Raw genomic sequence first — 121,896 nt, forward strand, 5'->3', positions numbered from 1 at the left:
GTCTGTACCTTTTTGGACTAGTGCCAGGAGATTCCACACTGTAAACTTTTGATAGATAGGCATTATATGTCTTAAGTTGACTGAGAAATGGAACATTTCCTCCCTGTGTTTACTGGTTTCTTAGAAATCTAGAATATGCCTCAACAGGTTTAAGGTTAATGGTAAAAATTTGCAGTGATTATAGTCCAGGTAGTCATTAAAAGAGTAATCCTGTGAGACAGCCAAAAATTGATTCCAATACTCTAAAGGAATAGAAATTCCAGTAACGTGGATACTATATACATAACCTGGAAACCTCGAGACATTTAACCACTCATTGGTTTATACAGTGCATTAGTTGTGGGTTTTTTTGTCTTGTTTAAGAAAATCTTTGCCCAATCTACACTTGGACACAGATTTCTTGTGTTTTCCTGAATCCTAATTAAGGTTCAGCAGCATCTTCTACGAGCATGCTGTTTATTTACACTGTGAGCCGAGCCCATTTCAAGTTCCAAGGCCACACAGTCTGTCTTAATTCTGTCTTGTGCTCCATAATTATAACATTTTTATGAATGAATTAACATATTAAAAATCACAAGATTAGAATCAAAAGATAAGAAAATCGTGAATAAGAGTTTTTCTGTAGTAACAGATGAGAAAAGCATGGTAGGTGGCTCTTTTCTTAGACGGGATCTTAAACCAGCTCTTGATGGGTGAGTCGTACTTATATTAACACTTAATACAACATGCTAAAAAAATAGTTTTGATTTAAATGTAGTTTATCAGTTTCTACCAAAAAGTCAAGCTAAAGGTTTACTGTGGTTTTTCCAAGTAAACAAGACAGCAAAAATAAAGATAGCCTTTGGATAGTCGTGTTGTATGATATGTAGCTCTACATTTAGAGCTATATACATTTTATATGTGCTTCTACATATGAAATACCTTATAAAACATATCACAACAGCATGAACAAATAAGGATATGTACTTAAGTGGCTCTTGTGCACTGTGTGTGCACCATTACTTTACAATATGTTATTTACCCCTTGATGAATGATGACGCCTTTTCCCCAGGTAGTCTCATCCTGTGTTTAAGCAAAGAGACGTTTTTCATGTGTCTTCATCTGCCTGAAATAAACAGTGGGTTGGCAATTGAATTATTATGAACTGAAAATTTAATTAGTAGATATCAATCCAACAAATATCGTTGGATCATGATCTCTACCGGGCCCCAAAATCATATAATTTCAACCAGCTGACCGATGGATTCACACACAGGACCTTCTCTCTGTGACGCAACATTGCTGAACATTGAACCACCAAGTTTAAGTCTCTTTAAAATAACCATGTTTGTCTGCTCTTCTTAAACCTTTAGTCAGTTTACAATATAAACCAGAGGAGCCTGCATTGAGTGTTACCAGTTATTTTAACGCATGTGTAATTTTCTTTGTCTTTGCTCATGAACTGACCATATTGACATGCTGTGTCTATTGCACTGGTGGTCATTTAGTTCTGTTTGACATTAAATAAAACAAATGATCTATGATATTAGCATATTCCTGCTCGATGAAACTCCAGAAAATCAAAGTTCATGTATATAGTAAAAAACAGCCTTTGGTCGTACAGGGATAGGCATAGTGTGACTGATGAGCCAGACAACATAATCAACCTGGCAGGCGGCAATTTCTCTTTTATGTCAGATTCATTAGGCTTGTCAGACAGGGACACTGTGGCCAGTGAGCCAAGACACTAAATCAGCCACACTGACACCAAGATCAGCCATGCAGAGGAAAACCTTCAGTTACTGCTGATATTTATTGATCTGCTGACTGGGTCATTGTGCTTTTAGCACAATAGTTTTTCTCCCAGGTACTGGGGTGGGGGAAAAAATCGATACTGTGTAGTATCCTGATATTTTGTTTGCTAATAATGTATCGATACAGGGACAGCAAAAATCGATATTTTGTTACAAAAAAAGTTTTTGTGGACTTTTTCTGAGCAAGAATCCTGACATTCCTTCACTGTCCAAATGTGTTCAACTTTTTTTTGGCAGCAATAAACATGACAGTTTACTTATTTTAATTTAAGACATGTTTTATTTTAATTAAGTTTAAAACTTTTTTATTTAATGTAAAATTATATTTTGTTTTAATTTACTTTCAAATTCTTCAGTTGCTGAAGGGGCTGCATAGTTTTCATAAACTGCATAGTTCAGAATAGCTATAATTGTACCAGATGGTTGCGTTCAGTTAAGTTGGACTAGACTGTAATACAAACCGTTCAGTTTATCAACAATAAAACTGAAATGAGAGAAAGACTGAGTGTGAGACTTTGATATTAGATAAAATGAATATTGATAAAGTTTACCTTTATGTACAGAATCTGCATATCGCAAAATATTTTTAAAAATTGCAATAATATCGTATCGTGCGTTAAGTATTGTGATAATATCGTAACGTGGGATGTATGGTGATTCCCACCTCTACCAGGTACATGACCTATAGGAACTCATGAAAAATATATTTAATAATAATGTATGCCTAAATGGAATTAGCTGTGATTAAATAAGAGGGTATTTGCTATTAGTCATAGTGATTGATAGTAATACATTATTGTGTTCAAGACTCGATGGGGCTCTAAGCACTGATGTGTAACACTCTACAGAGGCTAGCCTCATAACTCTTAATACTGAGAGGCACTAATATGGAGATACGCACATACACACGTGAATTATGCATAATAATATTTTCTCTTTTACATAAGTTGTCTGTGTGTCTGTTTGTGAAGCTAAAATGAAATATAATTTAGCATTTTTATATACTGCTATTTGCTAATTGTGCTAAAACAAAAGCAATTGCAAAGTGACAGACTTGCTCACTTGTATTTTACATTAATTTCTCTTTCAAAAAAACATCCAAATCATCAGTGACACTGACATCGAGTGTGTGATAAAACGGAAAACAAACTCACGCAAAAATTTTAATTTCCCTGACTCAGGTGCTCTACCAAGAATTCCTTCCTGCTCTGTCTGCAGGATGTGAGAATGGGGCCAGGGCAGCATGCCAGGTCTAATTTTTGTGGAGGCCAGGGCCATGCATTGCAGACTGGTTTCCACGTCAGTGTTGAGTGAATTAGAAGTGCTCTCAACTTTATTACACCACAGCAGCTCTTACTGTAAAGGCAATGAGAGCTCAATCAGGTTCTTCATCCAGTTAATTCAGACACAGGCAGGGGCGGAAACAGAAACATGGCTGATTAGACACAAGTATAGATGTTCTGACAGCTCTCTTATCTGGAGAGGAAACACGCTAATGTTAAGATGCTAGAGGTGGCTGTGGTGATTATGATGACAGGGATTTAACTATTGATCTTTATACATCTGCGCAAATGGGTGTTTGTTTAAGCATGTAAAAATATGGAAGAAGAACAAAGAAGTGTCTAGTTCAAAAATCCCTTAGAGTGTGAAACAGTTCCTCCCATGCTGGGAGACGAAATCGATGCTTTTAGCTCTTTGTGTTGTGCACATTACACATTTGTTGATACATACGTGTTAATTTCCAAGATTTCTTCCCCTGCAGTTCAGTGACAGGAATAATTAGATCAACTCATGGAAGGATATTTAAATAATAGGCAGAAATATAAAATGTATTGCCTGTAACCACACTCTATTAAATAATTTAGTAGCCAGTGTCACCACTGGCATTTTAGCTTCTGCACTGTACTCCGAAGAACAGCAGTGTCTGTCTCTGTTAGAGGTGCTCGGTGCCTGTGTTGCAGATGTGTACCACCTTCTACATACACTGAGTAGGATTATTACTGGTGAGATTAGTGCTTACCTCTAACAAACATGTAGTTCAGATTTTCTTTTGGATGCTGTGATGATGCACTCATTACTAATGAGGGAGGTTTTGGTTTTCATGATATAGGGTGATCCAGAAATCAGTTATTTGCCTCCTGGTTACAGACTCTCATTGATCCATTCATCATGCCACCTGCTAGAAAGCAAAGTGTATTTCTTTACCATAAAAAGGTCACACAGAGAACATCAACAGGACACTTTATCACATAAACCTTTAACCCAGGAACAACTATCAGCAAGATGAAGTCATTTTTCCAGAGCAGATGGAGCACCTGCTGCCACGGGGCTTTGTGCGGCTCTGTTTTGTTGATCTAGAGTACGACTGTTCAAATAGCTCGCACTCAATGCAGGACAGGTGGTGGTCATCATCAATGAAAACTGGCCTAGAATATTTAAGTGAGCAGATGTTCTGAAAAGCAGAGCACTTGTATGATCTGATTAAAGATATGGACTGATGAAAGGTTGTATGTTTATGTGTGGCACTTACTCTAGCACACATGAAATGGAGCTTATTTCTTCCTAATCTGCCACTTGTATGACATTTTTGAAACTGGCTGAATGTGATTGAATTCATGTATAGGTATCATTGTTTCAAATTTAAGGTATTAAGGTCTGGCTGGCTTGTCTGGACACTCATGTTCTATACACGCACGCACACACACACTCATGAACCCGCACTTTGATTGACAAAGCAGAGCCAGGTGATCAAAGTTAGTGCACTAATGAAACCAGATTTGCTGTTTTTCAGTCTGCTCATCCTCCTCATTCTTTTCTCCTAATGTGTTCATCTTCTTCTGTCTTCTGTACACACACACACACACACACACACACACACACACACACACACACACACACACACACACTCTTTATAACAGCCATCTTCAAGATAAAAAAAATCAAGTTCCAATAACTGGTGAAAAATGTAAAAACTCTCCAAGACATCTGGATTAATATTAAATTACATTACATTACTTCCCTGTGTATATAGACCCTGTGTTTTCCTGTGCTCTCTGTCGCGTCATACCCTCAACTTGCTGTGTTTGTTATGTCCGGTCCTCAGCGGCTTGTTTTTGCATTGCTTTTTGTGAGTTTTATTTTATGAGGAGTTTGTACAGCAATAAAGCTGCGTTTTCAGTTTAAATCCCGTCTCCAACAGTCCTGCATTTTGGATCCACCACTTCTGCCTGCCTGCACACAGCACAACATGACAGCTTTAGAGCAATTTATCAATTTAGGGAGAATTTGTCTAACAAAAATGGAAAGTTTACCAAGATGTATCAATCCAACGCACACTAATGTCATTCCAGATAAATGAAAAAAATCTATTAATCAAATAAACTTTAATTTTATCTGGAGAAATAAACCTCACTACAAGTACAATTATTGGGTTACGGCATTTACCTGAAAATATCTCGATTGTTTAATACTTAATGTGTTCATCAAAGCTGGATGGGAGGAACTGTTATGTATTTAGTAAAATCAGTTTATATTTTGTGGTAAAGTAGAGAACACCAAGTGTGGTGTATGTGCGCATTGATATGCCTGTGCCTTTCCACAACATGGTTAATAAAATAAGTTACTAACAACCAAACAGGTGTTGTTACTTTACCAGTTAAGTTATAAGAGAGAACATAACAAACTGGTTGAAATCCTGGATTAAAGAGGGAATGGGAAGGGAAGAGGAATACAGAGGAGTGATTGGTCGGTTCGTGAGGTGGTGTGAGGAGAATCACCTGAAACTGAATGTGGCCAAAACAAAGGTGCTGGTGGTGGACTTTGGCAGAAACAGATCCCTCCTCTGTCTGCACTGGTGGGAATGATGTTGAAATAGTCACATCCTTCAAGTATCTGGGAGTTCATCTGGATCACAAGTTGGAGTGGTCTGCCAACATGGACACTGCCTACAAAAAGGGTCTGAGCCAGCTTTACTTTCTACAAAGGCTCAGATGGTAAATGGACCACCTGGAGGAGGTGATCTGTGACACACTGCTGTCAATCATGGACAATGACTCTCACCCCTCCATGATACACTGGACAATCTGCACAGCAGTTTCAGCAACAGGTTCCTTCAACCCCGCTGTCTGAGGGAACGTTACAGGAGATCGTTCCTTCTGCTGCCTTCAGACTCTTCAATTCATCCACTTGGGTCAGATCCACACATGTGGAACAGAAATAATCACACCTCAATGCAGCCTGTCACTTTGTACACCACAATATATTTGCACACATACTTATCCTTTATACTGGTATGTATATTTATACCTATATTTCTCTATTTCTCTATTTATCTGAATATTTATCCATCATAACTCTGTTTCTACACTCACTTTATACGAGTGCTTGTTGTTTCTTGTATATTTGCTGCTATGACAACTCGGTTTCCCTCCTGGATTAATAAAGTGTCTCTGATTCTGAAATACAGTGAGCCATTATATTTGTAGTTTCTAACTAACAATATAAAGGCTCAGCAACCGATAGAGCCACAGCACCTCCCACTGGCAGCTGAAGGAACTTTTAAACAAAGGACTTTGTAATTGAAGCTTTATTTATACAGGTCGGCTCATTGAGACTCAATGTCTCATTTACAAGAGAGACCTGTTCCAGACAAACATATTAAAATTACAACAATAAAAGAAAAGTTTGTGTAATGTACTCAGTCATATTAAAAACGAGAACAAGTTCCCAGAGATGGTTTCACAAAAACATGTGTACGTCTTTTGAAGTCTGCAAGTGAAATCAACTGAGAGCCTTAAATCCTTCGGTTATGTTTTCCATGAAGACGGAGCAGAAAAGGAGAACGCCTTCTTCCCAAGCTCTGCATGAACTGATGGAACAGTGAATGCAATGATGTCCTGAGACTGCAGGCTATGACTAAACTGTTTGCCTAACATGTACTCTGATAAATAGGAGGCAGTAAACCAGAAACAGATTTATAGATAAAATGATACTAATGGACCATCCTGTGTAAGACCAATGAGGACCAGTTAACCAGAGAACACAGAGTACAGTGGTGTGTTAAAGGTTTACAGACAGTTATAAATCTTAATGCCCCATGATGGACAAAATCCAACAGATGAAGAGAGCGAGCAGAGTCATTCATATAAATCATGTCACTGTAATCCAGGGCAGGTAAAAAAAAAGGTGGCAGCAACAAGCTTTTTCCTGTGAAACATGATCTGTTCCTGGAAGAGAAGCCCAACTTCAGCCTCAGTGTCTTTATTAGATGTTCAATGTGTGGCTTATAGGAACGACTGTCATCAATCACAATACCGAGGTATGTGTACGAGGCCACAGTTTCAATAGAAATACTTTGAGCAGATACAGGAGAAGGAAATAAAGCCGGACCCTCTTTCTGTTTGTGAACAACATGACTTTGTTTTTTTCTACATTTAAAGCCAGTCTGAGCCAGCTGAGACTGGATACTATCAACAGCTGCTGTAATGGTTTGAAAACTATGTTGATGGTATAAAATGATCAGATGCATCTAGATTTTGTGCCACACCGTTGACATAAGTAGCCGAGGACAGAACCCTGTGCACTCGTTTAGTGACATTTAAAAAGCTGGAAGAGAGACCATTGAGCTGAACGCACTGCTGATGTCCAAAAGAACATTAGAGAAGCAGCCAGCTGCTCGGTCTGAAAGGCCTATTTCCAGTAATCTATGACATAAAATGCTGTGGTCAGCAGCTCAGCTCATAAACCAAGGGACTGGGAGCAGCTGCTACTGAGTGTTGCTGGAGTTCCTGTGCTGTTAGATCCTCATCCTCTCCACACAACTTGGAAGTAGGTGAAGTTGTGCCAGAAGATTTTTTGTTGTGGTCAACCGTGTCAAAGGCTTTTGATAGATCAATAAAAAGAGCTGCACAGTAGTTCTTTGCATCCAGTGCTTCATAGATGTCTTTGAGAACTTTTATCGAAGCAGTTCCAGTACTGTGCAGTTTCCTAAAACCAGACTGGAAGGGAGATAAAATCATATTTTCATCCAGATAACTTTGAAGTTGATTATTTACCATCCTGTGAAGATCCTTAGATAAGACACAGATTTGGAAATTGGCCTGTAATTATTAACTGTTGAAGAATCACCAGCTTTCAGTGGGGGAGTACAGAGGCACACTTCCACATCTGTGGTAAAGCCTTCTGTTGTAGAGAGAGATTAAAAATATAAGACACTGGCTCAGCTATGATATTTGCAGCCAAGTGCAAGAAGGAAGGAGAACGATTGTGAGGACGAGTTTCTGGTGTTGGGGCTATTCAAAGCCTTACAAACCTCTTCTACTGTGACAGGTGTGAAGGAAAAGGTATCAGTAACCAGGAACTACGAGCAGAGTTGTCTGCAAGAGGTTTACCATCAGATACTGTGCTGAACAAACCACAAGAAGCAACAAAGTGTTTGTTAAAGCAACATTTCAGTTTTGTCTGACACAGGAGTGGAGTCGATATTTAAGTGAGGAGGTAGCTCTGAGGAGTCACAGCTGGCAGAGACACTTTATACACAGCAAATTCAAAAGTGTTAAATGTTTTGGTGTTAGTAGTCTTAGAGTTAATTTTACTCTAAGTAGAGTCACATTCTTTTAATGTAACTCTGAGGTGTAAAATGATAGTAGTTAAAATCGAGTGTTAAAAATGAGTGTTTCTATTTCAAATCTGGAGGTGTTACAATGGAAACATTAACTCTTGACCTCTTAACTCTGAACTCCTACAGGGGCTATGACACTAATAGAGTAAATTCACAGACTCCGCCCCCAGCACGGCTCCAATCGAAGCTGAAGTGAAGCCGTTTCAGAACATTTTGCTCTACATATTTGAGTTGTTTGCCATGCTTGGTAAGTCATGTTTTCAAAGATTGTTTCAATTATTGTTATTAGCTTTTACTTCTGTGGCTCTTTGGAGTTGAGACAAAGCTGTATGAAAGGCATTAGCCATGTTGCTCGGTGATAGCATAATATTCTGTTTTAGCTAGCTGAAAGGTATTGTTTGTGGGCAAATACCACAGCCTTGAAAAAAGCTAGCAGGTGAATTTTCAGTCAAACCTTTGGTCAAATACACTTAAAACAATGTCTAGAATGTGAAATGTTGATATAATGGTGCTACTTGAAGCCTGAAAACGATCTCCCATAAAAAAACGAGCAAACAGCAGTAGCAGACGTCCCGAGTCCCGACCGAGTTCTACGTTGGCACTTAGATTCCTCCAGAGTTTTGTGCACACGGTTTAGGTAAAAATGAAAAAGGTTGAGGTTTTACATTTAGTTCAGTATTACCTGTTGTCTGTGTCCTTGTCTTTTGGGAAAATACTAGTAGTAGTAAAAAAATAGTAATGGCTCAAAAAGGATTCCTTTTTTTTACTGTGCTGCAATTGATTTGTGCCATTAATTAGTGTCAACTAATTTTTATTCACTCTCCACATAGGATATGCTTGTGAAGATGGAATATGGGGGAGAGCAGAAGTGCGTTGAAGTTCCACAAAGTGATGAAATAAGGACATGTATATTGTATTTTGTATTTATTGAAATAAGTGATGAGAATGCTGTTATTTGCATTTATCAGCTCACCTATGTCAGACCTTTTGATAAACGAAATTCTAATGAAAGTGAGAACATGTACACTGTTACATCTTTCAGAAAATGTTTTGAAATTGTGGTGCACAGTTCAGAATAAATGTTTTTCAAAAACCATTGCGTCTTTTTAGTAAATGTTTATTTCCAAAAGAAATTTCTAGAAGTTCAGAACAGTAAAATTCCCGCTTTTTAGAATTAATTAGAAGATAACTCTTACGTAGTTAAACTAAAATACTCTTTGAGAGTTAATATATAAACTCTTAACACCAAGTGTTAAATTATCAACTCCAGAGAGATTTGGTGTTTAACACTAAATCAGAGTTAACATACCAACTCTCCAAAAAGAGTTAAATTAACACTCTCTGGTGTGGACCCATATAGACACTTTAATAGTGTTGAAATCAAATCTGACAGTGTTAATTGCTGGACATGCTGGATTTGCTGTGTAGTTTGCCAAAACCTCCTACGGTCGTTTGGACTGTCAGTCGTTAAAGTAAAAAATAGATACATTGGATCTTGATGATGGAGGCAGTAATCCGATTACACAGCTAATGAAAACGTAGCCAATCAGCATCAGAGCCAGACTTCCTGCCCAGGCCTGGTTTCTCTCATGTAGGAGATCGGCCGGTACTGAACCAAACCAGGCCTGTCCCGACCTTTCACCCTGACCTGGCAAAAAGGGGCGAGTCTGTCCACAAAGTAGACACAACTCTCCTGTAAATATTCCCAAACTGACATCGTCAGCCTGTTTAATACGACCCCAGTTCAAACTGATGCGGGGCTCGGAGCGTGAGATTTTAGTGTTTCTCACAGCACCAACTATGCAGTGATCACTCAGGTCGTTGGCAAAAACTGCAGATGTGGAAAACTTACGCAGCATATTAGTTAAAAAAGGTCAATAAGAGCAGATTTATCTGGGTGTTTAGGATCAAGGCGTGTGAGGCTTTAAATAATTTGAGTTAATTTTAAAAACAAGCAGCGTGCCTTAAAATCCTCAGACACAGAAGAAAGCCAGTCCCAATGAAAATCATCCATCTGAAAGACGTCATTAAAATGCAGTTCAGATAAAAGTTGATCCAGAGACGGTGATGTGCTGGGGGAAGCAGATGGAGGCTGATAGCAGCCAACAACAGTCTGATTTCCAAACAGATCCATAGTTAAGGCCAAGATTTCAAATCGCTGAGGTGCAGATCGAGAGAACAAGACTTGAGCAGCAAGACAGACCTTCACATAAACTTCCAGACCTCCGCCTTTCCTGGGACAGTCTGAGTGCTAAATGTTAAATCCATCAGTTGCTACGTTTTTATCCAGTAAAGATTTGGAAAGTCTCAGAAACAACAATGATACCAGCACCGGTTGAACAGGCCCAGATTCCAATCATATCCATGTTAGGAAGCACACGACGTGATGCACGTGTAACCCAGACAGTTTTTAACATCTGCTGGTGTTTCACATTCAGCCAGAGGCCCAGGGTTAGGTTGGATACCAGACAATAATAAAAGCATCGTTATTAGACTCTAGAGCTCGTATTATAGCTGACACCACATGTAGAGTTTAAGTTCACACAGAGACGATGACATTTTTCTAAAACCAGCAAACAATAAACAAGAAATGTAACAAGAGTTTCAGAAGAAGCTGTTTTACAGAGAAATGATTCCCTGAAGACAAAATTATTATTATCATCCTTTATTTCTCCAGGTGAAAATTTAATTGAGATTAAAAATATTGTTTTCAAGAGAGACCTGGCATCATGGCAGAAAGAGTCAAAAATACATAATAATTCAAACAAATACAAAATAGGAAAAACATCCTACATAAACTTCATAAAGTTTCATTAACAGACTTTGAACAATGGACTTCAAACTTCCCCCCAAAACAACAGAAACACATTTGAAGATAATGAATGACATTTATCCCTCTAAAGAATGACTTAGACTACGATTTAATATGAATGAGAACATGTTCATAAATGGATGCAACCAAAGATTTCATCAATCCCTGATTTAGAAACAACAGAACATTTGGTTTGATTTCACAAGATAAGAATGACGACTGAGTTGGAAGATTGTTTTATGTTTAGTCAAATCTTTCATACATAAAGTCGGATTACAAAATCATCCCCTAAGTTTGTTGTTTTATTCAAGGAATTGAAATTATAGAGAAAATCTGTGAAATGACTTAAAGAAAACAAACCACAAAAACTCTATGATACTCTAAACCCCCTGGTTTTGGTCGGCAACCTTTCTGATGATGAGTGCATCTAAAATTTCCTCAGAAGTCAATGTGCCATATGATTGCATTAGCAATAAATTACACACTATATAGAACCACTTTATAGGATTATATTTGTGCGCAGATGTTGGCAGCTATCAGCAAATAGTTATCAGCTACTTTGAAACAAAAAAAGACGTTTTATCCATAACAGCAAATGAACTGTACAACAGAAAATACAAATGCTATTTATGGTCTCCTCACAACAATGATAAGAAAAATAAACTGGGCCAATATGGCATGTTTGTTAATACAGGGACACACATGTTAATGTGATCTCTGGTCTCCCACTCAGAGACACAGGTCTCCGAGTGTCCAGCATTCAGACCTGAGGACTCTCTTCATGTGAGAGAAAATCTGCTCACACAGATATGTAGAGCCAAATACTGTCAATAAGGCCTCTGCAATGTTCTGAAGTCAGTTAAACCTGTCAGGTAGTGATGTCCAGCAGGTGGAAATGCAGCTCCATGAACACGCACAGCTGTGGATTCCAGCTGTGTTCATAGTTCTGCAAACTTTGACCCCACAGAGTCGAGCTTTTCAGTTCAATCAGCTGCATTTCGATGTCCTCTGTGTCCAGCCAGTTAATGCGACACAAATCCAGCTGCTCATTAAAGCTTTCTGGTTTGATCAGAAAAGAAAACATTGGTCCAAACACCTGAAAGTCCCAAAAACACATTGTGAATTCTGTCTCGAGTATCCGGATGTATCCGAGTATTTACGTGGTGCTGATGCTCCTGAAGCTTTTGAAGTGTCTGAATGTGGAACTTTCAACATTGCTTGAAAAAACTGACAGCTAGCAACGTCCCTCTCACCGGTAGGCTAAGTTATTTTTAGCCAATTACAAGTTGAATCTGGTAGTTGGGGTTGTTAGCTAAGATACCGTCATTAAGAAGAGGCACAACTAATGTGTGTATGCGAGCTAATTTGCGATGTGCACTGCTGGCCCGGCCTTTTATTTTTTAATGCACCTTCCCAGATTACTTCAGTGCGTGTCGTGCCCAGGGCTGGACTGGGACAAAAAATTGGCCCGGGCATTTTGACTAGAGACCGGCCCCCCAGGTATTAAAGCCATAAAGCCTTTGAATGAAAACAAACACTGTTGTGACAGTGATGTACAGTCTTGTTGGTATATGTATGATTTCTATACATTTTACATCAGATGAAAACTTTGGTTGTAAGATTCAGATAATTATTTGTTAAAAGCGAGACATTATAAATGAGAATAAGAAAGAAAAGTATTTCTTTGTGCACCCCTTTCCCCGTTAATGCCCCACCTGCCCCCCTGGCAAAACTTTGCTAGACCCGCCCCTGCACAGTTGCCAGCTGTCAGCTACTTAGAAAAGGATCCTGGTGTTATTTGTCTCTCAGAAACAGTTCATAACATCCCTTCAACTCCTTCATGTCACCTAAAAGGTAAACCTGTTTCTCCATCACCTGTTCAGCTCTGATGATTCAGTAAGGACATCTCCTGGTTTCATCTTCATGTTTCCCTCTCACCACATATCCAAACCGACATCATGACCAGCAGCTTTTACAGCTGTGGCTCCAGCAAACATCAGCTGATACTAGAAAATAATATTAAATAAATTCTAACAACAGCTGATCAAGCTTAAAAGTGCTGCTGTTGTTTAACGCGACATCCGCTGGTTTTCTCTTTCTGGCGCAAATTCAGTGATAAAAAAACAAGAGAGAAAAGCCGATCAGCTGATCATTGATCAGTTTCATGATTGAAATAGCAACAGGAGAGGGAGGGGAGAGAATGACAGTGTAAAGACACAGAATAAATCCAGCTTTGTGTCTTTTCTATTCTAGCTGAAGTCCGGGAAAAACTGGGTTCCTTCTCAGCTCAACACAAAACGTGTAATATTTTCTCTGAATATGAGACGATTCTGTTTTTTACAGGACGGTTGGAAACTCTACTAAAATAAAGTTCACTATCAGTAACATCATAGCACCCACCCAGCTGTATAGAAACTCTGTCATGCTAGCTAGTACACAGTACGAGTTATTGTAACTGACTGTAAAAAGTCAGCACAAGGAAAATAAACTCCACCTAAACTTGGTTTATATCTGACCCAGATAGACTGCAGGTCATAACTTCTTACCTGAAGTTCAGTTCACCTGACACTCGGACCGGCGGCCGCCTCGGGTCTCTCCTCCTCCTGCCTCCCCTTTCCCTCAACCACGTGCTGCCTCAGTGGAAGCTCCGCCATAGCCACCACCGAACAACTGACTTATTTTTACACATAGATCAGCATCCGGCCAATCCACCACCTTTCATCGTTTATACCGTTACAAAAAATTAAAAAAACATCATCGGCCCATTAAAAACAGAAAATCTCCATCGGTATGCCCGATGGCCAGTCCAGCTATGGTCGTGCCATCAGTTAACCCTTCACGTGCCAGCTGTGACACGCGTGCCCAGGCTTGCCGACCCCTGCTCTAAAGCATCTGATTTGGATTCCTGAGATCAAATATATTTTCCTTTGGGTTTGTTTTCTTCCCATTTGTGGCTTTAATGTAGTGTTACATCCTGTTTGTTTGCTTCCATCTGTATACATGTCCAGATTCACTGTTATGTTTCTATTCTTACATTGCTGTGTGATCACTGTTCCCTCTGCTAACTGATGTGACCTTTTGTATCTTACACTGATACTTGTCATATTTGTATCTGCGCCTAAAAGATAAAAATAAAAAAGTTTTCTATGCTAAAACACAGCTCCACCTCCTGCAGTTCTCCCTCTGAACCACTAGTTGTCTCTGTTATCTAAATGAAGACGTGCAGCACAGCAACCACAGCAGCGCTCAGATCACACGTGTCCTGTTATTATGTATAAAAGCATGAAACAGGTGAGACAGGTGGGATCAATATTAATGTTGTGGAAATATATGAAAAAGCAACAGAAGAGTGAAAACATTTCGTGTTTCTAGAAAGATCGTTCAGCTCATAGCTGCTCACAGACTGTATTTACAAGTGACAAACTGCAACTCTACAGTACATCTACAGTATATATCAAATATATTCTGTATTCAAATCTATTGAGTGATGTTTGAAAGTCTTTCCAGGTGAGTTTGATCCAGGACGGTCTGAAGCCAGAGTCAGACAGAGACTGCAGAGACTGTAGAAGGACAGAGCAGCAGCAGAGCAGTCCAGATACACTGATGATCCTCTGTCAGATCCAGAGGGACACACAGGGATGATGCTGGACTCTACATTGTGTCTGACAGTGGAGCTGTTCTCAGAGCAGTTCACTCTGCAGCACTGACAGTCATTTGCACTTCTTCTCATTCCTCTGTCAGTCACTGCTGGATGAAGCTCTCCTCTCCACCTCCCAGTAACATGGCCCAGTCAGAGCGTCTCTACACACAAGCTGCTGCTGCTTCAACCTCTCTGGATCATCAGGACACAGCTCCTCCTCTCTCAGCACACACACCATCCTGTTTACCATCAGTCCCTCCACCTGCAGAGAGAAGAAGGAAGAGCAGAGGAGATAAACGAGTGTTTCCAGAGACTCTTCATCAGCTGTCAGTCAGTGATGCAGCACATCCAGTATAAAGAGCAGCAGGGACTTCAGTGCTGGGACTGTACTAGGACTCATTGTTGCTTCACTTTTTCTAATCTTTGGATTTTTATTGAAGTTGATGAAAATGTTTTTGACTCCTAGTTTGAGTTTGGACTTTCATTCATTAGAAGAACCTTGGTGTGTCCACTCTGAGCTCTGTAGGAACCCCAACAACAAGCCCAACAATCCAGATGGATGGTTCCAGCTGTTAACTGGAGGAATTCCATCCAAACATCTGCTCTCACTAAATTCTTCCTCACCTACAGACTGTGTTCTTCACTGCTTTAAACTTGGAAATGAATGCAGTCATTGGTCTGTGTGCTGCTTTGTTCAGAGAGCTGATTGGCTGTTGACAGCGTTTGATCACAGCGTGTCAGCTGTTACTATGGTGACCATAAAGGTGACAAAAAGGCAGAAACAGGAAGTGTTTGTGTCCAATCCTGAAGCCTGTCACCATTCTCCTCTCACAGCTTCACTGAGAAGCTGCAGCTTTACAGGAAACACTGGATCTTTGTTTCATACTGACTGTGTTTAGTACAATACTGCTGACAGCACCACCCACTCACTCCATCACTCTACTGACCTCAGAGTCTCCAGTCTGTAGTCTGGATTCTGCTGAAGATCAGACAGCTGCTTCACTCCTGAATCCTGCAGGTTGTTGTTTTGGTTAGTTGAAGACCAGGAGTACTCATTACTCAGCTCCAGCTCTCTCAGATGGGAGGGGTTGGACTTCAGTGCTGCTGCCAGATAATCACAGCTGATCTTTGACAAACCACTGCCCTCCAATCTGTATAAAGAATGAAAGATGTAAATTTATTAGACAAAGTGTGAGCTTGAAATCATTCAGTGTTTCATCATCTGTTCAGAGCTGAAGAAGGTTCAGAATGTAGAAGTTTAGAAAATGGAAACTCCAAACAGCTGAAGCCAACAGGAAGCAGCTTCAAACAGGAAACTGTGCAGAGTTTCCGACTATATGTCCTGATGCAGCCAGTTGGATGTTGGAGATTTGAATCTCTGTTTTGTGACTAAGTCCTTGAATCATTTCTTCCAGCTGGTCCAACAAGACAGACTAAGTGTTGGACATGTGTTGTGGCTCCATTAGGGGAGCTTCTAAATGTGATGTGATGGCCCCTCTGGGTCTGTCAGGTCACAGGACTGAAGAGAGCTCAAACTGGGCACACAGTTGTTCCAGTCTGGACCAAAGACTCTATACTGGGACTGAGGGACTGCTTTGACTGCACCCACTGGGACTTTTTAAAGGCTCATGTTCTCACTTAGATCATCGATTTCTACTGACATTTCTTTCTGGTATAAATGGGGATTACTTTGAAAACAGGAAGTATTTTCCCCAATAAGCAGCCCTGGATTAGTAAATCACTCCAACATGTTCTCAGGCAGAAGAAGCTGTCTTGCTATGAGGGAGAGAAGAAAAAGATTGAGGCACAGAAACTTGTTGAAAGAGAGATAAAGCAGCTAAAATCAGGTGTAAAAGTAAAGCAGAGGATGAGCTGAATAAAAGACACTCAAGGCTGGCTTGGAAAGGAATGAAGTCCATGGTGGGGATGCAGAACAAGGAGCAAAGATGAATGTGATGCTGAATCAGCAGAAGACTTGGACTCATTTGATTCCAGCTTTAATATCATTGATTTCAATGAAGAGCTTTGTGATTGTAGCAAAGGGCTGGTAGCTCTGAGAGTCCCACTGATGAGGTGTTTGTGTGGAAATCTCTTAGTGGGACCAAAGAGAGAAAAAGCCCTGGTCCTGATGCTGTGGGAGGGAAATGATTGAAGTGTGCTGTGAGGAACTGACTGGGAGATTTTCACACATTTTCCAGTCCTCCTTGGAACAACAGGAAGTTCCCAGCATATGGAAACAAAGGTTAAGTGTTCTATGGCACTCAGTGATGATGGTGCTGTGGCCCCACCACCTCCACCTCTTTGTAAAGGAACTAACTGCAATCTGAAGCTTCAAATGGAACTAAGACTTCCTCCACTAGGTGGCAGTGTCTGATGAGAAAGTGTTAGTGGAGCTGGCCTGGAGTCAGAAACAGGAAGATGCAGGATTTGGGCTGAAATGGGGAAAAGTGGTTAGCACTAGTGCCTTAAAGCAAGAAGGTTGTAGGTTGAAGCTTGTTGGCCTTTCTGTGGAGGTTGGATGTTCTCCCACAGTCCAATGAAATGCTGCTTAGGTTCGTTGGTGCTTCTAAATTGGCTGTAGGTGTGGATGTGAGAGAGTGCTTCTCTGACTCTCTCTGTTGGCCCTGTGATGGACTGCTCACCTGTGCAGGTGGACCACGCCTCTTGCCCTATGACAGCTAGGGCACAGGCTGCAGCCCTGTGAGCCTAAGCTGAATAAACAGTTAGCAAAAATGATCCATAGATGGCCTGAAATCCCACAGTTAGCAGTTTGGTAGATAGCTATGACATGCTAATCCCATCCAGCAGCTGTATTCTACCTGTAAGCTGATCCCTGCTGAGCCAAAGCACTTTTTCATATACAAATTACAACCTTTAATAGAAATCTATTGGTCAGCATCTTATTAGCCTGCTGTTAGCTTCATTCCACAGAAAACTGAGAGAAACTAACAGAGTTGATAAAGAATAAAGAGAAATGTGCTGATTTAAAGCCTTTGAAGTGCTTCAGATGATCTCTGTCCACTTCTGTCCACTCATTCATTCATGTAAGCTTTCTAATGCAGCTTTGATCTTCACAGTCTGCTTTATGAAACTCATTCTAACCCTGAATGTCAGATTGTTCCTCCTTCTCTTTCCCATCATTCATGCTGGCAGTGGAGGAGATTTGGATTTTGGACTGTGTTTTGGATGATGTGTGTATGTTTGTGTTGGACTGCTGTCTGTAAAGCAAACACACATTTGCTTTGGATTTCAGTGTCAGAAAGACTTTAAGGTGGAATGAAGAGTTGGAGAGTTTCACAGTGAATTATCTAGTGGAGGATTTTTCTTCTTCTTTGAAGGTTTGAAATGTGAACATTGTTCTGCTGCAGTCAATGGACTAAACCAGAGAAGAAGAAAACAGACTTTACCATGAAGATCCTCAGTGTGGATCAGTAAAATATCAGCCTGATGTCTGCAGTTTAGTGTTAGCACAACTTTCACATCATATTTATCTCAGCACAACTAAAACATGCTGACTGACCTCAGAGTTTCAAGTCCACATCCTGGACTCTCCAGGAAACCACACAGATGCTTCACTCCTGAATCCTGCAGCTTGTTGTTGGAGCTCAGCTCCAGCTCTCTCAGATGGGAGGGGTTGGACTTCAGCGCTGCTGCCAAATAATCACAGCTGATCTTTGACAAATCACAGCTCCTCAATCTGTATAAAGAATGAAAGATGTAGGTTTATTAGATGAAGTGTGAGCTTGAAATCATTCAGTGTTTCATCATCTGTTCAGAGCTGAAGAAGGTTCAGAATGTAGAAGTTTAGAAAATGGAAACTCCAAACAGCTGAAGCCAACAGGAAGCAGCTTCAAACAAACACAACAAGAGAAAAAAGACTTGAAAAGGTCATGTTTTTCCTTCCAGGAACCACAAGGCTTCACTTTTAAAGGTGAAGTGTGAAAGAAATGGACATATTTGAAGTCCAACACCTTTTTCCAGTCACATTATTAAATCAGACAAACTACAAGCTCATTTTCATTTCAACAAGTCATCTTCTGACCTGGACTAACAATACTGGTCTCTATGTGCAGCTGGCTGTGAGACCAGTGCTCAGGGAGCGTCTACAAAGTGCAACACTGAAAGAACATCACACACTAATTTGCTTCCAGCACTTTCACACAAACATCTACTGTCATTATTGTCACCAAACTCTGTGGATCCTTTATTGCAAATTAAAATGGGATCAAATGGTCAGACAAAAGAGGGTTATGAGGAAATATGATGAAATGTTGTGTATTAGCAGCAAGTTATTGAATCATTTTCCTCAGAAACCAAACAAAATGATTGACAAACCTGTTTTTACAAACTCAGTGTTGGACTTGGATCAGCAGGATAAGCTGATGTTTAAAGGCATTTGAGTCTCGCTGTATGAGAGTCCAGTTATCACTCAATATTTATGGATGATGTTCTTTCAGTGTTGCACTTTGTAGACGCTCCCTGAGCCTCAGAGCCAGCCACACATGGACCAGCTGACATTACCCAGCATTAGAGGCGGCTGTAAAAAAATGGATTTTCCTATTTAAATGGTTTTAATTTGAATAAAGCGATGTTGATTCATTCAATCCTGAATCGATTTTTAATATAAATGTATTTTGCCAGAATCTCAGGTTAAAGCTCCCAAAAGTATTTCAACAACAACCAAACAGAAAAAACAGTAAATGAGAGCAGCTAAACACACAAAGATGGAAACACAGAGCGTGGATCGTTCACTCGACGGCACGTACACGGACACGCCGTCGGGGCTGAAAGTGGACAGCTCACAGATCCTGAAGCTGCAGGTTTCATCTGTCTCCAACCAAAACTGACTGAACCAGCAGCAAAAGAAGATCCAAACTACGCTTTACGTTTGATGAACATCGTCATGAATTCTCTTTGACTTTGACGTTTACTTCCAGCACAGCTCTCTCTCTCTCAGTGGCAGCACGGTGGCACGGTGGTTAGCACTGTTGGTGTACAGCAAGAAGGTCCTGAGTTCAATTCCACCATCAGGCTGGGGTCTTTCTGTGTGGAGTTTGCATGTTCTCCCCGTGTTTGCGTGGGTTCCCTCCGGGTACTCCGGCTTCCTCCCACCGTCCAAAGACATGCAGCTTGCAGGTTAATTGGATAATCGAAATTGCCACTAGGTGTGAATGTGTGAGTGAATGTGAGTGCGAATGGTTGTCTGTCCCTGTGTGTTAGCCCTGCGACAGACTGGCGACCTGTCCAGGGTGTACCCCGCCTCTCGCCCTATGACAGCTGGGATAGGCTCCAGCGCCCCCTGCGACCCTGAAAAGGATAAGCGGAAGCGAATGGATGGATATTACGCACCAGTCTGCTGTTGTGTTCACTGCTGTCAGCCTCCGAAAACAAAGCCTCATTTCTGCTGTTCAATACTGAAGAAAATTAAAACTTTTAAAATGATGACAGATTACAAACTCTCAGCTGTGTCTGTAATCAAACCTCTGTAACTTTGCTTCACTTCAGCAGCATCAGGTCATGTTCACATGTTGATTCGTGGTTTGCTTCAGTTTTTGATCGACTGCAGAATATTTTGAAGGTTATCTGCTATAAAAACCCAGAACAGGAAAATCTGCTTCATGTGTTTCTGTTTGATCCTCAGTGACTTTGACACAAAGGCCTCTGCTGTGATGATCACACCTCTGATCAAGCCTCACAGTGTCAGCTTTGTTTTTATACATATGGATATGTGCTGATAAATGATCAGAATTAGAATATTTCCCACTGTCTGCTGTGTGCCGTGACCTTTGACCTGCTAAAGACAGTCAGCTGTGGATTATTCATTGTTGTGTCTGATACTTAGAACTGTGAGGAAGAACACTACACAGTTAATCAGGATCCCCTCTCTCTGAATCAGGAAAGGTGGGCAGGCCACATGTGGGCCGCGGGCCATACGTTGAGTATCACTGTTTGAAATGTGAACATTGTTCTGCTGCAGTCAATGGACTAAACCAGAGAAGAAGAAAACAGACTTTACCATGAAGATCCTCAGTGTGGATCAGTATAATATCAGCCTGATGTCTGAAATTTAGTGTCAGCACAACTTTCACATCATATTCATCTCAGCACAACTAAAACATGCTGACTGACCTCAGAGTTTGAAGTCCACATCCTGGACTCTCCAGGAAACCACACAGATGCTTCACTCCTGAATCCTTCAGGTTGTCGTTCTCACTCAGCTCCAGCTCTCTCAGATGGGAGGGGTTGGACTTCAGCGCTGCTGCCAGATAATCACAGCTGATCTCTGATAAACCACACAACCTCAATCTGTATAAAGAATGAAAGATGTAAGGTTATTAGACAAAGTGTGAGCTTGAAATCATTCAGTGTTTCATCATCTGTTCAGAGCTGAACAAGGTTCAGAATGTAGAAGTTTAGAAAATGGAAACTCCAAACAGCTGAAGCCAACAGGAAGCAGCTTCAAACAAACACAACAAGAGAAAAAACTCTTAATGTTTCACATTAAAGTCGTACATTTATCATAAAAACAGGACAAAGACTTGAAAAAGTCGTGTTTTTCCTTGCAGGAACCACAAGGCTTCACTTTTAAAGGTGAAGTGTCAAAGAAATGGACATATTTGAAGTCCCACACCTTTTTCCAGTCACATTATTAAATCAGACAAACTACAAGCTCATTTTCATTCCAACAAGTCATTTTCTGACCTGGACTAACAACACTGGTCTCTATGTGCAGCTGGCTGTGAGACCAGTGCTCAGGGAGCGTCTACAAAGTGCAACACTGAAAGAACATCACACACTAAGAGTCCAGTTATTAGTCAATATTTATGGATGATGTTCTTTCAGTGTTGCACTTTGTAGACACTCCCTGAGCCTCACAGCCAGCTGACATTACCCAGCATTAGAGGCGGGTGTAAAAAAATGGATTTTCCTATTTAAATGGTTTTAATTTGAATAAAGCGATGTTGATTCATTCAATCCTGAATCGATTTTTAATATAAATGTATTTTGCCAGAATCTCAGGTTAAAGCTTCCAAAAGTATTTCAACAACAACCAAACAGATAAAACAGTAAATGAGAGACGCTATACACACAACGATGGAAACACAGAGCGTGGATCGTTCACTCGACGGCACATACACGGACACGCCGTCGGGGCTGAAAGTGGACAGCTCACAGATCCTGAAGCTGCAGGTTTCATCTGTCTCCAACCAAAACTGACTGAACCAGCAGCAAAAGAAGATCCAAACTACGCTTTACGTTTGATGAACATCGTCATGAATTCTCTTTGACTTTGACGTTTACTTACTGCACAGCTCTCTCTCTCTCAGTGTACTTCAAGAGCAGTTTACCTTCAAAAATCTGTTTTCTGCATTATTCACTGCTTATTACGCACCAGTCTGCTGTTGTGTTCACTGCTGTCGGCCTCCGAAAACAAAGCCTCATTTTTGTTGTTCAATACTGAATAAATTTAAACTTTTTAAAATGATGACAGATTACAAACTCTCAGCTGTGTCTGTAATCAAACCTCTGTAACTTTGCTTCACTTCAGCAGCATCAGGTCATGTTCACATGTTGATTTATGGTTTGCTTCAGTTTTTGATCGACTGCAGAATATTTTGAAGGCTATCTGCTATAAAAACCCAGAACAGGAAAATCTGCTTCATGTGTTTCTGTTTGATCCTCAGTGACTTTGACACAAAGTCCTCTGCTGTGATGATCACACCTCTGATCAAGTCTCACAGTGTCAGCTTTGTTTTTATACATATGGATATGTGCTGATAAATGATCAGAATTAGAATATTTCCCACTGTCTGCTGTGTGCCATGACCTTTGACCTGCTAAAGACAGTCAGCTGTGGATTATTCATTGTTGTGTCTGATACTTAGAACTGTGAGGAAGAACACTACACAGTTAATCAGGGTCCCCTCTCTCTTAATCAGGAAAGGTGGGCAGGCCGCGTGTGGGCCGCGGGCCATACGTTGAGTATCACTGTTTGAAATGTGAACATTGTTCTGCTGCAGTCAATGAACTAAACCAGAGAAGAAGACAACAGACTTTACCATGAAGATCCTCAGTGTGGATCAGTATAATATCAGCCTGATGTCTGCAGTTTAGTGTCAGCACAACTTTCACATCATATTCATCTCAGCACAACTAAAACATGCTGACTGACCTCAGAGTTTGAAGTCCACATCCTGGACTTTCCAGGAAACCACACAGATGCTTCACTCCTGAATGCTGCAGGTTTTTGTTGCAGCTCAGGTCCAGCTGTCTCAGATGGGAGGGGTTGGACTTCAGTGCTGCTGCCAGATAATCACAGCTGATCTCTGACAAATCACAGTTCTCCAATCTGTATAAAGAATGAAAAATGTAAGTTTATTAGACAAAGTGTGAGCTTGAAATCATTCAGTGTTTCATCATCTGTTCAGAGCTGAAGAAGGTTCAGAATGTAGAAGTTTAGAAAATGGAAACTCCAAGCAGCTGAAGCCAACAGGAAGCAGCTTCAAACAAACACAACAAGAGAAAAAACTCTGAATGTTTCACATTAAAGTCGTACATTTATCATAAAAACAGGACAAAGACTTGAAAAAGTCATGTTTTTCCTTCCAGGAACCACAAGGCTTCACTTTTAAAGGTGAAGTGTGAAAGAAATGGACATATTTGAAGTCCAACACCTTTTTCCAGTCACATTATTAAAGCAGACAAACTACAAGCTCATTTTCATTCCAACAAGTCATCTTCTGACCTGGACTAACAACACTGGTCTCTATGTGCAGCTGGCTGTGAGACCAGTGCTCAGGGAGCGTCTACAAAGTGCAACACTGAAAGAACATCACACACTAATTTGCTTCCAGCACTTTCACACAAACATCTACTGTCATTATTGTCACCAAACTCTGTGGATCCTTTATTGCAAATTCAAATGGGATCAAATGGTCAGACAAAAGAGGGTTATGAGGAAATATAATGAAATGTTGTGTATTAGCAGCAAGTTATTGAATCATTTTCCTCAGAAACCAAACAAAATGATTGACAAACATGTTTTTACAAACTCAGTGTTGGACTTCGATCAGCAGGATAAGTTTAAAGGCATTTTTTTTAATTTCTTTTTTGTCCCACAAGGGGAAATTAGTTTAGCAGCAGGATAAAAATAAACAGAACAATACTATAAAATAACAATAACAATAATAATGATAGAAAGTTCAAGGAAAATTATTTGCCATTAAGGAGACAAGACGCAGTAGGGATAAAAGAGACCTGGAGTCTTTTAGTCCTCCTCACAGGTATTCTAAAACGGCGGCTGAAAGGCAACAACTCAAACTCACTGTGAAGTGGATGGTTCACACAATTAATAATAGAATGAGCCTTTCTATTTGGGGTGGCTGTAGCTCAGGTGGTAGAGCAGGTCATCTACTGATCGGAAGGTTGGTGGTTCGATTCCTGGCTTCCCCTAGTCTGCATGCCAAATATCCTTGGGCAAGATACTAACCCCAAATTGCTCTCCGATGCATCCATCGGAGTATGAATGTGTGTGAATGTTATCTAGAAAGCACCTAGAGAAATGTGCTTGTGCGAATGGGTGTGAATGGGTGAATGCACAAGTTGTGTAAAGCGCTTTGAGTGCTCAGAAGAGTAGAAAAGCGCTATATAAGAACCAGTCCATTTACCATTTACCATCTAAGCACATTTCTATTGTAAATGGCCAAAAGTCCATCTTGCCAGCGCCCTGAAATTTTGCTAGCAGTTTTTACCAGAAGTCCCAACCGATTCTTATTCTTCACCATCAGGTTACCAAACCAGGCAGCGATACAAAAAGACATGACAGATTCGATAAAACTTCTATAAAACAAAGACAACATCTCAGATGAGACATTAAAAGATCTCATTTTCCTTAAAAAGAACAGTCTTTGTTGAACTTTTTTAGTAGTGGCATCAGCATGAGATTCAAAACACAGTTTATGGTCAAGCACAACACCTAGATATTTATAACTCTCAACTATCCCAATATCAGCAGTTTTAATGATAGTGGGTAAGGAGCTATAAGAGGACTTCCTAAAATCAATAATCATGTCTTTAGTTTTTAACACATTAAGTGAAAGGAAGGATTCATCACACCAATTCACAAAATCATCTACAACGTGTCCATGGCCTGACTCATCCCCCACTAGAAGACTGACGATCACTGTGTCGTCAGCAAACTTCAGGATGTGTCTGTTTGTGAAATTGCTGCGACACTCATTTGTGTACAGAATGAACATAAGGGGAGAGAGGCAACAACCCTGGGGTGATCCATTAGAGGAGGAGAGCACATCAGAAAATCCATGATTCACCCTCACACATTGTGACCTATTGATCAGAAAGTCTGTCACCCAGCCGACCAGACTAGTGTCAAGCTTGAAATGATTGTAAAGCCTGTCAGCAAGTAAGAAGGGTTGAATTGTATTGAATGCAGATGAAAAGTCAGCAAATAATAATCTTGCATGGGTGTGGGGGGCCTCAAGATGCTTATACAAGAGATGCAGGAGTGTGACAACAGCGTCCTCCACACCTCTCCCTGCTCTATAGGCAAACTGGAAAGGGTCAAGATGGTGTTCAACCTGCATTAAAATCTCCTTCTTAATGATCTTCTCAAATGTCTTCATCACTAAAGAAGTCAGAGCCACAGGCCTAAAACCATTCAGTGCCTTAGGAGAACTGCCCTTAGCAACAGGAACAATAATAGCATGTTTCCAAATCTTAGGTACTGTCTGTAGCTCTAAAGAAAGTGAGAAGATATAGTGAGAAATCCCACTCAGCTGATCAGCACAAGTTCTCAGTACCTGTACACAGATCTTGTCAGGTCCAGGACTCTTGCTTTTGGTGTGTCTAAAAAGATTAGCTACCCCCCTCTCCTCAATACAAATTGATGGGGGAGTGATAGTCTTTTCCCTCAGTGTGCTGGTCTGCCTAGAACAGTCATAGTTCTCAAAACGAAGGTAAAAACTGTTAAGACTATCTGCCAGATGTTTGTCAGAGGTAAACCCCTCTAAGGTAATGCTACTTTTACCTTTCGTCTGTAGCCCTGCCATTGTTTTCATACCAATCCAAGCTCTTTTGAGGTTGTTACTGCTGAGTTCTGCCTCAATCTTATTTCTGTACCTCATCTTGGCGATCTTTATTGCAGCCCTCACCTCCTTTCTCAATATTCTCATAGTGGGAACGTCTCCCTCGTTAAAAGCAATTTTCCTTTTAAGAATCAGATCCTTAATATCTTTAGAGAGCCACGGTTTGTTATTAGGGAAAGTCTTAAATTCTCTGACTGGAACCACAGAGTGTTTGCAAAAAGAGATGTAGCTACACACCACATCAGAAGTGCTCTCTTGAAACAAGGACCAGTCAGTGCAATCAAAACACCCCTGAAGGGCAACACAACTGTCTTTTGTCCAGACATTAGTCTGCTTCACACAGGCCTTCTCCCTCCTAATCACAGATCTGTAAGCAGGGAGGAGGTGAATAACATTGTAATCCGAAGAACCTAGCGCAGGTCCAGCGACAGACTTATATGCCCCCTTTATTAGTCCATAACACAAATCCAGCGTTTTGTTATTCCTTGTAGGACAAGTGACATATTGAAAGAAATTGTTCAGTGATTTCTTAAGATTACAATTGTTAAAATCACCAAGAATAAAATTAGGAGCATCCGGTGAGAGAGTCTGCAGATTGTGTACCACTTTAAAAAAGGCGTCAGCAGCAACTTTAACGTCAGCCTTAGGATGAATGTAAACAACAGTGACAAAAATTTGAGGGAACTCCCTCGGTAAGTAAAAAGGCCTGACAGATACTGAAAGGAGCTCGATGTCAGGAAGACACAACCGCTCCCGCACAGTAAAGTTATTACACCAGCCCTGGTTGAAATACAAACAAACCCCTCCTCCGTGAGATTTGCGTGTTACTCCACAGTTCCGATCTGACAGGGGTCCCAAAGCCGCTGATTCGCAGTGAAGTGTCACTGTCCACATCGGTCAGCCATGTCTCGTAAGTGCCATCAGGCAAGCCTCCCTGTATTCCCGTAGATGAAGCACATTTCCTTGTAATCCATCCGTTTTGTTCCTAAGAGATTGGACATTGGCCAGAATCATAGAAGGCAGAGGAACACGATTCTTCCTCCGAAGTTTTCTTACACGCTGATGCACGCCGCCTTTCTTTCCGCATTTTCTCAAGCGGCGGGGCTTTCCAAAATTAGTCTTTGACTGGGCAAATAAATCCTCACCAAGAATGACATCTGTCCGAGCATTAGAAGAGTCGTACATAGACAAACAGGACCACCGTAATCCAAGTAGTTCCTCGCGTGTATAAGTGATTGTCAGTGAGAGTGAATGACTCCAGGTGAATATCGCCAACAACAATAAAACTAAGGTGTAGAAGATCTCCATCTCGGCAAAAATTTAAAACCACGGTTAAGAACAGAGTTAAAACAAAGTTAAAAACAAAAAGAAAAAAAGAGAAAGAAAACGCCAATAAACACCTGCTGCAGGTCGCCACAAGAGCAGCGCCCTCTGAGCCTCCTATTTTCTCTCTCTTCTGTTTAACACAGAGACAGTTTTATTAGCCTAAACAGATCAGCCGAGACATCTCAGTCTGAAGCCGCTCGAAACCAACAACCACCACAGAGGACAGACGACCAGAGCAGACGTTAGTGCCAACAGACAAAATGTAACACACCAAGTTACCATTTCTCTCATATATTTTAATATATATACTCTGCATGTATACACACTCAGGGTGGTGTAGTGACGTTCCCAGGGAGGTTAAAGTGACGCAGCAAAACATTTACACAAACGAGCCACTACGGAAGTTTACAGTGAAGCAGACGTTGCTGTTTGAACCCAGATTCAGTCAGTGCAGAGGCCGTTTGTGTTTCAGCAGAAAGGAAACGACTTCCACCTTGATGAGGTTGATCTTTTTTGTCCTAACCGTTAAGGTTAGGACAAAAAAGAAGTAAGGCAGGGCGCTCTACTCATTAATGACAGCAGGTGTGAGGTGACGTTTTCCTCCTCCGAGTCACAACTTCAAAAACAAAGACTGAACATGAAACGGCTGCAGGGTAAAGATGGGATTTGTCTTATTTCACTTCTGGGGATGTTCTGGGAGTAAACAGGAGTCTGGCTGCGTAGCTAACCACCTCTCGTACACACACTTGCTCTCCAGTTGATGAAGGTTTAAGCGTTACTCAGGGCGTCCACACCTTGCAGGACTTTACCCTCCAGCAGCTCTAGGCTGGCTCCACCTCCCGTGCTGACACAGCTGACTTTGTCTTCTGTGTTCCACTTGGCGCAGCAAGTAGCGGTGATGCCCCCACCGATGATTGTGATGAAGCCAGATTTGGTCACCTCGACCACTTTGTTCATCATGTTCTTCGTCCCTTTGGCGAAGTTGTCCCACTCGAACACACCGACTGGACCGTTCCATATGATCTGCTTGGCCCTGCCGACCGCCTCTGCGTAGGCCTTAGAGCTCTCGGGTCCACAGTCCAGACCCATCCAGCCGGTGGGGATGCCAGCAGCAACTGTTGCAGTACCAGTGGCGGCATGTTCGTCAAACTTGTCAGCAGTGACGAAGTCGACGGGCAGCGTGATCTTGACTTTGTTCTTCTCAGCTTTGGCCATCAGATCTTTGACGATGCCGGCGCCCTCCTCATCATACAGGGAGGTACCGATCTCCATGTTGTTGAGGACTTTGAGGAAGGTGAGTCATTAGAGTCTCGCTGTATGAGAGTCCAGTTATTACTCAATATTTATGGATGATGTTCTTTCAGTGTTGCACTTTGTAGACGCTCCCTGAGCCTCACAGCCAGCTGCACATGGACCAGCTGACATTACCCAGCATTAGAGGCGGCTGTAAAAAAATGGATTTTCCTATTTAAATGGTTTTAATTTGAATAAAACGATGTTGATTCATTCAATCCTGAATCGATTTTTAATATAACTGTATTTTGCCAGAATCTCAGGTTAAAGCTCCTAAATGTATTTCAACAACAACCAAACAGATAAAACAGTAAATGAGAGACGCTATACACACAAAGATGGAAACACAGAGCGTGGATCGTTCACTCGACGGCACGTACACGGACACGCCGTCGGGGCTGAAAGTGGACAGCTCACAGATCCTGAAGCTGCAGGTTTCATCTGTCTCCAACCAAAACTGACTGAACCAGCAGCAAAAGAAGATCCAAACTACGCTTTACGTTTGATGAACATCGTCATGAATTCTCTCTGACTTTGACGTTTACTTCTTGCACAGCTCTCTCTCTCTCTCAGTGTACTTCAAGAACAGTTTACCTTCAAAAACCTGTTTTCTGCATTATTCACTGCTTATTACGCACCAGTCTGCTGTTGTGTTCACAGCTGTCGGGCTCTGAAAACAAAGCCTCATTTCTGCTGTTCAATACTGAAGAAATTTAAACCTTTTAAAATGATGACAGATTACAAACTCTCAGCTGTGTCTGTAATCAAACCTCTGTAACTTTGCTTCACTTCAGCAGCATCAGGTCATGTTCACATGTTGATTCATGGTTTGCTTCAGTTTTTGATCGACTGCAGAATATTTTGAAGGTTATCTGCTATAAAAAGCCAGAACAGGAAAATCTGCTTCATGTGTTTCTGTTTGATCCTCAGTGACTTTGACACAAAGTCCTCTGCTGTGATGATCACACCTCTGATCAAGTCTCACAGTGTCAGCTTTGTTTTTATACATATGGATATGTGCTGATAAATGATCAGAATTATAATATTTCCCACTGTCTGCTGTGTGCCGTGACCTTTGACCTGCTAAAGACAGTCAGCTGTGGATTATTCATTGTTGTGTCTGATACTTAGAACTGTGAGGAAGAACACTACACAGTTAATCAGGGTCCCCTCTCTCTGAATCAGGAAAGATGGGCAGGCCGCGTGTGGGCCGCGGGCCATACGTTGAGTATCACTGTTTGAAATGTGAACATTGTTCTGCTGCAGTCAATGGACTAAACCAGAGAAGAAGAAAACAGACTTTACCATGAAGATCCTCAGTGTGGAGCAGTATAATATCAGCCTGATGTCTGCAGTTTAGTGTCAGCACAACTTTCACATCATATTCATCTCAGCACAACATGCTGACTGACCTCAGAGTTTGAAGTCCACATCCTGGACTCTCCAGGAAACCACACAGATGCTTCACTCCTGGATCCTGCAGGTTGTTCCAGCTCAGCTCCAGCTCTCTCAGATGGGAGGGGTTGGACTTCAGTGCTGCTGCCAGATAATCACAGCTGATCTCTGACAAACCACAGTTCTCCAATCTGTATAAAGAATGAAAGATGTAAGTTTATTAGACAAAGTGCTTGAAATCATTCAGTGTTTCATCATGTGTTCAGAGCGGAAGAAGGTTCAGAATGCAGAAGTTTAGAAAATGGAAACTCCAAACAGCTGAAGCCAACAGGAAGCAGCTTCAAACAAACACAACAAGAGAAAAAACTCTGAATGTTTCACATTAAAGTCGTACATTTATCATAAAAACAGGACAAAGACTTGAAAAAGTTGTGTTTTTCCTTCCAGGAACCACAAGGCTTCACTTTTAAAGGTGAAGTGTGAAAGAAATGAACATATTTGAAGTCCAGCACCTTTTTCCAGTCACATTATTAAATCAGACAAACTACAAGCTCATTTTCATTCCAACAAGTCATCTTCTGACCTGGACTAACAACACTGGTCTCTATGTGCAGCTGGCTGTGAGACCAGTGCTCAGGGAGCGTGTACAAACTGCAACACTGAAATACCATCACACACTAATTTGCTTCCATCATCCAACCTGAAGAGGAAACAGAGACGCCTCCCCTTCAAAGTAAAAGCTGCTCCTTTTGGACACAGTATCAAAGAAAGTCTACAGTATAACATAGAAAAGACTGAACAAAGTTTTGGTTGTTTTTAAATTGTGCAGAAATGAAACTACACTAAGCTCAATTATGTGACAGACATTTCATCCCATGTCAGTTTGGCCTCATCCTGGGCCGGATTATCCAGCACACACTCTGACCACAGGCCCAGGGGCCACGCACAGCTGGGCTCCATCCAAGAGACAGGAAACAAACTAACACAATAATAAAAATAACCATGTGATCTTCTCACATCTTCAAGACAAACATAGTAAAAACATGAGCATATTTGTTTCCTGATAAAATGATGTAACAGGTAGAACAGAGTAAAGTGGTGGTGTTACAGCCTTTCTCCCCTCTGCTGCCGAGGCTGTTAGTCTCTCCCAAACTCAGCTACAGGACTTCCAAATGAATGAAAGCAGCAGAAGTGGCTTTACAAATGAAAGAGGAAGAGGAGAAGAAGAGGGGAGGGAGGCCACCCTGACCGTCACTCCAGCTGAAAACATCACACTTCCATTAAAGTTGGTGAGAAAATGTTGAGCAGGATGAGCTGCTGGCTAATCTGGAGGCTGTAGCAGCAGCTCACAGTCACAGTGGATTTCCACTCATGAAAAAGCTCTGGCTGCTTCATTTCTCATCTCATGTCAGAGACTTTAATGCTTCACTGAAGCTGTACTGTGATGCTTCCATATTCCAGTGAGGACATAATGATTTCAGCTGTTCTGTACACACACTGTGTGCCCTGTATGGCTCAAAGTCTCTGCAGCCTGTTTTTATCTGCTATCATCAGATTTTCATCATCCTCATTCACATCCCTCACACACTCTACAGCCTCATCAGCACTGACTTCATCTTCACTGACTGATGGAGCACAACATGAACCTGCGGAGGCTGAAACACTGTCCTGTCAAACATCTCCCCGTCACCACTCCACTTCTGTCAGCCTTTAAATGAACCCTGCTCAAGTCTGTCACTTCTGTTTGGAGCCAAAAGGAAAAACTGTTGTTCAGTCGTTTGGAAAGACAACATTTCTGAAAGCACTCAAACTTCTTCACATTTGTCTTCAGAAACATCCTGAATATTTAGGAACTAAAGAAAGTTTCAAACATCAATCAAAGACCTGAAATAAAGAAAAACTACAACAGCCGCAGTCAGTGAACTCACCTCAGAGTCTCCAGTCGACAGTTTGGACTCTCCAGTCCAGCACACAGAAGCTTCACACCTGAATCCTGCAGCTTGAGGTTTCCACTCATGTCCAGCTCTGTCAGATGGGAGGGGTTGGACTTCAGAGCTGAGGCCACAACTTCACAGTGAGACTCTGAGAGTCCACACAGAGTCAGTCTGTGATGATAGAAAATATAAAATGTGTTATTATAAAAGCAGAAAATCTGCATTATAAACACAGACTGAATGTATATGAAGACAAAACAGAGTGAGGTCATAATCTGATGAATCTGCTCTTCACATCTGTGCTTCAGCTCCTCTTACTGTGTTTGACATGACACAACGATTGAGTCTCTCTCAGACCTGCAGACTTTTAATGAGAATCTTTGTTTGGCTTTAATCTGCAGATGAAGGAGGAAGATGGTGTCACATTTAGGCTTCCATAATGTCCACAGTCTGTCACTGAGATCTGATCCAGAGTCAGAGTGAAGACACACATTTGGACTGTTTCCTGTTTTGACTCCAGAACATTTTGAATGAGTTCAGCTCAGTGAAGAGTTCCAGCTGGAAAGATGATCTCTGTTTGCTACCTGCTGTCAGGTACGACTGTTCACGTCCACACGCAGGAAAAACCTGCTGACTGTTACCAAACGGAGCAGAAATCTCATCACTGGACAATAATGATGAATGAACTCAGAGCTGCTGATATCACATCTGATTTCAGGGGAACAAAACACAGAAATGATTGGCTCATTTTAGCTTTCTGAGCCATTATCTGCTGGTGTGTCGCTAGTTGGCAGAAAATGATTTGTATTCCTGTTCAGGGCTTCAGTGTTTATGAGTCCAGATCCAGGTGACAGCAAGTCAAAATGATGTTACCTGTCTGTGTCCAGCAGCAGCCTGTATTCACTTTGAATATTGTTATAACCTGACATGGATCAGTTTGTCTTTGATTGGTTTGTAAATGTCACTGTTTCCATTGGACCTGAGTGATGGTACAAAGACAGAGAGGGAGAGAAAGGAGAGAGAGGATGGAGACAGCAAAGAGAGAGCAAACACAAACAGGTGAGAGTGGACAGGTGACCAAGGTCAGCAACCAATCAGAGAGCTTCTGTTTGACCCACAGTCACTGATGATGACTGCACATAACCAAGCAGTGTGTTACTCTGATATCAAATATGGATCCTGCTCTTATAATAATGATCATCAGATGATATTGATGTGTTATTTTGTAGCTGAATACGATGTTTGTGTGATCATCAGTGAAAGAAGCAGTGAGGAGGATGGAGAGAGAGAGGACAGAGGGGGAAGTTAGAAACACTAAAAAGATTTTTCATGGATTTCATGGATGATTTGAGTGATTTCCAGCAGGACACTTAAACATGTCAGTGGACGTCCTAAAGAACATATTATCTGATATGAAACGTGTCACTGAACAGGATTAATATCAGTGGAAACATGGTGGAAACAGCTGTGACTGCATGGATGTGACACACTTCAAATCTGTTCTCCACTCTTGGATTTGGGATCCATGGAGCTGCTGCAGAGTCTGTACAATAAAGGAATGGTGTGGAAGGTTGCAGCGTACGGTGGTTAGCGTTGTGGTTACAATCTGATTTTATTTTCAAAATTAAACTGCTAACCTACACTGATCAATGATGTTAATGATCACATCTGGACTCACCGAGCCTTTCTGCAGTTCCTCACAGCTGGAATCAGTCTCTGTCGTCCCCGCTCTGATGTGTTGTACTTCTCCAGGTCAAACTCATCCAGAACCTCCTCTGACATCTGCAGCATGAAGGCCAGAGCTGAGCACTGGATCTCAGAGAGTTTCTTCTCTGATCTGTTCTCTGACTTCAGGAACTCTTGGATCTCCTGAAATAATGAGAGGTGGTTCATCTCCATCAGACAGTGGAAGATGTTGATGCTTCTGTCAGGAGAGATTTCATCACTGTTCATCTCCTTCAGCTTGTTGATGACTCTCTGGATGGTTCCTGGACTGATCTCTTTCTGACCCAGCAGACCTACTAAGAGTCTCTGGTTGGATTCCAGACAGAGGCCATGAAGGAAGCGAACAAACAGGTCCAGGTGGCCATTTTTACTCTGGAGGGATTTCTCCATGGCTCTCCTCAGAAATACATCAAGTGATTGGAGATCTGTGTTATCAAAAACACTGAAAATCCTCTTGATTAAAGATTCTGATTTTAGAAACATCTTCAGCACCTTTGTCTTCCTGTTGGTGAAACAGTGGAACATGTAGACAGCAGCCAGATACTCCTGAATGCTCAGATGAACAAAGTAGACTGGTTTCTGGAAGATCACACACTCTCTTTTGAAGATCTCTGTACAAACTCCTGAGTACACCGAGGCCTCTGTCACATCCAGACCACACTGCTCCAGGTCTTCTTGGTAGAACATGATGTTTCCTTTCTCCAGATGTACAAACGCCAGCCTCCCCAGCTTCAGAAGAACTTCCCTGTCAGCCTCCGTCAGGTCCTGTGGACTCGTCTCATGTCCCTCATGGAACTTGTTCTTCTTCCTCTTTGTCTGAACCAGCAGGAAGTGTGAGTACATGTCAGTCAGGGTCTTGGGCAGCTCTCCTCTCTGCTCTGTAGTCAACATGTGCTCCAGAACTGTAGCAGTGATCCAGCAGAAGACTGGGATACTACACATGATGTGGAGGCTCCTGGATGTCTTCATGTGGGAGATGATTCTGCTGGACATCTCTTCATCACTGAATCTCCTCCTGAAGTACTCCTCCTTCTGGGCGTCAGTGAAGCCTCGTACTTCTGTTAGCCTGTCAACACATGTAGGAGAGATCTGATTGGCTGCTGCGGGTCGGGAAGTTATCCAGACGAGAGCCGAGGGAAGCAGATTCCCCTGGATGAGGTTTGTCAGCAGCTGGCTGACTGATGACTTCTGTGTGACATCAGACAGCAGCTTCCTGTTGGTGAAATCCAATGAAAGTCTGCTTTCATCCAAGCCATCAAAGATGAACAAAAGCTGAGAGACAGCCAGCTTCTCTGCTGTGACCTTCTGTAATGTTGGATGGAAAACATGGAGCAGCTCCAGAAGACTGTACTGCTCATCTCTGATCAGGTTCAGCTCCCTGAATGAAAGCAGAACCACCACACTGACATGTTGGTTCTCCAAGCCCTCTGCCCAGTCCAGAGTGAACTTCTGCACTGAGAAGGTTTTTCCAACACCAGCCACGCCGTTGGTCAGAACCACTCTGATGGGTCTCTGTTGGTCAGGTAAGGCTTTAAAGATGTCCTGGCACCTGATTGGAGCGTCATGGAAGGCGTCCATCTTGGAAGCTGTCTCCAGCTGCCTCACCTCATGTTGGGTATGAACCTCTTCACTCTGTCCCTCTGTGATGTAGAGCTCAGTGTAGATCCTGTTGAGGAGGGTTCTACTTCCTGTTTCATCACTTCCTTCAGTCACATGTTCACATCTCCTCCTCAGACTGATCTTATGTTCATCTAAAGCCTCCTGCAGACCAACATCTGCTGAAAGAAAGAAAAACAATGAGACTAAAGAGAAAGAAAAATCTTCAATGTCTGAACAACACAAGAAGTTTTCAGAAATGAGTCCATCAGCAGACAGATGTTCAGTCTTACTTTGTACACAGCTGCTCTGACTCGCTGTCTGCAGTCCAGCTCTTGTTCTGGATCTTTCTCCACACTGGGGACAGGAGGAGTGTCCTGATGAAGCAGACTGGTCCCAGTATGAGGAGATGCACTGTCTGCAGAACCAGTGTCCACAGCTGGTAGAGACTGGATCCTTCAGGACGCCCTGACACAAAGCACAGCAGGACAGCTGCTCCTCCTCACAAACAGCACTCCTCTTCCTCTTCCTCCCTCTGTGAACACAATTCTTTATCACTAAAAACATTTACTGTCAGTGAAAACCATCCAGATTTGACCAAACTGCAGTTCCTCACAGTTCCTTTGATTTCATCAACACTAATGAACTGCTCTTCCTTTCTGCCTGTCTCATTAAACACTGAGTGATGAATACAAACTCAACACTTCCTGCAGACTTCCTGACTTCACAATAAAAGATTTCCATCAGAGAGAGACAGTTAGGATTTTCACTGTTTTACAGCCGCTGTGTGCAGATTATCTGGGTCAGTTCACTCTGAAGCAGCTTAGAAGTGTCCGTGTAGAGCCGTGGTCTGACACACAGAGACTTCTGATTTTCTCTATTTAAACAAACATGATGAAGATGAGCAGGTTTCTCTTCTAGTATAAAACTCTGTGTCTCTCTGGCTGGCTCATGATGGCTTTTCAGGTTTCATTTTTTGCTCTCTCCTGCTAGCGTTTTGCCAGCCTGGGTGGAGCTTGTAATGGCCTCTCGCTCTTGGTCCACACAGTTATGATGATTACACCACCTGTTGCTGATTCACCTGGGCTTACCGGTAACCATTTAACGCTGCGGCATGGAGCAGTTTGTCGCTGGGACATTGACCCTCCTGTGTTCATGATCTCAGCTCCTTGCTGAGAAATCTCTCTAAATTCACCAGTTGGGTTAACTTTGTGTATACTTTGAGTATATATTTCCCCGTACCTGGTTACAGACGCTTACCTGTGACTCCCGTGTGTGGCTGTGTGAGTGGAGAGCAGGACAAGAGTGACTGAAGAGGAGCGAGTGTGGACTCCCTTCCCTCTTTTCCCTGGAGCCCTGGACCCCCTCCCCAACTCACTGTACAGATATAGAGCACTGTGGTTCACCCCTTTGGTAAATAAACTGTCACCTTTTTGTTTGTCAGAACTCAGTCTGTGCTTGAGTTCCTCTGTTAGCCATGACATTTTGTTGGTTCTCTCTCTTCAGGTCCCTGTAAGTGTTTGATCGGCCTTTCTAAAACATTATATTTATTCTGCTTTGATTGTTTTGTGTGCTGAGGGACATTGTTGCATGACCCACTTTTTCTTATCACTCAAATATCCTGATACTTTCAGAAAGTTGGAGAGCTCTCCTGGCTTGCTTAGTCTTTGCTCTGTACTGCAGTACTTTCATTGGTTTCACTGGACAAGTCTGCATGTGAATCTACAACTGATCTGACATTGTGGCACAAACACAGTAAACAAACACTACGAGCACCTTGTTTCATGTGCAGTGGCTTTCTTCTCATTCTGTTACTGAACACTGTATGAAAAGCCTCTCACTGCCAGCATCCTTCCAGCCCCACGACAACAAGACCAACTCACATCTTCACAACACCAAGAATTTTTCCCCTTTTCTTTGGAGAAACTGAGAAGCCAATAGGATTGTAGCTCAAACTTGCCCACAGTCCTGCTTCATCACTGCTCACTCCTACCTGTGTTGGTGCTCATTGGACAGTCATAGCCTGCTGTTAGCATGAATGCTAAATGTACTGCTGTGGATGATCAGCAGAAAAAGATGTTGTCAGTTTGACTGTTTGCTGTATTTAAAGTGTTTTTCTCAGTTAATCTGTATTCAAAGTGCATTCGGGGCTTTAGCTGACAGCTCTTTGTGCTAACAAACTAAACTCTCTTAGTTTAAGCCAACAGACTTTACCAAACACAAATCCTGCTGCTACCTCCATGGGTTAGCTTGTGTGACTGGTGTTTACACCAATGAAATCTAAATCACACTAATGTGTCCTCCAAGGTGTTTGGTGGGAGCACTGAGTGAAACATAAGAGCTCTGGTAAAATAACAAACAGGACTGTGAGAGCAACTGAAGTGATAAAAATACTGTTTAAAGATAAAAAACACTTTGATGTTCTCTCGTCATCTAACAAAGTCCAAACCCTGTGAACTATTTTAGCTTTAATAATTGTGGATTCAGGTATCCTGAACCCATCTTTGGACATTTGTAATTAAATATTTTAAAACTCCATCAAAGACTCCTGATGTGGCTGTTTGGAGAAGGAAAAGAGGGACAAAGTGGAGCGTCGAGCTGAGGCTTCATTCACTGCAAACCTACAGTTATGTTTTCTTATTTCTGCTGTTTGCATGTTCACAGCTGAAATAAAGCTGCCTCTTTGACTTCATCCTGTTGTGTTTGGGTCCAATCCTGCCTGCCACACAGCGCTACAGGACAAAGTCTAATATTTTTATCTTTTTAATGAATCTTTGGTCATATTTATCCAGGAAAACACAAACATGTAAAGGAGTCATCAGAGTTCTCTGACCTCGTTGGTCCAGGTTCACCACTGAACTCTGGTGGTTGTTGTATGGACCCATCACTCCTCACAGACGGACAGCTGGATCCTGCAGACTGTGACCTCTGACCTCTGCAGACACAAACATGTTTTATTCAATGATCATTCTCTGATAAAGTGATTGAAGCAGCTGTGATCACACAGACTGCAGATAATGCAGCTGTTTCCTGTCAGTAACAGTCCTCTTAGATTAGAGTTCAGTGTTTTACAGGAAAACAAATGTCCCTGAATGCAACAGTGAGACACAGTCTGCCTGTGTGGCTGTGATAGCTGCCGTTAGGAGCGCTCATGTGTTTGCAGTTAGACGAGGAGATGTTACCATCATGGACATGTTAACAAATCCTGCAGCATCACGTGGCACAAACACTTTGTGTTCCTGTCATCTGCAAGCAACAGGAAGTTCATTAATAAAGGTGGGATGCAGACGTGACTGTGATGGTTCTCCTTCATCCAGCTGTTACACACATCTGGGCTCACACGACGAGCCTTTGTCTAATACAGCAGCTGCTCTCTGAACACTTTTCTGAAGAGGAGCTGCACAAACCTTTGTTTGCTTTCTAGAGCAGCGTATCAAAGTCAAACTACCCACTGCTAGCAGCTGTTTCTATCATAGTTTAGGATCCAGATGTGTGAGGTCTAAATTTACACCTCTGATTAAAATACATAGTTAAAAACAGCCAATTGAGTCCAAATGTGTCTTAAAACCAGATAAACTGACAGTTACAGCTGAGCCTGTGTGTCCTTGGAGACACTGCTCTGCTACAGAGATGCATTTTAGAAACCAGGAAACATCAAAATCATTTAAATCAGAGAGTTCATGTTACTAACAGCTCACCTCTCTGCAGCATAGAAATCAATGGGGGAAGTTCTAGACCGGCAACTCTTGAAGGACACAGAGCTGGAATCTGAATCAGAGTCTGTATCAGGTTCAGGTCCATGCTGGTTCCTGTGAATAATGATGGAGCAGTGATGTGAGTGCTGAGCTGTGACATGGAGAAGAGTCATGGACAGTTAGAGATGGTCATCTCACCTCTGAGCTTTGGTCTGGCTCTCATGTTCCCCACACAGAGTGGTTTTAGAGGGAGGGACTCCCTCCTCTCTGTCCTCACACTGATCCATGCTGCTGAAAACATCCAGATGAACAGAATCAACTTTTTGGGGATTTACTGGATGATTGAGCATCAAGACACTTTTTAATATTTTACTAATTTCTGAATGTTTTTACCAACTTTGTTCAAATTGGTCTGCTGTCATTTTATTGTTGACAAAAAGAGATTTTGAGTTTGACTGTTGTCATTTTCATGTGGGACTGTTGCTGCAACACCAGGATGTTACTACAGAATACACTTTATATTGTGCGCACTAGGGCTGGGCTATATCATACCGTTCACGATAATACCGGTGTAATGTTGGGCAATGATAGGAAAATGAAATATCACGAAAGAATATGGGTAAAACGCGCATGGGCGTCAGATACACAACAAAGCACTATTTTTGGTAGAGCATGCTAGCGGGCCGTCGTTATTACCGTGTTTTTGGAAAATACGACACACTTAAAATCAATCCTCTGATTTTTCTGAAAATCGACAGAGCCCCTTATAATCCCGTGTGCCTTATGTATGAATTCTGGTTGTGTTTACTGACCTCGAAACGATTTTATGTACACGGCGCTCGGAAATCTGTCAAATGTTTCAGTACGACTTTGCTAAGCTACGAAGCCGCACCGCTTGATGGATTGTCGGCGCATTACGGCTATCGTAGGCAGGAGCCTCGCGGAGTGATACGTACTGTGCTTCAACATAATATTACCGTATTGTGTGTGTTTAACCTCTTTTTAAGTTTTGTGGATATTACACATGGTTATGCTGAGGATATGTCGGCCAGTTTCCACTGGAAATGCCTTTTGGTTAAACTGTCAGCAAGGAATTTACATTTGCACTGTAAATTGTTTATATAACTTTAATGCACTTAAAAAAGCTGTTTGTTTAAGTGAAAATACATTGATGGTTTTTTTTGCACTAATAAAGTTGAGGAGTTGTAAAGTATTTTGTCTAGTGTCAATTATATTGTCAGTTATATTGTTATCGCAAATTTTCAAATGTATATCGTGATAAATATTTTTGGTCATATTCCCCTGCTCTAGTGTGCACCTGATTGTTAGTCCAGTGGTCCTAAACTGACACACCTGCAACTGGATTCATTCTGACCAGATTTGATCCCAACAGTGTTTCATACTTAATACATCAGACACAAAATCTGCAGCTGTCATTGTGTGCAGTGTGTGTGCAGTGTGTGTGCAGTGTGTGTGCAGCGGGACACCGTGTCCTATGAGTGTTATACTACAATAAACAGAGCCTGACCGCGGCCATAAAGAGGGCAAAAACCCACTTATGCTCTAAAGATGAAGTTCTGTTTCTCTTCAAATGACCCTCAGAACATGTGGAGGGTCATTAAACACATTACAGATTACCTCAAGAACAACAGGCTGAAGAACATAAAAACAAACGCAGAGTTTCTGTCTGATGGTTTGAACATGAAACAGGAATCATTGAGCAAAAACGGCCAGTTTACTAACTCTGCAGAATTTATGAACTAACATCAGCGCATTCACCTACAATACACGAATGAATATCACCAGTTAAACTGAAAAAGGAAAATAACCTGCATACAAATACAACAGCAGACTATAGCGAACGAGCACAGAAATGCATTTTATAGATGAAATGTTGGCAGCGACTTCCGAAAAGCAACTCTTAGGACACCCCTGTCTCACTGTCAGCAGTTAATGAACATCCACAGACTGGTGGAGGCAGGAGAAGCTGCCTACAGTCATCAGTCAGTGGATCCACAGTAACATCGACTCTGAGTTCAGCTGCTGATCATCAACTAACTGTTTCTGTCTCATTCCCAGACTCTGATCTCACATAAAACGAAGCAGATTTATGCTGAAACTAAGCTGCACACAGCTGATGTTAGCCAGGAAAACAGTACAGACTGCTAACGTTACCTTAACATGGAGACGATCAACTGCGCCACAACATTCACGAAAGCGAAAGTAAAAGCGACGGAAGGAAACGATCAGAGAGGCGTTTGAGGGACGTTCAGAGTCAGGAACCTCAGAAACGGATCAGGCTGGAGTTTAATTCTGTTTTCATCTTTAGAAACATCTGGAAATAGTTATAAAAATGCTGCGTAATAAAGAAAAATAGTGTAGATTAGTTTGAGTTGTGTTTAGCTGAGCTGTGTCTTTAATCAAATCTAAACTGAAGAGTTCATTTTGTGGAGGAGCAGCAAGACTTTCAGTGTTACTCTCAGGAGAAAGCCTCCTAAATGTCTGTTGTCTTAATAGTGGAATTATCTGGAAAATGAAGCAGTTCTTATAAGCTGCTTTTCTATATGAGCAGTCAAAGCATTTTATACAGCGTGCTTCATTCACACAAGCACTTCTTTTTCTAACAATGACACTATGATGGATGCATCGGAGAGGAAGTCGGGGTTCCATATCTTGCCCAAGGATACCGTGGCGTGCAGACTGGAGCAGCCAGGGATCAAACCTCCAACCTTCCAGTTAGTAATTCTACCTGCTGAGCTACAGTCTGTACTTCCTGAACAACACACCCTCCTTTTGTTTCTTTATTTCCAGTAGCAACCAGGACCATAATGAACCCTGACTCAACAGACACTCAGGATCCAACTGCCCAGTAAGTCACCCGCTAACTGTAACTATCAGAGCCCTGACCTTCTGCAGAGACGAGTCACACTGAACACAGCAAGTGTCCCTGCTCTCAGATACAAAATCTGCCTTTAAAAGTTCAGAGTAATGAAATCAGCAGTTCTGATTCTAGAATTTGTAGTCTCACACACTTGTGCACTTTTGTTGTTTTGGTTCACATCAGTTGATATTCTGCTGTAAACAACTAATGAACATTTTATAAAAGCTTTGAGTGTCCATCAGGATTCTGTAGAAACAGCTTCCATCTCAAATACTAAACATCATTATTTACATTCTGTTTATTTATTTTTTTTAAAGTCACTCTAGCACAGATTTCTTTAGCCAAATGTCTTTCTGTGTCTTCCATGCAAACTTTAAACATGAAAACAATCAACACAGCAACACTGAAAGCATTTGAGTATTTGAAAGACACTTTTATTTGTGACATACGTATCTATTGACATATAAAAGACAATTTAACAAAGGCTAACTAACATCTGGGCAATAAAACAGAATGGAATAGAGAATATTAGTATTTATACATCTATAAAACTCTCTGTGACGACCTTTACAATGTTTTTGCAGGTGGAATGAGAGACATGAATAAAGTGCAATATGCAGTAAATGGAACAATGTGCATTGATGTTACAGATCGTGAAAAGCAGTGAAGTGAATTTGTTCATAACAAGCAAAAATCAAATACGTTTGAAACTGACCACTAAATGCTAACCAGAGGTGTCAAAAGTGCACATTCTTACTAAAGTTTAGATACCTCGGGGGCCTGACCGTTGTTGTAGCGCTAACAAAGTGCCAACGTAATCAGTGTAAGCAAACTAGATGATTCCTACAATTATAGAATTATTAACGGCAAATTTAGACATGAAAGACTCTGTAACAACCTTTACAATCCACTTGCAAGGTTTCCACAGTCGAGGGCTGTGTCCCAATTCAGGGTCTGCAACCTTAAAGTTCGCAGCCTCAACGGTTTATGAACTCTGAACATCTGAACTCTGAAGCATGAACTCTGTGTCAAAGATTCAAGTTGCAGTTATTTATATTTCCTATCATCTAAAATCTTCACTCAAAGACAAGCATATTTGACAGTGTGTATATAGATGTATCATATATAAGAGACAAATATTGTTCTTTTAATATGTTGGCATTACTAAATTTGGCTCAATGCTTACATATATGTGTAAAAACAAAATGTACGAGCTGTGAAAACTGTGTCTGATAGAATGAAGAGTAGACTGATATATGAAATATTCCTTTATTGGGTGAGAAAATCAGACCATGTCATAACTGCTTTAAGTCACACAGAATAGATATCAGAGCCTTAAACAGGCTGACTTCTGCTAAATGGGTCAAACTGGGCAGAAAATATACAAACACATAACATCCTTATAGAATATGATGTAACACTATAGATCAACTTACCTCAGAATATATAAAGCATATAAACAATTACAGCAATATGATGCAACATACACAGCAGTACTACTAATCCAAAATACTCAAAGCTTCATAGAACTGAAACAAACATTTATTTTAAGCTCCATTCTGATAACTTGAAGGCCCTGAGTACTTTCTCCCACACTGAAAACACTGGGATGATAACATTATTTGAACATTACCTAATAAGACTGATTCAGGACAGACAGACAGGTGACAGTCTCAGGTGTACACACTGCTACAAACAGGAGGATTTAGTGTTTGTGTTATTACGAGTACTAAACAAGAAGAGTTCCCAGATGGTACAGTGGACACATGTGTGACTCCTGTGATTAAAGCATCTTTCTTTCAGCTTAACGAGTGAACCGTCAGCTCTTCAAACACGCGTTAAAGTCTGTTTGGCTCAACACCACCAAACAGAGGCAGCAATATAACTTAGCTAACATTAACAGTGCAGTGAATCCTGCTTGTGCCGTGATATTCAGGACTGCAAACCGAGCAGCATCACTGACTTTCAGCTTGTTGTGTTTGTGGATATATGACTGACTTTAATTATCCATAAAATCATCACATTCTCTGTAAGATTAAGGTCGACTATTGAACAGCGTATATTTTAAAGTAAAGGCTTTAAAACCAAGTAAACGCTGAAAGTACAAACATCACTAATGTCACATAACTTTTCCGACATGTGGCCAACAGTAATGTTTTAATGTTCTTCATTATTAAACATTTGCACATAAATAAGTGACATAATATTCAGTGCTTACTTTAAAAGTTTACTCTTCGGCTGCCCCTCTTCCACCGTTTTTTTCGTCAAAATTATCCACACCTACCGCCGTGCTATGGAGTCTGGGATATGTTGGGTCATGAAGTTTACACCGCCACATCCTTAAAATTCAGGGAAATGAAGGATGCATTTGAAGGCCGCATTTTGAGCAGCCTTTGAATTGGGACAGCCTTCGTCGCGTCGCTGTGATGTAATCGGCCTTAAAAAGCGGCCTTTGAGGCTGCAGACCCTGAATTGGGAAACAGCCCTTAGCTGATTGTGACCTACACCCGTTTTCACACCTTGGCTCATGTGATTAGGCAGAGGATCAATAGGGAGTCCATGACCCTCTTAGGGGGACACTCACACGGGACCTAAACCTGGGATTCTCCACCAGTCGCTCTCAGAACTGAAGAAACTTCTTGGATAAAATGTCTTCAAGAAATTTAAAGCAGTTCAGACGCTTTTCTTTCCCAGCTCCTCAGACTGTCCACCCTGTTAGCTTGGTTAAGCAGCCATGAAGACTAGAAGGCCAAGTATGAGTTTCAAACAGTAAACACATTTATTTTTAAACCCTGCAAATAAACAATTTTAACATCAAAAGTTTTACATTTCCTAAATTTATCCCACAATCTGAATATAACACCCACTTCCCTACATTTGATCCAATGTGTTAAATATGATTAAGAACACAATGCAATAATTTGCAAATCCTATAAACCAGTATTTTAAACAAAGTGAGAAAATGAAGGATTTAAAGAAAAATATTAGCCCATTTTGAATTTGATGGCAGCATCCTCTCTCCAAAAACTAAAGGCTTTACGATGTTTAGTGCTGGACCATGTTGGTTAATGTGTAAACTTCTGAAACGTTCAACAGTTTCCATTTTGATTAACCTGACCAACATAGAACATAGAACACCTTTGAAGTGGACCTTGCACCACTAGTTTGGCACAACACCGGCGGCCGCCTCGGGTCTCTCCTCCTCCTGCCTCACCTTCTCTCATCCACCTGCTGCCTCTGTGGAAGCTCCGCCATAGCCACCACCAAAGAACTGACTTATTTTTACACATCGACCAGCATCCGGCCAATCCACCACCTTTCATTGTTTATACCGTTACAAAAAAAATAAATTACAAAACATCATCGGCTCATAAAAACAAAAAATCACCATCGGTATGCCCGATGGCCAGTCCAGCTATGGTCGTGCCATCAGTTAACCCTTCACGTGCCAGCTGTGACACGCGTGCCCAGGGTTGCCGACCCCTGCTCTAAAGAATCTGATTTGGATTCCTGAGATCAAATATATTTTCCTTTGGCTTTGTTTTCTTCCAGTTTGTGGCTTTAATGTAGTGTTACATCCTGTTTGTTTGCTTCCATCTGTATACATGTCCAGATTCACTGTTATGTTTCTATTCTTACATTGCTGTGTGATCACTGTTCCCTCTGCTAACTGATTTGACCTTTTGTATCTTACACTGATACTTGTCATATTTGTATCTGTGCCTAAAAAATAAAAGAATTTCCATGCTAAAACACAGCTCCACCTCCTGCAGTTCTCCCTCTGAACCACTAGGTGTCTCTGTTATCTAAATGAAGACGTGCAGCACAGCAACCACAGCAGTGCTCAGATCACACGTGTCCTGTTATTGTCCTGTTATGTTAATGTTGTGGAAATATATGAAAAAGCAACAGAAGAGTGAAAACATTTTGTGTTTCTAGAAAGATCGTTCAGCTCATAGCTGCTCACAGACTGTATTTACAAGTGACAAACTGCAACTCTACAGTACATCTACAGTATATATCAAATATATTCTGTATTCACATCTATTGAGTGATGTTTGAAAGTCTTTGCAGGTGAGTTTGATCCAGGAGGGTCTGAAGCCAGAGTCAGACAGAGACTGTGCAGAGACTGTAGAAGGACAGAGCAGCAGCAGAGCAGTCCAGATACACTGATGATCCTCTGTCAGATCCAGAGGGACACACAGGGATGATGCTGGACTCTACATTGTGTCTGACAGTGGAGCTGTTCTCAGAGCAGTTCACTCTGCAGCACTGACAGTCATCTGCACTTCTTCTCATTCCTCTGTCAGTCACTGCTGGATGAAGCTCTCCTCTCCACCTCCCAGTAACATGGCCCAGTCAGAGCGTCTCTACACACAAGCTGCTGCTGCTTCAACCTCTCTGGATCATCAGGACACAGCTCCTCCTCTCTCAGCACACACACCGCCCTGTTTACCATCACCAGTCCTTCCACCTGCAGAGAGAAGAAGGAAGAGCAGAGGAGATAAACGAGTGTTTCCAGAGACTCTTCATCAGCTGTCAGTCAGTGATGCAGCACATCCAGTATAAAGAGCAGCAGGGACTTCAGTGCTGGGACTGTACTAGGACTCATTGTTGCTTCACTTTTTCTAATCTTTGGATTTTTATTGAAGTTGATGAAAATGTTTTTCACTCGTAGTTTGAGTTTGGACTTTCATTCATTAGAAGAACCTTGGTGTGTCCACTCTGAGCTCTGTAGGAACCCCAACAACAAGCCCAACAATCCAGATGGACGGTTCCAGCTGTTAACTGGAGGAATTCCATCCAAACATCTGCTCTCACTAAATTCTTCCTCACCTACAGACTGTGTTCTTCACTGCTTTAAACTTGGAAATGAATGCAGTCATTGGTCTGCGTGCTGCTTTGTTCAGAGAGCTGATTGGATGTTGACAGCGTTTGATATGAGCGTTTCAGTCGTTACTATGGTGACCATAAAGGTCAGAAACAGAAAGTGTTTGTGTCCAATCCTGAAGCCTGTCACCATTCTCCTCTCACAGCTTCACTGAGAAGCTGCAGCTTTACAGGAAACACTGGATCTTTGTTTCATACTGACTGTGTTTAGTACAATACTGCTGACAGCACCACCCACTCACTCCATCACTCTACTTACACCAGAGTCTCCAGTCTGTAGTCTGGACTCTGCTGAAGATCAGACAGCTGCTTCACATCTGGATACTTCAGGTTGTTTCTGTACAGGACAAGCTCTCTCAGATGAGAGGGGTTGGACTTCAGCGCTGCTGCCAGATAATCACAGCTGATCGCTGACAAACCACAGCTCCTCAGTCTGTATAAAGAATGAAAGAAGTAAGTTTATTAGACAAAGTGTGAGCTTGAAATCATTCAGTGTTTCAACATCTGTTCAGAGCTGAAGAAGGTTCAGAATGTAGAAGTTTAGAAAATGGAAACTCCAAGCAGCTGAAGCCAACAGGAAGCAGCTTCAAACAAACACAACAAGAGAAAAAACTCTGAATGTTTCACATTAAAGTCGTACATTTACCATAAAAACAGGAAAAAGACTTGAAAAAGTCATGTTTTTCCTTCCAGGAACAACAAGGCTTCACTTTTAAAGGTGAAGTGTGAAAGAATTCAATTCAATTCAATTTTATTTATATAGCGCTAAATCACAACAAAAGTCGCCTCAAGGTGCTTCATAGATACAGAGAAAATCCAACAATTATATGACCCCCTATCAGAAGCACTTTGGCGACAGTGGGAAGGAAAAACTCCCTTTTAACAGGAAGAAACCTCTGGCAGAACAAGGCTCAGGGAGGGGCGGGGCCATCTGCTGTGATTGGTTGGGGTAAGAGAAGGAAGACAGGATAAAGACATGCTGTGGAAGAGAGACAGAGGTTAATAACAGATATGATTCAATGCAGAGAGGTCTATTAACACATACTGAGTGAGAAAGGTGACTGGAAAGGAAAGACTCAATGCATCATGGGAATTCCCCGGCAGCCTACGTCTATTGCAGCATAACTAAGGGAGGATCCAGGGTCACCTGGTCCAGCCCTAACTATTTGCTTTAGCAAAAAGGAAAATTTTAAGCCTAATCTTAAAATTAGAGATAGTGTCTGTCTCCTGAATCCAAACTGGAAGCTGGTTCCACAGAATAGGGGCCTGAAAACTGAAGGCTCTGCCTCCCATTCTACTTTTAAATACTCTAGGAACAACTAGTAGGCCTGCAGTGTGAGAGCGAAGTGCTCTAATAGGGTGATATGGTACTACAAGGTCATTAAGATAAGATGGGGCCTGATTATTTAAGACCTTGTACATGAGGAGCAGGATTTTGAATTCTGGATTTAACAGGAAGCCAATGAAGGGAAGCCAAAACAGGAGAAATCTGCTCTCTCTTTCTAGTCCCTGTCAGGACTCTTGCTGCAGCATTTTGGATCAGCTGAAGGCTTTTCAGGGAGTTTTTTGGACTTCCTGATAATAATGAATTACAGTCGTCCAGCCTGGAAGTAATAAATGCATGAACTAGTTCTTCAGCGTCACTCTGAGACAGGATATTTCTAATTTTAGAGATGTTGCACTAATGGAAGAAAGCAGTCTTACATATTTGTTTAATATGTGCGTTGAAGGACATATCCTGGTCAAAAATGACTCCAAGGTTCCTCACAGTGTTACTGGAGGCCAAGGTAATGCCATCCAGAGTAAGAATCTGCTTAGATACCATATTTCTAAGATTTTCAGGGCTGAGTACAATAACCTCAGTTTTATCTGAATTAAGAAGCAGAAAGTTAGCGGCCATCCAGGTCTTTATGTCTTTAAGACATTCCTGCAGTTTAACTAATTGGTGTGTGTTATCTGGCTTCATGGACAGATAGAGCTGGGTGTCATCTGCATAGCAGTGAAAATGTATGCTATGTCTTCTAATGATGCTGCCTAGGGGAAGCATGTATAATGTAAACAGAATTGGTCCTAGCACTGAACCCTGTGGAACTCCATAATTAACCTCAGTGTGTGAAGAGGACTCTCCATTTACATGCACAAACTGGAGTCTATTAGACAGATATGATACAAACCACTGCAGTGCAGTACCTGTAATACCTACAGCATGTTCTAATCGCTGCAATAGGATATTATGGTCAACAGTATCGAATGCTGCACTGAGGTCTAGCAGGACAAGCACAGAGATGAGTCCACTGTCAGCGGCCATAAGAAGATCATTTGTAACGTTCACTAAAGCTTTTTCTTTTTCTGTGATGAGCTCTGAAACCTGACTGAAACTCTTCAAATAAGCCATTCCTCTGCAGATGATCTGTTAGCTGTTTGACAACTACTCTTTCAAGGATGTTTGATATGAAAGGAAGGTTGGAGATTGGCCTATAATTAGCTAAGACTGCTGGGTCTAGAGATGCTTTTTGAGTAAAGGCTTGTCACTGCTGTTGAGCTTCCCGTGGAGCATTAGGTTCACACAGATTGCTCAAAAGACATTTTTGAACCATATTTTCGTAGGCAGATTTTTAACATTTGAATACATTTGGAGATGCTTTACTGTTGACCAACAACAGTTTGCCAACAAGTCATCTTCTGACCTGGACTAACAACACTGGTCTCTATGTGCAGCTGGCTGTGAGACCAGTGCTCAGGGAGCGTCTACAAAGTGCAACACTGATAGAACATCACGCACTAATTTGCTTCCAGCACTTTCACACAAACATCTACTGTCATTATTGTCACCAAACTCTGTGGATCCTTTATTGCAAATTAAAATGGGATCAAATGGTCAGACAAAAGAGGGTTATGAGGAAATATGATGAAATGTTGTGTATTAGCAGCAAGTTATTGAATCATTTTCCTCAGAAACCAAACAAAATGATTGACAAACATGTTTTTACAAACTCAGTGTTGGACTTGGATCAGCAGGATAAGCTGATGTTTAAAGGCATTTGATTGTCACTGTATGAGAGTCCAGTTATTACTCAATATTTATGGATGATGTTCTTTCAGTGTTGCACTTTGTAGACGCTCCCTGAGCCTCACAGCCAGCTGCACATGGACCAGCTGACATTACCCAGCATTAGAGGCGGCTGTAAAAAAATGGATTTTCTTATTTAAATGGTTTTAATTTGAATAAAGCGATGTTGATTCCTTCAATCCTGAATCGATTTTTAATATAAATGTATTTTGCCAGAATCTCAGGTTAAAGCTCTCAAAAGTATTTCAACAACAACCAAACAGATAAAACAGTACATGAGAGCAGCTAAACACACAAAGATGGAAACACAGAGCGTGGATCGTTCACTCGACGGCACGTACACGGACACGCCGTCGGGGCTGAAAGTGGACAGCTCACAGATCCTGAAGCTGCAGGTTTCATCTGTCTCCAACCAAAACTGACTGAACCAGCAGCAAAAGAAGATCCAAACTACGCTTTACGTTTGATGAACATCGTCATGAATTCTCTTTGACTTTGACGTTTACTTCCTGCACAGCTCTCTCTCTCTCAGTGTACTTCAAGAACAGTTTACCTTCAAAAATCTGTTTTCTGCATTATTCACTGCTTATTACGCACCAGTCTGCTGTTGTGTTCACTGCTGTCGGCCTCCGAAAACAAAGCCTCATTTCTGCTGTTCAATACTGAAGAAATTTAAACCTTTTAAATAGTGCTGTCAGCGTTAGTCTCGTTAAAATGACGTTAACGCCATAACCGCATTAACACGGCAAATCTCTGTTAGTGAGTTAGCGCAGATCGTCCCGTGCATGGGGCTGGACGGCGCTAATGCGTTAGCGTGGTTAGCTCAGTTTAGCTCATTAACGGATTAGCGCCGTCCAGCCTCGCACACGGGACGATCTGCGCTAACTCACTAACGGAGATTTGCCGTGTTAATGCGGTTATGGCGTTAACGTCATTTTAACGAGACTAACGCTGACAGCACTACTTTTAAAATGATGACAGATTACAAACTCTCTGCTGTGTCTGTAATCAAACCTCTGTAACTTTGTTTCACTTCAGCAGCATCAGGTCATGTTCACACGTTGATTCATGGTTTGCTTCAGTTTTTAATCGACTGCAGAATATTTTGAAGGTTATCTGCTATAAAAAGCCAGAACAGGGGGGCGCGCTGTTAGACACTATGGTGTGAAGACGTGTTTCCCGTGGCTCCGCAAAGCAGTGACAAAAATATTGTTTTAAGAGGCATCCGCACTTTCTATATCAGCCCTGTGGGATCTAAATAACCCTTTTTGCCGCTGGGCGCCCACTTTTTTATTTATTTTCACTTTTTCACTCTCTGAGGTCGGGAAACCTATTTTTGACAACTTCTGGGAAAGGCCGCAGGAGTTTCCTTCCTGGTTGGCTGTGGTGACCGTAGCATCCGGACAATCAAGTTCTCTCACTAAAAGTCCCACAATTTGCCCTTTATTCTTTTTTTGCATAATGACAGACCCCGTTTTCGACGTTTTCGAGCAACGTCGAAAACGGGGTCAGGCCGGCTCGGGTGGTTCACAGAGCCCGGAGCTGGGTCGTGAATCTCCACGTGACGCGGCTATCACGGAGAGCAGCTACGAGCAGGGTGCGGGCGCACCGTTCGGCGAAGTCACATTTACCAGAGCATTGGAGGTTCTGAAACGGGACATCTGCGACAAGCTTGAATGCAAGATTGATACAGTTACCCATACACTGCGGTCAGAAATATCATCTGTGAAGGCTGAGTTTAAAGCTGCTATAACCACCCTACAGGCCACCGTTAATGCTCAAGGGACCACCATTAAAGATTTGGAGCTTTCAGCTACAACCTGCAGTGACGACCTGACCTCTCTTCAATCTGCTGTAAGTGTCCTAACGGAGGAGGTCAGACAACTGCAAGCTAAATGTGAGGATCTAGGAGGAAGATCAAGGCGCAATAATATTCGCCTTATTGGCATCCCCGAGGTTTTGGAGACTTCTAACCCAGGGAGTTTATTTCCGATCTCCTGCAAGATCTTCTGAAACTGAATGAAGCACCTCTGTTGGATCGGGTTCACAGATCCCTTGGACCAAAGCCCAGAGAGGGAGCGCCTCCTCGCCCACTCCTCATTAGAGTCCACTACTTCTATGTCAAGGAACAGCTGCTACATCTTGCAGGGGCAAACTCTCCTCTACTTTACCAGGGCAGAAGGATCTCCATCTTTCCAAACTTCACACCTGCAGTGTTCGGCCTGTTCTATCCTGCAGAACTGAGGGTGACACTTCCAGATGGAGTTGTACGTAAGTTTATTGATCCTGCGTCTGCCACGGACTTTGCCAATAAGATCCTGGGGGGCCCTGCCTCTCAGGGCACATAAGTGTCTTAGCCCATTGGGCTGATATGTCCATCTTGGTTAATTTTTGTGAAATATTTTATTCTATTTTGTTTTCTCTTTCTTCACTGTTTTTTTATTTTTTATTGTATCTTATTGTATTTTTTTTTAAGTAACATACTTTTGTTTATTTGAGGTGAGCTTGATTTATAGGATGTGTCTTGTCCTAATATATTTTCATACAATCCTTGATTTGTCTCTGCCTTGTATTGCAAGGAGCTTGAACTCAACTGGGACTTCGAATGGTTGGGAGGAAGTGCTCAAGGGTGTGTTTGGTGGGGGGTGCGCGCATCTTGTTAGGGAAGATGCTTCAGCATTTAGGGGGAAGTTTGGGTGTTCTCTGTTTTTTATGTTGTACTGTTCTGTACACTGACTTTGTTTTTTCTGTGTTTTTCATCGGTCAGCTTTTGTTTTTTTTAATCTATGTTCTAACATGGTATCGCAATTAAATATTAATAATCAACAAGCAGGTCACTCGTTTAAGTTCTGTAGCTGGAATTGTAAAGGTCTGAACCAACCTATTAAAAGGAGCAAGGTCCTCCATCATTTGCAAGTTTTGGGCACCCAGGTTGTGTTTTTACAAGAAACACACCTAAAAATTTCAGATCCTTTTAGACTTCGTAAGGGGTGGGTGGGCCAACTCTATTACTCTGCATTTAAATCCAGAGTTTGTGGTGCTGCTATTTTAATACACAAATCAGTGCCATTTGTTTTTTCTAATATTATAGCGGACCAGAATGGTAGATTCATTATTGTAAGTGGTAGTATTTTGAACACTAAATTCATTTTTGCCAATGTCTATGCTCCTAATTGGGACGATCCAAATTTTTTTAGCACTTTTTTCACTAAAATTCCTGACTTGTCTTCCCACTATTTGGTTCTTGGTGGCGATTTTAATTTTTGGCTCGGGCCGCTGGATCGATCCTCAAATAAGCCTGGTACGCAATCCAACTCTTCCAAAATTATTAATATGTTCCTTGAAGAATTTTCTGTTATTGATGCCTGGCGTTTTCTCAACCCCACACGTAGAGAGTACACCTTTTTCTCCCCTGTTCATCATACATACACTCGTATTGATTACTTTCTACTGGACAGTCGACTTACTTCACAGATTCGCTCTTGCTCTCATAGTGCTATTGTCATTTCAGATCATGCTCCGTTGACTCTAGATTTGGCAGTGGAACAAAGTTCTCCACCAGTTCCATGGCGTTTGAACACACGCTTGCTGTCAGACAATAAGTTCATCACGTTTGTGACTTCCAAGATAGACTTATTTATAGAGACAAACATTACACCAGGAATATCACCCTCCATTTTGTCGGAAATGTTTAAGGCTTTTATCAGGGGACATATTATATCTTATGCTGGTTTTGAGGCAAATCAAAGGAAAGCAAAGTTATCCAAGCTCATAATACGCATATCGTAATTAGATGAGTTGTATGCTGTCTGCCCGGCACCAGAGGTCTATAATGACAGGCTGTCTTTGCAAACTGAGTTTGATCACCTGTCCTATGCTCGGGCTGAAGAGATGTTGTTGAACTGTCAGTACTCCCAGTATGAGTATGGGGAAAAGGCCAGTAAACTGCTCTCCCATCAGCTTCGTAGTGCAGCAGCTGCACATTCCATTCCTCGGATTCAGGCATCAAGCGGTGTTTCTACGGATCCTAAAATAATTAATGACCAATTTCGAGACTTTTATTCATCTCTTTATGCGTCTGAGTGTGCATTTAGCACTGAGGCTCCTTTTTCAATCATCTTAAGCTCCCATCAATTGATCAGACACACAGTCTTCGGCTGGAGGGACCAGTAACTGTAGAAGAGATCCTGCAAGCTATCAGCAAATTGCAGTGTTCTAAGCGTCCCGGACAGGACGGGTTTCCTGTTGAGTTCTATCGTAAATTTATGCCTAAACTGGCCCTGCTCATGATAAATATGTATAAGCATTCACTGGAAGTTGGATCCCTCCCACCCTCTCTACTGCAGGCATCTATATCCTTGATCTTAAAAAAGGATAAGGATCCATTACAATGTGGCTCATACCGTCCCATTTCTTTGTTAAATGTGGACTATAAACTCCTTGCTAAACTTTTAGCGATGCGTGTGGAAGCAGTCTTGCCATCTGTAATTAACCCGGATCAAACAGGCTTTATTAAAGGGAGATATGCCTTCTCTAACCTTAGACGTTTGTTTAATGTTCTTTACAATCCCTCAAACTCCAACAGCCCTGAGTTTGGGATCAGTTTAGATGCTGAGAAGGCTTTTGACAGGGTCGAGTGGGGATACCTTTTTTATGTTTTGGATAAATTCGGCTTTGGTAAAATAATCATCTCCTGGTTGAAACTTCTTTATACTTCCCCGCTTGCCACTGTCAAAACAAATGGCACACGTTCTGACTTTTTTCCTCTGTTTAGGGGGACTAGGCAGGGCTGTCCCATGTCGCCGTTGCTCTTTGCAATTGCAATTGAGCCCCTGGCCATATCGCTGAGATCAAACCCAGGTATCACCGGGGTTACTAGAAATGGTATAGAACAAAGGGTCTCCTTATACGCAGATGATTTGCTTCATTATATCTCTTTGGTGCTCTCAATACTTGAACAGTTTAGCCTTATTTCTGGCTATAAGCTGAATCTCGCCAAGAGTGAACTGTTCCCTCTGAATGCTGCTGCACAGAAATATCAGTGTACAGCACTGCCTTTTCGAGTTGTATCGGACAACTTTACATATTTAGGGGTTAAAATTACAAGTCAATTTCATGCTCTTTTCAAGCTTAATTTCGACCCACTTGTGGAGAAAGTTAGGCAGGATTTGGACAGATGGTCTCTACTCCATCTGTCTGTAGCAGGGCGCATAAATACAATTAAAATGAATATCCTCCCAAGATTTTCTTTTCTTTTTCAGTGTGTCCCTGTATTTATTCCAATTTCCTTTTTTGTTAAATTAGACAAGATTCTCTCTGGGTTCATTTGGAACAAAAAAAACCCCTAGAATACGCAAGACATATCTTCAAAGACTGAAAAAGATGGGGGGGATGGCTTTACCAAACCTTATGTTCTATTATTGGGCATGTAATATTCGTATTCTCAAGTACTGGCTACAGGGGGAAGGCATGAATAATGCCCCGGCATGGCTGAGCTTGGAGATTTCTTCTTGTGCCCTATCCTCTTTACCAGCCCTGATTTATGCCCAAAAGCAGCTTCTGAGTGCAGGTTTTTATAATAACTCTATTGTCAAAGTCACCTTGAAAATATCGTTATCGTCGTTATTTTAAGTTGACCTTTTTTTCCCTTCCGTCACCCATTTTGAAAAATCCCTCTTTTCAGCCTTCGTTAGTTGATGGTGCTTTTTATTTGTGGGCCTCCTTGGGTATCAGGTCTTTTTCTGATCTGTATATTCAGAATACATTTGCCTCCTTTGAACAGCTCTCATTGAAATTTGGCCTTCCAAAAAGTCACTTTTTTCGCTACTTACAAATCCGGAGTTTTGTTAAGGAGAAATCCTCCCAGTTCCCATCTAGACCTCCTTGTCATGACTCCCCCTTGATAACAGGGCCTGATCTCTTGTCTGTATGGGAGAATATGTTCCTTTGGCAACTCCTCAACCTTGGCTATTAAAATGGCATGGGAGCAGGATTTGGGGTGTGTGATTCAGGATGACTCTTGGGATAAAATTCTTTACTGGGTCCATGGCTCCTCATTATGTGCCAAACACGGGTTAATTCAATGTAAGGTTTTACACCGTGTACACTGGACTAAAGCCAGACAAGCTCAAATATACCCCAACCTTAGCCCTGATTGCGACCGCTGTCATCAAACACCTGCCTCTCTAATACATATGTTTTGGTCATGTCCATCCCTCAAACAATACTGGATTAATATTTTTCTGACTTTATCAAAGATCATCCAGCTAACCCTCCAACCTGTGCCCTTAACTGCTTTGTTTGGGGTTCTTCCTGATACAGTTGTCTTGCCGACGCCCCAAGCGGATCTGGTAGCATTTCTCACCTCATGGGCAAGACGCAGAATATTGTTATGTTGGAAGTCCCCTTCTCCCCCATCCTTTGAAATCTGGATCAGAGATGCTTTGCATTTTAGCAAACTCGAAAAGATTAAATTCACCCTGCGTGGGTCTATGGCCAAATTTTTTAAGATCTGGCAACCCTTTTTTGACCTTGTTCAGACTTTGCGGTCCCGCAACGCTCCCAATTAGCCAGCTCAGACTTTATTCTATTTTATTTTCTCTTATGTTTAAGTATATTGACTCTATTGTGCCTGCGCTTTATGATGGCATTTACTTACCTACTTTATACATGTTTCTTTTCTCTTACAGATTTGACTAATCTCTACAACTAAGCTGACCACTCATTATGTTTGTGTTTGTGTTTTGTTTTGTTTTTCTTGGTTTGTTTGTTTTGTTTTTTCTGTGCCTGTGTGGGGGTGTGGGTTCTGAAACTCCCCACATCTCTCTTGTACACTCAGGAACTGTTATCTTGTACTCCAGGGTTTACTATTCGTATTATTAGATTGGATCCTTTCTTTTTTCTTTTTGTACCCACTGGTACTCCTATAGTTATGAGGTGGGAGTGTATGTTTCATATTGTTTTATGTTCTTCAAAAAGAAAACGGCATATTGTTCAATTTGTCTTTTGTAAAAATGGATGCAGAAAATAAAAAAAATTTTAAAAAGCCAGAACAGGAAAATCTGCTTCATGTGTTTCTGTTTGATCCTCAGTGACTTTGACACAAAGGCCTCTGCTGTGATGATCACACCTCTGATCAAGTCTCACAGTGTCAGCTTTGTTTTTATACATATGGATATGTGCTGATAAATGATCAGAATTATAATATTTCCCACTGTCTGCTGTGTGCCGTGACCTTTGACCTGCTAAAGACAGTCAGCTGTGGATTATTCATTGTTGTGTCTGATACTTAGAACTGTGAGGAAGAACACTACACAGTTAATCAGGGTCCCAACTCTCTGAATCAGGGAAGGTGGGCAGGCCGCGTGTGGGCCGCGGGCCATACGTTGAGTATCTCTGTTTGAAATGTGAACATTGTTCTGCTGCAGTCAATGGACTAAACCAGAGAAGAAGAAAACAGACTTTACCCTGAAGATCCTCAGTGTGGATCAGTATAATATCAGCCTGATGTCTGCAGTTTAATGTCAGCACAACTTTCACATCATATTCATCTCAGCACAACTAAAACATGCTGACTGACCTCAGAGTTTCAAGTCCACATCCTGGACTCTCCAGGAAACCACACAGATGCTTCACTCCTGAATCCTGAAGGTTGTTCTTGTTATACGACAACTAGGAGTCATTACTTAGGTCCAGCTCTTTCAGATGGGAGGGGTTGGACTTCAGTGCTGCTGCCAGATAATCACAGCTGATCTCTGACAAACCACAGTCCATCAATCTGTATAAAGAATGAAAGATGTAAGTTTATTAGACAAAGTGTGAGCTTGAAATCATTCAGTGTTTCATCATCTGTTCAGAGCTGAAGAAGGTTCAGAATGTAGAAGTTTAGAAAATGGAAACTCCAAACAGCTGAAGCCAACAGGGAGCAGCTTCAAACAGGAAACTGTGCAGAGTTTCAGACTATATGTCCTGATGCAGCCAGTTGGATTTTGAAGATTTGAATCTCTGTACTGTGACTAAGTCCTTGAATCATTTCTTCCAGTTGGTCCAACAAGACAGACTAAGTATTGGACATGTGTTTTGGCTCCATTAGGGGAGCTTCTAAATGTGATGTGATGGCCCCTCTGGGTCTGTCAGGTCACAGGACTGAAGAGAGCTCAAACTGGGCACACAGTTGTTCCAGTCTGGACCAAAGACTCTATACTGGGACTGAGGGACTGCTTTGACTGCACCCACTGGGACTTTTTAAAGGCTCATGTTCTCACTTAGATCATCGATTTCTACTTACATTTCTTTCTGGGAAAAATGGGGATTACTTTGAAAACAGGAAGTATTTTCCCCAATAAGCAGCCCTGGATTAGTAAATCACTCCAACATGTTCTCAGGCAGAAGAAGCTGTCTTGTTATGAGGGAGAGAAGAAAAACACTGAGGCACAGAAACTTGTTGAAAGAGAGATAAAGCAGCTAAAATCAGGTGTAAAAGTAAAGCAGAGGATGAGCTGAATAAAGGACACTCAAGGCTGGCTTGGAAAGGAATGAAGTCCATGGTGGGGATGCAGAACAAGGAGCAAAGATGAATGTGATGCTGAATCAGCAGAAGACTTGGACTCATTTGATTCCAGCTTTGATATCATTGATTTCAATGAAGAGCTTTGTGATTGTAGCAAAGGGCTGGTAGCTCTGAGAGTCCCACTGATGAGGTGTTTGTGTGGAAATCTCTTAGTGGGATCAAAGAGAGAAAAAGCCCTGGTCCTGATGCTGTGGGAGGGAAATGATTGAAGTGTGCTGTGAGGAACTGACTGGGAGATTTTCACACATTTTCCAGTCCTCCTTGGAACAACAGGAAGTTCCCAGCATATGGAAACAAAGGTTAAGTGTCATATGGCACTCAGTGATGATGGTGCTGTGGCCCCACCACCTCCACCTCTTTGTAAAGGAACTAACTGCAATCTGAAGCTTCAAATGGAACTAAGACTTCCTCCACTAGGTGGCAGTGTCTGATGAGAAAGTGTTAGTGGAGCTGGCCTGGAGTCAGAAACAGGAAGATGCAGGATTTGGGCTGAAATGGGGAGAGGTTTTTAGCACTAGTGCCTTAAAGCAAGAAGGTTGTAGGTTGAAGCTTGTTGGCCTTTCTGTGGAGGTTGGATGTTCTCCCACAGTCCAATGAAATGCTGCTTAGGTTCATTGGTGCTTCTAAATTGGCTGTAGGTGTGGATGTGAGAGACTGCTTCTCTGTCTCTCTCTGTTGGCCCTGTGATGGACTGCTCACCTGTGCAGGTGGACCACGCCTCTTGCCCTATGACAGCTAGGGCACAGGCTCCAGCCCTGTGAGCCTAAGCTGAATAAACAGTTGGCAAAAATGATCCATAGATGGCCTGAAATCCCCCAGTTGGCAGTTTGGTAGATAGCTATGACATGTTAATCCCATCCAGCAGCTGTATTCTACCTGTAAGCTGATCCCTGCTGAGCTAAAGCACTTTTTCATATACAAATTACAACCTTTAATAGAAACCTATTGGTCAGCATCTTATTAGCCTGCTGTTAGCTTCATTCCACAGAAAACTGAGAGAAACTAACAGAGTTGATAAAGAATAAAGAGAAATGTGCTGATTTAAAGCCTTTGAAGTGCTTCAGATGATCTCTGTCCACTTCTGACCACTCATTCATTCATGTAAGCTTTCTAATGCAGCTTTGATCTTCACAGTCTGCTTTATGAAACTCATTCTAACCCTGAATGTCAGAGTGTTCCTCCTTCTCTTTCCCATCATTCATGCTGGCAGTGGAGGAGATTTGGATGTTGGACTGTGTCTTGGATGATGTGTGTATGTTTGTGTTGGACTGCTGTCTGTAAAGCAAACAGACATTTTGCTTTGGATTTCAGTGTCAGACAGACTTTAAGGTGGAATGAAGACTTGGAGAGTTTCACAGTGAATTATCCAGTGGAGGATTTTTCTTCTTCTTTGAAGGTTTGAAATGTGAACATTGTTCTGCTGCAGTCAATGGACTAAACCAGAGAAGAAGAAAACAGACTTTACCATGAAGATCCTCAGTGTGGATCAGTATAATATCAGCCTGATGTCTGCATTTTAGTGTCAGCACAACTTTCACATTATGTTCATCTCAGCAAAACTAAAACATGCTGAATGACCTCAGAGTTTCAAGTCCACATCCTGGACTCTCCAGGAAACCACACAGATGCTTCACTCCTGAATCCTGCAGCTTGTAGTTGTAGCTCAGGTCCAGCTCTCTCAGATGGGAGGGGTTAGACTTCAGTGCTGCTGCCAGATAATCACAGCTGATCTCTGACAAACCACAGCGCCACAATCTGTATAAAGAATGAAAGATGTAAGTTTATTAGACAAAGTGTGAGCTTGAAATCATTCAGTGTTTCATCATCTGTTCAGAGCTGAAGAAGGTTCAGAATGTAGAAGTTTAGAAAATGGAAACTCCAAACAGCTGAAGCCAACAGGAAGCAGCTTCAAACAAACACAACAAGAGAACAAACTCTGAATGTTTCACATTAAAGTCGTACATTTATCATAAAAACAGGAAAAAGACTTGAAAAAGTCGTGTTTTTCCTTCCAGGAACCACAGGCTTCACTTTTAAAGGTGAAGTGTGAAAGAAATGGACATATTTGAAGTCCAACACCTTTTTCCAGTCACATTATTAAAGCAGACAAACTACAAGCTCATTTTCATTCCAACAAGTCATCTTCTGACCTGGACTAACAACACTGGTCTCTATGTGCAGCTGGCTGTGAGACCAGTGCTCAGGGACCGTCTACAAAGTGCAACACTGAAAGAACATCACATACTAATTTGCTTCCATCATCCAACCTGAAGAGGAAACAGAGCCGCCTCCCCTTCAAAGTAAAAGCTGCTCCTTTTGGACACAGTATCAAAGAAAGTCTACAGTATAACATAGAAATGACAGAAACAAGTTTTGGTTGTTTTTAAATTGTGCAGAAATGAAACTACACTAAGCTGAATTATTTGACAGACATTTCATCCCATGTCAGTTTGGCCTCATCCTTGGCCGGATTTTCCAGCACACACTCTGACCATAGGTCCAGGGGCCACGCACAGCTGGGCTCCATCCAAGAGACAGGAAACAAACCAACACAATAATAAAAAGCACCATGTGATCTTCTCACATCTTCAAGACAAACATAGTAAAAACATGAGCATATTTGTTTCCTGATAAAATGATGTGACAGGTAGAACAGAGTAAAGTGGTGGTGTTACAGCCTTTCTCCCCTCTGCTGCCGAGGCTGTTAGTCTCTCCCAAACTCAGCTACAGGACTTCCAAATGAATGAAAGCAGCAGAAGTGGCTTTACAAATGAAAGAGGAAGAGGAGAAGAAGAGGAGAGGGAGGCCACCCTGACCATCAATCCAGCTGAAAACATCACACTTCCATTAAAGTTGGTGAGAAAATGTTGAGCAGGATGAGCTGCTGGCTAATCTGGAGGCTGTAGCAGCAGCTCACAGTCACAGTGGATTTCCACTCATGAAAAAGCTCTGGCTGCTTCATTTCTCATCTCATATCAGAGACTTTAATGCTTCACTGAAGCTGTACTGTGATGCTTCCATATTCCAGTGAGGCCTCCATAATGATTTCAGCTGTTCTGTACACACACTGTGTGCCCTGTATGGCTCAAAGTCTCTGCAGCCTGTTTTTATCTGCTATCATCAGATCTTCATCATCCTCATTCACTTCCCTCACACACTCTACAGCCTCATCAGCATTGACTTCATCTTCACTGACTGATGGAGCACAACATGAACCTGTGGAGGCTGAAACACTGTCCTGTCAAACATCTCCCCATCACCACTCCACTTCTGTCAGCATTTAAATGAACCCTGCTCAAGTCTGTCACTTCTGTTTGGAGCCAAAAGGAAAAACTGTTGTTCAGTCGTTTGGAAAGACACAACATTTCTGAAAGCACTCAAACTTCTTCACATTTGTCTTCAGAAACATCCTGAACATTTAGGAACTAAAGAAAGTTTCAAACATCAATCAAAGACCTGAAATATAGAAAAACAACAACAGCCGCAGTCATTGAACTCACCTCAGAGTCTCCAGTCGACAGTTTGGACTCTCCAGTCCAGGACACAGAAGCTTTACTCCTGAATCCTGCAGGTTGTTCCAACTTATGTCCAGCTCTGTCATATGGGAGGGGTTGGACTTCAGAGCTGAGGCCACAACTTCACAGTGAGACTCTGAGAGTCCACACCGAGTCAGTCTGTGATGATAGAAAATATAAAATGTGTTATTATAAAAGCAGAAAATCTGCATTATAAACACAGACTGAATGTATATGAAGACAAAACAGAGTGAGGTCATAATCTGATGAATCTGCTCTTCACATCTGTGCTTCAGCTCCTCTTACTGTGTTTGACACGACACAACGATTGAGTCTCTCTCAGACCTGCAGACTTTTAATGAGAATCTTTGTTTGGCTTTAATCTGCAGATGAAGGAGGAAGATGGTGTCACATTTAGGCTTCCATAATGTCCACAGTCTGTCACTGAGATCTGATCCAGAGTCAGAGTGAAGACACACATTTGGACTGTTTCCTGTTTTGAATCTGACTCCAGAACATTTTGAATGAGTTCAGCTCAGTGAAGAGTTCCAGCTGGAAAGATGATCTGTGTTTGCTACCTGCTGTCAGGTACGACTGTTCACGTCCACACGCAGGAAAAACCTGTTGACTGTTACCAAACGGAGCAGAAATCTCATCACTGGACAATAATGATGAATGAACTCAGATCTGATTTCAGGGGAACTAAACACAGAAATGATTGGCTAATTTTAGCTTTCTGAGCCATTATCTGCTGGTGTGTCGCTAGTTGGCAGAAAATGATTTGTATTCCTGTTCAGGGCTTCAGTGTTTATGAGTCCAGATCCAGGTGACAGCAAGTCAAAATGATGTTACCTGTCTGTGTCCAGCAGCAGCCTGTATTCACTTTGAATATTGTTATAACCTGACATGGATCAGTTTGTCTTTGATTGGTTTGTAAATGTCACTGTTTCCATTGGACCTGAGTGACGGTACAAAGACAGAGAGGGAGAGAAAGGAGAGAGAGGATGGAGACAGCAAAGAGAGAGCAAACACAAACAGGTTAGAGTGGACAGGTGACCAAGGTCAGCAACCAATCAGTGACCTTCTCTTTGACCCACGGTGACTGATGATGACTGCACATAACCAAGCAGTGTGTTACTCTGATATCAAATATGGATCCTGCTCTTATAATAATGATCATCAGATGATATTATTGTGTTATTTTGTAGCTGAATACGATGTTTGTGTGATTATCAGTGAAAGAAGCAGTGAGGAGGATGGAGAGAGAGAGAGGACAGAGGGTGAAGTTAGAAACACTAAAAGGATTTTTCATGGATTTCATGGATGATTTAAGTGATTTCCAGAAGGACACTTAAACATGTCAGTGGACGTCCTAAAGAACATATTCACTGATATGAAACGTGTCATTGAACAGGATTAATATCAGTGGAAACATGGTGGAAACAGCTGTGACTGCATGGATGTGACACACTTCAAATCTGTTCTCCACTCTTGGATTTGGGATCCATGGAGCTGCTGCTGAGTGTGTACAATAAAGGAATGGTGTGGAAGGTTGCAGCATACGGACACAAACACTTTGTGGTTACAATCTGATTTTATTTTCAAAATTAAACTGCTAACCTACACTGATCAATGATGTTAATGATCACAGCTGAACTCACCCAGCCTTTCTGCAGTTCCTCACAGCTGGAATCAGTCTCTGTCGTCCCCGCTCTGATGTGTTGTACTTCTGCAGGTCCAACTCATCCAGAACCTCCTCTGACATCTGCACCATGAAGGCCAGAGCTGAGCACTGGCTCTCAGAGAGTTTCTTCTTTGACTTCAGGAACTCTTGGATCTCCTGAAATAATGAGAGGTCGTTCATCTCCATCAGACAGTGGAAGATCAGACTGACAGATGCTTCTGTCAGGAGAGATTTGATCACTGTTCATCTCCTTCAGGTTGTTGATGACTCTCTGGATGGTTCCTGGACTGATCTCTGTCTGACCCAGCAGACCTACTAAGAGTCTCTGGTTGGACTCCAGACAGAGGCCATGAAGGAAGCGAACAAACAGGTCCAGGTGGCCATTTTTACTCTGGAGGGATTTCTCCATGACTTTAGTCAAAAAGACATCCAGTGATGTGAAGCTATTGGTGAAACAGTGGAACATGTAGACAGCAGCCAGAAACTCCTGAATGCTCAGATGAACAAAGCAGTAGACTGGTTTCTGGAAGATCACACACTCTCTTTTGAAGATCTCTGTACAAACTCCTGAGTACACCGAGGCCTCTGTCACATCCAGACCACACTGCTCCAGGTCTTCTTGGTAGAACATGATGTTTCCTTTCTCCAGATGTTCAAACGCCAGCCTCCCCAGCTTCAGAAGAACTTCCCTGTCAGCCTCCGTCAGCTCCTGTGGACTCGTCTCATGTCCCTCATGGTACTTGATCTTCTTCCTCTTTGTCTGAATCAGCAGGAAGTGTGAGTACATGTCAGTCAGGGTCTTGGGCAGCTCTCCTCTCTGCTCTGCAGTCAACATGTGCTCCAGAACTGTAGCAGTGATCCAGCAGAAGACTGGGATACTAGACATGATGTGGGGGCTCCTGGATGTCTTCATGTGGGAGATGATACTGCTGGACAGCTCTTCATCACTCACTCTCCTCCTGAAGTACTCCTCCTTCTGGGCGTCAGTGAAGCCTCGTACTTCTGTTAGCCTGTCAACACATGTAGGAGGGATCTGATTGGCTGCTGCAGGTCGGGAAGTTATCCAGACGAGAGCCGAGGGAAGCAGATTCCCCTGGATGAGGTTTGTCAGCAGCTGGCTGACTGATGACTTCTGTGTGACATCAGACAGCAGCTTCCTGTTGGTGAAATCCAATGAAAGTCTGCTTTCATCCAGGCCGTCAAAGATGAACAAAAGCTGAGAGACAGCCAGCTTCTCTGCTGTGACCTTCTGTAATGTTGGATGGAAAACATGGAGCAGCTCCAGAAGACTGTACTGCTCATCTCTGATCAGGTTCAGCTCCCTGAATGAAAGCAGAACCACCACACTGACATGTTGGTTCTCCAAGCCCTCTGCCCAGTCCAGAGTGAACTTCTGCACTGAGAAGGTTTTTCCAACACCAGCCACGCCGTTGGTCAGAACCACTGTGATGGGTCTCTGTTGGTCAGGTAAGGCTTTAAAGATGTCCTGGCACCTGATTGGAGTGTCGTGGAGGGCGTCCATCTTGGAAACTGTCTCCAGCTGCCTCACCTCATGTTGGGTATGAACCTCTTTACTCTGTCCCTCTGTGATGTAGAGCTCAGTGTAGATCCTGTTGAGGAGGGTTCTACTTCCTGTTTCATCACTTCCTTCAGTCACACGTTCACATCTCCTCCTCAGACTGATCTTATGTTCATCTAAAACCTCCTGCAGACCAACATCTGCTGAAAGAAAGAAAAACAATGAGACTAAAGAGAAAGAAAACTCTTCAATGTCTGAACAACACAAGAAGTCCAGTTTTCAGAAATGAGTCCATCAGCAGACAGATGTTCAGTCTTACTTTGTACACAGCTGCTCTGACTGGCTGTCTGCAGTCCAGCTCTGGTTCTGGATCTTTCTCCACACTGGGGACAGGAGGAGTCTCGTGATGAAGCAGACTGGTCCCAGTATGAGGAGGTGCACTGTCTGCAGAACCAGTGTCCACAGCTGCTAGAGACTCGATCCTTCAGGACGTCCTGACACAAAGCACAGCAGGACAGCTGCTCCTCCTCACAAACACCACTCCTCTTCCTCTTCCTCCCTCTGTGAACACATTTCTTTATCACTAAAAACATTTACTGTCAGTGAAAAACATCCAGATTTGACCAAACTGCAGTTCCTTACAGTTCCTTTGATTTCATCAACACTAATGAACTGCTCTTCCTGTCTGCCTGTCTCATTAAACACTGAGTGATGAATACAAACTCAATATGTCTGTGAAGGTTCTCAGTCATCCAGGTCATCGTAGTCAAAGGAGTTTGCAAAGAAAAGCGTCTGGACTTCTTTAAGTTACTTGAAGACATTTCACCTCTCATCCGAGAAGCTTCTTCAGTTCTAAGGTCAAATGGTGGAGAGTCCCAGATATAAACCTAGTGGGTTTATATCTGGTCCATTTCACTATAGATGCCCTCCAGATCAAGATCAGCCAGACCCTTCTACCTTCTCCAATCTTAGAAGAGGTTTACAAGTTTGTGGTCAAGGCTCAGCGGGCCCAACACTCTAAAGGAAAAGAAAGACAACGCAGGAAATTTCACACCTTGCTTTCAAAAACACACACTCCTCATTCTGAACCTACACAACCCAGAGAAGAAAACACACCTGTAGACAGTCAGGAGAAATGGGTTAAGAACTTTTCAGACAGGAATCTCACTGAACCTGAAAAGAGAGTATTAGCCAAAGGACTCAATTTTGCCATTTCTCCACAACAGTTGCCCATAGTGGACCTCATCACAGCCACAGAATCTGCCATACGGATCAATAAATTATCACAGACAGAAGCAGAGCAAATCAGGATGAAAGACTCAGCCACCCTCTCCAGTGCCAAAGTCCCTCCGTCCAACCTCACAATACAGGAAAAGAAGGCCGTCGCTTCCCTGAGCAAAGACCACAACATCACTGTTTTACCAGCTGATAAGGGAAGATGCACCGTGGTCCTAAACACTACAGATTACCATACAAAGATCACTACTCTCCTCAGTGACAACAATACCTACGAAGCCTTAAAGCGAGACCCCACAAGCAGCTACAAAAAGAAAGTTATAGCTTGCCTTCAAGACTTTGAAAAGGAAAAAATCATTGACCGCCTTACATATCACCGCCTTTACCCAGGGGATGCCATACCCTGCATTTACGGACTTCCTAAAATCCACAAGGAAGCCGTCCCACTCAGATCCATAGTCAGTAGCATAAACTCAGCCACTTATAACATTGCAAAACACCTTGCTACCATCCTTGCTCCTCTCATGGGGAACACCCCACACCACATCAAGAACTCCACCAACTTCACTGACAAGGTCCAGAAACTTACCCTGGATCCAGATGAAACCATGGTGTCCTTTGATGTAGTCTCTCTCTTCACTTGCATACCCACCACGGAGGCAGTGGAGACTGTCAGAAAATGACTACAAGAAGACAGCTCCTTGGAGGACAGGACCAACTTCACACCCGATCAGATCTGCACAATGTTAGAACCTCTGCCCCACCACTACATATTTCAAATACAACGAAGGCTTTTACAGACAAAAACATGGCTGTGCCATGGGCTCCCCCGTGTCACCTATTGTAGCCAACCTTTACATGGAGGAAGTGGAAAGGAAGGCTCTTGGCTCTTACAAAGGAAGAGTACCCAGCCACTGGTACAGATATGTAGACAACACCTGGGTCAAAATCAAGACACAAGAAGTGGAATCCTTCACTGCGCACATTAACGCTGTGGATAAAAACATCAAGTTCACCAGGGAAGACACAAAGGATGACTGTTTGCCTTTCCTGGACTGCGCCGTGCACATTGAAGAGAATGGCAACCTCAACATCGAAGTTTACCGGAAGCCCACACACACGGACCAGTACCTCCTGTTTGACTCCCATCACCCTCTGGAACACAAACTTGGAGTAATTAGGACCCTACACCACCGGGCAGAACATGTTCCCTCTAAGCCTGAAGGAAAAAAGAAGGAACACACACATGTAAAGGAAGCACTCAAAACGTGCGGCTATCCTAAATGGGCGTTCTTAAAGTCAGCAAAGAGGCACAGAAAAGAAGATCAGACACCAGCGAGGGAGGATAAGAAGGACAGACGCAACAACATTGTCATCCCCTATGTAGCCGGTGTATCAGAAAAACTCAGGAGGGTTTTCTCCAAGCATGACATCCCGGTGCATTTCAGACCCAGCAACACACTCAGACAAAAACTGGTTCACCCGAAAGACAAAACGCCAAAACACAGACTTAACAATGTGGTGTATGCTGTACAGTGCAGCGAGGAATGCCCAGACCTCTACATTGGAGAGACCAAACAGCCACTTCACAAGTGCATGGCACAACACAGAAGAGCCACCTCCACAGGACAAGACTCAGCTGTCTATCTGCATCTTAAGGATAAAGGACACTCTTTCGAGGATGCCAATGTTCACATTTTGGACAGAGAGGACAGATGGTTTGAAAGAGGAGTGAAAGAAGCCATCTATGTCCACTGTGAGCGACCATCTTTGAACAGAGGCAGTGGTTTACGACACCAACTCTCTGCCATCTATAATCCAGTTTTGAGATCCCTTCCCAGACGCCTTAACGCCCACTCACATCCTGGGCCATCTGACCTCAGGAATTCGCATGATAAGGTGGGGCCAGGTTTCACAATGAACTCACCCGAAACTCTGGCTGATTGGGTCCCACACCCAGTTTCACACCTTGGCTCAGGCGATTAGAGGATCATCAGGGGGTCCTTTTGTCCCTCTGTGGGGGGACACTCCCACTAGGTTTATATCTGGGACTCTCCACCATTTGACCTTAGAACTGAAGAAGCTTCTCGGATGAGAGGTGAAACGTCGTCAAGTAACTTAAAGAAGTCCAGACGCTTTTCTTTGCAAACTCCTTTGAAAACAAACTCAACACTTCCTGCAGACTTCCTGACTTCGCAATAAAAGCTTTCCACCAGAGAGAGACAGTTATGACTTTCACTGTTTTACAGCCGCTGTGTGCAGATTATCTGGGTCAGTTCACTCTGGAGCATCTTAGAAGTGTCCGTGTAGAGCCGTGGTCTGACACACAGAGATTTCTGATTTTCTCCATTTAAACAAACATGATGAAGATGAGCAGGTTTCTCTTCTAGTATAAAACTCTGTGTCTCTCTGGCTGGCTCATGATGGCTTTTCAGGTTTTGTTATGTTTTGCTCTCTCCTGCTAGCGTTTTGCCTGCCTGGGTGGAGCTTGTAATGGCCTCTCGCTCTTGGTCCACACAGTTATGATGATTACACCACCTATTGCTGATTCACCTGGGCTTACCGGTAACCATTTAATGCTGCGGCATGGAGCAGTTCGTTGCTGAGACATTGACCCTCCTGTGTTCATGATCTCAGCTCCTTGCTAAGAAATCTCTCTCTAAATTCGACAGCTGGGTTAACTTTGTGTATACTTTGAGTATATATTTCCCCGAACCTGGTTACAGACGCTTACCTGTGACTCCCGTGTGTGGCTGTGTGAGTGGAGAGCAGGACAAGAGTGACTGAACTCCCTTCCCTTTTTTCCCTGGAGCCCTGGACCCCCTCCCCAACTCACTGTACATATATAGAGCACTGTGGTTCACCCCTTTGGTAAATAAACTGTCACCTTTTTGTTTGTCAGAATTCAGTCTGTGCTTGAGTTCCTCTGTTAGCCATGACATTTTGTTGGTTTCTCTCTCTTCAGGTCCCTGTAAGTGTTTGATTGGCCTTTCTAAAACATTATATTTATTCTGCTTTGATTGTTTTGTGTGCTGAGGGACATTGTTGCATGATCCACTTTTTCTTATCACTCAAATATCCTGATACTTTCAGAAAGTTGGAGAGCTCTCCTGGCTTGCTTAGTCTTTGCTCTGTACTGCAGTACTTGCACTGGTTTCACTGGACAAGTCTGCATGTGAATCTACAACTGATCTGACATTGTGGCACAAACACAGTAAACAAACACTACGAGTATCTTGTTTCATGTGCAGTGGCTTTCTTCCCATTCTCTTACTGAACACTGTATGAAAAGCCTCTCACTGCCAGCATCCTTCCAGCCCCACGACAACAAGACCAACTCACATCTTCACAACACCAAGAATTTTTCCCCTTTTCTTTGGAGAAACTGAGAAGCCAATAGGATTGTAGCTCAAACTTGCCCACAGTCCTGCTTCATCACTGCTCACTCCTACCTGTGTTGGTGCTCAGTGGACAGTCATAGCCTGCTGCTAGCATGAATGCTAAATGTACTGAGTTCATCTGTATTCAAAGTGCATTCGGGGCTTTAGCTGACAGCTCTTTGTGCTAACAAACTAAACTCTCTTAGTTTAAGCCAACAGACTTTACCAAACACAAAGCCTGCTGCTGCCTCCATGGGTTAGCTTGTGTGACTGGTGTTTACACCAATGAAATCTAAATCACACCAATGTGTCCTCCAAGGTGTTTGGTGGGAGCACTGAGTGAAACATAAGAGCTCTGGTAAAATAACAAACAGGGCTGTGAGAGCAACTGAAGTGATAAAAATACTGTTTAAAGATAAAAAACACTTTGATGTTCTCTCGTCACCTAACAAAGTCCAAACCCTGTGAACTATTTTAGTTTTAATAATTGTGGATTCAGGTATCCTGAACCCATCTTTGGACATTTGTAATGAAATATTTTAAAACTCCATCAAAGACTCCTGATGTGGCTGTTTGGAGAAGGAAAAGAGGGACAAAGTGGAGCGTCGAGCTGCGGCTTCATTCACTGCAAACCTACAGTTATGTTTCCTTATTTCTGCTGTTTGCATGTTCACAGCTGAAATAAAGCTGCTTCTTTGACTTCATCCTGTTGTGTTTGGGTCCAATCCTGCCTGCCACACAGCGCTACAGGACAAAGTCTAATATTTTTATCTTTTTAATGAATCTTTGGTCATATTTATCCAGGAAAACACAAACATGTAAAGGAGTCATAACAGTTCTCTGACCTCATTGGTCCAGGTTCACCACTGAAGTTTGGAGGTTCATGTTTGGACCGGTCACTCCTCACAGACGGACAGCTGGATCCTGCAGACTGTGACCTCTGACCTCTGCAGACACAAACATGTTTTATTCAATGATCAATTCTCTGATAAAGTGATTGAAGCAGCTGTGACCACACAGACTGCAGATAATGCAGCTGTTTCCTGTCAGTAACAGTCCTCTTAGATTAGAGTTCAGCTTTTTACAGGAAAACAAATGTCCCTGAATGCAACAGTGAGACACAGTCTGCCTGTGTGGCTGTGATAGCTGCCGTTAGGAGCGCTCATGTGTTTGCAGTTAGACGAGGAGATGTTACCATCATGGACATGTTAACAAATCCTGCAGCATCACGTGGCACAAACACTTTGTGTTCCTGTCATCTGCAAGCAACAGGAAGTTCATTAATAAAGGCGGGATGGAGACGTGACTGTGATGGTTCTCCTTCATCCAGCTGTTACACACATCTGGGCTCACACGACGAGCCTTTGTCTAATACAGCAGCTGCTCTCTGAACACTTTTCTGAAGAGGAGCTGCACAAACCTTTGTTTGCTTTCTAGAGCAGCGTATCAAAGTCAAACTACCCACTGCTAGCAGCTGTTTCTATCATAGTTTAGGATCCAGATGTGTGAGGTCTAAATTTACACCTCTGACTAAAATACATAGTTAAAAACAGCCAATTGAGTCCAAATGTGTCTTAAAACCAGATAAACTGACAGTTACAGTTGAGCCTGTGTGTCCTTGGAGACACTGCTCTGCTACAGAGATGCATTTTAGAAACCAGGAAACATCAAAATCATTTAAATCAGAGAGTTCATGTTACTAACAGCTCACCTCTCTGCAGCAGAGTCTTTAAACTCAATGAGGAAATCTTTAGACCAGTCACTCTTACAGGACACAGAGCTGGGTGGAGGTCCAGGCTGGTTCCTGTGAATAATGATGGAGCAGTGATGTGAGTGCTGAGCTGTGACATGGAGAAGAGTCATGGACAGTTAGAGATGGTCATCTCACCTCTGAGCTTTGGTCTGGCTCTCATGTTCCCCACACAGAGTGCTTTTAGAGGGAGGGACTCCCTCCTCTCTGTCCTCACACTGATCCATGCTGCTCAATTCACATCAGCTCACACACACTTTCTACCTTCACCTGCAGAGGAAACACAAATCAGCCCAGCAGACACACTGACTGATCCACTCAGCACCCACTGATTAATTCAGACACGTTTTAATCCCCAATAGTTGATTCTGTTCATCTGGATGTTTTCAGTGGGAGAAACGTTTCATGACTCTTCCAGGTGACTCCTTCAGTCTCAGCTGACTGCAGGTTTCCAACCTTATAAACAGGACATTTGCACAATGGCTGGGAGGTCATGGCCATTGATCAACAACCACTGATCAATGGACATGAGTCCCATTCACAAAGAGTTGGGGAATGTCTGCAATCACAGCATTACCTAACCCTTACCTGGATGATTGAGCATCAAGACACTGTTTAATATTTTACTATTTTCTGAAGCATTTTACCAACTTTGTTCAAATTGGTCTGCTGTCATTTCATTTTTGACAAAAAGAGATTTTGAGTTTGACTGTTGACGTTTCCATGTGGGACTGTTGCTGCAACACCAGGATGTTACTACAGAATACACTTTATATTGTGTGCACTTGGATGTTAGTCCAGTGGTCCTAAACTGACACACCTGCACCTGGATTCATTCTGACCAGATTTTAGCCCAACAGTGTTTCATACTTAATACATCAGACACAAACTCTGCAGCTGTCATTGTGTGCAGTGTGTGTGTAGCGGGACACCGTGTCCTGTGAGTGCTCTGGAGTTCCCTGTGTTACGCACGTAATCCTGTGACACAAAAATCATAAAACTCGGACAACCACAGACTGTTTTCCTTTCTAGTGATGAAGGAAAACGCTGGGCTGGCATAAAAAGGGGCATTTATTAGTGATGGGTCGTTCGCGAACGAAATGGCTCTTAGAGCCGACTCTTTGAAGTGAACAACGCGAGCCGGATTCTTATTGGGAGCCGTGAGGTTTTTTTTTTTTTTTCTTTCTCTCACCCTCTCTCTCGCCCTTTTTTCCGCTAAACTCCGCACGCGCGGCCTGTACCTTGCGCTGGGCAGAGGGGGGAGGGGCGTTAGTTACACTTGCAGTAGCACAGGAACAGAGCCAGAGAGAAAGAGAGCGAGGGACAACAACATCACATTAGAAAGGTATAGTAATCATCCGCTATTTTCAGTTGCAGATGATAAAGGATTCAGAAATCATGCAGGCCCATATGACAGAGAATGTGCATCTTCTTTTTGTTTTAATATTTTAATTTATATTTAATTGTGTTGTGGTTTGCAGTGTTTTGTGTTGTTTCACGTTAAATTTGTTTAAAAGGAAAAAGCTGAAAATTTAAATAGTTAAAAGTTTAAAATGTAAATAGTTGTTCTTTGTATTATATGATTTATTTATTACATTTTATGTGGAGTGAATAAATAAAGTATATTTATGGTGGCCCTTAGAGACAAAGCACGTACAAACTCCATAACACATAAAAACTCAGAAGCACGTACAAACTCAGAATCACGTACAAAAGACAACAGAAGTGCTCCAGGATGCTAGGGCGCAGTGTTGAGCTTTTGTTACCTAGTGTCTACACAAGCCAGGAAGTATCAACAACCGGATTTGGTGTGTGGTAGTAACAGATAAATGATTTTTTTTTTTAATTATTTGAATAAATATGAGTGCTTGTCTATAAATACACAAACAATACGCACATGCTTTCAATTGTGTAATTTAAGTGATCTGGGTAGCTCTGTTTTGGAAGTTCAGTTAACGCTAGAAATGTGTTTTGGAGTTTGTATATGCTTTAGAGTTTGTACATGCTTTGTCTCTAGGGGCCATATATAAACATATATAAATAAAACCACTTTTTTTAACATTAGTAATTCATTTTCTACATAATTTTATATTATTGTTAATGATTAAATAATTAAAGCAACAAAACAACCTGAAGAGCCGGTTCGGAGCCGAAAGAGCCGGCTCTTTTTAGTGAGCCGAGCGAAAGAGCCGGATCTCTAAAAAGAGCCGGAAATCCCATCACTAGCATTTATTCCATTCAAGGACCCGAAGCTTCATAAAGCACCCCTCCAATAGCCAAACCCACCTGTTCTCTGATTGGATTGTTAAATTTGTGATTGACATGACATTGGCCAATCAGATGAAAGGAAGAAAAATAGGGACGTACTTGTAACTTGAAACTTGAGTGCAGAGTTTCACACGTATTTCTTGGCAAAGTACAAATCCTGATTTACAAGTACAAAATATTTATGACCACAATTTGAGCCCAAACATCCACAGACTGATGGAGGCAGGAGAAGCTGCCTACAGTCATCAGTCAGTGGATCCACAGTAACATCGACTCTGAGTTCAGCTGCTGATCATCAACTAACTGTTTCTGTCTCATTCCCAGACTCTGATCTCACATAAAACGAAGCAGATTTATGCTGAAACTAAGCTGCACACAGCTGATGTTAGCCAGGAAAACAGTACAGACTGCTAACGTTACCTTAACATGGAGACGATCAACTGCGCCACAACATTCACGAAAGCGAAAGTAAAAGCGACGGAAGGAAACGATCAGAGAGGCGTTTGAGGGACGTTCAGAGTCAGGAACCTCAGAAACGGATCAGGCTGGAGTTTAATTCTGTTTTCATCTTTAGAAACATCTGGAAATAGTTATTGAAATGCTGCGTAATAAAGAAAAATAGTGTAGATTAGTTTGAGTTGTGTTTAGCTGAGCTGTGTCTTTAATCAAAGCTAAACTGAAGAGTTCATTTTGTGGAGGAGCAGCAAGACTTTCAGTGTTACTCTCAGGAGAAAGCCTCCCAAATGTCTGTTGTCTTAATAGTGGAATTATCTGGAAAATGAACCAGTTCTTATAAGCTGCTTTTCTATATGAGCAGTCAAAGCATTTTATACAGCGTGCTTCATTCACACAAGCACTTCTTTTTCTAACAATGACACTATGATGGATGCATCGGAGAGCAAGTCGGGGTTCCATGTCTTGCCCAAGGATACCGTGGCGTGCAGACTGGAGCAGCCAGGGATCAAACCTCCAACCTTCCAGTTAGTAATTCTACCTGCTGAGCTACAGTCTGTACTTCCTGAACAACACACCCTCCTTTTGTTTCTTTATTTCCAGTAGCAACCAGGACCATAATGAACCCTGACTGCAAAAGACACTCAGGATCCACCTGCCCAGTAAGTCACCCACTAACTGTAACTATCAGAGCCCTGACCTTCTGCAGAGACGAGTCACACTGAACACAGCAAGTGTCCCTGCTCTCAGATACAAAACCTGCCTTTAAAAGTTCAGAGTAATGAAATCAGCAGTTCTGATTCTAGAATTTGTAGTCTCACACACTTTTGTTGTTTTGATTTACATACGTTGATATTCTGCTGTAAACAACTAATGAGAACATTTTATAAACCTTTGAGTGTCCATCAGGATCCTGTAGAAACAGCTTCCATCTCAAATACTAAACATCATTATTTACATTCTGTTTATTTATTTTTTTAAAGTCACTCTAGCACAGATTTCTTTAGCCAAACATCTTTCTGTGTCTTCCATACAAACGTTAAACATGCAAACACTCAACACAGCAACACTGAAAGCATTTGAGTGTAACTTTCATTCAAATCAAACTTTATACACAATTACAATAATGGAAAAAAAGACAATCTAAATAGTAATACACAACAACCACTGCAGAAATAAATAAAAGAAAACCAAACACAATCCAGACATGAATACACAAATATATTTAAATCTATGTATTTATACATTTTAATATTATGTAAAAGAATACAAATACAAAACCTATCAAACTACCAATATATAAAAAGAAGATCAGAATCAGAATCAGAGAGACTTTATTTTTCCCCAAGGGCCAATTAACATACAACAGAGCAGCATGACGTTGAAGATAAGCACAATAAGAGTGAGATAATAAATACACAGTATATACAGTTTTAAAATTACACAGTTTTAAAATTAAAGTGACTGAAGGTGAATAAATAACTGTAAGTGACTAAAAGTGAGTAAAGTGTTGGTAGTATAAGAGTGTAGTTTATGTTTCTGGTGTGGGCAATGTTCTTATCAGCTGGAGTTAAAAAGCAGAGTGGCTTTGGGGACAGAGGTGGCGCTCCTCCTCCTCTCAGTCCTGCAGGAAATGCAGCGGAGGCGTTGCACAGAGGTGAGCCATTGAAATGCGGGGTGAAGAATGTGAGAGGGGTCGTTGATGATTTTGGCTGCCTGTCTAAGAGCCTGTTGGCTGAAAACCTGTGCAAGAGTTCTGACAGGCAGGCCAATGATTTTAGAGCACACTGATGCTGCAGTCTGTTCCTGTATGAAGGCTGAGGGACCAGCAGGTGATGGAGAAGGTCATGATGCTTTCCAGGAAGGCGTAGGAAAAAGTCATCATGATGGGTGTGCTGACTCCAATTTTAAAAAAAACATTTTAATGTGAAAATTTAAAAAATAAATCTTGATCTGTGTAGTATGTTAACACTATTGGAAGTAAAAATAATTTGAACTCCAATTTCGAAAACACAACTTACTTTTTTCTTCTTTTTTTGTAAAGCTCTGACTTGTATTATGAGCATGAGTCTGTGGCCTGGGAGAGAGTCCTGTCTGCAAAATATAGTATATAATGACCAGTGCTGGGCAATTAATTATATAGTTACTTCTTCAAAAAAGTAACTCAGTTTGGCAAACAACAAAGTTTTTTGCAGCTATTTTTTTTAAAATGCAGCCAAGGTGTTTTTAAATAAACATTTCAAACTATTTACAGAACAATCAGCTGTTCTGCATCAGAGTTGATGCCACACAAATTATTTGTGCCACTCCAAAAAACAATTTCTGTCCACTATGAGATGAAGGAGAACAACAGCCTGATACCTGCAGGCCTGACAACAGGAGATGTATCACTGCTGTAACACCTGTAACATTCAGCAGTCGCCTCATTGTTCTGACACACACAACAAAACTACACTACACACTAACTACACAAGATTTGCGCTAAACGTCTCAAATCTCTCACATCTCAAGACACCGCCGTCACTCCTAAAACTTCCCCCCGTATCTTAACAACAAGATGCCATGTTGCTATATCATTTTTTGATTGGTCGACATGGTACTTTTTGGACGAATAGGAAAGGGAGAGGGGGTGGAGTTTGTTTTTGCTCACAGGCGGAGAGCCTATTTTCTTATAAAATGCCGTTTACCGTTTCTTTCCGCAGTAAATATAAACAACAACAGTATTAAGGAAGAAAACCAAACACTGCATATATTTTATCACAACTCTGGTTTTACGTGGCCGATCAACACAATTTAAAAACTGGTATAAAGTCCACACTTTTTCCGTCAGTTGTTCCGTCTGTCCTGCTCACATCTCCAATGGTTGTACACGTTGTCATTAACGTGGCTTCACTCCACATCAGCCGCTTTGCTCGCTAAAACACCGGTGTCGGCACATAAGGACGCTGTGATAGCCTGTCAATGACGTTGATTAGCTGCGTATATACGAATGTAAATCTCATCATTGGCTGGACTATGGGATAAGGTGGCATCGTTCTAATCCCATACGGGAGCAGCCAGTCACTGACTGACTAACACTGCAAAACAGAATTGTTAAAGTATTAATTTTAATTTCAATTCAGGTTAGATTTTTTTTATGCGCAACACAGATTTTCTGTGCGCAGAGACCGTGCCAGCAGTGCGCAATTGCGCACGTGCGCAGCTTAGAGGGAACATTGATGCTGAGCCTCCTGGCTTTGGGCTGGAACAAAAGGAAAGTGGAACAACTGGGCCGCACTTTGAGCCAGAGATATCTAAAGGTCATTTTTTCAACACCCATTTTAATGTGTGTGGTAATGGGGGAAAAACACCAGTACTCTAAAAATGTCAATATGAATGACATTTATTAATGTATTCTTAGATCATAAGGATCCTTAGAGAACAAGTGGAGAGCCTGAATGCGACAAGAAATGAGCTGGGTGTGGATGACGACACACTGCAGCAATGGGTGGCCGATGTGCAGAAATGGGCTGAAGGTGAGTCTCAATATAATGCACTCGTGTATAACAACAGGACCCACCATGGCCTCATTAAAGAACTTAGAATTAAGATCTTTCTGACAGTGTCAACAAACAATGAAAAATAAGCCTTGTAAAAGCACAATTGATGGCAGAGTTGTTGCGTTTGATCAAATTGGATTGGACCTGGGTTGAAGTGATGTCGTACTAGTTGGTTTTATAAACCTGAACACCAACATACTTGTTATCTCATGATAATGCAGCACATGAAGGCTCCAGATGTCTTATAATGAATATCATCAAGTCAGTGATTACAGAGTCCACTGTAGTTTGGTGACTGTTACTCATCCTGTATTCTGATTAATATTCCTCTCACTTAGAAACGGATCAAACTGATGGCAGCCTTGGAGCGTTGCAGGCACGAATAGAGGAGCTTGTCGTCATCATCAGAGTGCGAACACAAAGTCTTTACAGACAAAATGGTGTCACAGTTTCTTTGAAATGGACCGTTTGATGCTCAGTTCGTACAGCTTGTACAGCTACTTTGTAAACAGAACAAAATCAGATCCAGGTTTGTTTAAGCTGGATGTGATTTGTTCTAGCAAACAAATTGATGAGTGTAGATTAAAATGTAAATATATGCATTATGTGAAGGTGTGAATTTTTATTATTATTTACAGATAGCAACAAGAGGCGACACAGAATTCGCAAGGTCATCTTAGATGAGAAGAAACGCTTGGCGGCTGCTGTTGACGACTACAACAAGCTCGCTGAACCAACAAAGCAAATCGTATCCAGTGATGCCCTCATGCAGACCGACGTTTGGCCCTGGCAGAGCACAAGTGAACGTGAGCTCTTGATTTCTAAATATCCTTTTTAAACAAACTCCCAGTATCTGAGCAGCAGTTGAGTGTTTTGTTCTTGAATCATAATATGCTACTATGTTTTCCCATCTGATGTTGTTAAACTGTAGCTGCTGCTGACCTCCGGACAAAGAGAAAGGTCTTTGAGAAGGTGATGGCTGTGAGGCACCTGAGAGAGGAGGAGATGATCCTTTGCAGGGAGATGCAGCATCACTGGACAGTGTTGCAAATGTGATCTGTGGTGTTGGGGACAATCTCCTCAGACTGTAAGCACATCTTTTATTTATTTATACATTTGGTGATGAATTGATTGAAAATAATAGCAGATGCTAAAGTCTTACTGGATCTTTTACCTATATTTGGGTTGCTAGCTAACACTGCCTTCTCCCTTAAAAAAAAGTTTAATTACATGATCCTAATTCCTTGTGTTTATCAGGTGAGGTTTTTTTTGTTTGTTTGTTTGTTTTACTTATATTTAATAGTTTTGTTGTTTTTACAGCCTCTCTTGTTGGCATGTAAGAGGATGCACAGAAAGGACTCCATAGCCTGGTTTAAAAAAACAAAGTGAACTGAAAACTGAAATGCTCAAAGTAAAGGACGTGTACAAGAGAATCCTCAGCCACCAACCACTCCTGGAAATGGTCTCGGAACACCAAGATTGACAACTTTGCTACTGGCGCCCTGTGCTCTTCACAGATGAAAGCAAGTTCACACTAAGTACTTGTGACAGAGTCTGGAGACATATTGGAGAACCTTCAGCTGCCTGAAACATCCTCCAGCATAATGGTTGGGCAGTGGGTCACTAATGGTGTGGGGTGGCATTTCTTTGGGGGACCGCACAGCCCTCCATGTGCTCGGCAGAGGTAGCCTGACTGCCATTAGGTGCTGAAATTAGATCCTCAGACCCCTTGAGAGACTATATGCTGGTGCGGGTGGCTCCGGGTTCCTCCTAATGCAAGACAACGCTAGACCTCATGTGGCTGGAGTGTGTCAACAGTTCCTGCAAGACGAAGGCATTGATGCTGTGGACTGGCCCGCCCATTCCCCAGACCTGAATCCATTTGAGGACATCTGGGACATCATGTCTCACTCCATCCACCAACTGCACCACAGACTGTCCAGGAGTTGGCAGATGCTTTAGTCCTGGAGTCTGGGAGGAGATCCATCAGGAGACCATCTGCCACTTCATCAGGAGCATGCCCAGGTGTTGTAGTGAGGTCATACAGGCATGTGGAGGCCACACAGACTACAGAGCCTCATTTTGACGTGTTTTAAGGACATTACATCAAACCAGATGAATGATTCTGTATTGCACTGATCAAGGAACCAACCCAATAGGAGCTAAAGGCATCCTCTTCACATTACTTAACATAGTAAGTTTATACTATGTTTAATGTTCATTTTCTGCATCAGTTTAGAACATAACATGTTAGCGCTCCCTGGTTCTTTTTGGAGACAGATCCTGAGACAGCAGGCAGCTTTGGAGAACTCATGCCAGCTGTGGTAATTAAGGAATACTTTGATTTAATATTGATTTCATGACAAGTATCCTCAGGCACATATTCCTGGATATATACAATAACACGAGTAAACTCCCATTTTAGAATCATTGCCTTCTTTGATCTGACTTACTGCCTCAGACTTTGGACCTGTGCACCCAAAACTACAGAAAATCCATGACACTGGGTAAGAGGCCTTGATCATGTTATAAGTGAGATAGTTTGGTGTAACAGTGGTTGAACATGCCAAATCAATGCACAACATACTGCCATTCCCCAGCTGTAACCTGCATATGCATCAAACCAAAACCCAGTACCATAGCCACATGATAGACATACAGATGAGGTTAAAGGGCTGTGTCATGTTGCCAGATAGCTTCATCCCAAAAAAGATCAACATTCTTCAAAAACAAAAGTTTGTGAATATTTGCTGTATTGCCAGGCCTAAACCAACCTGTTAAACTTATCAAATTATTGTCATCGATATGAACCTATTGATTGAAACAGAATAATCCATTCAAGCCTCCATCATCATCTAAGATCACTGTTAGTATTCAGATTATTTTATCTCTATTTTCCTCTAGAATGTTTTGAAAATCAGTATTTGATCAACAGACTTTTTAAAAGTGTATTTTGATCCTATTGTTCACGCGTGTAATTGCATTTTTATAGAAATTTTGACAGGAAAACCCTTAATCAAATTGTATCTTTGGTATCTAATAATAATATTAACAATAAAAATAATGTTACATATGCAATATGCACACAATAATGATGTGCAAACAAACAAGAAAAGGAGAAAAAAAAATACAATTAAAAAAGAAATAATACCCTGTATATAAAAACCACATATGACCACGACTCCAAATGTGCAATTGTCACTGCATCTAAACATCTAAACAAACAACCAGGGATTCTCCACCAGTCGCTCTCAGAACTGAAGAAACTTCTTGGATAAAATGTCTTCAAGAAATTTAAAGCAGTTCAGACACTTTTCTTTCCCAGCTCCTCAGACTGTCCACCCTGTTAGCTTGGTTAAGCAGCCATGAAGAGTAGAAGGCCAAGTATGAGTTTCAAACAGTAAACACATTTATTTTTAAACCCTGCAAATAAACAACATTAACATCAAAAGTTTTACATTTCCTGAATTTATCCCACAATCTGAATATAACACCCACTTCCCTACATTTGATCCGCTGTGTTAAATATGATTAAGAACACAATGCAATCATTTGCAAATCCTATAAACCAGTATTTTAAACAAAGTGAGAAAATGAAACATTTAAAGAAAAATATTAGCCCATTTTGAATTTGATGGCAGCATCCTCTCTCCAAAAACTAAAGGCTTTGCGATGTTTAGTGCTGGACCATGTTGGTTAATGTGTAAACTTCTGAAACGTTCAACAGTTTCCATTTTGATTAACCTGACCAACATAGAACATAGAACACCTTTGAAGTGGACCTTGCACCCTGTCGATAACTTCAAACACGTCGAGGTCTTCAGAGGCTGAACTTTTACCCAGCATCACAAGGAGCGCCATCAACACTTGTTACGGTTATTAGAAGGAACCCAGCCTTTAGACATCCCCACAATGACATCGTGACCAAGGGTCTGTTGCATGATTTTTAACATGGCTACAATGTGTCGTCTGCTGAGTCATCGTTTAATACAACAACGTACTGAAAGAGAGCATTCAGCATCTGACTGAACTGGACTAACCTTCCCTTTCAAAAGTGAAAACTGCAACATAAAACTGGAATACAACCAACTTCTAATGAAATGTAACATTTTATAACATGAACACAGATTCCAGGTGAGCTGTGTCTTCCAGGACTGGATTTACCAGAACAGGTATGAGGATGGTGCCTGACGGGCATGTACGAGCTGGAATGGATCCCAGCTAACACAGGGTGAGGAGACAGACGACCGTTCACGCTCACACTTATTCACCAGTTAACCTAACCCCACTACCTGAATGTCTGTGAACTGTGGGAGGAAGCCAGAGTCCCCTGAGAGGACCCACACAAACACGGGGAGAACATCCAACCTCCACAGAGACTCTCTCTGCACTAAAAGCACAAAATAAAAACCACACCGTCATGTAATTTAAGAAACTGGTCTTAAAAAAACAGTTAATCTAATATGTCCGAATGGAGCCCGTGTTAAGGTCCGTACTGGGCTTCAGAACATCAAGTGAACAACGTCAAATGGGACCTGGGTGTGTTGTCTCCTGATAGAAAGTGCTGAGGATCAGAAGGACTCAGGGACAACACGATATCTGACCAGCAGAGGGCGGCATTATTCCAAACGGCTCCATCCTAGAAACATGATGTGGAACAGCTGACCTGTAGATCTGCTCAAGAACAATCGTCACAGTCTGATCACAGTCAGTCCCACATCTGCCATGTTCTCAGCTTCCTTTAGTACAGGTAGCTTTAATGATCATTTCAAGTGTGGTTGTTTCATGGAAACAGAGAGCAGACTGCAACATCCGTGACAGCCACCTCTAACACTCTGATGGACGTGTGGACAGCAATGCTGCCTTGAACAGTACCGATGTTTCAGGGCTGGATGACGTTGTTGGTGGGACATCTACATCCTGACATATCAAGGTTACTTTACTTTTAGGTCAATTTGCTTTACAGAAAAATAATAGCATTTGTCATCCCTTCACAAACACACACATCGATTTAAACCTGACAGACACATATTTGGAAATTAGACGAGATGAATCAAATCAGAAAAACAGTTATTAGTTATTAAGTTTAGTGACGGCAGCAGGGACAAAGCTGTTTTTATAAGACTTTGTCCTGCATCATTCTCATGATAAAACAGACTCAATGGCCCCAAGATATTTATATGACTGCACTTGCTCAGGTTTGTCTGGATTTCAAACTGTTCTAAAAGTCTTTTGATTCAAATCTGGGGCTGTGTTATTGAAAGCAGGAGAGAAATCGATGAACTGAAGTCCTTTACTCTCTACATGTTTGACAATCAGGTTAAGTAGAATCAAAAGCGCGTCCTCCACTCCTCTATTGGGCTTATGTGCAATCTGCATTGAATCAAGCTGAAGTTCAGTGTCTTCCATAATCACATTTCTGATGATTTTTTCAAAGACTGAGGTGAGGGCAGCAGGCCTGAAGTCGTTTAGAACTTTTGGACGACTAGATTTAGGACCAGGAACCACAACAGCTTCTTTCCAAAGAGAGGGCATGAATGATTTATTCAGAATAACCTAAAATATAGGACTGAGTTCTTTAGCACAAGTGTAGGAGCCATATGAGTTGTTCCTTTTTGTTTTGGATTAAGAGGGTTGGTTTAAATGCACACCTTGTATTGGTGCACGGGTGTGGGGCGTGACTTGTGGGCGTGTTAGGTGATAAATGTGGTTGCACTCACCTGTTCGCCGCACCTGATGAGCAGAAAGGTCGGGTGAGCATGAGAGGAAACCTGTTGACCCCAGCTTGAGTTATTTTGATGCATTTTTGACTGTAACTTGATGTTTGTTTTATGCACTAATTGGTGCCATAGGCCGATGTTGTAGTTTGGTGTAGTAATTGGTGTAATTCTTTGTGAGTTGAAGTCATTGTGTTTGTGCAGTCTGTGCATTTGTTTAATAGTTTGATGTGCTGATTTGTATAGTGGACAGTAACATGTGGAATTAAAGGAGCAAATAGTGCAGAAGTGCATCTCATGTGTTTATTGTTGTCGTCATCAGCGTCCTCATGTTTAGCCTGCTGCGGCCATTTGCTGGAGGAGCCACAACAACTTGTCAACAGAAGAGTTTGTAGGTTTTATTGGATTATTTATATATAGTTTTATTGGTGAGAGTTTTATGGTTCGCTGTTGCCTTTTAGAGTAAGCCTGTGGCTTCACACAGCTGGTTTCAATCAGGAGTCTTACTCCCCTGTTAGGTTTCAGCAGTTTCACCTGCATTAGGCGTTGTACTGATTTGCTTTCTAGTTATTGTGCATCAGGCGGCTGAAGCCATTGGCTTCAGTTTGTGTTTAAGACAGTTTGTCTTCCTCACAGCTGACGGTATGGAGGTACATAAATACCCATCGCCAGTATGTACGGAAGACTAGGCTGAGTTAGTTGGGTTTAACAGGCAGATTAGTGGGGGATGTTACTCCTGTTAATTGTGTGTGTCCAAGGTTTATTGAAAGGAACATCATTAATTTGATGTGTTGGAATGAAGCTCTGTGGCATAGGTGCAGTTCAGCGTTTGGATTTTGTAATGTTTGAGTTATGAGTTATGTGAGTTATGCAAACAACAAGTTTTTTGCAGCTGTTTACCTAAAAATGCAGCCAAGACGTTTTTAAAATAAACATTTCAAACTATTTACAGAACAATCAGCTGTTCTGCATCAAATCTGGTGCCACACAAATTATTTGTGCCACTGCAAAAAATAATTTCTGTCCACTATGAGATAAAGGAGAACAACAGCCTGATACCTGCAGGCCTGACAACAGGAGATGTATCACTCCACATCAGCCACGCCGCTTTGCTAGCTAAAACACCGATGTCGGCACATAAGGACGCTGTCATAGTCTCTCAACCAACAGTCCCTAAATGCAGCCGAGCGCAACTATACGCAGATAGACAGAGAAACACTCAGTCTAGTGTGGGGAGTGAAGAAGTTTAATCAGTATTTATATGGACGACACTTCACCCTGATCACAGACCACCGACCGCTGGTTTCCATTTTTAACCCTCAGAAAGGTATTCCAACCATAGCTTGTGTACGCTTGCTTGGGCTTTGTTCCTGGGTGCACACACCTACACCATTGAGTTCAAAGGGACAAAGCTACATGGAAATGCAGATGGACTTTCACGTCTTCCACACATGCAACCCACTGAAGAAATGACTGATCCAGCTACTGTGTTTCATGTTACACAAATGGAACCCCTACCTGTCACAAGTGCTCAGGTGAAAAGAGAAACGAGCGGAGACACAATCTTGTCCAAAGTATACGATCTTACTGTGAATGGTTGGCCCTCCTGTAGTGACACTCAGTTCTCTGCGTACTCCATCCGCAAAGACCAACTATCCGTTTGCCAAGGATGTGTCATGTGGGGAACTCGTGTTATCCTGCCACCCAAACTACATACAAAGGTACTGGACTCACTGCGCGATGGACATTTGGGTGTTGTTAAGATGAAAAGTTTTGCTAGAAGCCATGTTTGCTGGCCAGGCACTGATTGTGAAATAGAGAATATGGCTAAATCCTGCATTGGTTGCCAGCAGATGCTGCGCCAGCCTCAAACAGCACCTGTACACGCGTGGGAGTGGCCATCCACTCCATGGCAACACATTCATATAGACTATGCTGGCCCTTTTACGGACCAAATGTTCCTGGTTGTGGTTGATGCCCACTCAAAGTGGCCAGAAATCTTAAAGCAAGCAACAGCTGCCAGCACGATCAATAGTCTTTGGTCATCGTTTGCACGCACAGGTCCACCACAACAGCTCGTAAGTGACAATGGTCGTCAGTTTACTGGAGAGGAGTTCCAGTGTTTCCTTGGGAGTAACGGCATACGACATATCACTTCAGCTCACCATCATCCTGCAACAAAGCTGAACCAGCCAGTCACACAGAGGGGAAGCCACTACAACAGAAAATTGACAATTTCTTACTGTCTTACAGGAACACCACTCATGCAACAACTGGACACATACTTGCAATGCTCTTCATGGAATGGGATCTGAGATCACGTCTAGATTTGCTGAAACCAGACATTCGCAAGGATGTCCAAGATAAACAGTCTTCCATGGTGGAAGCAACAAGAAACAAAACCAGATTCTTCAATGTTGGAAAAAAAGCTCTCACCAGAGACTACAGAGACCCAAGTCGGAAATGGCAGTCTGGTACAATTCGTTCATGGACCGGACCGCTGATATACACCATAAATGTTGGAGCCAACTTAGTCTGGCGTAGACATGTTGATCAGATTCTAGATGCAGAATGTCACGTGGTTCCAGAGCAACCTGAGAGGACACATCTGAACCTCAAGATTCAGAAGAGTTTGCCCTCGCTTCACCACCTGAGGTTCAGGGTTTACGTGAAACCACCAATGTTCAAACACCGGAACTTTCCACACAGAGCACTATGGACTCTGACCAAACAGGCAGACATTACCCTGAGGGAAATCGCAGAGCACCTCAGAGATTGAACTTATAGGTTTCCAGTTCATTTTGTAAGGAAAGCAGTTAAAATGTTTAAGAGGAAACAACCTACCTCTATGTTGTAAATCACTGAGTAGGTGTCATATTTCAGTTTAAGTACAATTATTGGGTTACGGCATTTACCTGAAAATATCTCGATTGTTTGATACTTATTATGTTCATCAAAGCTGGATGGGAGGAGCTGTTATGTATTTAGTAAAATCAGTTTATATTTTTGTGGTTAAGTAGAGAACACCAAGTGTGGTGTATGTGCGCATTGATATGCCTATGCCTTTCCACAACATGGTTAATAAAGTCAGTTACTAACAACCAAACAGGTGTTGTTACTGATAGGTTTGTAGCATAAACCTATTCGCTGGAATGTTAAGGACAATTCAACTACACAGCAAAAAGCATTAAATACCAAGTAGGCAAAGTTCTTCGTGTTACTCATGCATGAGGGAGAGAACCGGACAAACGCCGTTCCTTCGCTTGACCCCAGTCGCTCTTGTCCCCTCCCCCGTAACACTGCTCTTTTATTGAGGTTACATGAATATACATAGGTTCATTAACATATGGCGTCTACATACACACAAACAGTACCTTGCCTGTGTGTGTGAGTGCGTGCGTGCGTGTGTGGTCAGAGTGTGATCCCATAAATGACTTCCCTAAACCTGCTTCTGGAAATCCAGCAGTTCATCTAAACAAAAGGCACTGAGCCTAAAACAGATACAGTGGGGCAAAAAAGTATTTAGTCAGCCACCGATTGTCCAAGTTCCCCCACTTAAAATGATGACAGAGGTCAGTAATTTGCACCAGAGGTACACTTCAACTGTGAGAGACAGAATGTGAAAAAAAAATCCATGAATTCACATGGTAGGATTTGTAAAGAATTTATTCGTAAATCAGGGTGGAAAATAAGTATTTGGTCACCTCAAACAAGGAAAATCCCTGGCTCTCACAGACCTGTAACGTCTTCTGTAAGAAGCTTTTCTGTCCCCCACTCGTTACCTGTATGAATGGCACCTGTTTGACCTCATCATCTGTATAAAAGACACCTGTCCACAGCCTCAACCAGTCAGACTCCAAACTCCGCCATGGCCAAGACCAAAGAGCTTTCGAAGGACACCAGGAAAAGAATTGTAGACCTGCACCAGACTGGGAAGAGTGAATCTACAATAGGCAAGCAGCTTGGTGTGAAAAAATCAACTGTGGGAGCAATCATCAGAAAATGGAAGACATACAAGACCACTGATAATCTCCCTCGATCTGGGGCTCCACGCAAGATCTCATCCCGTGGGGTCAAAATGATCACGAGAACGGTGAGCAAAGATCCCAGAACCACACGGGGGGACCTGGTGAATGACCTCCAGAGAGCTGGGACCAAAGTAACAAAGGTCACCATCAGTAACACACTACAACGGCAGGGAATCAAATCCCGCAGTGCCAGACGTGTTCCGCTGCTGAAGCCAGTGCATGTCCAGGCCCGTCTGAAGTTTGCCAGAGAGCACATGGATGATACAGCAGAGGATTGGGAGAATGTCATGTGGTCAGATGAAACCAAAGTAGAACTTTTTGGTATAAACTCAACTCGTCGTGTTTGGAGGAAGAAGAATACTGAGTTGCATCCCAAGAACACCATACCTACTGTGAAGCATGGGGGTGGAAACATCATGCTATGGGGCTGTTTTTCTGCCAAGGGGACAGGACGACTGATCCGTGTTAAGGACAGAATGAATGGGGCCAAGTATCGTGAGATTTTGAGCCAAAACCTCCTTCCATCAGTGAGAACTTTGAAGATGAAACGAGGCTGGGTCTTCCAACATGACAATGATCCAAAACACACCGCCCGGGCAACAAAGGAGTGGCTCCGTAAGAAGCATTTGAAAGTCCTGGAGTGGCCTAGCCAGTCTCCAGACCTCAACCCCATAGAAAATCTGTGGCGGGAGTTGAAAATCCGTGTTGCTCGGCGACAGCCCCAAAACATCACTGCTCTTGAGAAGATCTGCATGGAGGAATGGGCCAAAATACCAGCTACTGTGTGTGCAAACCTGGTAAAGACCTATAGTAAACGTTTGACCTCTGTTATTGCCAACAAAGGTTATGTTACAAAGTATTGAGTTGTATTTTTGTTATTGACCAAATACTTATTTTCCACCCTGATTTACGAATAAATTCTTTACAAATCCTACCATGTGAATTCATGGATTTTTTTTTCACATTCTGTCTCTCACAGTTGAAGTGTACCTCTGGTGCAAATTACTGACCTCTGTCATCATTTTAAGTGGGGGAACTTGCACAATCGGTGGCTGACTAAATACTTTTTTGCCCCACTGTATAGACGCGTTTATCCTACCATAAAACAATAAGAGAAGGTACGACCTCTCCCATGCTCCCAGAGTGTGGGTGTGAAAGCCAGAACACTCTGGAATGTGCACCAAGCCTTTGCAGACTATTAAAGATCACACATCCTATCACTACACAATCGATTATACACCTCTAAGCATATATGGTTAAATATTTCTAAGCATAAATGACAGTAAACAATCAAAACCAAACATTCCCCCTTTTTGACCTTTATGCTAGAAAAGTTCCCAGTTATGATCACCTCATGTCTGACAGTGTCAATGCAAACATTTTTATACACAGCATATGTCAAATCACCCTAAATTACAGTTAGCATTTTATTAGCAGTTATCCCATTCCTCATTGATCTCATCCAATGGCAAACTGCATCCTACGAGCAAACAAATGAATTGTTAATGGTCAAAAGAGAAATTAACATTTTCAAAAACATCCCAGCTCTGCGGTGATCACCCATCATCTGTGCAGAGTGGTTTTAGTTCAGCAGGGCGTCATGAATGTCTCTTTCAGTTGTTTCCATCACTGTCCATAGGACCAGAGTCCAAATGTATGTAGAATAGAAATTCAAAGATACAACCCCCATCACCTCACTTCAGGCCTTCGTCCTGCGAGGGGGGTACTTATAATTCCTCTACTGTCCATTCATCTCTGCAACCCCTCTGTGGAAAGGGTGTTGGATCCAGTTGTCTTACTGCTGTTATGATCCCAGCAGTCTTCAGAGTGTCATCGTATGCACAGTACAGTGACACAGCATTAGGTGATGTTCATAGGAAACTGCTGTCATCACCACCATAGCGTCTGGTTCATGTGCTTTTCACAGAATCATGATGCCATCCTCAAACTCCCCCTGCGCTGTCGATGGAGCGTGGCATGCTCCCCTCATCCTTCAGGTGCCCGTCTGTTGTCCACAATCTCCTCTGTTGGCCACTGGAAATCCCCCTTGGCACAGCTCTCATTCCAACGCAGTTTCGTGTTCCTTGCTGTGGCTCCAAAGTCTGATCTCATGATGGGCCCCAAACAGCTCGACCTTTGACCTCAACCACTGCATGTCAACAATCATCAAACCACATTCTTTAGTTCAGTGAGCTTCATTTATGGACCATCAAAGCCTCATCTGAACCTGGATGCACCACTTTGCATAGGTTTAATACCCGTAAATGAACTGTTAATCACACAAATCACTGCAAAAATCATAAAAAACATTGTTTCATGTTAATCCTGGACCCCTCCTCTTGACGCATGGACACTCCCATGAATCAACTCATCAAACCTAGATTCCTGTCTTAAAGAAAAAGGTTAACTAGATCATGTCCCAGGCAACATCAGGGCATCTCCTCCTCTGGAGCAGCACCACCCCAGACCTACAATCATGCAATAAAAGATGTCAGTCGGTTTTGCATATTAAGTTTGCTTAAAAACTGGCTCTGCCAGGAGCCTGCATACACACCATCATGGCCTGGAAAACAAGATCTGAAAGTGAAATCAAACTTCACACTTATAAACAATTGTATCATAAGAGTAATGAAGCATTTAGCATCAGCAAGACAAGTGTCATGTGCAGGTTTTCTCAAATCAGTAAACTACAATTATTACCATAATTTGCCTCAGACATGGATCATCCCATGTACTCAGTCAACATTAATGTAATCGGTGACTTCCCTTAAGCCAGTGGTTCCCAAACTTTTTTTGCTAGGCCCCCCCTTTGTTTTACAAGAAAAATGTTCGCGCCCCCCCCCACCTCCCGCGCGTGCACAAACAAACACATCCTCCAACCACACACGCCCATATTTTACTCCATTGCGGTTTATTTCACACCTCAAACATTTAGTAAACAATTAAGCAAATACAAGTAATCTGCAATAAATTACAGGTAGTAATAAAATAAACTACTAACTCTTATGCTACGTCCGCACGTACATGGGTGTTTTTGAAAACGCAGCTGTTTCGTTCACACGTAAACGGCGTTTCGAATAACCAAAAACTGAGATTTTTTAAAACTCCTTTTTTGCGTTTATGTGTGGACGAGGAATACAGAGTTCGTCACGCAATGTCAATGGTATGTGCCTTTTTTCACGTCACGCTGTGCGCCACATTATTGTTTACATGAGATGATCCACCTGCCGCTGGATCAGAGACTTCCTCTCAGACCGTGTACAGAGAGTTAGAGTGGGGCCTCATTTTTCCTCAGCCCTCAGCCTCAACACTGGCTCTCCACAAGGCTGTGTACTGAGTCCCCTACTGTACACTCTGTACACACATGACTGTGTTAGTTCCCACCCAGACAACACAGTCATCAAGTTTGCAGATGATACCACCGTGGTGGGGCTCATCTCAGGGGGAGATGAGACAGCATACAGAGCTGAAGTTCAGAGGCTGTCAGATTGGTGTGTAGATAACAACTTGGACCTTAATACCACCAAGACAAAAGAACTGGTAGTTGACTTCAGAAGGAGGAAGTCCGAGCTGCAGCCTGTCAGCATCAACGGGGAGTGCGTGGAAAGGGTCTCCAGTTTCAAGTTTCTGGGTGTGCACATAGACACAGACCTCTAATGGAGCTCTAACACCTCTGCGGTCTTAAAGAAGGCCCAACAGCATCTCCACTTTCTGAGAATCCTCAGAAAAATGGACCTGAAGAGGGAGCTGCTGACCATCTTCTACCACTGTTCCATTGAAAGTGTGCTGACATATTGCATCGGTGTGTGGTTCTCCAGCTGCACCACAGCACACAGAAAGACACTCCAGAGGTTCATCAATATGGCCCAAAAAATCATTGGACATCCTCTTCCCTCCCTGAAGAACCTGTACGGCACGCAGCATCCTACGGGACTGCACACACCCAGGACATCGGGTGTTTAAGCTGCTGCCATCTGGCAGGAGGTTCAGGTCCCGAACAAACAGACTCAAGGACAGCTTTTACAACATGGCAACACCCCTAATCAATGCAAATAGATGACCTGATTGGCTACCTCCCTGGACTTTTTTATGGGGAAGGTAATAATGTTTAAAACAATAACAATAATAATATTTATATATATATACAAGGTGCAATAATAATTAATGTGCAATAATAACAGTGTGAAATACACATACACTTATTCTTCTTTTTTATTACTAAGTTAATATACTGTGTTGTGTTGTTTGTGTTGCGTTGTGATGTGTCATATCGTGTTGTGTTGTGTTATATGTAGTGCCGACATATTCAAATTCAAATTCAAATTCAAATCTTTTATTTGTCACATACACAGTCATACACAGTACGATATGCAGTGAAATGCTTGGACAACTGCTCGTGACCTGAAGAAAAAAAGAGAAGGCTATGAATAAGATAGGAAATAAATATGAAAATAAAAAAGGGTAAATTTAACCAGGAAGGAACAAAATAAAATAAAATATAAAAATTAAGTTAAGAATGAGATAACTGTACAACACAAATTAGAATGAAGGGTAAATTTAACTGGGAAAGAATAAGATAAAATATATAAATTAAAGTTGAAAATAAAATAACTGTACAACAAAATACACAGTATAGAAATATATAAGAATGTATGAAGAAATATAAATATAAATATATATATACAAACAATAACAGCAGCTGTACAAATATTAACTGGAAATGAGGAATATAATGTCCAGTGTTGTGCAATCCACATTATATAGTGTCTTGTGCAGTGCAAATATGCTTAAAGTGGTTTAAGTGATGAAGTGCAAAACAATGTCCAGAATGTTCAGTGTGTGTGTAAGAACTATATGTGTGGGTCAGTACTGTGTGGTGCTGTGATTGAGAGACCGTATCGCCTGCGGGAAGAAGCTCCTCCTCAGTCTCTCTGTGTTGGTCTTCAGGGAGCGGAATCACTTTCCTGACCTCAACAGAGAGAACAGTCCGTTGTTGGGGTGGCTGAGGTCCTTCACGATCTTCCTGGCCTTGGTCCAGCACCGCCTGCTGTAGATTGAGTGCAGGTCAGGGAGCTCTGAGCGGATGGTGCGCTCAGCTGAACGCACAACCCTCTGTAGAGCTCGTCTGTCCTGCATGGTGCTGTTCCTGAACCAGGTTAAAATGTTTCCCGTCAGGATGCTCTCTATGGTGCAGGAGTAAAAGTTCCTGAGCACCTTGGAGGGCAGTCGGAAGTCCCTCAAGCGTCTGAGGTGGTAGAGACGCTGACAGGCCTTTTTCACCACGGTGTTGATGTGACAGGACCATGACAGGTCCTGCGTGATGTGAACTCCGAGGTATTTGAAGCTGTCCACTCTCTCCACTGGGCACTCGTTGATGACGGGGGTCTGGTAGTTCCTCTCCTGCTTAGTGCTGAAGTCCACTATCAACTCCTTTGTCTTACTGACGTTTAGAAGGAGGTTGTTCCTCTGGCACCAGTTCTCCAGATTCCTAATCTCCTTCAGGTAGGGCGTCTCGTTGTTGTCAGAGATCAGGCCCACCACGACGGTGTCGTCAGCAAACTTGATGATGGTGGTGGAGCTGGTAGTGGCCACACAGTCATATGTGTACAGGGAGTACAGCAGGGGGCTCAGAACACACCCCTGGGGGGCTCCAGTGCTGAGAGTGGTGGAGGCTGAGACATGTCCGCCCATCCTTACTGCCTGTGGTCTGCCAGTTAGGAAGTTGGAGATCCACTCAGACATAGATGAGCTGAGTCCCAGATGCTCCAGCTTGGTGGTGAGTGTGGAGGGAATTATGGTATTAAATGCAGAGCTGTAGTCTATGAAGAGCATTTTAACATAATTCCCCCTTCTAGTGTCCAAGTGAGTAAGTGATGTGTGGAGGACGTGAGAGATGGCATCGTCTGTGGAACGATTTGGACGGTAAGCGAACTGTAGTGGGTCCAGTGTGTCTGGTAGTGAAGAAATGATGAAGTCTCTGACCAGGCGTTCAAAGCACTTCATCACTACTGAGGTGAGGGCTACAGGGCGATAGTCATTGAGAGAAGCAGGGTGGGGTTTCTTTGGGACAGGAACAATGATGGACTCTTTGAAGCATGTGGGGATCACCGACTGAGATAAAGAGATGTTGAATATCTCAGTGAACAAAGAAGCTAGCTGGTATGCGCAGTCTCTGAGGATACGACCTGGGATGCCATCTGGTCCTGCTGCTTTCCTGGTGTTCACTCTCTTGAAGGCTCTCCTTACTTCATGCTCGGAGATGACGAGCACGTTTCCGGTGCTGGCAGTATCTTCCTGTCTGCAGCCGTTAGCACCGCTAGCACTAGCATCATTGGAGTCCTTAGCTGCAGCCTCGAAGCGAGCATAGAAAGTGTTCAGCTCATCTGCCAGAGTCACGGCCGTGTTCGTCATACCGGTTGTTGGTGCTTTATAATCCGTTATTGTCCTTAGTCCCCGCCACAGGCTCCTAGAGTCACTCTGTTGGAGTTGTGACTCTAGTTTCCTCCCGTAGCGCTGCTTCGCCTCTTTCACCACCTTCCGCACGTTATATGACGCGGCTCTGTACGGGTCCATGTCCCCCGTCGTGAGTCCCATGTTGTAGGCAGCGGTGATACCCGGATCATACAATTCATATACGTTCATGTGATATCTTTGGGTTCAAAAAACCCAATAACCTTGAATCCTTCTTTTAAATTACATTTAAATTTCAGCTGGTAGCAAAGAAATTAATCAGAAATTAACCACAATTAATCTGCAGCTTCATCAATGTGATGCTGAGTTTCTGACTGAAATTCAGTCTGAACATGTCTGACTCTGTTAAACAGTCAGAGTGTTTCTCTAACAGCAGGAGCCTCTTTACACTCAACTTCACACAGACGAGCTGAGGAATGATCAAGCAAACTTCTTCTTCTGTCATTTTAACAGCAACTTGCATCCAAAGATGTTGCACTACTGCCATCTCCTGGCTTTTACTCTTACTTCTCTTCCAGATCCTCAGATCCTCTTGATGACATCAGTATTTCTCAAAAATGAAAAACCACTCCTTTCACCTCATCATGACTTAACTGATTAACCACTTTTTCAAACGTAAGTTTCATTTCACCACCAGTTCCCACCCTCAACACTCTCCTTTGACTTCTATACTTCCTGCACCTGCAACTAATAACCACATGTTCAACTGTCTCCATAGCATTACACCATCACATAACCCAGTCGGATGTTTCCCCATCATAAAAAGAGAACCATTCAGAAAGCAATGACCTGTTTGTATTCTCCTGCTGCCTATTTAACCTACTACTCCTCTTAACTTCTATTGTGTTTTGTACCCCATGTCTCCCTTTTGTTCCATTATCCCATGCCATTCTCCAGAAGTTCTTACTTTGTGTCCAAACTATTCTTTTCCCTCAGATTTCAACAATGGTATCTGCACATCTATGTCTACTTTTTTAACAGCTGCTTTAGCCAACCTATCTGCTCTTTCATTACCCACTATACCTCGGTTGAGGGGGTCAGACCAGCACAGTCTCTTTCAGCACACATGGATATTTCATCAGTCTCATAGACACTGAGAACAATTTGTGTATGAGACTAAAGAAACAGTCCACACATAATTGAACAAAAGGCCTCTAAAGTTCTGTGGTTGCCACATTTCCGCATGACTGTTTAATTACAGCAAAAACCATAATTATAATTGTGTTGATTGATATTGTAATCTCAGTTTTCAACACAATTGTTCATTAACTTAAACAATGTTACAAGATAAATATATATTCTTAGTGCTTATTTTCTGATTAGATTGTTTTATGTATTTTAATAAGAGAGGCCTTTATAAACCAAGCCCAGATGTGAGAAAGAACTAGGTCAGAGTGTGAACATAAAATAAGAGCTCGATTAGGCTGTAGAAACGGATGAAAATCCAGTAAAGTGAAGAGTGTGTGTGTGGGTGTGTGTGTGTGTGGGTGGGTGTGTGTCTGGCAGGAAGTGAAGCAGGAAGTCTGAATATAGCTTGTGAGCTTGTGAGAGACGTTTCAAAATGAAAACAGAGGACTTAGAGAATGAAAGTGCTAAGTAATAGTAATGAAAATGATATTAAATAAATGTCTTAGTGTGTTAATACAGGTGCCCATGGACTTGCTCAACCTCCTCGAAGAATACAGCAGAAAAATGATAGATTAACAGAATTGGGATGAAAACAGGCTTTGGTTTAAAATTTCACAGCTTCACCTCTCATCCTGTCCTTATCCTGAGAAGAAGCTTAAAGGACAGTTAATCTCCTGATGAAGAGGGAAGACAGACATAACAAAACCGTGGACTTGAAGAATTAACAGCAGGCAAAAAGACAACTGACCTAAAACACTGAAGGGTCCAGCAGCATGTATGTTGATGGAAACATGCGCTCTGAATTACAAGCTGGAAAGTGTACCAGTGACATGACTGTGTGAAACCACTGGATGGGACTGTCTGAGTTTCATATTTGCCATGCTGGGAGATAAGCGCAAAGAAAAGACTGAAAAGAGGAAGAGAGAAGAAGAAACAGCTGATTTGGGCCTGTGTTTGATTTGGGAGGCCACACAGGAAGTTGAGAGAAGAGGGGACGAGGACCGGTGAGAGGTGAAGGCTGGACGTGTTAAAGTGACAGCATAGGAAAATTGGGTTGAACATTGAGGCTGAATTTGTGGGTTTAGAAACATCCAGAGCATCACAACAGAAAGGTAAAGAAAAAAGAAAAGAGAGAGAGATAAAGAAATAAATAAACTAATAATACATAAATGAATAGAAAAATAGAAAACACACATGTAGAAATTGTCACATGTGAAATTATTTTTGGAGAGAATCAGAAGTGAGACAGTTTGAATCCACAGTTCAGTGCAAAGATGCAGGAATTAAATCTGATTATAAAAACACATCGAGGCAACGAAGACCAGCTTACACTCAATATTAATATGAATACACAACATACACGCAATGAAGACATGCTTACATTCATGAATGCGAATACATGACATAAATGCTAAATGGTGTCGATTTAACACACTTAAAGGCTGAAGCTGAGGAATAACTCAGGAAGTCGCAGGACAATAGAGTGACTTTTGTGAAAAGGAAAAAGAGACTGGGAGGACCAACCAGTGATTAGAAGCTTAAAGCAGGTTTAAAATAGTGAATTAGAAGTGGTTTCCAGCTGATTGAGCAAGAGAAGTCACTACTGTAGAAATAAAAATAAAATAATAATAATTGAATTATGCGGCAATGTTTTGAATATGCATTTCTGTTGTCAGGGCAACTTCTCGAGATGTGACTGAATATGCAAATTAGTTGAATGAGTGGGGACAGAAAAAAAAGAAAAAAGAAAAACTCAAGTTTCCTGTCTGAGACATGAGTGAAGTTTGCATTGAGAGAAATATATCTGTGACTGTGTGAGAAGAATTGTTTGGTAAAATATATGATAGCAGCCGCAGGACAATTAAATAAAGTCTGTGACTAAGTGCAGTCGTGCAGATTTGGAGAAGAAGTTTATAATTTAGTGATGACACATTGTTATAAAGTGTTTAGAAAGGGCTTAATGGGAATATTACTGTTGGGCAAACTGTGCGGCTTTTAACAAGATTTTCTGTGTATTTAGCAGGTGAAACTCTGTCAGTTGACTTCAGACTGTCAGGAAGCTGAAGAACTGAGGCCAACCACTGAAATATGATGTGGGCAAAATGAACAGAGGGAGTGATTTTAAGTCTGATTTCAGACTATGTAAGTATTAGTTAAGCCAAGAGTCGGGCAAAAGCTTTATGGCCCGGAAAGTTCTAATTCCCACAACATGTTGTTCGATTAGTAAGCAAAACTTTTCTGTGATGAAGATTTTTGGGGTTGTTGTTTTAGTGATGGGTTCATTCTGTCAGTTAGGTTTGGCTTGTTTTCTTATTTCAATAGAGGGAGTTTTACTAAACATGGACATGTCGAGGAGGGGCTCATTATTTTTGTAACAGTGCACTTAGAGAAAACTGTCAGGTGTCGCCCCCTTTGGTGATGATGTTTTGTGCTCTGATGAGCTAATAATCAGCTCTCTTTTTCTCCTTTTTTGTTCTAAGCAGGCCTGCAAGATTGAATTAACAGCGCTGTAAAACATTTTTGTGAGAGCAAATATAAGGTGAGCTTTTCCAGATTACAATGGGCTGAGGAAACGGTCACCTGTGGGAACCTGCGAGTTCCTGTCTAAAAGGATTGCAGCGAGTCAATCCAGTCCAAGATCATAAAGAAGTCTTTTTCTAAAAACAAAAGAAAAAACAAATAAATGAGCTCATATTGATGAGGGTGGAGAATCTGATCCTTTGCGCGTGAGGCTCCACTATCAGCAAGATCTAGTGTGAATGCGTGTGCATGATGTGTGTGACTGGACTGTGACTGGACTGACCATGTGGACTAAAGTGTTGACTGACTTGACACTGAGACAAAGACTGGACCAACTTACGGATGAGTAGATGTTGACAAACAATTCACGACGCCGGTAAGAAAAGGGTGGATGCTTTGCTTTGCTTTGCTTTTGGCAGGAGCAGGAGCACAAGAGAGAGAGGGAGACCGAAAGGTTCACATGAGAGTGTGGAGCTGCAGACTCGACCCTTGGGCGGCTAATTTTGGGTTGCTGATGTTTGCTTTAAGAAAATGTTGTTTTATTGACTGGGTTTAGATGATGGTATCACATTATATTGTTGGGAAAATGCCAAATGCTAAAGGGGAGAAAATGTTTGATATTACTGATGTTACCATTAACCAAAGCAGGCCACTGTAGAAGGCAATGACATTTTATAGAAGGAAAATAGAACCAAAGCAAAATGTAGGAGTTATATAGGGGATTGGTAGACTTGTCACATTCCAAATCCAGTTATGGAATAACAAACACTGGTCCAAGGGAAAGGGCATGTGATACGAGGTGGTGCTGGAGGAAAACGAGCAAAGTAAAGACAGCAAACCTATTTTGGTTCGATTTGATAAAGTCAAATTAAAAGAAGTACCATGACACTCAGAGGATCAACGTGAAACTAAAACTTACGTAAATTTTGTATGAAGCACATGACTGATAACTGTTCTGTTTTAAGTTTAGTTTCTTATAGCACAGAGTGGATCACAGTGAGGGAAGGACAGGGGGGGGAAACTGAGTTTTAAATGTGAAGTTGATGCTAATATACAGGTTTTGTTTCTAGGTCGTTCTGGGGATGCAGGCTCTGGGTTGAGCCAGGAGTTGAAAAGATCGAACATGATAATTAAACTGATTTTATTATTTAAACACAGGTTTGCAGGCCCGGAGCAAATATACTCGAGAGGAGAATCGCTGAGGTTTTCTGACAAATGATATGATGAACCTTTTTCTTTTCATTTTCTAGTTGTGGTTTTGTTTGACACATGAAGATGTGTCAAAAGGGGGAGTTTTAGGTCTAATTTGAAACAATGGATTATATGATCAGTGTGTGACTTTTTGTGTTTGATCATTTAGCTACGGTAAAACTTAGGCATAAGTAATTGCTTTTATGCTTAAGCTTAACTGATTGAAAATGTTTGTTTTCTTTATGATTTCTTTTACTACAATAAGCGCTTATAATCATTTTTCATACACACATTGCAATTGCACTGATAGGAGTTGCCACTCAGTCTTGTGAAGGTCATAAGCTTCATTCAGCGTGACTGTCTGGATTGAAATATGGTAGGAAAAGGACTTAGAGTGCTTAGGGGTGAATGCTAACACGCTTACACACAGAAATAATAATTAGGCTAATCCTTTTGATTAGAGAGTCCCGAATGTGATATTTTGAACCAACTTTGAATAATCAAGAGAAGAATTGATGAACATATTAGATTATTGAGGCGTAGCAGAGAGAGGTGTTTTCCTTTTCTGTCCTTTACAGGAGAAGATTCCAGAACCACAGCAAAACCACGAAGGGGTTGGTGAGAATCCAGGAACCAAGAGGAGGGGCACCCAAAAGAAGCACAGAGCACAGAGAAACCTCTCAGAAAATGTGTTGTTTAGATTGAAAAGAACATTAAAAGCTTGTTAGACAGAGGTTATAATGTGATCACAAAGTAATGAAGGGTAATGGGAGGATTAGCTTTAGTAATAGTTTCTATGATTTTTATGTCAATTGCCCAAACACAGTGTTCAGACCGGATATGCTCCACCCGTTAAAGGGGGCGAAGGGACAAATGAAGTGAATTGTAAGCGTGTGCTTAGAAACCAGGAGTAAATGTTTAAAAGAGGAAACGGGTTAACTGTGTAGAGATCATTTCCATAGATCGACAAAAGTAATGTTGGACCTTTTTACCAGGACAAAGTTAATTATATCTGTTTTTAGTTCACAGTAGTTATTGAGGGAGTCAGTTAATTAGGTTAACTCATAAAATGAGTTCAAAAGGGGGAGACTGTTACGAAATAAATATATATTCTTAGTGCTTATTTTCTGATTAAATTGTTTTTTGTACTTTGTAATAAAGTCTGTGAGAGAGGTCAGAGGGTGACAGGTCGCCTAGCAACAGAGGCTTTAGTAAGGGCAGGTTAAGAAACAGGAAGTTTAGTGCAGAGCTGCAGAGGCATATTAATAAAATACAGGAAACCAGACAGAACAAGCAGTCGTTATATTATCATCACCTAAATCATGTCTGCATACTGTGTGTGTGTGTGTGTGTGTGTGTTGCTTTTTTTAAATCTTCTACTTAGAGTTCAAATTTGGATAGTGATAAAACATTGCGCTGCTTCATTGAATATTTAATTGAACACATCTGTGGTTGAATTTGAATCTTAAATGTTTTTGATTTCAAAGATGTGGTTCTGATATGAAGGAACAGAAAGTAAATTGTTGCCATGGATACAGTGAGACAGACGCCTCAGACCCTTATTTTTTATTTCTTTTACTTTTTATTTTATCGATTCATTTCTTTATTTTTACATTTTAAAAAGTGTATTTGTCTGAATGAACTAATCCCCATTTTCCATGCTTTGTATCACTGGTCATACTGGGAACAGCCATAGAAAATGTTTGTAAAGAAGAAATCTTAAACATGAGCAGATTCTCAGGCGATTTCTGTTTCCTAACCATTGTTTCAGTGCACACGTCCCATCACTACATGTGTGTTAAAGATTTCTTTGGGATCATAATAATCCACTGACAGTTATCAGTACAAACAGAATGCAAAAATCAAAAGTTCAGACTTCAGAGTTACTAAAACAGAGATCTGAGGAAAACTGGTTCTTCACACGACTTTTCATGTGTGAACAGTAGAGGTGGTTTCATTTTCAAATGTAGGTATTGCAGTGAGGATTGCAGGGAGACATTTGCTGAATAGCTGGCAGCTCTGCTCCTGTAGACTGCCTCTGAATGTGTGTGTGGTAATAAAGTCACTTTAATTAAATGTCACCTGTTAGGGAAAACTTTGTGTTAACTGAAGAAAGTTCACTTCTCTTTAATTGCAGCTCCACTCTTATTTTTGATGCACTCATTTGTTTAATAAATGATTTCAATGATTTTGCCACACCTCTGCATTGTCAGGTCGGAGCATGTGTGCTTTTGATGAAATGCTGATATGATGACGCTTGATTGGGGAAAGATTTCCACAGGTACTGTTGTTGGTCTCCTTCTTCCAGTTTTCTTGTTGCTGCCTCTCTCCTCGCCTCAGTTGCTGCAGCTGTATCATGTATGTTGTTATGTTACATACAAAGAGGAACAGGAATTTGTGACATTAAAGAGTAAAGATTCTTCTAATTGTTTTCCATCTCATCTCCTACTGCTTTAGTCTGCGTGGACAATATATGAGTAAATCATTACCAAGCCAGATTATATTTGGAATATTTCAAACAGAGTACATTACAGTGAAATCTGCTTTCAATGTGACATTTACTTTGATCCTTTAAGACACAGTTTATACATCAGACAAACTGTTTGTAGAGCGATTAAATGTTTAATATTGTTGTTAAAGTTGTACAGATGAGCGTTAATCACCAACAGCTTCATTAATGTGGATGAACTGGACGGTTCCAGCGAAACTATCAGGATCACATGCCTCCAGTGGTCACTGTGAGTAACTACAACTCTGCACATACAATAATTAAGATGAAGATATGTTTTTATTGTAGAAAGATGAACCAAATTTAGTTTGACTCTCTGACAAACGAATGCAAGATAAAAGTAGTTTGTTAAAAAAAAGACACAAAAATGGTAACAATGAAAACAAATACAAACAACACCATATCCTGATATGAGGCTCACAGATCAGGATCACTACAATACGTAGCAACCGACATTGATGTTGCCATGGTGACCCCTGCCATATATAGTATTTCTGTTACCTCACTTGTCTTAAACATCAACGCTGGCTGTTTTTCATTTTACTAATGAGTCCACTCTCTTCTCTCACTTTCGTCTCTTCCTCGTGTTTGAGCTCTTCTCAGAGAGGATTTAAGAAAGAGCTTTGATGATGGCTGTAGCTCAGGAGATAGAGCAAGGCATCTAATGATCAGAAGGTTGGTGGTTCAATCCCTGACTGCTCCAGCTGGCACGCAAAGTATCCTTGAGCAAGACACTAACCCTCTCCGATGCATCCATCAGAGTATGAACGTGTTAAACAAGAATCAGTCCATTCACCATGGAAATATCAAAGTAGAAAGTGATGTCAGTTATGATTGGCTGCACAGCTGGATCACATAACCAGGTGAGTGGTACAAATAACAGGAAGCTTCTCTTATGGCTTTAATAATGTTTGAATTGGTAACTCATGATTTACAGACTGTTCTTTATATTTTCATTGTCGTCTGAAACAGAAAAATATCAATGTTGGAAAATATGACATTTATATCTAGTTTCTAAAGGATGGTTTAATTCTCCAATTCTCTCCTTGGCTCGTGTGATTAGGCAGAGGATCAATAGGGAGTCCATGACCCTCTTAGGGGGACACTCACACGGGACCTAAACCTGGGATTCTCCACCAGTCGCTCTCAGAACTGAAGAAACTTCTTGGATAAAACGTCTTCAAGAAACTTAAAGCAGTTCAGACGCTTTTCTTTCCCAGCTCCTCAGACTGTCCACCCTGTTAGCTTGGTTAAGTAGCCATGAAGAGTAGAAGGCCAAGTATGAGTTTCAAACAGTAAACACATTTATTTTTAAACCCTGCAAATAAACAACATTAACATCAAAAGTTTTACATTTCCTAAATTTATCCCACAATCTGAATATAACACCCACTTCCCTACATTTGATCCGCTGTGTTAAATATGATTAAGAACAGAATGCAATCATTTGCAAATCCTATAAACCAGTATTTTAAATAAAGTGAGAAAATGAAACATTTAAAGAAAAATATTAGCCCATTTTGAATTTGATGGCAGCATCCTCTCTCCAAAAACTAAAGGCTTTACGATGTTTAGTGCTGGACCATGTTGGTTAATGTGTAAACTTCTGAAACGTTCAACAGTTTCCATTTTGATTAACCTGACCAACATAGAACACAGAACACCTTTGAAGTGGATCTTGCACCCTGTGGATAACTTCAAACACGTCGAGGTCTTCAGAGGCTGAACTTTTACCCAGCATCACAAGGAGCGCCATCAACACTTGTTACGGTTATTAGAAGGAACCCAGCCTTTAGACATCCCCACAATGACATCGTGACCAAGGGTCTGTTGCATGATTTTTAACATGGCTACAATGTGTCGTCTGCTGAGTCATCGTTTAATACAACAACGTACTGAAAGAGAGCATTCAGCATCTGACTGAGCTGGACTAACCTTCCCTTTCAAAAGTGAAAACTGCAACATAAAACTGGAATACAACCAACTTCTAATGAAATGTAACATTTTATAATATGAACACAGATTCCAGGTGAGCTGTGTCTTCCAGGACTGGATTTACCAGAACAGGTATGAGGATGGTGCCTGACGGGCATGTACGAGCTGGAGTGGATCCCAGCTAACACAGGGTGAGGAGACAGACGACCGTTCACGCTCACACTTATTCACCAGTTAACCTAACCCCACTACCTGAATGTCTGTGAACTGTGGGAGGAAGCCAGAGTCCCCTGAGAGGACCCACACAAACACAGGGAGAACATCCAACCTCCACAGAGACTCTCTCTGCACTAAAAGCACAAAATAAAAATCACACCGTCATGTAATTCAAGAAACTGGTCTTAAAAAACAGTTAATCTAATATTTCCACATGGAGCCCATGTTAAGGTCCGTACTGGGCTTCAGAACATCAAGTGAACAACGTCAAATGGGACCTGGGTGCGTTGTCTCCTGATAGAAAGTGCTGAGGATCAGAAGGACTCAGGGACAACACGATATCTGTCCAGCAGAGGGCGGCATTATTCCAAACGGCTCCATCCTAGAAACATGATGTGGAACAGCTGACCTGTAGATCTGCTCAAGAACAATCGTCACAGTCTGATCACAGTCAGTCCCACATCTGCCATGTTCTCAGCTTCCTTTAGTACAGGTAGCTTTAATGATAATTTCAAGTGTGGTTATTTCATGGAAACAGAGAGCAGACTGCAACATCCGTGACAGCCACCTCTAACACTCTGATGGACGTGTGGACAGCAATGCTGCCTTGAACAGTACCGATGTTTCAGGGCTGGATGACGTTTAGTGACATTTAAAAAGCTGGAAGAGAGACCATTGAGCTGAACGCACTGCTGATGTCCAAAAGAACATTAGAGAAGCAGCCAGCTGCTCGGTCTGAAAGGCCTATTTCCAGTAATCTATGACATAAAATTCTGTGGTCAGCAGCTCAGCTCATAAACCAAGGGACTGGGAGCAGCTGCTACTGAGTGTTGCTGGAGTTCCTGTGCTGTTAGATCCTCATCCTCTCCACGCAACTTGGAAGTAGGTGAAGTTGTGCCAGAAGATTTTTTTGTTGTGGTCAACAGTGTCAAAGGCTTTTGATAGATCAATAAAAAGAGCTGCACAGTAGTTCTTTGCATCCAGCGCTTCATAGATGTCTTTGAGAACTTTTATTGAAGCACTTCCAGTACTGTGCAGTTTCCTAAAACCAGACTGGAAGGGAGATAAAATCATATTTTCATCCAGATAACTTTGAAGTTGATTATTTACCAGCCTTTGAAGAACCTTAGATAAGACACAGAGTTTAGAAATTGGCCTGTAATCATTAACTGTTGAGGAATCACCAGCTTTCAGTGGGGGAGTGCAGAGGCACACTTCCACATCTGTGGTAAAGCCTTCTGTTGTAGAGAAAGATTAAAAATATAAGACACTGGCTCAGCTATGATATTTGCAGCCAAGTGCAAGAAGGAAGGAGAACGATTGTGAGGATGGGCCGAGTTTCTGGTGTTGGGGCTATTCAAAGCCTTACAAACCTCTTCTACTGTGACAGGTGTGAAGGAAAAGGTTTCAGTAACCAGGAACTACGAGCAGAGTTGTGTGCAAGAGGTTTACCATCAGATACTGTGCTGAACAAAGAACAAGAAGCAACAAAGTGTTTGTTAAAGCAACATTTCAGTTTTGTCTGACACAGGAGTGGAGTCGATATTTAAGTGAGGAGGTAGCTCTGAGGAGTCACAGCTGGCAGAGACACTTTATAGTTTGCCAAAACCTCCTACGGTCGTTTGGACTGTCAGTCGTTAAAGTAAAAAATAGTCACATTGGATCTTGATGATGGAGGCAGTAATCCGATTACACAGCTAATGAAAACGTAGCCAATCAGCATCAGAGACAGACTTCCTGCCCAGGCCTGGTTTCTCTCATGTAGGAGATCGGCCGGTACTGAACCAAACCAGGCCTGTCCCGACCTTTCACCCTGACCTGGCAAAAAGGGGCGTGTCTGTCCACAAAGTAGACACAACTCTCCTGTAAATATTCCCAAACTGACATCGTCAGCCTGTTTAATACGACCCAAGTTCAAACTGATGCGGGGCTCGGAGCGTGAGAGTTTAGTGTTTCTCACAGCACCAACTATGCAGTGATCACTCAGGTCGTTGGCAAAAACTGCAGATGTGGAAAACTTACGCAGCATATTAGTTAAAAAAGGTCAATAAGAGCAGATTTATCTGGGTGTTTAGGATCAAGGCGTGTGAGGCTTTAAATAATTTGAGTCAGTTTTAAAAACAAGCAGCGTGCCTTAAAATCATCAGACACAGAAGAAAGCCAGTCCCAATGAAAATCATCCATCTGAAAGACGTCATTAAAATGCAGTTCAGATAAAAGTTGAACCAGAGACGGTGATGTGCTGGGGGAAGCAGATGGAGGCTGATAGCAGCCAACAACAGTCTGATTTCCAAGGAGATCAATAGTTAAGGCCAAGATTTCAAATTGCTGAGGTGCAGATCGAGAGAACAAGACTTGAGCAGCAAGACAGACCTTCACATAAACTTCCAGACCTCCGCCTTTTCTGGGACAGTCTGAGTGCTAAATGTTAAATCCATCAGTTGCTACGTTTTTATCCAGTAAAGATTTGGAAAGTCTCAGAAACAACAATGATACCAGCACCGGTTGAACAGGCCCAGATTCCAATCATATCCATGTCAGGAAGCACACGATGTGATGCATGTGTAACCCAGACAGTTTTTAACATCTGCTGGTGTTTCACATTCAGCCAGAGGCCCAGGGTTAGGTTGGATACCAGACAATAATAAAAGCATCGTTATTAGACTCTAGAGCTCGTATTACAGCTGACACCACATGTAGAGTTTAAGTTCACACAGAGACGATGACATTTTTCTAAAACCAGCAAACAATAAACAAGAAATGTAACAAGAGTTTCAGAAGAAGCTGTTTTACAGAGAAATGATTCCCTGAAGACAAAATTATTATTATCATCCTTTATTTCTCCAGGTGAAAATTTAATTGAGATTAAAAATGTTGTTTTCAAGAGAGACCTGGCATCATGGCAGAAAGAGTCAAAAATACATAATAATTCAAACAAATACAAAATAGGAAAAACATCCTACATAAACTTCATAAAGTTTCATTAACAGACTTTGAACAATGGACTTCAAACTTCCCCCCAAAACAACAGAAACACATTTGAAGATAATGAATGACATTTATCCCTCTAAAGAATGACTTAGACTACGATTTAATATGAATGAGAACATGTTCATAAATGGATGAAACCAAAGATTTCATCAATCCCTGATTTAGAGACAACAGAACATTTGGTTTGATTTCACAAGATAAGAATGACGACTGAGTTGGAAGATTGTTTTATGTTTAGTCAAATCTTTCATACATAAAGTCGGATTACAAAATCATCCCCTAAGTTTGTTGTTTTATTCAAGGAATTGAAATTATGGAGAAAATCTGTAAAATGACTTAAAGAAAACATCAGCTGTGGATTCCAGCTGTGTTCGTAGTTCTGCAAACTTTGACCCCACAGAGTCGAGCTTTTCAGTTCAATCAGCTGCATTTCGATGTCCTCTGTGTCCAGCCAGTTGATACGACACAAATCCAGCTGCTCATTAAAGCTTTCCGCTTTGATCAGAAAAGAAAACATTGGTCCAAACACCTGAAAGTCCCAAAAACACATTGTGAATTCTGTCTCGAGTATCCGGATGTATCCGAGTATTTACGTGGTGCTGATGCTCCTGAAGCTTTTGAAGTGTCTGAATGTGGAACTTTCAACATTGCTTGAAAAAACTGACAGCTAGCAACGTCCCTCTCACCGGTAGGCTAAGTTATTTTTAGCCAATTACAAGTTGAATCTGGTAGTTGGTAAATGGCCTGCATTTGTATAGCGCTTTTCTAGTCCTTAAGGACCCCAAAGCGCTTTACACTACATTCAGTCATTCACCCATTCACACTCACACACTAGCAATGGCAAGCTACACTGTAGCCACAGCTGCCCTGGGGTGCACTGACAGAGGCGAGGCTGCCGGACACAGGCGCCACTGGGCCCTCTGACCACCACCAGCAGGTAAACATGGGGTTAGTATCTTGCCCAAGGATATTTGGCATGCAGCCAGAAGGCAGCCTGGGATCGAACCACCAACCTTCTGATTAGTGGTCTGCTCTGCCACCTGAGCTACAGCCACCCCATCAGTTGGGGTTGTTAGCTAAGATACCGTCATTAAGAAGCGGCACAACTAATGTGTCTATGTGAGCTGATTTGCGATGTGCACCGCTGGCCCGGCCATTTATTTTTTAATGCACCTTCCCAGATTACTTCACTGCGTGTTGTGCCCAGGGCTGGACTGGGACAAAAAATTGGCCCGGGCATTTTGACTAGAGACCGGCCCACCAGGTATTAAAGCCATAAAGCCTTTGAATGAAAACAAACACTGTTGTGACAGTGATGTACAGTCTTGTTGGCATATGTATGATTTCTATACATTTTACATCAGAAGAAAACTTTGGTTGTAAGATTCAGATAATTATTTGTTAAAAGCGAGACATTTTAAATGAGAATAAGAAAGAAAAGTATTTCTTTGTGCCCCCCTTTCCCTGTTAATGCCCTACCTGCCCCCCTGGCAAAACTTTGCTAGACCCGCCCCTGCACAGTTACCAGCTGTCAGCTACGTAGAAAAGGATCCTGGTGTTATTTGTCTCTCAGAAACAGTTCATAACTTCCCTTTAACTCATTCTTGTCACCTAAAAGGTAAACCTGTTTCTCCATCATCTGTTCAGCTCTGATGATTCAGTAAGGACATCTCCTGGTTTCATCTTCATGATTCCCTCTCACCACATATCCAAACCGACATCATGACCAGCAGCTTTACAGCTGTGGCTCCAGCAAACATCAGCTGATACTAGAAATTAATATTAAATAAATTCTAACAACAGCTGATCAAGCTTAAACGTGCTGCTGTTGTTTAGGGCGACAGCTGCTGGTTTCCTCTTTCTGGCGCAAAGTGGGCGATAAAAAAACAAGAGAGAAATCAGAGAGATTATTGATCAGTTTCATGATTGAAGTAGCAACAGGAGAAGGAGGGGAGATAATGACAGTGTAAAGACACAGAATGAATCCAGCTTTGTGTCTTTTCTATTCTAGCTGAAGTCCGGGACAAACTGCGTTCCTTCTCAGCTCAACACCCATTTGTGGCTTTAATGTAGTGTTACATCCTGTTTGTTTGCTTCCATCTGTATACATGTCCAGATTCACTGTTATGTTTCTATTCTTACATTGCTGTGTGTACGGGACAAAGCAGCCAAAACAAAGAGGACACAGGCAGAAAAATATCTTCAAAAAGGGTTCTTTATTTTAACCCTCGAAAATTCCAAAATTAACAAAATTCAAAAACCATACGTAGCAGGCCCATAAAAGCGGTCAACTAAATATAACTCTACCAAAATGAATTTCCAGAAACTTAAACAAAAGAAAGTGAGACAAAACTTAACTCACAAACTGACCTAATTTCAAAGACACATGAGGGTAGCTTTTATAATGATTTGGCCAAACCATTTACACACAATAGGGGGGAAAACAAAAACACACTAATATTAACTAAGCACAGAATAGCCTAACTAAACCTAAAACACCCCTGCTTCTGGTAAGCCCATGGTTGGTCCAGCTGAGCAGGCACTTTTGTTCCCGAGTCCTCAGCCACGCCATTTGCCAGGCAAAAGACAGGAAACAGCCACCGGCCAAACCCAGGTAACTCAAAGAAAGAGAAACATAATTAATATAACAAAACATTTTAGAAAAACCACACAATGTTACTATGTGCGCGCCTCATAATACCAGTGTTGGGTTTAACCAAATGATTAATGAAGAAAACTGCAAAGCAAACTAATAAAGTAAAAAATGGACTAATTTTCCTCTGTGTGGCTGATGCCATCCCACTGGGTGATCACTGTTCCCTCTGCTAACTGATGTGACCTTTTGTATCTTACACTGATACTTGTCATATTTGTATCTGCGCCTAAAAGATAAAAAGTTTTCCATGCTAAAACACAGCTCCACCTCCTGCAGTTCTCACTCTGAACCACTAGATGTCTCTGTTATCTAAATGAAGACGTGCAGCACAGCAACCACAGCAGCGCTCAGATCACACGTGTCCTGTTATTATGTATAAAAGCATGAAACAGGTGGGATCAATCTTAATGTTGTGGAAATATATGAAAAAGCAACAGAAGAGTGAAAACATTTCGTGTTTCTAGAAATATCTTTCAGCTCATAGCTGCTCACAGACTGTATTTACAAGTGACAAACTGCTACTCTACAGTACATCTACATTATATATCAAATATATTCTGTATTCAAATCTATTGAGTGATGTTTGAAAGTCTTTCCAGGTGAGTTTGATCCAGAAGGGTCTGAAGCCAGAGTCAGACAGAGACTGTACAGAGACTGTAGAAGGACAGAGCAGCAGCAGAGCAGTCCAGATACACTGATGATCCTCTGTCAGATCCAGAGGGACACACAGGGATGATGCTGGACTCTACATTGTGTCTGACAGTGGAGCTGTTCTCAGAGCAGTTCACTCTGCAGCACTGACAGTCATCTGCACTTCTTCTCATTCCTCTGTCAGTCACTGCTGGATGAAGCTCTCCTCTCCACCTCCCAGTAACATGGCCCAGTCAGAGCGTCTCTACACACAAGCTGCTGCTGCTTCAACCTCTCTGGATCATCAGGACACAGCTCCTCCTCTCTCAGCACACACACCGTCCTGTTTACCATCATCACCTCCACCTGCAGAGAGAAGGAGGAAGAGCAGAGGAGATAAACGAGTGTTTCCAGAGACTCTTCATCAGCTGTCAGTCAGTGATGCAGCACATCCAGTATAAAGAGCAGCAGGTACTTCAGTGCTGGGACTGTACTAGGACTCATTGTTGCTTCACTTTTTCTAATCTTTGGATTTTTATTGAAGTTGATGAAAATGTTTTTCACTCCTAGTTTGAGTTTGGATTCTTCCTCACCTACAGACTGTGTTCTTCCCTGCTTTAAACTTGGAAATGAATGCAGTCATTGGTCTGCGTGCTGCTTTGTTCAGAGAGCTGATTGGTTGTTGACAGTATTTGATCAGAGTGTGTCAGCCGTTACTATGGTGACCATAAAGGTCAGAAACAGGAAGTGTTTGTGTCCAATCCTGAAGCCTGTCACCATTCTCCTCTCACAGCTTCACTGAGAAGCTGCAGCTTTACAGGAAACACTGGATCTTTGTTTCATACTGACTGTGTTTAGTACAATACTGCTGACAGCACCAACCACTCACTCCATCACTCTACTGACCTCAGAGTCTTCAGTCTGTAGTCTGGACTCTGCTGAAGATCAGTCAGCTGCTTCACATCTGGATACTTCAGGTTGTTTCCTCTCAGCTCCAGCTCGCTCAGATGGGAGGGGTTGGACTTCAGCGCTGCTGCCAGATAATCACAGCTGATCTCTGACAAACCACAGTCCTCCAATCTGTATGAAGAATGAAAGATGTAAGTTTATTAGACAAAGTGTGATCTTGAAATCATTCAGTGTTTCATCATCTGTTCAGAGCTGAAGAAGGTTCAGAATGTAGAAGTTTAGAAAATGGAAACTCCAAACAGCTGAAGCCAACAGGAAGCAGCTTCAAACAGGAAACTGTGCAGAGTTTCAGACTATATGTCCTGATGCAGCCAGTTGGATTTTGGAGATTTGAATCTCTGTTCTGTGACTAAGTCCTTGAATCATTTCTTCCAGTTGGTCCAACAAGACAGACTAAGTCTTGGACATGTGTTGTGGCTCCATTAGGGGAGCTTCTAAATGTGATGTGATGGCCCCTCTGGGTCTGTCAGGTCACAGGACTGAAGAGAGCTCAAACTGGGCACACAGTTGTTCCAGTCTGGACCAAAGACTCTATACTGGGACTGAGGGACTGCTTTGACTGCACCCACTTGGACTTTTTAAAGGCTCATGTTCTCACTTAGATCATCAATTTCTACTTACATTTCTTTCTGGGAAAAATTGGGATTACCTTGGAAACAGGAAGTATTTTCCCCAATAAGCAGCCCTGGATTAGTAAATCACTCCAACATGTTCTCAGGCAGAAGAAGCTGTCTTGTTATGAGGGAGAGAAGAAAAAGATTGAGGCACAGAAACTTGTTGAAAGAGAGATAAAGCAGCTAAAATCAGGTGTAAAAGTAAAGCAGAGGATGAGCTGAATAAAGGACACTCAAGGCTGGCTTGGAAAGGAATGAAGTCCATGGTGGGGATGCAGAACAAGGAGCAAAGATGAATGTGATGCTGAATCAGCAGAAGACTTGGACTCATTTGATTCCAGCTTTGATATCATTTATTAAAATGAAGAGCTTTGTGATTGTAGCAAAGGGCTGGTAGCTCTGAGAGTCCCACTGATGAGGTGTTTGTGTGGAAATCTCTTAGTGGGATCAAAGAGAGAAAAAGCCCTGGTCCTGATGCTGTGGGAGGGAAATGATTGAAGTGTGCTGTGAGGAACTGACTGGGAGATTTTCACATATTTTCCAGTCCTCCTTGGAGCAACAGGAATTTCCCAGCATATGGAAACAAAGGTTAAGTGTCCTATGGCACTCAGTGATGATGGTGCTGTGGCCCCACCACCTCCACCTCTTTGTAAAGGAACTAACTGTAATCTGAAGCTTCAAATGGAACTAAGCCTTCCTCCACTAGGTGGCAGTGTCTGATGAGAAAGTGTTAGTGGAGCTGGCCGGGAGTCAGAAACAGGAAGATGCAGGATTTGGGCTGAAATGGGGAAAAGTGGTTAGCACTAGTGCCTTAAAGCAAGAAGGTTGTAAGTTGAAGCTTGTTGGCCTTTCTGTGGAGGTTGGATGTTCTCCCACAGTCCAATGAAATGCTGCTTTGGTTCATTGGTGCTTCTAAATTGGCTGAAGGTGTGGATGTGAGAGAGTGCTTCTCTGTCTCTCTCTGTTGGCCCTGTGATGGACTGCTCACCTGTGCAGGTGGACCACGCCTCTTGCCCTATGACAACTAGGGCACAGGCTCCAGCCCTGTGAGCCTAAGCTGAATAAACAGTTAGCAAAAATGATTCATAGATGACCTGAAATTCCCCAGTTAGCAGTTTGGTAGATAGCTATGACATGCTAATCCCATCCAGCAGCTTTATTCTACCTGTAAGCTGATCCCTGCTGAGCCAAAGCACTTTTTCATATCCAAATTACAACCTTTAATAGAAACCTATTGGTCAGCATCTTATTAGCCTGCTGTTAGCTTCATTCCACAGAAAACTGAGAGAAACTAACAGAGTTGATAAAGAATAAAGAGAAATGTGCTGATTTAAAGCCTTTGAAGTGCTTCAGATGATCTCTGTCCACTTCTGTCCACTCATTCATTCATGTAAACTTTCTAATGCAGCTTTGATCTTCACAGTCTGCTTTATGAAACTCATTCTAACCCTGAATGTCAGAGTGTTCCTCCTTCTCTTTCCCATCATTCATGCTGGCAGTGGAGGAGATTTGGATGTTGGACTGTGTTTTGGATGATGTGTGTATGTTTGTGTTGGGCTGCTGTCTGTAAAGCAAACACACATTTTGCTTTGGATTTCAGTGGAGGATTTTTCTTCTTCTTTGAAGGTTTGAAAAGTGAACATTGTTCTGCTGCAGTCAATGGACTAAACCAGAGAAGAAGAAAACAAACTTTACCATGAAGATCCTCAGTGTGGATCAGTATAATATCAGCCTGATGTCTGCAGTTTAGTGTCAGCACAACTTTCACATCATATTCATCTCAGCACAACTAAAACATGCTGACTGACCTCAGAGTTTCAAGTCCACATCCTGGACTCTCCAGGAAACCACACAGATGCTTCACTCCTGAATCCTCTAGGTAGTAGTTGTAGCTCAGGTCCAGCTCTCTCAGATGGGAGGGGTTGGACTTCAGTGCTGCTGCCAGATAATCACAGCTGATCTTTGACAAACCACAGCCCCTCAATCTGTATAAAGAATGAAAGATGTAAGTTTATTAGACAAAGTGTGAGCTTGAAATCATTCAGTGTTTCATCATCTGTTCAGAGCTGAAGAAGGTTCAGAATGTAGAAGTTTAGAAAATGGAAACTCCACACAGCTGAAGCCAACAGGAAGCAGTTTCAAACAAACACAACAAGAGAAAAAACTCTGAATGTTTCACATTAAAGTCGTACATTTTTCATAAAAACAGGACCAAGAACCACAAGGCTTCACTTTTAAAGGTGAAGTGTGAAAGAAATGGACATATTTGAAGTCCAACACCTTTTTCCAGTCACATTATTGAAGCATACAAACTACAAGCTCATTTTCATTCCAACAAGTCATCTTCTGACCTGGACTAACAACACTGGTCTCTATGTGCAGCTGGCTGTGAGACCAGTGCTCAAGGACCGTCTACAAAGTGCAACACTGAAAGAACATCAAACACTAATTTGCTTCCATCATCCAACCTGAAGAGGAAACAGAGACGCCTCCCCTTCAAAGTAAAAGCTGCTCCTTTTGGACAGAGTATCAAAGAAAGTCTACAGTATAACATAGAAAAGACAGAACAAAGTTTTGGTTGTTTTTAAATTGTGCAGAAATAAAACTACACTAAGCTCAATTATGTGACAGACATTTCATCCCATGTCAGTTTGGCCTCATCCTGGACCGGATTATCCAGCACACACTCTGACCACAGGCCCAGGGGCCACGCACAGCTGGGCTCCATCCAAGAGACAGGAAACAAACCAACACAATAATAAAAAGCACCATGTGATCTTCTTACATCTTCAAGACAAACATAGTAAAAACATGAGCATATTTGTTTCCTGATAAAATTATGTGACAGGTAGAACAGAGTAAAGTGGTGGTGTTACAGCCTTTCTCCCCTCTGCTGCCGAGGCTGTTAGTCTCTCCCAAACTCAGCTACAGGACTTCCAAATGAATGAAAGCAGCAGAAGTGGCTTTACAAATGAAAGAGGAAGAGGAGAAGAAGAGGAGAGGGAGGCCACCCTGACCATCACTCCAGCTGAAAACATCACACTTCAATTAAAGTTGCTGAGAAAATGTTGAGCAGGATGAGCTGCTGGCTAATCTGGAGGCTGTAGCAGCAGCTCACAGTCACAGTGGATTTCCACTCATGAAAAAGCTCTGGCTGCTTCATTTCTCATCTCATATCAGAGACTTTAATGCTTCACTGAAGCTGTACTGTGATGCTTCCATATTCCAGTGAGGCCTCCATAATGATTTCAGCTGTTCTGTACACACACTGTGTGCCCTGTATGGCTCAAAGTCTCTGCAGCCTGTTTTTATCTGCTATCATCAGATCTTCATCATCCTCATTCACATCCCTCACACACTCTACAGCCTCATCAGCACTGACTTCATCTTCACTGACTGATGGAGCACAACATGAACCTGCGGAGGCTGAAACACTGTCCTGTCAAACATCTCCCCGTCACCACTCCACTTCTTTCAGCCTTTAAATGAACGCTGATCAAGTCTGTCACTTCTGTTTGGAGCCAAAAGGAAAAACTGTTGTTCAGTCGTTTGGAAAGACACAACATTTCTGAAAGCCCTCACACTTCTTCACATTTGTCTTCAGAAACATCCTGAACATTTAAGGAAGTAAAGAAAGTTTCAAACATCAATCAAAGACCTGAAATATAGAAAAACAACAACAGCTGCAGTCAGTGAACTCACCTCAGAGTCTCCAGTCGACAGTTTGGACTCTCCAGTCCAGCACACAGAAGCTTCACACCTGAATAATGCAGGTTGTAGTTGTTACTCATGTCCAGCTCTGTCAGATGGGAGGGGTTGGACTTCAGAGCTGAGGCCACAACTTCACAGTGAGACTCTGAGAGTCCACACCGAGTCAGTCTGTGATGATAGAAAATATAAAATGTGTTATTATAAAAGCAGAAAATCTGCATTATAAACACAGACTGAATGTATATGAAGACAAAACAGAGTGAGGTCATAATCTGATGAATCTGCTCTTCACATGTGTGCTTCAGCTGCTCTTACTGTGTTTGACATGACACAACGATTGAGTCTCTCTCAGACCTGCAGACTTTTAATGAGAATCTTTGTTTGGCTTTAATCTGCAGATGAAGGAGGAAGATGGTGTCACATTTAGGCTTCCATAATGTCCACAGTCTGTCACTGAGATCTGATCCACAGTCAGAGTGAAGACACACATTTGGACTGTTTCCTGTTTTGAATCTGACTCCAGAACATTTTGAATGAGTTCAGCTCAGTGAAGAGTTCCAGCTGGAAAGATGATCTCTGTTTGCTACCTGCTGTCAGGTACGACTGTTCACGTCCACACGCAGGAAAAACCTGCTGACTGTTACCAAACGGAGCAGAAATCTCATCACTGGACAATAATGATGAATGAACTCAGAGCTGCTGATATCAGATCTGATTTCAGGGGAACTAAACACAGAAATGATTGGCTCATTTTAGCTTTCTGAGCCATTATCTGCTGGTGTGTCGCTAGTTGGCAGAAAATGATTTGTATTCCTGTTCAGGACTTCAGTGTTTATGAGTCCAGATCCAGGTGACAGCAAGTCAAAATGATGTTACCTGTCTGTGTCCAGCAGCAGCCTGTATTCACTTTGAATATTGTTATAACCTGACATGGATCAGTTTGTCTTTGATTGGTTTGTAAATGTCACTGTTTCCATTGGACCTGAGTGACGGTACAAAGACAGAGAGGGAGAGAAAGGAGAGAGAGGATGGAGACAGCAAAGAGAGAGCAAACACACACAGGTGAGAGTGGACAGGTGACCAAGGTCAGCAACCAATCAGAGAGCTTCTGTTTGACCCACAGTCACTGATGATGACTGCACATAACCCAGCAGTGTGTTACTCTGATATCAAATATGGATCCTGCTCTTATAATAATGATCATCAGATGATATTATTGTGTTATTTTGTAGCTGAATACGATGTTTGTGTGATTATCAGTGAAAGAAGTAGTGAGGAGGATGGAGAGAGAGAGAGGACAGAGGGTGAAGTTAGAAACACTAAAAGGATTTTTCATGGATTTCATGGATGATTTGAGTGATTTCCAGCAGGACACTTAAACATGTCAGTGGACGTCCTAAAGAACATATTCACTGATATGAAACGTGTCGTTGAACAGGATTAATATCAGTGGAAACATGGTGGAAACAGCTGTGACTGCATGGATGTGACACACTTCAAATCTGTTCTCCACTCTTGGATTTGGGATCCATGGAGCTGCTGCTGAGTCTGTACAATAAAGGAATGGTGTGGAAGGTTGCAGCGTACGGACACAAACACTTTGTGGTTACAATCTGATTTTATTTTCAACATTAAACTACTAACCTACACTGATCAATGATGTTAATGATCACATCTGGACTCACCCAGCCTTTCTGCAGTTCCTCACAGCAGGAATCAGTCTCTGTCGTCCCCGCTCTGATGTGTTGTACTTCAGCAGGTCCAACTCATCCAGAACCTCCTCTGACATCTGCAGCATGAAGGCCAGAGCTGAGCACTGGATCTCAGAGAGTTCCTTCTTTGATCTGTTCTCTGACTTCAGGAACTCTTGGATCTCCTGAAATAATGAGAGGTGGTTCATCTCCATCAGACAGTGGAAGATGTTGATGCTTCTGTCAGGAGAGATTTCATCACTGTTCATCTTCTTCAGGTTGTTGATGACTCTCTGGATGGTTTCTGGACTGATCTCTGTCTGACCCAGCAGACCTACTAAGAGTCTCTGGTTGGACTCAAGACAGAGGCCATGAAGGAAGCGAACAAACAGGTCCAGGTGGCCATTTTTACTCTGGAGGGATTTATACATGGCTCTCATCAGCAAATCATCAGAAAATGAAATGTAATAGTAAGGATCATCTGGATTATTTTCCAGGAAGTTCTTCAGCACCTTTGTCTTCCTGTTGGTGTGACAGTGGAACATGTAGACAGCAGCCAGAAACTCCTGAATGCTCAGATGAACAAAGCAGTAGACTGGTTTCTGGAAGATCACACACTCCCTTTTGAAGATCTCTGTACAAACTCCTGAGTACACCGAGGCCTCTGTCACATCCAGACCACACTGCTCCAGGTCTTCTTGGTAGAACATGATGTTTCCTTTCTCCAGATGTTCAAACGCCAGCCTCCCCAGCTTCAGAAGAACTTCCCTGTCAGCCTCCGTCAGCTCCTGTGGACTTATCTCATGTCCCTCATGGTACTTGATCTTCTTCCTCTTTGTCTGAACCAGCAGGAAGTGTGAGTACATGTCAGTCAGGGTCTTGGGTAGCTCTCCTGTCTGCTTTGTAGTCAACATGTGCTCCAGAACTGTAGCAGTGATCCAGCAGAAGACTGGGATACTACACATGATGTAGAGGCTCCTGGATGTCTTCATGTGGGAGATGATTCTGCTGGACAGTTCTTCATCACTGAATCTCCTCCTGAAGTACTCCTCCTTCTGGGCGTCAGTGAAGCCTCGTACTTCTGTTAGCCTGTCAACACATGTAGGAGGGATCTGATTGGCTGCTGCAGGTCGGGAAGTTATCCAGACGAGAGCCGAGGGAAGCAGATTCCCCTGGATGAGGTTTGTCAGCAGCTGGCTGACTGATGACTTCTGTGTGACATCAGACAGCAGCTTCCTGTTGGTGAAATCCAATGAAAGTCTGCTTTCATCCAGGCCGTCAAAGATGAACAAAAGCTGAGAGACAGCCAGCTTCTCTGCTGTGACCTTCTGTAATGTTGGATGGAAAACATGGAGCAGCTCCAGAAGACTGTACTGCTCATCTCTGATCAGGTTCAGCTCCCTGAATGAAAGCAGAACCACCACACTGACATGTTGGTTCTCCAAGCCCTCTGCCCAGTCCAGAGTGAACTTCTGCACTGAGAAGGTTTTTCCAACACCAGCCACGCCGTTGGTCATAACCACTCTGATGGGTCTCTGTTGGTCAGGTAAGGCTTTAAAGATGTCCTGGCACCTGATTGGAGCGTCATGGAGGGTGTCCATCTTGGAAGCTGTCTCCAGCTGCCTCACCTCATGTTGGGTATGAACCTCTTCACTCTGTCCCTCTGTGATGTAGAGCTCAGTGTAGATACTGTTGAGGAGGGTTCTACTTCCTGTTTCATCACTTCCTTCAGTCACACGTTCACATCTCCTCCTCAGACTGATCTTATGTTCATCTAAAACCTCCTGCAGACCTCTTTCTCCCTCTGTGAACACATTTCTTTATCACTAAAAACATTTAATTAATTAATTTAATTATGCAAATTCTCATGACCATTGATCAGTGGTTGTTGATCAATGGTCATGAGCATTTGCATAATTAAGATTAAGGAACTGACCTCCCAGCCCATTGTTCCTTCAGTGGGCTGGTTTCAGTCATTATGCAAATTTACTGTTTATAAGATTGAAACCTGCAGTCAGCTGAGACTGAAGGAGTCACCTGGATGATGACGAAACGTTTCTCCCACAAAACTCTACGTCCAGATGAACAGAATCAACTTTTGGAGAAAGTTGAATCAGTATTTCAGCTTTAAGAGGGTATTTTAACACAAACATCAGTCCTTCTACTTAAGTATGTTTGACTCTTTGTTTACGCCTAAATTAACTTTACTGTTAACAAGTTTTCATGTTTCTGTAATCCACCAGTGTGTTCATGCTTTTTTAATGGAAAACAGATTTTTAATGATCAAATATAATTATTTTTGTTATTTGTGGATTTTAAATGTCCTTGACAGAGACAGATGATAATCATTATCCTGCACTGTGGTCTCAGGTTTGGTCGAGCTAGCACAAAGAATGGCTGGCTATGTTGAACTTCCTCCTGGGATCTACACTAAGAAGTGAGTCCAACATTAGCAGGGTCTCTTTCCTTTATCTGGATTCACTTTAGCATTCACAGTCACGTGAAGCTTGTTATTAACTCGATAAGTCAACCCAGGGTTTCAGCTGAGCGTTCACATGAAACACATGGTGTTGGCAGCATCTGATCAATCATATTCATGGAGACGTGTATCAGCAACAGAGCAGCTGAGTTTGCAGAAGGAAGTCAAACTAAACCATAGGAACAATATGAGGAGATTACACACATAATAAAATACTAGCAGTAACACAGCTGCTGCAGACAAATCAGTCGTGTGATCGTGTGTGAGAGGAGAAGGACTGTAAAGGAGTTTGCTATTAAAAGCTCTGTATGAATGTGGGAGCATTTGAAGGGCTTTAAAAAGGCCAATATAAAATAAAAGGCAGCAAAATTGCTGACTGTGAAAGTCACCAGACTTATCAGACCTCTATGATTAAGACCTGTAAGAACACCTATTTGTACATGTTGGCATTATATCAAATACACACGTATATTAAGCCTTTGTTTGAACTCTGGTTGAATTTGTTACTTTCAGACTGTGAAACATCACAGAGGCTGCAGCTGCAGATCTTTTTTTTCACCTGGAAATTTACTTTAAATGTTAGATGGAAAATGTATTGCTCAGTTTAACCAAAGTAAGAACAATAATCCATAAACCTTCATAAAGACAAACATCTCCCCAGAACACTGAGCTGCTGAAGTGTCACTGAAGGGAAAAACTATTTGTCCTCCTCCATCCAGCAACACCTGAAACACCTGAGTGGAAGCTCCTCCCTACACTGTGTTTGAAGCAAAGCACAAAGGAGACACCTGCTGGAGCAGCTGGAGTCCTACAGACACTCAGCCTCTTCACTACACAAACACCTCCTACAACATCCACTCTTTCCACTCTGACTGCTGTGTTTGTGGAAACACTCCAACACACACCGCTTCACATACCAACATAGAAATGTGTGTGAAAAAGAGCTGAGCTGATATTAAACATGAGGATTTATTCAAAAACACAGAGTCAGGAACAACATCTAGACACACATTACCTCTCAGCAGCAGAAGAACATACTTTAAAGTGAACACCAATATCCTTCGACATGTTGCTCTTTAAGGAAACACAGCTGGGTTCAGGTCCAGGAGATTCTGGCCTCTTATTGATCCTAAAAGAAAAAGAATAAATGTAACAGCTTCATGAGATAGGAAGGAAAAACTGGAAATATTAAATTAAAGACATGATGAACAATCTGAAACTCATAAAAATAATGTACTTACTCTTTGTCACATAACAGTCTTTTGTTAAAGTTTACAATAACACCCTTGCTTACTCTTTGCTCTGTACTGCAGTACTTGCACTGGTTTCACTGGACAAGTCTGCATGTGAATCTACAACTAATCTGACATTGTGGCACAAACACAGTAAACAAACACTGCGAGCACCTTGTTTCATGTGCAGTGGCTTTCTTCTCATTCTGTTACTGAACACTGTATGAAAAGCCTCTCACTGCCAGCATCCTTCCAGCCCCACGACAACAAGACCAACTCACATCTTCACAACACCAAGAATTTTTCCCCTTTTCTTTGGAGAAACTGAGAAGCCAATAGGATTGTAGCTCAAACTTTCCCACAGTCCTGCTTCATCACTGCTCACTCCTACCTGTGTTGGTGCTCAGTGGACAGTCATAGCCTGCTGCTAGCATGAATGCTAAATGTACTGCTGTGGATGATCAGCAGAAAAAGATGTTGTCAGTTTGACTGTTTGCTGTATTTAAAGTGTTGTTCTCAGTTCATCTGTATTCAAAGTGCATTCGGGGCTTTAGCTGACAGCTCTTTGTGCTAACAAACTAAACTCTCTTAGTTTAAGCCAACAGACTTTACCAAACACAAAGCCTGCTGCTGCCTCCATGGGTTAGCTTGTGTGACTGGTGTTTCCACCAATGAAATCTAAATCACACTAATGTGTCCTCCAAGGTGTTTGGTGGGAGCACTGAGTGAAACATAAGAGCTCTGGTAAAATAACAAACAGGGCTGTGAGAGCAACTGAAGTGATAAAAATACTGTTTAAAGATAAAAAACACTTTGATGTTCTCTCGTCACCTAACAAAGTCCAAACCCTGTGAACTATTTTAGCTTTAATAATTGTGGATTCAGGTATCCTGAACCCATCTTTGGAAATTTGTAATTAAATATTTTAAAACTCCATCAAAGACTCCTGATGTGGCTGTTTGGAGAAGGAAAAGAGGGACAAAGTGGAGCGTCGAGCTGAGGCTTCATTCACTGCAAACCTACAGTTATGTTTTCTTATTTCTGCTGTTTGCATGTTCACAACTGAAATAAAGCTGCCTCTTTGACTTCTTCCTGTTGTGTTTGGGTCCAATCCTGCCTGCCACACAGCGCTACAGGACAAAGTCTAATATTTTTATCTTTTTAATGAATCTTTGGTCATATTTATCCAGGAAAACATAAACATGTAAAGGAGTCATCACAGGTCTCTGACCTCGTTGTTCCAGGTTCATCACTGAAGTTTGGAGGGTGATGTTTGGACCAGTCACTCCTCACAGACGGACAGCTGGATCCTGCAGACTGTAACCTCTGACCTCTGGAGACACAAACATGTTTTATTCAATGATCAATTCTCTGATAAAGTGATTGAACAGCTGTGATCACACAGACTGCAGATAATGCAGCTGTTTCCTGTCAGTAACAGTCCTCTTAGATTAGAGTTCAGCTTTTTACAGGAAAACAAATGTCCCTGAATGCAACAGTGAGACACAGTCTGCCTGTGT

General features: G+C 42.0%; 2 protein-coding genes and 1 pseudogene across 3 annotated transcripts; all 3 read right to left on the minus strand.

The window, feature by feature from the left end:
* Positions 1-27,886: 27,886 nt before the first annotated feature.
* LOC148105898 (phosphoglycerate kinase 1 pseudogene) lies at positions 27,887-28,588 on the minus strand (annotated as a pseudogene).
* A 3,320-nt stretch (positions 28,589-31,908) lies between these two features.
* LOC148105899 (protein NLRC3-like) lies at positions 31,909-35,806 on the minus strand. Its single transcript, XM_087838975.1, has 3 exons — positions 35,533-35,806; positions 33,597-35,421; positions 31,909-32,089 (listed from the first exon to the last, which is right to left on the minus strand). The coding sequence occupies exons 1-3, from the start codon at positions 35,804-35,806 to the stop codon at positions 31,909-31,911; spliced, it is 2,280 nt and encodes a 759-aa protein (XP_087695101.1).
* A 24,097-nt stretch (positions 35,807-59,903) lies between these two features.
* Positions 59,904-118,440, minus strand: LOC148105900 (protein NLRC3-like). Of its 2 annotated transcripts, none has more exons than XM_087839001.1 (3): positions 116,660-118,440; positions 61,845-62,018; positions 59,904-60,099 (listed from the first exon to the last, which is right to left on the minus strand). In XM_087839001.1, the coding sequence occupies exons 1-3, from the start codon at positions 118,264-118,266 to the stop codon at positions 59,904-59,906; spliced, it is 1,977 nt and encodes a 658-aa protein (XP_087695127.1). In that variant the 5' UTR covers positions 118,267-118,440. The 2 variants fall into 2 exon arrangements, with proteins under 2 accessions (XP_087695127.1, XP_087695126.1); XM_087839000.1 differs by lacking the exons at positions 59,904-60,099; positions 61,845-62,018 and adding exons at positions 112,990-113,248; positions 114,966-115,142.
* Positions 118,441-121,896: the final 3,456 nt, after the last annotated feature.

This window comes from Neolamprologus brichardi, chromosome 3, assembly GCF_056152115.1.
Source record: "Neolamprologus brichardi isolate AB-2024 chromosome 3, ASM5615211v1, whole genome shotgun sequence".
NCBI lineage: Eukaryota > Metazoa > Chordata > Actinopteri > Cichliformes > Cichlidae > Neolamprologus > Neolamprologus brichardi.

Bases quoted from the DNA above. Each gene is read 5' to 3' on its own strand.
- LOC148105899 (XM_087838975.1), bottom strand. From the start codon at position 35,806: ATGTTTTTAGTGATAAAGAATTGTGTTCACAGAGGGAGGAAGAGGAAG. The intron at 35,422-35,532 runs GTAAGACTGAAC...TCTTTCTTTCAG, and splicing joins TCAGAGCAGCTGTGTACAAA to CAGATGTTGGTCTGCAGGAG. The intron at 32,090-33,596 runs GTGAGTCCAGAT...CTATCATCACAG, and splicing joins AGGAACTGCAGAAAGGCTCG to ACTGACTCTGTGTGGACTCT.
- LOC148105900 (XM_087839000.1), bottom strand. From the start codon at position 118,266: ATGGACACCCTCCATGACGCTCCAATCAGGTGCCAGGACATCTTTAAA. The intron at 115,143-116,659 runs GTGAGTCCAGAT...CTATCATCACAG, and splicing joins AGGAACTGCAGAAAGGCTGG to ACTGACTCGGTGTGGACTCT. The intron at 113,249-114,965 runs GTGAGTTCACTG...TTCTTTATACAG, and splicing joins TGTCGACTGGAGACTCTGAG to ATTGAGGGGCTGTGGTTTGT.